The sequence below is a fragment of the Mastacembelus armatus genome, chromosome 13 (genome assembly GCF_900324485.2).
Source record: "Mastacembelus armatus chromosome 13, fMasArm1.2, whole genome shotgun sequence".
Classification (NCBI taxonomy): domain Eukaryota; kingdom Metazoa; phylum Chordata; class Actinopteri; order Synbranchiformes; family Mastacembelidae; genus Mastacembelus; species Mastacembelus armatus.
In genome coordinates this window covers 5,026,692-5,134,592 of record NC_046645.1, presented here as the reverse complement: position 1 = coordinate 5,134,592, position 107,901 = coordinate 5,026,692, and the positions used below count along the sequence as shown (strand labels likewise).

Here is a 107,901-nt window from a genome sequence, read left to right as displayed (position 1 = left end):
TAGCTTTAGAGGAGGGTTTAGCCTAAAATGTCAAACTAGTCTTGAAATTTCGGGGGCTGTACATTAAAGAAAACATTAAAAACATTAAATAGTTATTATTCGGAAACAAAATAAATACCATTTTCTTTTATAATATGAATCATCATTATAAATCCCCTATTTTAAATGCCAGGCAGCATTACAGTGGCTTACATTAAAGGAACATTTTCCACCTTTATATTAATTCTGACACTCCTTACGTTACATAATTAACCCTGTGACACACAATCTCATGCATGGGATGTTAGTAGTTCAAAAGTTTACATGCAATACTGAAGAGCTTTTGATAAAGTGTTTATGTTGCAGTGATCTTTCGTGAGTCAAACCCAGAGCAGAAAGTTATTGATTACCTCCAGGGACATTTAAGCCTGTGTTCTGTGCCTGAAAGATAAAATAGCTCTTTAACTTCATAGAATAGCCCTTAACATCTATATTCAAGCTTTAATCTTCAGTTTGCCCTATCATATTTTAGACCATGGTATCATGCAAAAGTGTTTACATATTGCTAATCTCAGAGAGTATGGAGAGGGCAGAAGTAGCTGGCCAAACAAGTACCCTGATTTTTTTTTCTGCTTTGTGGACTATTAAATGGATGAATAAATTCTCAAGCATGCATGAGTAAACAGAGCCAGAGTCTTTAAGAGGTTGAGAGAACTGACACTGAGTTTGTGGCCAGAAGCTTTAGGTTATCTATGGCAGGCAGAGAGGCATAGTACAAATCGTGCATCAGTGGTTGGCAGAATGGGGCAGATGATCTTGTGAAAACCACATATTTTTTTGTATTTAAAAAATGTAAAGTTACAGCATCACTTTATACATTTCCAAAGCTTCAAGATCACACAGTATTGAAACACATCAAAGATTTAAATAATTTCATATGACTTCATATGTGTGTAGGTCACTATATTGTTTTGAATATTTGGAGTATGTATGTTTTGATGTTTTATTTTACTATGATATATACTAAAATAAAACACACACACACACACACACACACACACACACACACACACACACACACACATCTATCTATCTATTTATCTATCTATCTATCTATATATATCTATATATATATAGATATATATAGATAGAGAGATAGATTGGTCTTGTGGCACTTGATTGAACCACTCCTGTGGATTGAACAAGACATAAGTAAAGCCTGACATGGCAAAGGGCTTCTGCTGAGCTCGCACTGTTTTATTTATCACCCAAAGTGAGTGGGCTTGTGTGTGTGTGTGTGTGTGTGTGTGTGTGTGTGTGTGAGGGTGCGTGTGTGTGCGTGTGTGTGTTCACATATTTTGGCCTCTTAAAAGACCAACTGCGTTTGACTACATTGTGTGGATGAGAGACTTGGGGAAAAACGTTGATGTAAATAGGAGTTTGTCCACACATGGACATGTGTTTGAGACTCTGGACTCAGCCCAAGTTCGTTGTTTTCTCCTTCTCTTTTATACATGATATTTATACCACAAGGACAGTGATGAAGTCAGGGACAGAATTTTGATAAAGTGTGTGCGTATGTGTGTTTATTTGCTGTGTGTGTGTGTGTGTGTGTCTATGTATTTATAACACCAGGACAGTGATGCAGAAAGGAGCTGCATACTGATTAAGTGAAGTTGAAGAGAGGGCCTCTGTGTTGGCAGACAGAGCCACACAGCAACAACAAGTCATTCACCTAATTTAGGACACACACACACACACAAACACAAACAGACATGTTTCACTCAAAAATATTTATATCACACTGCATGCAGAAGCTCTGCCAAAAGATGTTTTGAAAGAACATTCTTATCTTCAGCTGCAATGCTGTACTGTATGCCATTTAACTTGCTGGAGACTAATACATTTTTCTAATTATCACTAGAGTCATATAGAAATGGAGATATGCCATAACTCTCCATGGCCTCTGAATCAAAGAAGCAGAGAGGTCATTAGACATGGAGAGAGAAAGGAGAAAGGAAAAGAAATGAAAATGAAGGCAGGATAATGGATAGAGGGAACAGAGTGAAACACGAGAAAGAGCGTGAGAGAGAGGACAGGAAAGATCAATACAGTCTGTACTTGGAGAACTGAGAATTTGCATATCATAGAACAGGAGAGAGGAGAGTGGGTGTAGAAAAACACACGGTACACACGGTAAGTTTTTCATGTTTTGTTTCCTTGTATTTAGGGGGGGAAAGGGGAGAGCGGTTGAGAACAGAAGGGGTGATGACAAAGATGAGGAGCTGCTTTAAGTCTTGTGATGGGGAGAACTACATCTATGCAACAGGGGCATTTCTGGATGCAACATAATGAAAGATGCAAAGACAGAAGCTGCAAAGGATAGAGAGTTACGCTGCTGGAGAACTGAGAGTGACAGACCGAAGGAGGATTTGCAGTCTTCCTCAGAGATAAGCACACAGTTTTCTTTCTATCCTGCTAACCCGCACACTCAGTGGCACCATGTGCAAGTGTGCTCACACACATAACCAGTACTATTCTATTGCGGCAAGCTCTTGGCACCTGACAAAAGTTCAACCGTTCATAGTTGCCATGGCAACAAGGAGATTCGTTGCTACCCGTACAGCCCGACTCCCAGCCTGATGAGGGGGAGAGAAAGGAGACAAAATAAATAAAAAATGTAAAAAAAAAAAAAATAAATAAAAAAAAGAGATAAAACAGCTAATTGAACTTTAAATGAGGATGTTAATTTGATTAGAACACTGAGCAAATTGGAATCTCATGGTACAAAAATTCCATATTTATTTGTACTTTTTAATTAATGTTTGGCCAACATGTTTTTATTACAACATCAAGTAGAAACTGATTTTTTTTTGTCAGAAACATTTATTATTTAATGGACTCTGCTGTGCTACAGTGTGCTCAGAGATCACACCATTGCAATCCATTCTGTCTAATCAAAATAAGTCATAAATAATTTGGATTCTTATCAGTAAAATCTTTAAGTATATCTTAAAACCTAAACTTAAAGCAGATATTGCCTACACATCCATGTTCCCTCAATCCCATTCTGACCAAAACATTTTAAAAAAAGATTACAAAAACTAGAGTCTTGTGTCTCTAGCCCAGATAGAATTTTGGTTAAATATTGTTTCGTTATTTTTGTTATTGTTTTGGTCTGTTTCACTACAGTACAGAAATATGACTTTATTTGCCATTATTTCCCATCTGTAGACTGCAGTCAAATCTTTAACACATGCAACTCACAGAGCCAGAAAGATTGTGTCTCAGCTACTTGTCTAAAAGGTTCAGCTAGCTTCTTGATGTTCAGCTTTTCTTTCATCTTCTCGACTTTGAGTTTGCTTGACAGGTATGGCATGATGAGTGAGTAGAGCTTCTGTGTTTTATAGGTCTGCAACTGAAAAAGACTGTCAACTGGGAAGTAAATAAATAAATAAGTAACACTATCCTATGGTATTACATGCATAATTCTCCACACACAGGAAAACTGCATGTAAGTAGACCTACAGTATGTGTTGCATAAAAGGGAGAATACTCCTGCACTGCTTTCGCAGCAGGCCGACGGACAGGATCAGCTAAACAGCAGCATCTCATGTGGTGAGTAGAGGTCTCTCTAAATAACATGCCAACCTGCCACACTGCTGAATGAATCACACTGCGTAAAACACACCTAATCAATCCATTAATGCATGATCAAGTATATCTAATGTTATCTTTGGTACTTTCCACAGCTTCTCAAACAAGTGTTGTGCACTTTTTTCAGAATGGCTATAATGTAGGTCATATTTTCAGAAGAAAAAACAAGTAAATGTACTAATAATGTGATAATCATCTATGGATATCTGAGTTCTCTTTGTGCAATGTTAAAGATTTAATAGCAAGTATTTTTTACTATCAACAGTACATTCATTTTAAATAAGCTGTCAAATTAAATGATATGAAATCCTGTATGCATTCTGAGAGAAAAACAGGGCTAAAGAAATGGGCAGTCCAAGAGCTGAAGAATCTTTTAAGTGCACACACAGAAACAGAGAAAGACAGACACAGCATGCTTTCCTCTTCTGCTCAGCACACAGATATGAAATAATGAAATATTGATACTCCACTGACCGTGAGCAGCTCGGCAGCAGTAGTAAATTTGAGATCTCAACACATGAAAGAAGAACAAGTTTCCCTGCCCTCCCCCCACTATTCTGCTTCCTGCGTAATTTTGTACAGCTCCTCTGAACTGCGTACGTTCTGAGTTCACAAGGTCACTGTCAAGTTTCACAATGTAACTTACTGTACATAAGACAGAAAGAGGGACATACATTAAAAACAGTCATACGCTGACCTTCTTTTGACAGATAGTAGCAACTGGTGAGCTTTGAGTATGAATAACAGCACACACACAGACGCACACATGGTATATGCACACAAAAACAAATTGCAGTTAATCATACTGGATATAACACAGTGCACTTAAAGCAGCGATCAAGGCTGAATACTGACAGTTGCTAGCATACTCATTATTTTAGCAGAAAGTGTTCATGCACACACCCATGTGAGTGTGTGGGAGTGTGAGTCTATTCCTGTCAAAACATGCAGAGAGTAACAGCAGGGATGGAAAACACTTCCCTTAGGAATGACGCAGCAGAAGCTTGGCGTGCATATGTGTGTGTGTGTGTGTGTGTGTGTGGTTAAAGTTGTGCATATGCATTTTCCTCTTCATTCGTTATGCTGTTTCTGCCCCCATAGGGGTGTAACATCTGTGCCACGCTTATGGGGAAAACTGCATAATGGGAACACTTAGATCGGCCACCTGCATATTATGGCTTGTGCAGCCATTGGTGATATAACAGCTACAGACACACACACCCAACACACTCACACTCAGAGAACAACTGCAACACCACAGTATAACTGCTTGATGACTTTGTCTCCTAGGAGGTTGAATTACTATATCAACATGGATAGTTCATTGTTATGTTGCCATTTCCCGAGCATGATTTCTATGAGGCAGAAGGCAAAGATAATCATTTTTCCACCACTAAACTTTATCATGTGGCAACAGTTTGACTGTGCCAGCAAGGGGTTACCCCCTTGCCACCCAAAACCATAATACAGTGGGTGAATGGTGATGTGGTGGAAGACCCAACACACTTTCTTGTGAATCAAATGACTGAAAAAGTACATCATTTATTAATTTAAGAATTCTACTATACAGATAAAGCCCCATTCAGATTTTGAATTTCACTAGTATTTTGAAAATGAGCAGTACACTATATTTCACTGGTTCTCTTGGACCAAACTAGCTGAGTGCCCTTGACCATAATTACATTAATTATTGTTGTGCACAACCTGTTGGTTGGTATCACAACCATGCAACTGTGGAATTGCTCTATCATGGAATGGAAGCAATTGAACTATACTCCAGTAACAACATCATCAGTGGTAAAAGACAAGTCTTCTCCCTAAACAGCAGTGGAGATAAAGGTACTGTATGACTCAAACAAATTCTTAACTAAATAAAGAACTTAGCTTCTGGAAGAGAAATGGAGAGATAAGTTTAACATTACTTGTGTACTGATACTGAGTAATAAGGTAGTGGGCAGTGCAATATATATATATATATATATATATATATATATATATATATATATATATATATAAATAAAAACAATTGCTAAAATTGTGTTTCGAAAGGTTTCTGCCTGACTTCACCCACACTCTCTTCTACAGCCTCACATGCCACTAACAGGCTTTAATTTTCCAATGCACAAGCCTGGGACACCAGGTTAATTAGTTGTGGTGCTGCCTGACTGTAAAGTAGCATGTTTGCATAGACTGTAATTACAAATTACTGGCAACAATTACAAAATTTGAGTTTTAAGTACGTTTGCAAATGTTCTATACAACAAGAGTACTTCATGAAAACAGAAGGATGCGGTTATTGTTCCATTGATGTTTTAGTTTGCTGAGCAAATGCATTTATGGTAAGTAAAAACTTATTCCAATGAAAATTAGAAAATATTACTAATGCATCTTGTAATTTGAACCATCAGAAGACTCAAACATAGTCAATAGGGCATCTAATCCATCCAAGAGCAAGTAGCAGGATTCTTCCATGGACAAAATGACATCAAGGTTGGCCTCACGGGCAGCATTAATATAAATTAAATAAATAAAATAAATAAACTATTACTACAGAGACTCTGGTTAAAACATTAATAAAAACACAACTCAAACTTCCATCTAATGCCATGCACACTCGCTTGGTACACTAGACATCAGACCCAGACCCATCATTGCTGAATTTGAACATTTTCAAAAAAAAAAAAAACTCCTCAAAAGTAAGATGAAAGGAACAAAAGTATAACCCACTGACCAGTTCCCAAGAAGAATAACTGAAACATTGAAATTATTATACACCCTTCTAAAAGACAGTAGAAAATATGCGCTTATTTAGTGGTGGGCAAAACTATAGACTTCACTGAATGATAGCTGTTCTGAAATATGATCAATCTATGGCTATTTCCATGTTCCATCTTTCCATATTTTTTCAAGTCTGTCCTTTCTTCCTCATCAGACTCACTTCTCATAAACCCACACAAAGACACGTCTCCCTTCTTTATTTTGGTTTTCTGGTTGATAAAAAAAAAAAAAAAATCACATAATGAACCTTTACCAATATCACATGAAATGAGGATCTGCTACTGAACTTAAACCTTCAAACAGTACATAATGACTTTGGCCAGAGCAACTGTGGGAAAATGAAAACAACATCATTAAGGAACTACTCATACTTCCTCTTTTTTCATTTTTACCCTATCATAATCAATAAGCATGCACCTGTATCTCTAACTCTAACACTTTGATTCTCTCCAGAGATATCACTATCACCTTTACGGGAAACAGATAAAGTAGTAATCTCAGGAAAAGTAACAGCATATACTTATCAAATAAGAAAATAAAAACAGCAGGAACAACAGGAGAGCCAACAACTGCCAGGTGTCTGCACTAATACATTAATAGGCCAAATTCAAATTCATATTGTCAAAGTCCAATTAGAATCTATTATAGACAAACAAACTCAATTTCCTACCCAACCACTCAAACATTGCAATTAAAAAAAGCATAAATCAGGCAACTACTTGGCAAACCAATTACAACATAAAAAGGGAAAACAATAATTACACTCATTAAGATTTCAGCAGGAGTAACAGTCCATAACCCAACAGAAATAAATAACATATTCCACACATTGTAGAGAAAATTATACTCCTCAACCATGAACTGGATACAAAATAAAAGTTGTTTTTAATAACCTGAAGCTAACAATTACTATAGATTCAAAGGTTCATCAAAATGAACTGTACAAAACTCCAATGATTTCCACACTCGAGGCATCAATTCTCCAGCAAAGACCCAACACTACAACCTAAATGATGCTTATGAACACAGACCTGAAAAGTTACTGCTACTCTATTATCATGACCAGACAGGCTTTATTAAGACGACATTACCAGGCTATTTAACCAAATAAACTTCATTTAACAGACTCAAAATAAAACAACAAAAACACAGAAAAAAAAGCATTTGGCTGAGAAAATTGTAAAATTCCTCATTGGAGAGTCATTCATCCACTGGATTAGGGTACTGTATACTTCGTCTAAAGCAACTGTCACCGCAAATGAAATCACTTTACAAAGTTTCACACTTGACTGAGGAACCCAATGATATTTTGCCATTTCTACAAGACCCACCTAGCTCACATAAATAAACTTTCAACAGAATCAATAGATTTTCCCAGATCTCTGATTACACAGTAATTTGGTATAAATGAACCATCCTTCCACTGTCCAACAAACACTCAGACACAGAAGACTCAGTACCCCAATAATCTTTGCTACTGGAAGTCATACTTTGTTGTTCTTGTTTGTAATAGTTGTCCTGCTTTCACTGCCATTTGTGATGCTTGCAGCTATTATTTCCCCTTCTCTTTATTTGGTTTGCAGTGCATCTGTGTCATATGTCATTTTATCACATATTTTGGTTTAAACAAGTTTCTCATTTGAAACAAAAAGTAAGGTATGTTAGCAATGGGTATAAAACACATTTCACAATGTCATAAATTGCTTATATAAGGGCACACCACCTATAATAGACAGTCTGATGGCTAAAATGATGCATACTCCCATGAAGGTTAGTAGAAGCGATCATGCTAAATGAAGCTATAAACATTATCTGCATTATTGGATAAAAATTACCTGTGGTTGTGTGTCCAAAAACAACTGACATGGGTTATTCTTAAAAGCAAAGATCCATTCCTGACAAAACCTTCAGCACATGATTTTTATTAGTAGTTATTATATTATTAGTGGTATTAATGATCAGCTGTACAGGATTATAAAAAGGGACTTTGTATGCCTGTTTATTTTTGTTTATTATATTCATAACATGACATATCGCCATCCAATGGTCTGCTCCCCTACCAGCTTTCACTGATTCTCAAACTGAAACTCTAAATGCCTGTCAAACACAAAGCTGTAGAAATATTCATTAAACTGCCTTAAGCACACAGTACCTGTGTGCATTGGCTGACCTGCTGTTTCAGTGTAAAACCATCCACAGCCAGAAAATCCAGAGCTGTGGCCAGATTGCTCAAGGTAAGAGGTATTTCTGCAATCTAGGTAAACTGGCAGGTATCCGTCTTGAGATAATTAACATTTTCCATTCAGTAATTTGTGCAGTTTTAGGCACAGTTTCAGTTTTAAAACTGTTTCTATTGATGTCATAAACTCTCACTAATTTTTCATTATTTTCTGCATGAATGCCTGTGCACACATCACACTGATGTTTGGAAAACCATCTATATATGAAAACGTAAATGGTAAAACCCCTAAGAAAATTGGTGTGTTTTGATAATATTTCTCCATGCATTGGATGAACTTCACAACACGTCATGAGGTAGCACTGAGTAACATGGTACAGACCCCAGCAGATAACAGCCTTAAAATAATGTGGTCTCAAAATAATAAATATGTACATTTTAACAATATAGGAAAGTTAAAGGCAGCATGATGCTGTGATTAACAGTCAAAGCTTGAACTAGCTTAATGCTCTATATCTTATTCTAAATGAAACGCTCATGTGGGTAACCTGTGTGCACCTAACGTTACAGTTAACCAGCACAGCACAATTTAGGCGTAGTAAATTAAAAAACCTATGAAAAAGAGAGTGTTGAGGGAAAAAAGACAAGCTCAATGAATGTAGTATGACGACTGTTGGTTTTGGGAATGGAAATCAGCATTTTAAGGCCACCCTTACATTAAAACATACTGTACTTTATGGTAGCCAACCGCAAAGCCTCTGGTGTTGAACTCTCTTAATCGCTCTGACAAACCAAGCTTTAAAGGATAAGGTCAGTGAATGTCTATGATTTTATTATTTTGAACAAATCCAGTTACAGAGTCATAGAAAGCGTCCTCATCCTGTAGCTTTAATTAACTGCTGAAACTGTGCAGACCCAAAAATTTCAAAATTAGAGACATGAATAGGACATGATGAAACTATTTGAAAAAATATACACAATTTTAAACCATGAAATATGTTTGCTCATCATTATGAAATATTACGTTATTATTTTGAAAATAAACGTGTTTATTGCAAAACCACTTTTTAAAATTCTAGTAGTTTTTATTTCAAAATGCTGTTTTAGCTCTAGCACTGTCATCTTCCAGAGTGAAGATTTCCTCAAACTTCATATGGTCAAATATTAATAGACCTGGCACTGAAGAAGAGAATAATTTGGTTTTAAAACATAATCAGAGAAGAAATGCCAGAGATAAAATTCAGTATTCAAACATTTATTATACTCAGACCTTGACAGTATTTTATTGTGCTTTGAGAGAACAGTTACTAAATCAGAATGTCAACGATAAAACACTAAAAAGGTAATAAAATGTAAACAAACAAAATTCAAAACAAAAAAAATTCACAGCAATACACATGTTTCAATACTAGATGTCTAATGACGAAGGTGTTAAAGGGTTATCTCCTCAATATGAAGTAAAATCTAGTGTAAAATGTTTTGGTAAACTTTGGTCAGACCTGATATTAGAGAGACAATCCAGATACTGTTCTCTGATGAGAAGCACGAACACATGAACACGCATGTATAAACTTAATTGGCTGGCAGCTCTCAATGTTAAGTGTCTAGTTTTAAAGTGACTGGATCGATAGAGGGGAGTGAATTGCCAATTTCAGTTTGTTCTATTGAAATCAGCTGGTGCTGCATTCTAGAGGGAGAGCATCTGAAATTGGCAGTGGCAGAGTGGAATTGGATTTGTAAGAGGAGAAAGACAGAGGAATGAGCAGAATGATCAGAAAAAAGGACTTGGACACCTACATCTCCGTACACGTAGACACGTGCTATGTTGCTCAAATGGCATCTTAGCCAATTTGTAATCATTGTTATGCAAGTGCTCCTATTCCCAATCCTTCACTGTCTCGCCTACATGGGCCCACTTAAACACACACAAAATTACCCAGAGCTTATCTCAGGTTTTTCCATCACAAAGTCCATGCCAATCAACATCTGTGTTGAAAGAGCGAATGATTGCATCTCCAGATATTGAGCAGCTCATTCAGCTCAGCCTCTCAATTCTATTTATTGGGATGACATGGCCTGAAGCCATCATCAGTCTACAGAGTGTACTGACATAGATGGAAACTGTACACAATTTAAAATATGCGGTTCTAAGAACCTAAATGGACAGACTGAAGTTCATTCAGCTCAGTCTTTGCAGGATGCACATCCAGTGGCACTGGGTTACAGAGGATCTGACCTCTTTTTGGGTGTTTTGAATACCAACTTCATGTTCAGACCCCTGTGGAACAAAGGGAGGCTGCATCCTGTCATATTTAATCTCTTTTTCAGAAAGCAAACAGTCAAGCTATTTGTTTCAAGGCATAAGGCCAACTGCCTGCTCTGGTTTTCTTTGGCTTCCAATGAATCTCACATGTCTGTTACACGATGATGATTGTGTCATTGTGCTGGTGTCACAGCTGAGGGTGCAGTCATCTATCTTCACCCCACAAAGCCTGGGGAGTAGTGTTACCAGACAAAGGGGTAAGAATGAGCAACAGTTACACAAAGTAACTCCGGTTCTGTGATTCTATGCCTTACATGCATTACCTTACCCATTTAAAGGAATATGTTACTATTTTGAAAAAAAATTTGCTTATAAAAATTGTTGAAAAGATTGTTACTACACTCATGCCTGAGCAGTAAATATGCATTTGGAGCCAGCAACAGTTAGCTTATGTTAGCACAAAGATTGGTAACAGCTAGTTTGGCTCTGTCCAAGGTAAAAAAAAAAACCCAAAACAAACCAAACCTACTAGCACTCTTAACACCCAGTTAATTATTTTAAAATTTGTACAAATGCTAAACTGTAAAAATGACAGTCTGCCTTATGGGTATGTGCCAAACATTTTTGAGCCCTTCTAAGTACTGTAAGCTATTCACCCTGCAAACATGAGAGTTGTATCACTCTGCAGAGCGTATTGACAAGGATAGATGCTTGGATGTGGAACCTACAAAATTTAAACCATGGCTCTGTGGTTCCTTCTAGCTTAGCCTATAAGTGTGTATGGGTGTGTGTGTGTATATATGTGTGTATTTGTATGTGTGCATGTATGTGTCAATGACTGAGGAGTACGGTCACAGTGAGGTCAAGTGTCTTGTGAGTCTGAGTCACAGCTTACGTAAAGCTACAAAAACACACAATCTGTGGGTAAATTACAATCATACAAGCACACTCTCACATAAACACATGCACACACAGTCATAAGCAAGGTGGAAACAACAACAAGCTGATTGTAACAAGCTGATCTAGGGATTTCAGATAACTGTAGCTGGTTATCAGACATTTTATGGCTTCGGTATCTGCATACTGAGGCGGTGAAACATGTGCACACTCACACATTAAGCAACAAGAGTGGCGAGCCTCTATAACCACGTTGCATCCTGAGGCTTATAAAGTGCTCTCTCACTTGAACTCAGAAGCATTTTGCCCTGAACATCAGAGACAGCCACGGTAAGATTGCAGCTGCAGGCCATGTAGCTGTTCAATTCAAAAACTAATCAGCTTTTTCTATATTACAGTTATTATATTTAATGATAAGTAGACCTTCTCTTCAATATACATTATTGCATTAGCTGATGATACTGCATGATTTACAATATAATGCTGGATTAAGAGTGTGATGCTGATGCAGGTTCATTTTAATAAGTACAACATCAATGCATTATAATGATGAGGAAATAAAAATTATATTCAAAAATATGCATCGAACAAAATGTCCACTGCCATATTTTTTTTTTTCTTTTTCAACTTTTTGTAGCTTGCAGATGCTTGATTTGTGCAGCTGTATCCACATTACTGTCGGCAGACTGTGACCAAGTTTGTTAATAATGTTGGTTATGTGTAGCTCTTTGCAGTAGAGTAAATAATCTACTGTATTGTAAAGCAGCCCTGAGGAGTAGCTGTCTGTGGAGGACTCTGAATACTGATGTGATGTTTTTTTTCCTGATGTATACTGCACTTATTCACCCTTTCAGTTCCATTCTTAGAAATAATTAGAGGTAGCAAACTACCTCTTGTGCTGACATTAACTTTTAAAAATATGTCCCAAAGTAATCAGTGAACTAAAGGTATAAGTTAATGTTCCTAAAAATATTATATAATATTTTACACTCCCTGTTCTCATGGGAACTTTAAAAGTGCAGCCACAAAGACCCGGTTTGTTAAGTGTGTGTGCACTGACATGTATTGGGATGTCTGCGTGTTGGGGAAGTAAAATGATATGGTGTTACGGGTGGAAGCTATTTTTAGTCACTTAGGCAAGCTAAACTGGAGAAGGGAGAAGCTAAAAGGTATGAACTGTCTTACTGTCTATGTACCTTTTTCTGCTCTTGTCTCAGTGTTATATTGCAAGTTTGCAGGTGCTTTTTAGTGTTTCTCTGTGACATGCAGCTGATTGCAAACACACAGGGGCATGCACACATCTAGCTCTCTGCCTCTCTCTTTGCCCTCGCCTGATCTTCACAGCACATTACACAGAATGGCTATCAGCCTCTGATTCAGCCAAACAGACACATACCCCCACACACACATACAAGCATCCACCTTGTTTTTGTCTACAAGAATACATTGGAATAAAGCCTAATTGCTTGAATGATATAATGTGTAAAATTGCTAAGACTAGATCAAGCCTGTCAGACAATCCTGTCAATTCCCTCTTTTTTTCAGAGTTTTGTTCTTTCTGTGACAATTGTCTCAGTTTAGTTCCTTTTTAAACTTCAGAAAGCTTCTGCAGTCCAAGGTTAACACGAAAATATATGTCAGATTCTGTGTGTGATTACATTTTTTGGTTGTTTTGTGCATGTGTGTGTTTATGTGTGTCCTGCCACTAGGCCTCATTAAGCAGAAAAGTTTTTGAGACCTTTGAGACCTTGCCTTTAGTAAACTAATGGGTGTTAATGATGTTGGCCGTTGTAATCACTCTGTGTCTATATGTGCAATTGTTTGTGTTAGATGGGGAAAAGGCGGTTCTCGAGTTTGGAGGTGATCCTAATGGTCCTGTTTGCTTTGATGTTTGTGGTAGCCATCACTCTCATCATCCTGTTTGCCACTACAGAAACTGTAGTCAGTAAAGATGGTAAGTGAACACTCTTTCACATGTTGCAAATGTAGATGAATGCATGTTCTTTGGTCATACAAAGCCATTGGTCCTAAATCCTAATTATGTCTCTGCTATACATATATACAATAGTCAGTAGAGTGCACATTCTCACATATCATCAGAACATTAAACCATTTAATAGGTCATCAACTGTAGGTTTTTCCAAGCTCCACAGCACAACTGAATTTTATGATTTATGACTATAACTTGGTCATTGGTCAGTGACGATAACAGTGAGAAATCATTAAACAGAACAAAGATTTTAAATTTTAGAGATGACTTGAATACTTCCATGGGGAGTCCCACAGAAAATAAATATGCTGTCTAGAAGAAAAATGTCTTTCTTGCATGTTATATCTTCTTAACTGGCTCATTAGCCACCCATGTACTTTGTATAGGCAACACTTATATGGCAGTGTCATGAGGTCACCTGAGCTATGCAGTTCTGTGTTGTCTGGCTGCTAGCTAAATGCCACTTTCTATTATTACACGAGTTACGTACAGCAGTGAGATGTGTATGTCTGGTAGATCTGGAGTTGTTAGAAGGCACCTTTTGATGGAATAAATATAATTACTCCTAAGTTACGAGACTTTTAGTAAGTGACCTTTTCCAAGTATGTACTAATGTACTGTTACACAAAGGTTAAAATAAGGTCGCCTAAAGTTGGTTCTCCCTGGAAACAATTCTGAGAAATACGACATTACTTGACTAACACCACATACTGTTATATATCTTATTGAACAGAAAATTAACATATTTTCAACCATAGTTCAAGAAAATATTTTGTATTATCTTGATAAAATGTCTTTTGCGTATAAGATTTAGTAGTATCTCAATCTCGATTTAGTAAATGATTAAATAACTTGATTAAATGATTAAATTCAGTCCTGCTTTAAACATTCCTCTCTTTTTTTGGCAGAAACTACAGAAGTATTTGTTCCCCAGTGTCCCGTCATTGAAATCAGTGAAAGAGTAGACTGTTTCCCTGACAGTGGAGCTTCAAAGGTATGGGTACTATCATTTAATATAATGGAAAGTAATATTTGTGGAGTAGGTTATTCCAAACACCTGGTACACATTGGGTGTTACAAGTAGCTGTAGAGTCCATCTGAGGAGGGTTTGTCTTATGAGCATTGTGAAAAATAACAGATAATGAAAATCATATCATAAATGATCCTTCTTTAACAGCAAAAATGTGAGGAACGTGGATGTTGCTGGAAGCCACTGGATGAGAGAAATGTTCCCTGGTGTTTCTTCTCAACCAACCATGGATACACAATGGAGTCAGTTGAGCAACCAAATCCTTATGGTAAATCCCTATTTCCCCTCTCTGTACTCTGCTTTCCCACTCATGCGCTCCCTGTGAAAATGTTTGCCTTGTTATTAAGCTTAGTTTCTAATTCTAACTGCTTCACCTTCTTTCTGAGTTCCTGTTATCAAATCGCTATTCCTTCTTCTGTCACTTTGCCTAAGGCACAGTTTTATATGAAAGATGACATGGGTGGCATGTCAAAAAAACATGACTGACTTTTCAGCAAACAGGTTTTTCTATTTTCTGCTTGATTTCCCTACCTTATGTGAACTCAGTTATTGTGTAAAAGCAAGAAGAAACATTGGACATTTTACATAAAACCTGCACTACAACTATTTCTGTCACATACAATATTTGGGGGCTTGTTTTGTGTAAAAAAAAAAAAAAAAAAAAAAAAAAAAAAAGGCGGTTTCAAGAGGAACTGTTGTCTCTCTTGCCTGCCCTGAGATAGGCTTGATGTTATTCACAGGAACTTTAACCAATGCATTAGAATAAATGCAACCGTTCTTATATAAGATAAACTGTCTTAAATGTTTTTCATGCATCCTGCCATGATATCACTCCAGGCTAGTATCCAAATTGTTTACATTTACCTCACAGGCAACTGAGGACTCTGTAAGCATACTGCACCCTTAGATCAAACTATTAAATGAATAACCTGGGAATTCATCTATGTTTGAATGGATTCCCAGCTGAATCCACCTGATGAATTTTATGTGGAGTGCTCGAGTACTGTTGCTGCATGGTTTCATTGTTGCATTTCACTCACCACTGTAGGGTAGAGATTTGAAATATTATGATTTAATGTTTTATTTGTAAGGCACTTGTACTGACTGAATAACCACTGCTTTAGTTAGAGCCCAACAATTATCCTCTAGAGCCTGGATGTCAGCGGGGCACATTGTGATCATTAAAAAGACCACTCATGTTTAAAGCCTCTTGAATATTAATACATAAAATTAGACAGAATTGTTTAAGGGTTGGGTAATAAGTGTTAAAGGAATAGTTTAGTATTTTGGGACTCTTGTCATATACCAAATAAATAACTAAAAATAATAGTACTACTGGCACTTTTTGTAATTCCTTCTTTATTTTAGAGGTTGTGAAACCTTTGACCTCCAATTTTTTCTGTTTTTGCAGTAATTAATGCTCAACTGAAAAGAATGGCCTCTCCCTCATTATTTGGAGGTGATATACAAGACCTGTCGTTTCATGCAGAAATGCAGTCAAACAATCGACTCCAATTTAAGGTACACACAGAAAGACACCACTTCTTTCATTTCTCTCTCTCTCTTAAGCATTTGTTGTTTGCAAACAAACCCACATTCAAACACACATGCACATTTTGACAGCAACGGAGGCAATTGCGATATAGATGGTGTCCAGTCACATCAATTTCAACATAGTTTTTATCAAAGCACACTTAACACCAATGCTGTACAGTACAAAGAGGATCAAAAATGTGATATACACAACAAAGTACAAACATGACTGTAAGGTATTAAGCTACACTCATGCTCCCTGTATGGTTGCGCCCTTTCTTTCAGATCTCTGCTGCCCAGGGGAAGAGGTTCGAGGTACCCCATGAGCACATCAGTCACAGCCTCCGCAGTGACCCTTCCAGCCCCATCACCAACACACTAGAGATCACACATAAGCCCTTTGGCCTTACTGTACGCAGGAAGGAGAACAGAAAAATCCTGTGAGTACACACTGTGTGTGTCCCGTATGCATATGGTTAGATTGGGGAGGGAGTTGTTACTGTGCAAACTCAAGAAACTAACCAGTGCATTCAGGTATATACACTATACAGTTGGTTCACTATACATGGTAATATAATAAATAATGGAACAGTAGAGGGGATGCTGGTGTAATTTAAGTCCAATCTCAAAGATCAGTACTGGGGCCAATCAATGTATTTTTACCTGATCTGGTCTCTGCTTTGAGTATGAACCTAAGCCCAATCTTATGTTTTGTGCCAGCTGCCACATGGGTGTTGTAGGTGGAGAGTACAGTTTGCAGCAGGATGCCGCTGAAACGTCTGCAGTGTGGAAATATGTAAATAAAGAGGAAGCATTTTAAAGTATCTAAACCAGCTTAATTTTAATCAAGCCTAATTAGCCACCACATTTTTCCCACTGTGATAGCCCTTGACACAACTTCTCAACTTTCAATTCATCATCATGATAAATTATATGCTAAACCATATGCACTTGTAGACAGATGATTACTGGGAAGTAAGTTATCTATATGTCAGTATGTTAGTGAGCAAGTGTGAGCTGACCGACCATGTGGTTTGCGCATCTGAATAACTTTTAGTTTAAAGTAAGTTAGTGTGTAGTCCATGTGTTAATCAGTACTACAACTCAGGTCAGGTTCTGATTTAATTTAGAAGTAACTGCTAGTACAAGGCTTTGTACGTGAGCAAAATTAAACCACTGCAGGCTTGATTCACTATATTACAACACTTTCTGGAATATGGAGCAACATTGTTGTCCTTCTCAACACTGCACATGTTTTCCAAGATGATCTGAATATTAGCTGTTGAAGATTAGTAAATATTGCGTAATCAAATTGCTCTAACTTTCATTTACTATGCTAACCCTTTTTTTATGAGGTCATTTGTTATGTGAATCGCTCATTATCTCTGTAACGTATTGCTATTAAAACTATACTTTAAATTATTAATTTCAAAAGTAAAAATATCCTTCTTTGTATCATAAACATCATAACTTTTTAAGAAAAGATGGGCAGAGCAGCATATAAGGAATTCACTTCACTTTTGAGGCCAGTCCACTGGTTTCTGCCAAGAACAGAAATACCTGTGTCACACCCACACCATCAAATCTAATGTGAAGATTTCACAGGGTCTTTGTAAAGAGTTCACTATGGAAGGACAATGTCAGCATTTACTTTCGTAATAGTGGTAGTTATTAGCAGTAAGGAATTGAAGGAGGGTTGGCAGTCGAATGGCGTAAATTTCAAGTGACTTAGGTAATAATTAAACAATTTCATAAAAACAAAGTTAAACTTAAACCAAACTAACTTAATACTAAAGTTTAAGTTTAATTTAGTTCATTACTGTATATGCTAAAAAGTGAATTGGCGGATTCTAAACAACAATCTGCAAGTCTTACCAGTCAAGCTTCTCATCCCACTTTGATTTAATATTTTAGTTTTGTGCTGTGCAGTTTCCATTATCAGGAGCAGCAGTACCTTCATTGTTAAGTTTTTTTTTTTATAAGTGATAATATTTTATTAATCACATGAGCTCATAAAGCCAAGTTGTAACAAGGTTTATATATTAACTTTTCATACCATAAAAAAGTCATGAAGTGTTTATAATGGTATCAATTCAGCTTTGAAAAGTTCCAGTGATAGTTTGATAAAGATAATAAATACAACTCTGTAATCACTGTTCTTTAACCTCTGAGTTGTGTAAGCATTTTTTCTAATGATAAAAGCTGCTAAACTACAATCACTCTCACACATTTTGGTAGTGTTAAATTAAGTTATGTTATATGATTAAATACTAATCTAGATTATATTTATTACAATTTGTTTGTGCATATATGCATTGTTGTCATGTCTGTTTAATATCTGTACATTTTTTATTGCATTCACAATCTTGCATATTTTGTGTCTACATCTTCGTTTTGGCAGCTGTATGCAGCTAATGCAGGCTTACTTTTTCAACTACCTTGCCTATGTCTTGTTTTGAAGGCTGGAGAAACACTACTCAGAGGGCTTATTAGAGCTTGATGGGATAGTCTCTCTTTTCCCTGTTTTTTTTTTTTTTTTGTACAGCTGAACTCCTCCACACATCCTTGTCTCATTCCCACTCCCACTATCTCCTCGCTGCAAGTCTCATTTTCCTTTTTACTTCTTTGTCTTATATTTTTCCCTCCCCTCCTCTCATTCTCTCGTTTCCACATTCTTTTGCTTCAGTCACATCAGTCTGACTTCTCACTTCACGTTGGTGATCGTTTCATTTCTTTTTGTCTATTTATTTTTTTGCATTCAGGTTTGACACTACAATGGCTCCACTGGTGTTTGCAGACCAATACCTGCAGCTGTCTGCTAGGCTTCCATCCCATAATATTTATGGCCTGGGAGAGCACGTGCACACACAGTATCGCCATAACACAAACTGGAAAACCTGGCCCATCTTCACCAGAGATGCTTTCCCTAATGGGGTGAGGAGCAAAAGACACACACACGTTTTGGTTACTGTTGTACCAGACATACTGTGTGCTCAAGCTGAATGTCTTGTAAGCTGAATAGGCAGTGAAGTCAGCTTCAATAAGACTTCTACATCCTGCACATGCTCTGCACACCTCTTCCCTATAGCCCTTCAACCCCTCATCTCTCTTCCTTCTCTGCAGGGAATGCATAACCTCTATGGACACTATCCCTTCTTCCTCTGCCTGGAAGAAGAGAGTGGAAAGTCCTTTGGGGTCTTCCTCATGAACAGCAATGCTATGGGTAAAGATAAAAACACACACTGGTACTTAGACAAGTACAGATACATGCAAGCACACAAAGACAGTGTCCTCAGGGCACTGCACAGAGAAACAAATGCAGTTTTTTGAAAAAACTCCAGTGCGTTTAAATAAAAACAAAAAAAAGTTGAATAGATGCATACTGTGCATGTAAAAATAGCCACAAGGATGGAAAAAAACATGGATGTACAGTGTAATACAGTGTAACACACAGCACACATAAATGAGAAAAAAAAAATCCAAAATGGTTCAAGGGCAGATGAACCATCAGTTAAGCACCTCCTCCTAACAAAAATCTACTGTTGCTTCAATCAAAAATTGTGCTGCCAAATCAAAGAGAATATTGCATGGCTGTTGTATTCTATGCAGGAGACTGAAAGCAATGGGAATGCCCACTGACATGTGTCTCTTCTTTTGGTCGTGCCTATATTCTCCTTAAACAAAAGTTGTTGTTTTTTTTCCTCTCATGCATTGTTGTGATTGATACATAGATGATATGTGTGTGTATGTACTCTCAAAAATAAATGATAACAAAAATTCACAAAGGAAAAGCAGAGTTGCTGTTTCAGGTAATGATTTAAACAGATTTATATCCATCCATTAGTGATACGATTGATGCAGATCCAAGCTGAAACTGGGTGAGAGGCAGGGTGCAGTTTAAAATAATATGAAGATTAAGTTCGTAGCATGACAGCCTTTTATGTTTTTTGTTCAGAGGTGATTCTGCAGCCTGCTCCAGCTGTGACCTACAGGACAATTGGAGGAGTCCTTGACTTCTACATTTTCTTTGGAGACACTCCAGAGCAAGTGGTTCAGGAGTTCCTTGAGGTGAGGCATGTCTCTCAGTTTTCTAGGCAAAAATATGCAGGAACAGGTTTTCCTGCCAAGTCTGTCATGTGAAAGTGGCTTGTGAGTTGCCTTGGCATGACAAATGCATTAACAATATATTCAATCATTCTGTCCAGCTCACTGGCAGGCCTGTCATTCCTCCCTACTGGTCACTGGGTTTCCAGCTTTCTCGATGGGACTACGGGAGCCTGAGTGAGGTCAAGAAAACAGTGGAGAGGAACCGTGCTGTGGGCATCCCATATGTAAGCTCTTGTCTGCATGCTTGGCTTTCTTTAACTGTCTATATTTTAAGTTGTCTATAAGCAGGATGTCCGACAATCTGTCTTCAGTCTCAAATTGCAATCATGGCTATTGCTGTCTCTCATATTCTTGTGATAACATATTTATCTTTTATTTTATATCTATTATATTACAGTGTAATCCATGATACTGCATTGCATGACTTTCAAGGTGCTAAACATCCTCACATGTCACTTAGTATCTCACTGTATATTGTAAACTGAGATACTGAGTGACATGTGAGGAGTGCAGTATATGTTGAGTTTTATTTCATGTCAACTTTTGTATTATCATCACAGTAAAAATAAGCAATAAAGTTATATCAGACTAGGTGTAAGGTAACAGTTTAGAAGAGTCACTGAGAGACAAAGTGTCAGAAGCAAGCGATCACGATCAATCAATTATATTCTGGGAAATGAAAACGTAACATAGTATTGTTGCTATTGGTTTGTATTTTATCTGGTTTGTATTTTAGTTAGTAATTTCATTTGCAAAAACAGAGACGGGGCTTTGAATTTGACCTCAGATGTCAAACAGATATTTTAAGGCAGCAGGATTTTTCTTCTCTTAAGACAAAAGATGGTAGACCAGCAGTGTGAAACCATGCAGTGACATGTGTAGTGGGGAATTTCTGTAGCAACTACCATGGCTGTATAGTTTTTTGTGAGGAAAGTGAAGGAAATCTATACACCTCCTTGGGCACCTTATGTTAAACTTCAAACTACACAAGGACTACTGTGTTGTTCCAGAGGCAAGAGCCTTAACCACTAGACTATCTGTGGAGACGTGATATGAACGTTGAAGCAGGAGTTCGACAGACAGTCAGAATGATACGGGTGGCCTTTAGGTTGGATGGGGTAATCCAGCTTTCTGTCAAATAGCGGAGAGTGTGCTGGGCTCTATAGGTTCAATCCTAGGACTACTATTTTTCCAGGCGTCACTGAATGTTAGTACTGATCAAAGATCAATGGGCTGAGTCCCTTTCATTATCTCATTCATCCTGATCTGAATGTTAAAACTACTCCAACACCTCTTCTCTTCTGAGACACTTGATAAGTACCAGTTCCTCGTTGACATTTTCTTGGAAATGAGCCTTGCTGCTTATCTTTGTCTTGGTGTGCTGACAGTAACTGTAAGAAGTCCCTTCCACACAGAGCCCTGATGTTTGATGTATGTTTTACTCCATAATTACTTAGATAAAGCCCTAATCCAAATCTTTATTTGTCCACATAAAACACTTCAACTGTGTCACATCTCAGCAATAACGCCACCAATCAAGGACTTCCTTTGAACTCTTATCTAAATACCAAATACAAACAAATCTCCAACCCATCTGGATATTTCACTCTGATAATCTCCAATCTCTCGTTCATACGCAAAGAAATTAGGATGCAGCTGCTCCCTCTCCTGCTAAACACAGGGACATATTTGATAACCATTACATATACCACAGAGGGCATTATCACATTCTCCCTAATATGTCTGGAGCTGATTACCATTAGAGGAAGAATCTGGCAGAGCCCTCCAAACCATCTGCTCTATCAATATGAAGTAGATTTTGGCAGACAACAGACAAAGAGCACGAACAAAGTCACACCATTGCAATAAATAAATAAATAAAATGAAGAAGAATGTGTTAACTTTTAAACTGTCATCCTAAGGTTTAGCAGCAAGCCAAGACATTTGCACTCACATCAGGTATATTAAAGTCTAGTAAAGTCAGGTCAGTAGACAAACTTGTTGTTAGCATTGTCTTAGCATTGTTTTTTAACAAGGCTCAGATTGCAAAAACATAACAGCAGGCTTATTAGCCATGCCTACATGGGAATACACAGTGTTAGTAGGATGTGTTCAAGTAATGTGGATGTTGAATTTTGAGTGGATATGTCCAAGTTATACAGGGAGGCCAAAGTATGAGTGGATACATTTAAAAATGTATTAAGGGTCATTTTGAATCTATTACAAAATTAAAAGATGAAAATGTGATGTCAATACATGTACTTCAGCATTTCCAATTAAGCCTTTGAATGTCTAATGGGATATTACCTATTTTAAGTAAACTTTTCAAATTATTCATACAGTATAATATTCTGTGTTACAAAAGAAAAAAATTAGAACTGTCCAACTTTGGAATCCTTTTTTTTAATTTACCTAAGCATCATAACGTTAATTAGATATCACAGATAGGTTACATGTGTTACAGAGCATTTGTCCTCTCCACATACAGGACGTTCAGTACACTGACATAGACTACATGGAGGATAAGAAAGATTTCACCTATGACAAAGTCAAGTTTAGCGAGCTGCCGCAGTTTGCTGACTACCTCCATGAGAAGGGACAGAAATACATCCTCATCCTGGTAAGAAACCCCTCATTATCAAGCTATTTATATCTACTTCATGCACTAAAAAAAACTTCAACCTTAAACACATGTAACTTGCTTGTTACTTCCAAGCTTGGTAGAACTCTTGTATTATAGGCCAAATGTTTTGGCTGTAACATTGATATTTTTTTAAGGTTAAATCACTGATTCACTCAGGCGGCCGCACCCAAGTGCGAGTGCCCAATAGCGTATGATCTCAGAAGCCAAGCAGGGCCATGCCTGGTTAGTACTTGGTTGGGAGAGCAACTTGGAAGACCAGGGGCCACTAGCCTCAGCTACTGAGGTTGTATCAGGAAGGGCATCAGGCGTAAAAACTTGTGCCAAATCGATCATGCGGACAAACTGATCCCCTGAATGGGAGAAGCCGAAAGAGAAAAGAAAAAAACACTGATTCATGTCTCATTAATGGTCAGCTTAATCAGTGAGATAAGTGATTCTAGGTAGCCTATCTGACATGACAAAACCCATTATGACTTAATGTTTTAAGTAAAACAGAAACTGTTTTTCTATTGCAATGCTACGTGTATGCTATGTTGATTGCAGCCAATGCACCAAATTAATGTTTTTTATCAACAGCTAATTAGCATAATAACATTTCATTCACACTCTAATGGGCGTATTACTTTGTCCCCAGGATCCTGCTATAGCTACCAGTAAGAGAGTAGGGAATACTGCATATGACTCCTATGACCGTGGGACTGAAAAGAATGCCTGGGTCACTGAATCAGATGGGAAAACTCCTCTGATAGGAGAGGTGAGTTGCACTTAGGTCCTAGAGACAACTGAAGCATGCATAAAGACGAAACGATACACGTTATAGATGCATTATTAGGTTCTTCTCTCCATTCAGGCAAATATTTCCCTCCTTTAGACAGTAATGCCTCTGTTATAGCAGTCTTACACTCTACATATGTCCTATGGTTAAATCTTGTAAATGGCTTGTCATAGTCTGCCTTACTGTTACAAAGTCCATGAAAGTGCAAGGTCTGTGAAAAAGGTTTTAATAGAATGGAAACTGTTCTTGTGTTTGGCTCCGAACACCAATTGCGCATTGCATTGTACAGAGCTGTTGCTGAGGTCCAAGGTCAAAACTGATAAATCTATAATGAGTCACCAGATTATACTATTTGTCTTTGGGTGAAAGGCAGGGGTGCACAGGTCACCAGTCCATCACAGGGCCACATAGAGACAAACAACCTCACACACTCACACTCACTCCTATGGGCAATTTAGAGTCACCAATCAACCTGACATACATGTTTTTGGACTGTGGGAGGAAACCAGAGTACCTGGAGAAAACCCACACAAACACATGCAAACTCCACACAGAAAGGTCCCTGCTGGGTTGCGAACCCAGGCCCTTCTTTCTGTGAGTGTGCTAACCACTCAGCCACCATGCTGCCCTTTGATAATTCTATGATAAAGAAATTAAACAGTGGTTAGGTTTTGCTATGTGCTTTTCCTTTGAGTATTTGAGGCTTACCAATATGGAGTACGTCATGAAACATCAACATATGCATTCGTTATAGACATGGCTATGTGTGATGGGTTTCTTAGACTCTTCATTAACCATAATATCCCATAATGGAAGTTCAAGTCTATGGTATGCACTTTCTGATAATTTCCCCCAAAAGCAATCCCCTGCAGAGAGGGGTGGACATGGGAGGTAAAAGTCTGCTCCCATGTCTTTATAGTATTGCTTTTCATTATGCACACGATTAGGCACTGTATCTCTGATAATCACTTTTTCATGCTGTTTATAACAGGTCAAACATATGCATTGATTCAGCATTAGTGTTTAATCTTAAAATGTTCTGCTTCATCACAGTGTGTGTGTGTGTGTGGGTGGGAGTCATCCTGTGTGTGCATCTATGTGTATCCATTTCTCTAAATGAGAAGCTATTTTTGGCTGTGTGTATGTGCACACGTGTGTGATTTCAATTTATTCCATTTTTATTTCAGTATGAATGTATGTGTTGTGATTATGAAAACAGCAAGATCCTTGCAAAACAACCTTTGTAGTTGCTGTGTGAGTGATAAAGGTGATACAGCAGCAAGCTGATAATCATTTTTCTTTTTAAGACATCTAATTGCTCGCAAAGATAAGGATAAAAGCTTTTCCTGGTTGCCCATATGTTTCAGTGTGCAAGTAAAATCATAGCAAGGCCTCACTCAAACAGATGAACTCTTCAGAAAAAAATGGATGAGTAAACACAGCAGCAGAGAGAAAACAGAGTATGTGGGTTTAAAGGTAGGGATGACAGACAGAAACATGGCCCGAGAAAAAGACAGGTGCAGGCAGACAGACAGACACAAATAATAGATTAGAGAGAAATGAACAGGGAGACAGACTGGCTGTCTATCTGAGTGGTAGAGTGATGGGGTAGTACACAGGAAGTCAGCCGTACTGAGAGACAAGACAGAAAAAGAAAAGACAGATTATCAGGCAAACAAAAAAAGGGACAGACAAGATGGTAGGTAGCAGAGGGACAGGTAGAGACAGGTAGAGGAAAAAAAAACAGGTAATGATGCAGATAGGCAGACTGACAGAAGAGCATAAAAACAGACAAATGGTCATAAAGATAGAGTGCGATATGCAGCTAGAAATGCCAGCAGATTTGTTGGAAGTGTTTACACAGGTGTCAGTATTAGTAAGCAGCTGGAGATGTCAGAGAGACAAAATCTAGAGGAAAAAAAAGAAAGATGGAAACTCTTAGGTACTATCAATAAGCTCTGACCTTGGAGTTCTGACCACCTGCCAAAAAAGAATCTGCCTATAAATCTGCGAGTGTGTATGTGTGGGTGTACATACCACAAACATCATACATAGGTATGATTGATGTCTTTGCCTGGGTTGTAAAGTCATTGGCAGTGCAACTAAAGGTAAAAGACAGCCAGAGTGGAGCAACCTTGAGATTGTGCTCTAGTGAAGGGTTCACACAGAACTGAGTACACACACGCCTTTCTCTGTTGGATTAATCATTTTTCTCAATACATATCATTAAGGACAACTTCTAATACACAGTCACGTCTAGAGATTTCTATTGCATTATCGATTTCTCCTCTCCGCTGTTCTCTCCCTCAGCTCATCTCTCCCTGTACCTCCGTTCTCTTTTGCCATCTCTGTCTCTCTCTTCATCAATCCCAACCTTCTCCCTCACTTCATCTTTCTCCTCCCCTCATTCTCATTTCCACATCTCTAAGTATTTTGTGACATTTCCACAGGTCTAGTTTTTGTTTAGAAAAGGCCTGCTTGTGTACACCCACGCCATCTTAGCTGATCATGTCCCACCATGGTGTTTACATGTGCAATACTGTGTAGGCTTGATTTGAATGTCAAAGACATGTTGTGGATGGTTTTGAACCTGAAATAAAACAATAAAAATACCAGAATTTTAATGAAGTCATGTCAAAAAATATAACATTGTGCTTTGCCAAAACAAAACCTGAAGAAATGACTGTCAAGCAGGGATGCTCATGCAGCAATGCCAAGCTAATGTTCTCAGAGGTTTATTCCAAAACAATTAAAAAGTTCTTGTAAATGCACAGTAGCTCAACATGCTCTCACCCTCAGGTGTGGCCAGGAGAAACAGTATTTCCAGACTACACCAGCCAAAACTGCATCGATTGGTGGGTTGAAGAGTATGAGCTATTCTACAAGGAGGTCAAACATGATGCTCTCTGGATTGTAAGTCTATTTTAAAAACATAAAGTCAAGGTGTGTATTCACTAAATGGAAAATTATTTTTAAAAAATGCTGCAAATTACACATTCACAAAGAGTTTAAATTTTTTGCAGTTTTCAGTGGCAATTCTTTCACTGTGGGTGGAACATTGAGACCAATAAAGAGCACAACCAAACACGGAAACAGGCTGAAATTCTTCATATTACACTTTTAATGATTCCTCAGCTGAAAATTTGGATTTGGCATACTCATTACTCCAGCTGTTTGTTGCAATATGCAGAATTTCCCATCATTTCATTTAAACATGAAAGCCAACACAGGTCACTACTAATGTTAATCAGGAGAAAAAAAGAAATGTTGAATGCGAATAATTCTCCTTTCAGCATATTTTGTAGACAAATCTTGGATTCACAACACTAATATGGCATGTCAAAAATAAATTATTAGTTAAAATGATTAGACTGTCAACTTATACTGGTGTTTCATCAATGTCTTCTGATGCATTTGCAGGATATGAATGAGGTGGCTAATTTCAAGAAAGGATCAAATAAGGGCTGTGCTGATAACAACCTCAACTACCCTCCCTACACTCCAAGTAAGACATATTATTTTCTACGTTCTGAGCCATAATCATGATCAATCACATACTTTTAATGTCCACAGTATGGGGGGTAATAGAGGGACAAAGTTATGTCTCATAACCAGCATTGTTAGTTTGCTCTTCCTTATAAAAATTATAAATCTACACTTATGACAGCCTGAGTGTGAGTGCCCGATAGCGTAGGTACAGGTTACCATAATAAGAAAAAAGAGGACTTCAAATGATTGCAGCTTGTCTCCCAAATGCTGTGTACCAGTTGACAAATTAGCCACAATTGCTCATAAGGATAAGTTTAGGTCCAGAGGAAAACTCATCTAAAATAGTGAGTCCCTGGAGAAGAATTTTGAAAATGACTCTTTGGCTCTGCCATGTCTTTTTATTCGTACTGTGTCCCAGACAAGATGATCATAACTAGAAAAGGCATGCTCCCCTGATGCCACCTTTTTATTGCTCTCCTCCTTAGTCAGACTCATCCTCCATTGCGCTCTCTCATTTCCACATTGTTTCTGCTTCCTATTGCAGTATGTATCAGTGTCTTTCTTGTTCTCTCATCTAGTTTTTACTTTTTGCTCATCGCTTTCCTCTGTCGCTGCACCATATAATTTTGCATCAACTCCATACCTCCTCTCACCTTAGCTCAACTCTTTGCCTCGCTAATCTTTTCTCTCTCCCAGGAATTCTGGATGAGGTGATGTACAGTAAAACGTTGTGTATGGACGCCAAGCAGGCCTGGGGAAACCACTATGATGTCCACAGTCTGTATGGATACTCTATGGTGCTGGCTACTGAAAAGTGAGTACAATCACAGTGAAAGAATGCGTTTGGCCAGCTTTTGCCACAGTATAGAAGTGCCATCCTTTCAGAGCAATGGGGCACTGGCAAACCTAAAATGCACTGGGTGATGTCAAAACACAAAAAAATTCTTAAACGTAAAGTGTTGTAGAATCCGGGGTTATTGAGAAAGCGCCCTGGAATAAAATCACATCTCTGACATGCCAAATCTGTCAGTTCTCTGCAGTGCACTGACTTACGTCGCTCCACTGAATCACAGCCTGTGCAAGTTCGATCCCATGTGAGAAATGTGCAAATATGTATGATATGTACAAAAACTCAGTCTCCAAGCTCTCAGCTAGTCATTTCACACAAGGTTAAAATTGGCATCAGTTGCCATAATGCTAATATGCACTAATGCTGATAGTATGGGTAAATGCATCAATTAGAAAGTATTGTGCACCTGCACTCATGGGTTCTTGGCTGATAGACATCAGAATCCCATAAAGCTCAACAAATGCCAAGTACATTATTTGTTGCAGCAGCCTATCTACTCTAGCCAAAACTGATTAAAAACTGATTTGATTAAAAGTTGCAAGATGATGCCTAAGCATATGTAACTGTCAAAATATTTCTAACATTCACTTGAATAGATCTTCCATCGGTATTACATCTGTTATTATGACAGTGTTCTCAGTGACTTCTGTTTTTTTTAAACAAAGCCACATCATAAAGGTTGCCATGATATTTATTTAAAAATGTTAAGGACTAATTTTCAGACTTTTCATTCTTCGGATTTTCCCTTGCTCCTCTTTTGGCAAAACATTGACTCAAAATTCACCACAGGTACTGATATAAAATGTCTGTTGATTGAATAAGGCATATACGGACTGCTTGTTTCAGGGCACTTTTACAGAGGTACAGAGGTATGCTATTAGCTGTCACAACCACAGACTATACACAAACACAATAATTACATAAACATGCACACACACACACACACACACACACACACACACACACACACACACGCACACGCACACAGAGAAGACCATATATCAGCCTATATGCCCACTGAGGATGACTTGCTGACTCAAACCTTTACTATTATAGCTGGGTCATCATTACTCCATCCTCCCTTCTCATTCCACTAATTAAAATGTATTATTGACAGGAGTCACATTATATAAACATCATTGAGGTTTTATATTGTCATGGAAATCAATTGGGTTTTGATTTCCCTCATCATCAAAACACAACAAAAAAAAATTACAATGGGGGAGAAAAAGTATAACTAGTTCCAATTTTATCTCCATGATACCTTTGTGCATCTTACAGATGTTTGATATCTGTTTCTGACTTGTGCTGTTCAAGTCTTCTTTTTTCAAATTCTGTCCCTATGTTGTTTTTAATGATCTCTCACTCTTGTGCTCTCTCTCTCTTTCTCTCTCTCTCTCTGCTCTTGCTCTGCTTGTCTTCTTTCTGCCTCTACTCCATCCCACAGAGCTCTGCAGCGTGTGTTTGGAGAAAACCGAACCATGATGCTCACCCGCTCCTCCTTTCCAGGTGTGGGGAAATATTCAGGTCACTGGCTGGGGGACAATGCTGCCAACTGGAACGACATAAAATGGGCCATCCCTGGCATGCTAGAGTTTGGACTCTTTGGGATTCCCTATGTGAGTAGCAAACTCTCATAAAAGGGCAAATACTGTTTGCGTTATGCTTAAAGTAAGTGATTTTGACAGGAAAATAAAAACACATTTTCTACCTTACTGCCATGATGGGTCTTAACAGAACCGCAAGGAGCAATCTATTCAACTTTTCACTTCAGCCACAAATTCAAACATCACATCGTATTATTCAGCGTTAACAGTTTAATTTGGATGTCCTTTCACGCCTTTGTACTTGTATAGAAAAGTGTTATTTGTAGTGTTATAATCCTGTCAGCTTTATAACACAATCGCAGAACGAAAAGTTACTTGATTTCAATTACCTCAAAATTTGGGAAAAGAAAAACTCCAGACACCAAGAGCTCCATGTGGTCTGGTTTATATATCCACTGACACTGGTACATTTCAACTCAGGCTTAGATTTCCCACAGATAGCATTAATGAAAGAGACAGATAAGCTATTAGGTATAAAGAAAGCTTGTATCACACAAAAAGATCTTGCTACAAAATTTAAAGTTTGCTAGAGCTAGTCATGGGCTGCAGTAGCTCTAATGAGTTTCACTTTAATTAACATGTAGCTCTTGCATTTGGAGGTTTCCCTCTTTTGCCTTTTAAAACAGATTTAGCTGCTAATTGTGATCTATGTTCAGGTGTAAGCACAAAGACAGAGGGGCAGGCAAGGGAAAGTATGCCTGGAATGAGATCCATTAAATTGTCAGGAAGAAGTTTTGGTTCACTTTTCAGTCATACTCCCACCTTCCAAAAACATTTACTCAAGAAAACATCCTTCAAATAAGCACCCAGCTGCACTCTACAGTGTACCTGCATGTGTGTGTCTGTAGTTCACAGTGCAAACAGTGGTAGAAAAAACAACAGGCAGTCAAACACACACGCACTCTTCCAGCTGTGCACGTCAGGTGGTCTTATAGATGCCAGCTACTGTACATACCGGTGCGACCGTGTCGAGCAGATTTTAGGTTCTTCAATACACAGACACACACAGAGAGAGAGTGAGCGAGCGCAGGAGCAATGGGATTTGGATCGATTCCCTCCCATTGAGTCTGTTGTAAATGTGGCTAGTAGTAAACAATAGACAGAAAGTAGTCTCTGTGGACTGGCCTCTGACTGAAGTCTCTTTCTTGAGCTCCGTTGTGCAATTAATGTAAATAAAGATCACAGGCCACATCTACTGCCTGCCAATAAATATTGACTCTGAACTGAACAGACATGAAGACAGACATTTTAAAAGACTAATATGTGGCCGGTTGTCACATATGTGTTGCTTTTTCACTACTATAACACCTTAGATCTCAGAATCAGTTGTTGGTTATCTTTCTGAGGATTCCTGGACTGACATTTGTAATATACACTACATACAGCTAATTCAGTTTATCACGTTCAGCATACAATCTCCAACTGGAATCCGCAACTTCGCCTTTTTTTTTAGAGCTGTATGTGGCATGTGAGCTGGCATGTCTATGATTCCAATACACTAAGCTTAACATTTCAACACTGATAGAAATATATTGCATGTTCCAGCTAAATGTCAAGCTGTCATCCCCTGATGTGTTTCAGATTGGAGCCGACATCTGTGGATTCTTTGACGACTCCAGTGAAGAGTTATGTCGTCGCTGGATGCAGGTGGGAGCTTTCTACCCCTTCAGCCGGAACCACAATGCACAAGGCTACAAGGTACAGTAAAGGCATTTTGTTCCACAAATTTTATATTAGACTGTCAGTTTTCGATTTATATACCAGACAATCATTGTTTGGTCAAAAGTGCTGCAGGGCATGCCCTTCATTTCATAACACAAATAAATACAAGTGGTTAAAAATAGAAACATCTTCCATCATCCATGGAAACTGTCATCACATCATATAGCTGTGTTATGAAATGGGAGAAGTGGGACACCTGATTTTGGGTTTAACACTGGGAATGTTAGTTGTTGAAATTTGTTATAGCTGCTGTGGGTATTGGACAGCTCAGCCTGAAGTAAAACACTGCTCAGAAGCTCAGCACCAGACTGATACTCAATAAATATGCTGAGATTTTATAATGTTAATGCTAAATGATGTTAAATTACTATATGATGGGCCACATGGTTGAGAAACAAGCAGAATATGGTAAAATATCAGCAATTTCAGGTGGCCACCAGAGACATCAGCCACTTAAATAACCGGTGAGTGGATTTTCTATCTCAGCTTTTACACAGCACTATCCTCTCTATTCTATCTGTGGATATGAAGGTATGTGTGAAATTTTCTGTCTGGATTTGACTGAGTTTAGGGCCGAAGTTAGATTAGTGCTTTAGTTTAGTCTCAATTAAATGCTAACTTTTTCTAAGCCAAAGAAGACAATAACAGTGGCAACAACAGGTCTAATAATAAGTTGGATTATAAAGAAACACACTCTATATTTAAATGTCAGAAGTCAGATCCAAAGTTTAATGTCACAGAGAGAGACAGGAAAAGAATCCACTGAGCCTAGAACAGTGTTTACATTGACGTTTCATACAGAGATATTATTGTAGATGAACATAAATAACGGGAGAAAAGTCGGTCTTCAGCACTGAGTAGCGTGAAAATTGATGCTCTCACAACATTCTTCATGTGACATTTCCATGCTTATCACTGCTGCAAAAATAGCACAGTGTTGAGGTAAGGGGGGGTGCAGGGTTTGGGTGGTTAGTACAAAAGTGTGTGTGTGTGTGTGTGTGTGTGTGTTGGAAAAAGGGTTGGGGGTGTATTTTCTGGAGGACATCGACATGATGATGATGAATTTGAAGTACGATTTCCACTAAACGAGACAGCTAATGTGTGACCTTTGCTTTGCCCTAATCATGGCTCTCATCACACAGCCATGCAGGCCAGTCCAAACACACACACAGAGTTCTCATCACAGTCTCAGAGGTGCCGAGGGCATAAATGATTAGCCAGATGAGAGCAGCACGGCCTGTTAGCAGCTAATCACCCTCTCACTCTCCACTATCATAGAAATTAAATCATACTTCTGTTTCTTTCTCACACTTTTCCTCCTTAATTTCTTTCTCCTAAGTTCTCTTTTGCTCATTCACTTTGCAAACTCTACTTTTAGATTAGTCCTATGTAAAGTTAACTTCTACTTTAATGATTTTAAATAGGTTAATATGCACTCATTTATCACAAATACATTAATGATGTAAAAACATATCTTTATTACTCTTCATTCTCCTTTTTGTCCCAGCTTCACATCCCTCCTCCCTGTCCTCTTCCAGTCTGTCTCTCTATTTCCCTTATTATTCCTTTGATTTCCTCCTTCCCTCTTTCGAACAAGTTTTCTTTCATCCTCCCAGCTCTCTCTCTTTTCCCCCCTGTGAATAAAAGACAAACCTTTATTTTCTCTCCCACTTCTTCTCTCTTGTTTATCAACCCAGTCCTTTAATCCATCTTTCTGTCTCCAGCCCCAAGATCCAGCTGCATATGGCCCAGATTCAACACTGCTGAAGAGCTCTAAACATTACCTGATGATACGCTACACACTTCTGCCTTACCTCTACACGCTCTTCTACAAAGCCCACACTACAGGGGAGACTGTTGTACGTCCACTTTTGCATGAGTAAGTCATTCAAAATACTGTATGTCTGTTGTCAAGTCATCATAATAGCAGTTCAGTCTGAGACACCTGCCTCAAGAAATGAACTTTTAAAGCAAGTGGTTGTATAGCTACATTTGGCAGAGAAGGCTCTGTAATTTTGAGGGAGGGCTCAGTAAATGGGCGACAAGTATTCTACTGAGAAAGCTTCCAAAAGAAAATTAGCAGGAAGTGCATTAGATCCCAAAAACAACAGTACCACTGCTATGCTGTGCCACTGAAACGTGTTGCAATTTCCCCTGAGTAATAGCAAAGCCTTTCTCATCTCAGAGCTCAGACAACATCCTGGCTAGGCTTAGATAAACATACATCAGAATATTAACAGTACACCTATTCAAGGGAAATATTTAACACCATAGTGTACCTAAACTGTGTATAGAAGCAGTGTGTTGTACTTTCATTTACCAGGAGCTTTTCACACTTAAAAGAACTTTGGAAGCCCTGACTGTAATGCACACAGAAAATGACTTACACTATTACAATTTCTCATAAATACAAACAAAATTTGTTATGCCCTCCTATGCTTTACTGACCTCAGCTCCTTTTTCAAACTAATCTTAAAATCCTAATAGAATTTCACTAAGAAAACAGCTGTAGAGGACAAAATTGCACCAGTTGAGTCCTCTTTGAAGTTGCCACTGAAGGATCAGGATGTTTATAAAACTGTTTAGATTAATTTGTGCAGGCAGGCATTTGTGTTTGTGTAGGCAAATGGAAAAAAAAATAAGCATAGGTCTCATCTCCAATAATCTCTAATTCTCAGCTTAATAGTTATTCCAAAACATAAATAAACTGTGATAACTTGAGAATTAAAAAAGTACTGATGTTTGTTCTGCTTGCACAAATACGGACAATGTACAAACAAATGAAAACACTGTGGAGTCAAGGGGCATTAGCACTGCAACGTAAATTTTCTTACCCCATTTACAGTTAGCGAGGCACATGAACTTGAGATAGCTTTCTATTTAATGCAAAAATTAATACACTGCAAGTTGTGTCCATGGCAGCACTGAAGCAAGGAGAAAAATGTGTTTTGTGTATATTGTCCTAATGTAGAAATTATGTGACAATAGTTGCAATAATAGTGTATGTAATAGTTTTATAAACTGGGTTCAGATCCCTACGCCTGAATTTTAGACTTCAAACTTTAGTGGAAATGTTTTCTTTCAAATTTGTAAATGAATAAAGAGTGACAAGTAAAACATGATAAACATACAGAACATAGCCCAAAAGGTAGTCCAAGTTAAATATGCTACATGGACATGCAATTACATACTGGACAAAGTAGGACGTGGCAGTATTACACATTCAATGTAATCTATGTTTTTGTTAGCCAAAACATAACGAAAAAGACTTTTAATTGATTCTACACTCTTCTTTGTCACACTGAAGGTTCTACTCTGACAGCGCCACCTGGGCAGTGGACCGCCAATTCCTCTGGGGAAAACACCTGCTCATCACACCTGTACTGGACCCGGTCAGCCAACACACAACCGAAAACACAAAACATCCAACAATACACACGACACACCAGCTAAATGGACAAGCTTTGCTCCTTTAAATAGGCTACACATACGCATTCAAAATGTACTGGCATGTACTATATATCTAGAGTCAGAAACTATCATATACAGGACTTACAAAAACACATATACTAGATAGAAAGTGTGTATAACAAAAGATGTGTTTTGGAGATAATGTGGATGAGATGATGTGTTACTCACTCACACACCCTGACCTCCACTGGGAAAACATGACATGGGATTTTCTTTGTTGCCCTCCCCTCCTCTCATCCCTCTTTCTTCTCTCTTTCATATCCTCCTCCTTTTCTCTCAGCTCTAATGAGAGCACTGACCTCATTACTAGCAGATTAGAAGTGTAGATAGAAGTGTATATGCGTGTGCTTATGCATGTTTGTGTGTATATGTGTGTGCCAGTGTGCATGTGTAAATGTGCGTGCCTCTATCTGCATGTGTATGTGTCCATATGCAGCGATCGCAGTCATGTCAAAGTGCCCTGATTAATAAGCAATTTAGCATGGCCTCTTGTGAAATACAGAATAGTGGAAAGCGAAATGGATTCATAGTGGGGCCGGGGATGAAGTAACTTTAATCAGTGTAAATGTGAAAAAGTTTCTAGTGCAAGAAGTAGAGGGTTTATGCTTGCATTGCCTCAGGAGCTGTCCTGAGGGTAAGGAAAGGGAAGGGTCATAAGTTAATCGTTTAGGCAGTTATTTTTGAATTAAATAGACAAACACAAATAGCAGTCAAAAGTGTACCTACTTGTGCTCCTTTTTAGGCCAGAGTTAGAGCACATTTAGAAGCAGGATAGGATAAAAATAAATCCATTATCAGTGGGTGTGTTAGGGACTGGCATCAATTATGACCAACTGCTCATTTTCTTTCTTTTTAAATGCAATGTGCCTTGCATCAAAGTGTCCTGATAATTGAGCAGAGTGAAATGTCTCCAAAAGAAATAAATCTCCAAGATGGAAAATTATGCCCTTGCTTGTGATGGCGCAGAAATGTCATGAATGAATTTACAGTACATTAGTCAAACTTATTCGGGAATTAGATCAAATGTTTGCTTACCATGTTGCTCTGGTTTGGAAACTCTATGGGTGACATGGATGCATTCATCCCTACAATACTCACTCAATGCATCATGGCACATTCTGACAGCTCTAGGTTTTGAAACTCACACTACAATAATATGTGTACAGTTGAAAAATACAAAATTATATTTCTCTCTGCTTGAGAGAGTTCAAATTTAAAATCGATTTGGACAACTTATCATCCACAAACAGAGTTTGTAAGCTTTTCAGTAACATTTGTTCAGGCTCCCTGACTTTGGGTTAAACCCAAACCCCAGCAAAACACCAAAGATGCCCCATGCTGCTTCATCAATAACTGACAAGACCACATACTGAATGTCAGCTCCCACTGCATACAGAAATTGATGGCAGACAGAAAATTTGAAATAGGTAGAGAAGTTAATAACCTAAACAAAAATCATCATCTGATAAAAACACTGCATGAATATTATGATATACAGTACATAATACATAATTAGCACAGTGTTACCCATTGAGAGTTAGTGTCAAGGTAGTTTTGAGTTATCTCACACAAGGGTTAGATACTTGAAATCTATCTGTAGGGGTTCAAAAAGAAAACCTTTTTAAGTTGTGTTTCCACATCTAACTTTAAATTATATATTTTTCTCTCCTTTTACATCTTATGTTAAAGCTTTTATCTTGAAATGCATGCATATATCTAAACATGGCTTGGTTTGACATGAAAAACCTAATCTACTGTTGAAAGGTATCTGCAGTGCAATGTAACATGCTGACACAAGCTTTGAATGCATTTTGGACCTCTGTTACACCACTTGAAATGGATTGTTTCCAAATGACAGAGCTGATGGCTGAATATTCATCTTTTGTGGTGTCAGGGTGCTACTGAGCTGCAGTGCCATGGTTTAAGCCAGAGTGAGGGCAGGCAATGAGAACAGAACTACAGTCTATTATAGATGTATCAGGCTGTGGAGGACCACATGAAAGGATAGTGCCATCCACCTTAGTAGGGTCACAGGCTGATCTTAAACAACCCTTCAAATCCTACCATTGCTTTCTTTTGTCATTATTCTCATTCTCATCTCTCTCTGTCTCCGTCTATTTATCGTTCTGCTCTCCTGCTTCTCCCTTTTTCTAATGATGCTCTTGCTCCATCATTCAGATCAGTCGACGCTTTAACCTTGATCTTTGTGATAAACTGGGGAGATCTCTCGTATACTCTCTCTGTCACCCCCTCTTGTCTGCACTTCCAATCTCCCACTTCTTGCATATTTTTTCTAGCTCATCCCTTCATCAAACATTGGGTCCCTTATCTCATCTGCATTCTCTTAATCAGCTGCTGTCAACTCACCCTTGTGATCCTATTTCATGTCATCTCTTTTTCACTGCTCAAATCTCTGTGCATTGCTCTGGCCCCCCTGTCATCTACCTCCCCTACTGTACCATCTAAGCATTCTGCCAGTATGAACCTTTGGCACACCTGATTAAATTTTACTACATGGGTAAATGCTTTAAAGTACTCTAAATGAGGATATAGGCCTCATGCCTTTTCCCTCTCAGTCACAATTAGCAGCCATGCTAAGTCCTGCAGTCCCTTCCCATTAGTCAGTGGGGATGAATGATAGGCACCACGAGCAAATCAGACACCAGAAAACGAGGTATAGGGGAGTATCCATTTCCCTAGGCTGTCATCTTGCAGGCCGTGCTGCAGATGTGACAGGTGATCTGCCGCAAACTGCAAATGTGGCCTCTAAAGAGGACATTAAGTAATTTTATTTGGTTAGTGGGCCATTATAGCAATATATGTTTATCAAATTATACTCTTTAAGGTGTTTCTCGTGCCATTTCTGGTGATTTCCTTTTGCTCTTATTTGCCTTTAATTATCTTTTCATTCCTATTCTCTTCCTTGTTTATTTTTCCTTAACTTCCAGCCACATCTCTTTCTTGTTCCTACTGACAGGCCTCAAAATGCCAAAAATAGGAAATGCTGCTGAAGAGAGAAAGATAGGGAGCAAGATGTTGGTGCCATGGGTGACGGACAGCCTTGCCTGAACAACTGACATAGTATATTTGCTCTTTTTTTAGAAGGACCTGTAGTTCGCACTTTCTATTTGCTGTACTCCCTGTGTTTATCTCTCCCTCTCCCTGTGTTCTTCCCTGTCAGAAGGAGCAGGGTAGTGACAACACTATCAAAAGCTTGGTGCTCTTCTATTGATTGGTCCTGTCTGTCTACCACCTTAAGCCATCAAAGGCTGTCATCTATGAGTTGTCGCTTGATCCTGTCTTTTCCATCATCTGTTGCATCATAGCACTGTAGACTGAAATATAACAAGGACTTTGTGGAAACTTTATATCAGATGATAGGCAGTTTTAAAATAACTTTCCTTGATGGGGGCATTTTATCTTCTTTTCATTTATTATTAAGTTGCAGTGATGTATAATATAGCAGTAGGAAATATCCATTCTTCCTTTGTGGTGTATTGTAGCTTCACTCCTCAAGTTTAGCGTTGTAAGATTAAAGTGTCAGGATTGGTGCAGTGAGCTGAAGCAAGCATTACTGACTGTTAACACAAATCAAACAGCAGCATGTTTTCACACAAAACAAAAAGTTGACATCTTGTGATGCCTATTTCACAAAGATATACACAGCTGTATTTAAAGATAAAAGCAATATATGAAATAAATCTTGGTTTTTTTTGCAGGGTGTCGACACAGTGCGGGCGTATGTGCCAGATGCCTTGTGGTATGACTATGAGACGGTAAGACTATTCTCTGCCTCTACCCATTAAGTAGTTCCATCTAAAGCACATCTATTCTTATTCACAAGGGAAATAACTGTGACTATTGTACTATAGTTATGATAACTGCATCTGATAAAATGACTGCATTAAATCATTTCCTTAGAGCTTAATCGACGTCTCAAATAGTCATAAAAATCTGAGCACCATAAGTTTGATAATTATGAAAAATGGCATCATGAATAGACTAAACAGGATTCAATGCAGAGGTATGGTGTGAGATTGTACAGGTATGCCCAGTTAACTGTTAATGTAAATGCATAGTGCTCGGTAAAAAGATGGTTGCAAAAGGGCTTATCAGTGTTCTATTACTTTAGTAGAATTAACACATACACGAAGAACATTTATTACATGAAAGTCTTTGCCTTAAGTTCTTTGTCTGAAACTGAGAGACAAGTGCGATAAGACTGAGCGCGAGTGAGAATAGAGTGAAAGAGGGGAAAGGGAAGAGAGAAGAGAGACTATCTCCCTGACAGAGAGATAAAAGAGGTGTTGAGTTCCTTTGGGACCTTATTTGGGTGTCACAGTGCCGATGTAAAGTGCCCGCTGATCAGATGAACGATTAGATTGGCTGTCTTGCCACCGGCCCCTTGTCCTGGTTGGTCCCCTGTGATTATCTGGGTAGGTGGATGGATGAGAATGGATGGAGAGTACTGATGTTTTGTAAATGACCATGAAAAACAAGTAGCAAAGGAAAGAAGTAAAAGGAAAAACAGAGGGATGGAGATCTGAAAACAGATGGGAGCTAAACAGAGTGAAAGTAGGGAAAAGGACAGGATATAAGATGGAAGAGAGAGAGAGAGGAAAAGCAGGAACTAGAGAGATGAAGGAAAAGAGGATGAAAATTACAGTATGCAGAGGAGGGGGAAGATGAGATGTTTGGCCAGCAGGAAAAAGGAGAAGAGAAGACAAGACTAGAGAAGACCTCCTTAGGGCAGACAATGAGGGGGTGATAACATCTGAAATTGCTTATAGATGCTCCACTAACTTCAGCCCACACACACACCCATACTCTACTGTACTGCATAAAATGGTACACACACATACAATGGGAATGGAGGAAAATGGGATTAGAAAAAAAGAATTAGAGCACCACAAGAGAGAATAACAGGACATGGGTAAGGAAGTAGGTAGGAGAATGAGAGGAGATGGAGAGAACAGACTTCTAAATTGTTTTAGGTTGGTTGGAGGATTCAGTCCTCAAGGAATCAGGAATTAACTGTGCTCTATCTGGGCCCACAGAGAAGTGGAAGGGCACACAGAAGGATAAAGAAAGGTGTGGAGAAATGTATCTGCTTTTCTCAAAGAGATGGAGGCGGAACAGCACAGTCATACATTATATTATTATCATGTCACAAAACACATTTAATATCCTCCTCCAGATCCTGACTTGAGGAGGATATATCATGACTCAAGTTCATGCTTTCATTTTCAAAGCTTTTTTCATATTATTTTAGAATTTCCACTATTATAAATCCTGTTGTCTGGAAAGAGGCCAAGGTTTGTTAGCTGTGTTGGATTTTCCAATTTATCTTAAAAAAATCTCCATGGTGAACTTTATTTACTGTACTTGTACTCACAGGTTTGCATTTTCTTTAACTATAAATCAGTTTCAATAAAAGAAATATTCACAATGAGATTTATAAATCAGCTAAAATAAATAACTTCAAACCTGGCAACATGAAACCAAGGCAGGCTATTGGCATGGCAGGATAGCACTGTGATTAAGTACTGTATGTTTACTTGTAAACCAAACCTTCAAGCAGTGTCTGAATACTTTTATAACTTTTGCAATTTAACTTCATGCAAAGACTTATGCAATCAGAATCTGCTATTTATAAGCATCAGATTTATTGTTGAAAGAGCTAAAATTATTATTAATATCTGTAAATTTACAATGCTGTTGGTATAGTATACACTATATACACACTGTGTTTAACTGCTGAGGAGCTTTGGACCCTCTAAACAGCGTAACAGGTTTACAGAGCCAGACCAATAACTGACTCATTTATATCACTGTTCCTCAGTTTTCAAGGAACCTAGAGCCAAGCTGTGTTGTAAAATTTTATGCATTTTAATGCTGTTCATATCCTGTATTTTCCAGTGTAAATGCACTAATCTAACCTTGAAAGGGACATCATAGATATTGGCTTGCAGGTTGCATAGTGCATTACATGGGGGAATTTAAGTAATTTAATAAATTATGTTGTTCTACCAATCAGATGGAACGAATGGCAGACCGCAAAACACATATTAATATGTATCTACCAGCTGACAAACTTGGCTTACACATCAGAGGTGGTGCGATTCTCCCCACTCAGACACCTGATGTCACCACCACATACAGGTACACAAATACACACACATACACAGTATTTATATGTGATGTCATTTACTATCAAGCAGAAAGTCACAGACACATAAGAGATCAACAAACACATCTTTGCTCTTGTCCACAGAATCATAAACACATCAGACTGTCTCCTGTTATATTTTCTGTAATTAATGCACACTTTTTGCCCAGATGTGTTTAGACATCATTTGATTTAATTGAATTGTAATTACATGTGCATATGGTGTTTGTTCTTTTGTGTGTGTTTATGGGCATGTCTCTAGTCGACGTCACCCCATGGGTTTGATTGTTGCTCTTGATGACAACAACCAGGCAGCTGGGGAGCTATTCTGGGATGATGGGGATTCCCGAGGTATTGTTGCTTTACTCATTTTCTTTTCCTATTTGTGTTTGTGCAAATGTGGTGGTGAGTGTGAGAAAAGATCTGTATCTAGCTATTACCACTCATTACAGGCAGACTGTATGAGAATCAAGTGAAAGCGTGTATCTTATTAAGCACAAAGAAACCACATGAATCAGTTTGACTGTCAATCACACTTCAACAAGTAAAGGGCAGTTATTGTACTATGTGATTGCTGTGTCAAACTGCTGTGGTAAAACATTAACATCTGCTCTTTCTTCTTTTGCAGATACCGTTAAAACAGGCAACTACATCCACTACACATTCTCTGTTGTCTATGTGAGTTTCCTTCATATGTATCTACACCATCTATGAAAACATATATTCCTTCTGATCTGAACTCAGGTCCACAGTTCAAACTCACTTGAGACTTTCAACTTTCCCAGTCCAGAACACCATAAATGATGGATTCATGTTTGCTGAAGCTTTGTTGGGTCAAGTAGTCCATGTTTTTGCTTTATGTAGCTTATGCCAGTGGGGAGTTTCACACGTAGGAAATGTGGAAAATTAGCAATAGTAGCTTAAAGCCAAGCATGAAATAACATTAATGGATTAAAGTTAGGTAATTAAACATGTGCCCTCTGCCTTTTAGGGAGTACTGACAATGCAGGTGACGCACGCTGGCTACAAGGAACCCAACAACCTTAAATTTGAGAACATTACCATCCTCGGTGTGCCTCATCCTCCCAAATCTGTCTCTGTGACGCATGTTAGCAAAGGCTCTGGCACTGGAAACTCTACTACCACAGTGCCGAACAACAACATTGAGTACAACCAAGCCAAGGAGGTAAACAAACACAAATCCTCAAATGCTAAATAAATACAGAAGCCATTTAATTTTTCATGACAGAAAATTTGGAGAAATTTTTTATCAAGTCTATGGGCAGTTCATATTTCTATGTTTCCAGCAGCAACATGGAGCTGTTGCAAGTAAAAACCTCTGACAACTCACTAGTTAATGTAGCTGAGCATTTAGCATGTAGGGACTTCGATATTCCCTATTGGAATTAGCAGAGACCAGATCAGAGCAGGTAGTAGATACTGGACTTACATTCATCAGCTGTCCAGAAACATTTGAAATAAAATCTGATGCTGCTCTGTGTTTGCTAGATGTGTAAATAGGCAACAGTTTGACATCAAATGTTAATATAGGGTAATCCTGTTTTCAGCTAGTTCTGTTGGCTCCAAGTAATCTGTTCCATTTGGCTTTTATCTGTATTTCTTGCATAAAATTCACGAATAATGGGATAATGAGCATTACATAGTCAAAAAATGTGAAAAACATACAGTGTAAAGTATTCAGACCCCTTTAAATTTTTCACTCTTTGTGTCATTGCAGCCATTTGCCAAAATCAAAAAAGTTCATTTTATTTCTCATTAATGTACACCCAGCACCCCATCTTGACAGAAAAAAACAGAAATGTAGAAATTTTTGCAAATTTATTAAAAAAGAAAAACTGAACTATCACATGGTCATAAGTATTCAGACCCTGTGCTCAGTATTGAGTAGAAGCACCCTTTTGAGCTAGTACAGCCATGAGTCTTCTTGGGAATGATGCAACAAGTTTTTCACACCTGGATTTGGGGATCTTCTGCCATTCTTCCTTGCAGATCCTCTCCAGTTCTGTCAGGTTGGATGGTGAACGTTGGTGGACAGCCATTTTCAGGTCTCTCCAGAGATGCTCAATTGGGTTTAGGTCAGGGTTCTGGCTGGGCCAGTCAAGAACGGTCACAGAGTTGTTCCGAAGCCACTCCTTTGTTATTTTAGCTGTGTGCTTAGCGTCATTGTCCTGTTGAAAGGTGAACCTTCGGTCCAGTCTGAGGTCCTGAGCACTCTGGAAGAGGTTTTCTTCCAGGATATCTCTGTACTTGGCCGCATTCATCTTTCCTTCAATTGCAACCAGTCGTCCTGTCCCTGCAGCTGAAAAACACCCCCACAACATGATGCTCCCACCACCATGTTTCACTGTAGGGATTGTATTGGGCAGGTGATGAGCAGTGCCTGGTTTTCTCCACACATACCGCTTAGAATTAACACCAAAAAGTTCAATCTTGGTCTCATCAGACCAGAGAATCTTATTTCTCATAGTCTGGGAGTCCTTCATGTGTTTTTTGGCAAACTCTATGCGGGCTTTCATGTGTCTTGCACTGAGGAGAGGCTTCCGTCGGGCCACTCTGCCATAAAGCCCCGACTGGTGGAGGGCTGCAGTGATAGTTGACTTTGTGGAACTTTCTCCCATCTCCCTACTGCATCTCTGGAGCTCAGCCACAGTGATCTTTGGGTTCTTCTTTACCTCTCTCACCAAGGCTCTTCTCCCACGATTGCTCAGTTTGGCTGGACGGCCAGGTCTAGGAAGAGTTCTGGTCGTCCCAAACTTTTTCCATTTGAGGATTATGGAGGCCACTGGGCTCTTAGGAACCTTGAGTGCTGCAGAAATTCTTTTGTAACCTTGGCCAGATCTGTGCCTTGCCACAATTCTGTCTCTGAGCTCCTTGGGCAGTTCCTTCGACCTTATGATTCTCATTTGCCTTTTCTAATCAAGTCCAATCAGTTTAATGCTGGACTCCAATGAAGGAGCAGAACCATCTCAAGGAGGATCAGAAGAAATGGACAGCATGTGAGTTAAATATGAGTGTCACTGCAAAGGGTCTGAATACTTATGACCATGTGATATTTCAGTTTTTCTTTTTTAATAAATTTGCAAAAATTTCTACATTTCTGTTTTTTTCTGTCAAGATGGAGTGCTGAGTGTACATTAATGAGAAATAAAATGAACTTTTTTGATTTTGGCAAATGGCTGCAATGACACAAAGAGTGAAAAATTTAAAGGGGTCTGAATACTTTCCGTACCCACTGTACCTGCAAATATTAGCTATTTCCACTTTGTCGGGAAAACCTTGATGTACTGATGCAACATGGATCCAGGATGAGTTCTACAGTGACTACCCTTGTAGGGATCTGCCATTAGTTTCAATAAGAGTAGGAATGAAACCCTTAGTGTACATTTCAAGGTTAGCCTCTAAGTGTAAGAAATGATAACATGTTACATTAGCTGCAGATTGTAAAAGCTTTGTGTGTGAGGAGAAATAAAAAAATGAGAAAGAATGACTAAGAGCAGTGATCCCAGAGTTAGTGCCCAGGGTTATGAGCAAAAGGCAAGAGTCTATAAAGTGACAAGTGGTTTAGTTAAGTAATATTATACAGATTTGATTTGTGCGCTTCTGTGTGTGATGGTGGCCCTGCTTCTGTAGATCCTCAAGGTCTCTCTGGTCACACACACAAGCATGCATTTATCAAGCGACTCTCAGCGGTAATCATTTCCTGGGGGTGAAGGGTAAATGTGCTGTTAAGCCTAAACTCTGGCTTGTCATGTCCATCGGTCTTTGTATACAGAGTCAGACTGGGCCTTGAATATAGCTTACAGCCACCAAACATCATTAGCTCTATCTACACCCAAGTACAACAGTGCTTTACAATAAATGAACCTCACTGACGCCATATATTTTATGAAACTTCCCTGCATGTTCACTTTATCTATCTGGCCATTTGTCCCTTTGCAGTTTCTTTGCATGTTTCTTGTTTCTGAGATCTTGTGCTTGTGTATGTGTCATTTACCCAAAAGAATTGTTAAAGCATGATTCAAAAACATAAAGACCCCACAGAATAAGACTGATGAAAATCCCAGACATTTAGTCAGCAGCTGAGAATGCCTCAGATGGTGACTGTAGTGACTAGAGTGAAAGGGGCTCCCCAAGATTTGTTATGTGAATGACTTTAAATTCCCGGCAGAGGCTGTTGAATCAGCAAGGGAAATTAACAGTTGTGTCTCAATTGCTAGCGCATGTAACATCAAGCATGCACTCTGTATAAAGCAAGCTCGTCTGTGCTGACTAGATAAGGAGATTGTTCATGCTGAGACATCTTGGAAAGAATCTTTCCATGTTGGCATCCTTGGATTAATAATTACTACATTCTTGCACCTTTTTCCTCCCCTATATTTCATTACATGGACAGGTTCTGTTCCTGAATGGCCTTTCCCTGAACCTGGGGGAGACCTACCTTGTGGAGTGGGAACTGATGGTGGAAGACTACCAGCGATTCGACTGCTATCCAGAGGAGCACGCAGATGAGGCTAAGTGCAAGGCCAGAGGCTGCATCTGGAAGGTGAGGAATGACGCAATTGATCTCCCCATGTACTTATACACCCTAACTATATATCTGAATGCCACTGCACTTTTCCTTTTATTGCCCACTCAGCCAAGCAGCATTGAGCGTGTTCCATGGTGCTTCTATCCTCAAGACTATGGCTACACTGTTAAGACAGCTGAAGAAACCGACTCAGGTATGACAGTTGATATCACTCGGAACAAAAAGTACAGGAGCAGCGGTCGCCCCGGGTCACCAGACATTGACACACTCCGTGTTGAAATCCGTTACCACAGCAGTGACATGCTCCAGTTCAAGGTGTGTATTTATTTGTCTGTACTTGTAGTGGTGCATCAGGTTTTCTCTACACCCCTTCTCTGACTATTTGTTTTTTTTTTTTTACATGTACTTACATGTCTCCACATGAACACACACACACACACACACACACACACACACACACACACACACACACACACACACACACACTTACACTGAAACATCTCATCACTGTCCAGATCTGGGACCCAGCCACAGATCGTTATGAGGTTCCAGTACCACTGTCGGTCCCTGCTGCTCCTGAGACTGACGAGAACAAGAGACTTTACAAAGTCCTTATTACAAACAACCCATTTGGCATCCAGGTCATAAGGAAAAACACAGGAACTAAAATGTGAGTGGTTCACTTGGCTGAGGTTGTTTTGTGGTGTATTACAAGTTTCAAGAAGTTTTATTTTTTATTTCTTTGGCTTCAGCACAATAGAGTGAGACATTGGATTAAAAAAATCCAAACAAGATTTTTCCCTTCCAGATTTAAGCAAAACTACTGAGTTAATTCCCACTGTTAATCAGAAATGCTGGAAAAGTCGATCTGCATATTAGCACCTGAAGTAATTTCCTCTTGTTTTGCAGTCATGATGATGTCACATAAAGCAGTCGAGCATCAGAGAGCTTTTTCAAAGAATATCTCTAAGCAAGGGTGACATTATTCTGTAGTTAAGCCATCCGTGTTTTTTTGAAGTGTCAGTTGATATTTTACTAATTAAAATTTATGGAGGATGTTGAAAGGATGTCTGCAGTTCCTACGAGTTCTTATGCTTATTTATGTCAAACATATTGTGAATAACGCCCTTTGACAATAATTCCCTCTCCCTCCTCTCTCATTGATTTAATCCTCTGTTGCTTTTCTCAGCTGGGACTCCTCTATGCCAGGTTTTACCTTCTCAGACATGTTCATCCAAGTGTCTACTCAACTGTCATCAGAGTTTGTCTACGGCTTTGGGGAGACAGAGCATCCTACCTATAAACACGACCTCAACTATCACACCTGGGGTATGTTCTCTAAGGACCAGCCTCCTGGTGTAAGTATCACACTAAAGCACAAACTAGCTTCACACACATGTAGAGTATATCTGAAAAATGTGTATACAGCACTCCTATCAGATTTATTTGTTGTTGTACATTGTTTTAGATTGCGTTGTTTACTAGCATATCATAACTGAAGGAATCCTTGACAGGTAATTTCAATGAACACAATCTGACACTGAATTAAATAATAGTGTACAGGAACAGAAATTTTCCCCGTTTTTTTTTTTTTTAAAGATTGTTCCATCAAAACTAATTTTGTGCATCAATTGAACACCCTGCACTGGATGTCTTTAACATCACACCCTTGAGACTGCAGAGGTGACTTGTAAACAACCTTCCTGCACTGTATGTAAACTTGTCTTTCCCTCATTCGTGTCACTTTGATGTGGTGGTGTTGATATGAGCAGCAGTTATGGAGTGTCATCATGTTTTCCCTACCAGTGTCAAGGCCAGACAGGATGAGGTCTCTACCTGCATCAGCATTATAATTGCTGAGCTGTCAAGACAGCTCCACAGGGTTCAGACAAATGTTATGGGGCCCCTTGGAAAGCAAGGGAATTAGAGTTAGGGGGGAAATGGAAAACAGGTGAAGTGTGCTGTAAACTTCACTAGCCATAGATCCTATAGTTTTCAGTACAATTAAAGTTGTAAAATCCATTAATTATCCTTTAAAACTATTAGGCCAAGCTACTGTACCAGTTTATAGTGGTCATCAATTTTAATGTTTGGGACAAATTTAGACACTCCCTGCCAGTCATTTATTTGCATTATTCTGCCTCTCTCCATTGCCTCTGCTGCATCTGCTGACTTAGCACTAACACTAAGATAATAGTTTGAACCACTCTGAACAAGTCCTCACTGTCAGTGAAGGTGGAGCAACTTAAGTAATTGTCACTGTTTTCAATGGCCACTAGATCTGAGCTCTTTGTTAAAAACCATTTAAAAAACACATCTAAAATATATCAGTGCTGAAAGTCCAGAGGAAGAATAAAAGCACATAGGAACAATTTTTAAGGAGTTTTCAAGCTAAAGCAGGGGTTAACTTGCTCTTTAAAGGCTTTGTGGCTATAAACTGCTGCATTCAAGAGATATCTGACTATGAAATATAAAGAAAATACCTATCAGTGGCCAATTTCAGCCTTGTACTGAAACCCTTTTAACCTTTATTTAAAACATTAATTGGCTGAGGTTAAGATTCTCTTTTACAAGAACGTTACTAATCTAATACTTACATTGCTAGGTCAGGAGAATATGATAGATATTGGGTTGTGTGACTTGGAACATGAGGAAAACATAAAAATAACATCATATATAGCGCTGAATAAACTGCTTAATCCAAATAGGAATGTTTTTTTTTTCATTAAAGTATCTGTAGTCAGACTATTTAAAGTTCATGTAAACACACACACACACAACGGGTGAAAAAAAGTCAAGAAAGACCTTCAGGAATCAAAAGAATACTGTGATCAGCTGTTACTAGTTGTGGTAGATGAATTAATGACCTTTCTCCCTTTTCTGTCAGGCCATCACAAAAGCAGGGCAGCAAAGACACACAGACACACAGCAAGATAAGCACACATCCAAACAAAACATCACCATGACAGAGCCACTTTATCACATTTTAACAACTTCTTATGAACCAGAAGTGTGACATGCCAATTAGCTTTTGTTGCAAGACAGTGGCATCTGAAAGTGTCAGTACTCCTTTCCACTGCAACCTTTATATCTGTTCTTCGCTGCCCAGACCGTCAAGTTGCATCTAAGCTCTGAAGACAAGAGACCCTCTCAATAGTTACTGGAGAAACAATCACAGACTCCATACCCTGAAACTCAACTGACTCCCTCTAGAACAACATTTTTACATGTGCATAATTACGAATGTCAACTATTGTTTGTGCATGCAAATTCAAGTAAATGTAAACATATACAGCTGCAACAGACAGATATGTATTAATATATGACAAAACTGTCACACAAAATGAGCAGAGAAAAAAACTAAATGAGTCCCTTCCGGATTGGATGGGTGAGCTTTCTAAACCATAACATTTTCATAACACTCCAGAAGATCTGCTCTGTTAATCAGTTGCCAAGTTGAGTATGATATCCACCAAACTCACAGTTTTGTCATTAACTTTAATGTTCTGCATGCTACATTTAGGACTTTCTGATTTTATTATAACACCCTGCAGCAACTCAAATCCCCAAATAACCTCCGAGCTCTTTGTTGATGTCTTCAAATTTAGGATAGTTTAAAGCTTAATGTAAAGTTTTTGGGGGATTTGGAGGCACCATTGGGTGCTATAACTAACACATGAAGTCTATCTTTAAAGAAATATTTTTGCCAGTGCACATTAATTTGCATAACGATTAGTTGTTGGAATATTTCTCCCTGCTTTTGGAAAAACCATTGAATGTTCATAGTACTGGGAGCAAATCTACTGTAGCATTGTTGTTGTTATACCCGTAAATACAAAGAGAAAGGCCCTGTCAGGTGGACAGGACAAGTAAACATTAATGCAAACAACAGAACAGACTAATTCTATAACCAGTGTTCCTAATGGATAGGGAGTTGGACTTGTAACCCAAAAGTTGTGGGTTCGAGTCTCAGGACTGGCAGGAATTGTCGGTGGGCCAGCGCTCTGTCCACCTTCAATACCATGACTGAGGTGAGACTCTTGAGCAAGGCACCGGACCCTTAGTTGCTCCCTGGGCGCTGCAGCGATGGCTGCCCACTACTCCGGGTGTGTGTGTTCACTGCTGTGTGTGTGCACTTTGGGATGGGTTAAATGCAGAACACAAATTCCGAGTATGGGTCACTATACTTGGCTACACTATACTATACTATACTTGACTTTCACTTCACTTTCACTTCAGAAATCACACTTTGATTCTTCCTCTCTGTCTCTCTGAAACAGTACAAGATGAATTGCTATGGAGTGCATCCCTTCTATATGGGCCTTGAGAACACAGCTGATGCTCACGGTGTGCTGCTTCTAAACAGCAATGCCATGGGTAAGAGAAACACACATACACAAATGCATTTGTAGTAAGAGCACAAAAACCATGTGCAAATTAAACCATCCAAACACACACAGACACAGAATCACACTCAATTACATATGCAGTAAGCATTTATGTATTAATGAGTGGGGCCGTTTTCCATGTTTTGAGCACTTGTTCTATGACAGTACAACGAGCACCTTCAACTCATCTCCCTTTTTCTATATTTGTATATTGAACTATAGTATGTACCCTCAAACACGGATAAATGAGCATACTTCAAATATACACACACACATATGCTGTAATTCCCAAACATTTCTCTCTTGTCTTTCTATGTAGTGGTCTAGTATAATTTGACTGTTTTCTTGAACAAGTGATTCATTCTTCTTTTTAACTGATTACAGTTTGAAATGTGAATGTTAGACTCAATTTTAGGCTCACACTGTAGAATAAATTGTTTTAGTTTTTATTTATTCTTCCTTGCCTTCCTCCCTTCCTGTACTGCTTGCTTACACTTTAAGGACTAAAAATAACATGTAACACACATAGTAGGTTAATACATACACTTACTCTATATATATACCACTTGAAGTACAATTGTAAGTGACCTGAATGTCTTTCGTTATTTGCTTTGTGCTCAGATGTGACTTTCCAGCCTACTCCAGCTGTAACCTATCGAACTTTGGGTGGCATTCTGGATTTCTACATGGTTCTGGGACCTACACCTGAGATGGTGGTGCAGGAGTACACAACGGTAAGTCTTCTTGGACTTTTGGTTTATTTGTGTGTGTCTCTGTGCCTATGTTTGTGTGTGTGTTTTGTGTCTGGCCCTGGGCCTCTGTTGATGGACTGCAGCAGCTGGGAGTTCCTCGCTTCATTGCGCTCTCTCATTTAGCCAATCTAAACACACACACACACACACACACACACACACGCACGCGCGCACACACACACACACACACACACACACACACAAACAATCAAACACTTTATGGACAGTGTCCTGTTTTCCTGCAAAACAACTTTTTTCTGGTGCTGAACCGTTTTCACTTCCTTGTTTGTTTTTCTTCTGAACAGTTGATTGGCCGACCTGTTCTACCTGCCTATTGGTCCCTTGGGTTCCAGCTCTGCCGTTATGGTTATGCCAATGACAAGGAGATAGAAGATCTATACAGAGACATGAGGGCAGCGGGTATACCTTATGTAAGTTCCTGGACAAAGATTGCCAAGTTAAAAATAAAATCAGCAAAACATTCTTAATTACAATTATGTAGTAAAAAAGAATATCAAAAGTGCTACAAGAAAAAACACAACTGCTATGATCCCTTCCAAAGTTAGAGTATAAATACACTATAAATATACTATAAACAGGCTGCAAAATGGTAATTAAAAATGCTGTGAAAGTAATGGATCATAATTTTATTTTTTTTATTCTTGATTAGTCTGATCCATAATGAGTTATTTGTATTGAAGAAAAAAAAAAACATACCTCATGCATGACAACTTCAGAAATGTCATCTACAGTAACAGAATATTATACGACACAATGCTGATATTGCTCACACACATATTATCCAACTTAAGTCCAGTACTGTATGTTTACCTGATTTTGTCAAAAGACCAAGACTGAAAGATTGATTTCACTCAATCAGTGTCCAAGCACAAGGGAATTGCCATGTTCTGGACAAATGCAACCTGATAGACTCTTCTTGATCACTGTAGGCTGAACATTACATGCACTCAGCGGAATAGACATAGCTAAATCCAACATAGTATCCAACCATATTTTACAATATGATGCACTTTATGCAGACAACCATATAAAATTCAATTACATAAAAATGTTATTAGAATGAAGCAAAATGGAGACATTGACTTCATGGGTTACATTTGGTACATCCCATTTAGTCTAATCAAATGTGACCTCTAATTTCATTTGAAATCCATTCAGTTGTACATTTCACAGTCTAAAGACATGTCCAGTTTGTACTGTACCAGAACCAGTAACTCTGTCTGACAGTAAGAGTTTAGATTTAAACAACATTTTTGCCATATAAGGATACAGATTTGTGAGAAACAATGGATATTTATGGGTGAGAGCATTTTGTATAACCATCTCAAGAAATCCCATGTGGAAACAGACAAGAATCCCATCCTCTTCATCATGCAGAACAAAACATAAGCATTTCCACTGATAATCAAGTGATCCCCAGAATATGCTTTCACAAAGCCCTAACCTGGAAGGAGGTGACACTAGCCAAAAAGAATCCCTGTATCATTACTTACAATGAACAAAACAGAAACTGCCGCTATTTACAAAAGCTACACATCAACTAGCTTTACAGACTAACCAACCGTAAAGTGCCACAAATATGCCAGGCAGCCAAAGCATAACAGGTTTTGCTCTAAACAGAAAGAAATACTGTAAGAGCCAGAATTAAATGAAAGTCTCACTTTGCTCATAGCCCATGTATAGCATGCCATATGTTAAGACAAGCTTACCAGATGTCCAGATTTATTAGTAGAAATGTGACATTATGGTAGTAAAATGTGCAGTTGTTTTTCCTGACCCGAGGACAAGAAAATTGTGTTATGAACATCTAAGGCATAATTATTTTTTTTGTTTTTCCACAGCAGTTATTCATGCATTCAAACTTTAATTAAAAATAGTATAGCAACTCTGTAAAGTTCTAGGAGCTTATTATCCAGCAAACAATTGTTTGAGTACTAAAGTGAAATGTGTGTCCTAGTGATGTTTACTCATTCTGAAGCTACAAAGCACAAGACTTTTTAAAAAATACAGCAGTATACTGAGGTTTAAATTACTGCTGTGTTTTCTGATATATGTGATAAAATAACTTACAGTGTAACTTCAGTTAATTTGAGCTTTAATTGGCATCTGCTGCAGGATGTGCAGTATGCAGACATTGACTACATGGAGCGTCAGCTGGATTTTGTCCTGAACCCAGAGTTTAAGAATCTGCCTCATCTGGTTGACCGCATGAGAGAGGAAGGAATGAGGTTCATCTTCATTCTGGTAAGGACATTATATCATAAACTACTGATGTAGTGACAAAACTGGGCACTCAAGGATCATCAACCACAGAGCAGGAGTAAGAAATATCTAGAGATACTGCAGATGTCTAAAGCTTACACTATGTTTGTGAAGGCTGAATGTTAAATTACTGAAGGACTAGTGACTCTACTGCAAAAGACAAAAGCACTGTGTGTATTTAATTCCAGGATCCAGCTATCTCAGGCAATGAGACACATTATCCTGCCTTTGTAAGAGGTAAAGAAGCAGATGTCTTCATCAAATGGCCCAAACACCTAAGTGATGAAATTGTGTGGGGGAAGGTAAGAGTGAATGGAAACAAACCAGACATGATGTTGGCTTGTGACAGTCTGGGGAGATATGCTCTGTATTTATTTATTTGTTTATTTATTTTCAGGTCTGGCCAGATTATCCCAATGTCACAGTTGATGAATCTCTGGACTGGGATACCCAAGTAGAGGTAGAATATTTAAATAAATAATACACCCTAGATTCTGACAAACTGCACAGTATGTCTAAACATTCCAGCTCCCAGTAGATCAGATTTAAGCTCTAAACTTTTCAGATTTACTTTGTTAATCAGTTGATTGTCCCATTTACAGCTCTACAGGGCTTACACCGCATTTCCCGACTTCTTCCGTGCTACAACAGCAACATGGTGGCATCAAGAAATTCAGGATTTCTATGAAAATACCATGAAGTTTGATGGTCTCTGGATTGTGAGTGAATGTAAAATTACCTCATGCAAATTCCACTCTCATTCTACTTGATACTCTTTGCATTATTTTACACCTTTTCTTCTAGGACATGAATGAACCTGCCAGTTTTGTCCATGGCACAGTTGGAGGAAAGTGTCTTGGTGATCAACTTCTAGAGAACCCTCCATACATGCCTCGTAAGACAAAAAAAACAATTCTACTTTTTATCAAAGTACTAGGTGATCGAACTATGAACTCAACATTAGAAGTGTGCTTTTAACATGTCTGTTTGTGTGTGTGTGTGTGTGTGTGTGTGTGTGCCCTTCCAAAAGCCCTGGAATCTAAACATATGGGCTTAAACCATAAGACTTTGTGCATGAACAGCGAGCAGATACTGAGCGATGGAAAGAAAGTCAGGCACTATGATGTCCATAACATCTATGGCTGGTCCCACACCAAGCCCACCTATGAGTAAGTGCATGCAAATTCTTTTGGGGTTATCTTATTTTATACTATACACATGTGCATGATCCCTTTAGTGTCAACTACTGAATCAAACCACATATGCAAGTAGACATGTATGTACAAATTGTAGGTGAATATAAAAGAGTACAATAAGAGCAGAAACTATCACTGCAAACACATTTAAGAAGAAAATGCAGCAATAGGAAATGCAAAACAGATCATGCAACTATCTACAGAAATACGATCTCATCAAATCTTTATGATAATAATCACCAATGTGAAACTGCATTGGTCCTTGTGGTGAAATTATCTTCACACTGCAGGGAGGCCAGATTGCAGAGTTAGCTACAGAAGAGCCTGGGGATGCTCAGCACCACTGGGTTTCGAGTCCATCTGCATTACCTTAGGAACTGTTTGTTGTACAGTGCTGAAATTGACAATCACAATTAATTAGGCTATTTTATTCTAAAATGAACATACTGCACTTTAAGAGGAAGGCATGTTTACATTCTGCTTGCTGCTGATTCATGCACTGTATATACACGTTTCTATGTGTCAGACATATCTCTCTACTTTGTGTAGTGCCCTGCTCAATGTCACTGGTAAAAGAGGCATAGTGGTGACCAGGTCCACTTACCCCTCCAGTGGAAAATGGGCAGGCCATTGGCTGGGAGATAACTTTGCAAGCTGGGACCAGCTATACAAATCTATTATAGGTATATATAAACACACACTAAATATGTTCTTTGGGATAACACTTGGTAGCCATTTTGTGTCTGAATTTCAACCAATAACAATATTCTTGAATGCCTGTGAGTGCTTTCAAACCATGCAACATATAGAAGAAAGACAAATCTTTAAACTGGCATAACACTCCATTTTCCATTGTCCTACAGGCATGATGGAGTTCAGTCTGTTTGGCATCACTTATGTAAGTATCACCATCTGATCTGGGTTTTGACAAGACATAATCTTATTGATGTGACCTTGTACTGTCTAAGTAGATTACAGCAGTCTGAGTGATGTTATTGTGTTTGTTAGATGCTTTGATCAAAGGACATCTTGAGATACAGTGTGAAGCATATTACATACCCCACTCTAACCAAGAGGCCTTGTACTACTCTGTCATGCAAATTTCTTATTAACTGAGCAGTCAATAAAACAGTAAAACTTACATTTCACACTATTGTACTGGCTTTCTCTGTCTTTGTTTTCCCCTTTGTGTCTTTGTCTTTTTTCCTGACTCATTCTGTCCTGTTATCTCTCATCTCCTCAGCATGTCTAATAATAAGTTTAATCTGACACCTTATCGATCCCTATATGTAAAATGATTTGCATGCCACCAGTCGTGCCACAGAATTAGACGCACAACAACATCCCTCACTCTGGCAGTAACTTGCTCACTCTGGCAGTAACTTGCTCAAGGACACTTTAGAAACACAGTACCTGAAACAGAAATAGTGTGATCCCAGTTCCTCTGGTTGGAAGGTGCTCTTCATAGTGACACCTGCACCCTGGTGCCCACATTATTTTTTTCTTTCTGTCCATGAACCTCACCTTGCACACACACACAGATACACTCAGACTCTGTTTGTCCATCTTTTACAGACTGGTGCAGACATATGTGGGTTCTTTAATACAGCTGAGTATGAAATGTGTCTTCGGTGGATGCAGCTGGGTGCCTTCTATCCATACTCACGCAACCACAATGGCAAGGGTAACCCGGTGAGTGAAATAAAAACAAAGAAAAACTCACACATATACATGTGCTAAGCTCTAAACCAATTTAAATTTGCTTGTGTACCTAAAATCATTCATTTTGAACAATTGTTCTAATTGAGCATGATTGGTTTTGCAACTCTGCTGAAGACATAAGTTGCTTTCATGGGTTAAAAACGCTAATTTCATTGGCCTTACATGATACCAAGCCCTGGTGCTCACTTCTCTAAAGAGATGGCATGAATCTGCTTTAGCTCATATTGTACAAATATAGTATTGTATATATAGATTAAGTTTTTTTCTCTGACCGTGTCTTTTTCTGCATTTGACACACACATATTCATTGTTAGGACATCCAGTGACATAATGCATACCCCACCCCCTTACCCTAACCTCACCATCAGCAATAAATGCCAACTTTAACCATTAAACTAAGTCTGAAACTGCAAACAGCCTGCTGAAGTTGTGAGGACCAGCTGTAATGTTTTCACAATGCCAAAATGTCCTCACAATGATAGTATCAAACAAAAAACCCTGCCCAGACAGCCATAGAAAGACACGTACACACACACATAACTACACAAAAAGATAGACCTGTTTGGTGGTGTAGTGTCGGTGGCATTCATTCTAGCGGTGACCTTTAAGAGCGTTGGAACACATCTGAGAAATCCAATAACGCCCGTCCGAGAGATCGATCCCACTGGGCGAAATTTCTCTGCACTGGAGTCTGCTTTACTAGACAGGACACAGCTGTGTGTGAGTGTGTGAGTGTGTGAGTGTGTGTGTGTGTGTGTGTGAGTGTGTGTTGTGATGGTGTCTGTGCTTTTCAGCGGCATGGAGTGGGGATATAATTGAATTCTCAAGGTGATCTGGGTACCACTGCACACCAGCTAACGTCCACTTCACACATACATACACCCCATGATTCCAATCATTTAATAATGGCTTGCAAATGGGTGTTTAAACATGGAGAAAATTGACAGAAAAAAAACACACACTCTGCAGGAGAGGGCGGTGTAGAATGACAGTTTGAGAGGAAGTGATAAAGTCATGGAGACAGAGAGAATCAGTGGAAGGAAACATGTATTATAACAAAATTATGCAATGTACAGTACGTGTAATATTACTTAAGAGTTGTAATATAATAATAAATAGATAATTAATAAATCCAAATTAATTTGACAAGAAAATTGATTTGGTTTTACTAGATATGTGGGTGAAATTGTAATAGATATTTAAATACATGGCTTACACTGAATAAGGATTATATAATTATCTGGTTGAAACTGACAAATTGACTGATAGCTTTAAATTGATTAATTTATATTACTATATTATATGAGACTTTCCTATTTCTAATCTAATCTGTCTCCTTGTTGGCTGGGGTCACATTAGTGTCAACACTACATTACAGATAATGCCTTTCGATAACCTTGTTAATAGAGTGACTTAGCAATAGAAACTCTTCTTCCAGCAGCTTTAATCATTAAAGGGCAAAAATAAATGACAAACATGCTGAGCATTACTACATCAAAAGGTGAGTTAAAAATAGACTGAGAAAATGGAAGGTGGAAAACCATTAGGAGGGGTTTGGTTTAATACAGCAAATAACAGAAATGTACAATCAGTTTTATTAGATTAAATGTATCTTATATTCAAAGAGAAAGATAAAAAAAGTGAAGTATTATTTATTATTAAAATCAAGCAAAATGCAAAATTTTCAACAATCAATTTGACAGCAGTATTTCAATAACTCATTTTATTCTGCAAGGTTCAATTATCTTAAACCAGTTTAAGATTAAACAAAAGCCTTGGACACTTCAGATCCAGGAAAAGACTCCAAATGTGTACTTTTAGGGAACAGCAGAATCCAATAAAAGTGTCGCGCTAATGAGCAGTTGTGTAGAGGTGCTGATTCGACTACATAAGTCCACACAATAATGCACTATAGTGAAATGTGTTTCTGATACTTTCATGCCTGTAAATGAAAGTCCATCCTATAAATGGTAAATGAGGAAAGATCATTTGAGACAAGTTTGAACATAATGTAGTGTGGTTTAAGACCAATGCAAACTACAGCCTCAATAATGAACATAGTTAAATTAATACCTCTCTCTCTGACAATGTCAACAAAAACTGAACATTGATAGAATTTATGGCAAAATCTTTGTTATATTAGATTTTAACATGGTATGTAATTTGAATGAATTGCCATTTTATTTCACTGCAGTGAAATACTTTAGTCGGCATGCCTTATGGAACTCTAAACTAATAAGAAAAATTGGTTTAATTAAAAAAGCCACCAAGGCACACATCAGAATAAGTAAAATTACTTTCTGCCAAATTTCACAGCACACACAGCATACTTCATCCAACTTTAAACAAATATTCCAGCTAGTAAATTAAAGACTAATACATAAACAGTTATTAGTTGCCACTCCATGAACAAACTAGGTAACATTATGGATTAAGGCACACCTATGGGCGTCTGCTTACATCGTGCACTCATTTGGGATCTAGCCAACAAGTGTCGTAGAGTCAGACGAACTGAAGTTTGGACTTCAGTGACATTAGCACTTGTAGTGGTATCATTATTATCACCAAAGGGGCAGGGAGCTGTAAGAGCATTCAGCTTAGACTTTGCAATGTCAAGGACTTTAATCAATCAGCACATTCCTCTGGACAAACAAACTTCAAATATTTAATTTAGAAATGTTCAAACTACTTATAGCCATTTTTATTGAGTAAATATGACTTTAATTCCTTTACAGCGTTAATTCACCCTAAACTCAGGAGGGAAAGAACAGAAGGATGAAGAGTACAAGTACTGGCAAGCAAATAGATAGGAAGGAAAAGGGAGGGAAGATCATAGACTATGGCAGAGAAAAAGAAAACATGATGATTGGCAACGCTGGCAGAAAATACAGAAAGATGGCAATTTAGGGAGTTAAATGGTGGTGACACACGATAGTGACGACTAGTAAACAGTTGAATAAATAATTAAATAAACCAATTTTTAAACGCCTGGAGGGAGAGAGCTTGGTGAAAGGAGGGGGAAATACACAAGCCAGGACTGAGAGATGGAAGAGGGCGGTATCAAGGTCAACTATTTATGTAGTCTACTGTAAAAACTGTTCTTTTTTTTTCCCAGTCAGCCATATAAAATCCCCAATCATCAGACAGTTAGTGACTGTAACCTCCAGTCTGCTTAACAAGGCGTTTGACAACAAAGTATTAACACCACAAACCAGAGCAGAGGGTACACAAGGTCAGAGACGGTAGAGGGAGAAAGAGAGAGGAGAGTTTTTGCAGAGTCATTCCCAGAGCTCCGTCACGCCTAGTGTCTCTTTCGCCCTCAGACAACTTTCAGTGTTGACCTTGAGATAATTTCACTGCACCATCAATATACTGCAGTGTCCACAGTCATATCAGAGCGATGCAAAATTGATTAATCAAGTTATATATATATATATATATATACTGTATATATATATATATATATATATATATATATATACACACAGTATGTATATTTGTTCCACCATGTCTTGTTTCAGTGGTGTAGTCATATTCCAGTCATGTATATTGTTATTCACCCAAAGGGACATATTATTGTTCATCTAAATATATTTTCTGTTTCTGACGTGGGATCTGCAATGCAAAACAGAAACTCAAAGGTTTATGAGATTGGGCGAGGGACTAGATTCCAGACAGATAAATGAAGAGAAAGACCAAGTAGAGGACAGAAAAGATGAGAAGGGCTGACACATCCAGATAACCTCATTTTTCCTAGAGGCTGTGCGTGTAAGTATGTGCGCGTACACACATACATATCTGTCCACAATCAGTCTATGCTACAAATTCTTTTGCCATTATAAATGTGGCCATAAATTAGGTGAATTCATAAGATGGATTCTATGTCTGCTTCTCGGTCTTCAGCACTCCCAGCTCTCATCTTTTCATCAGTTCCTCCTCTGGTTTTCTACAGATGAAAAGGCTACCTTGAGGGCCCAACAGACAGTGGTATAACTGTCAGGTCATACAAGATTTGTGTGATTAAATGTTAAAAAGTAGAAACCAGATTTTTGGGATATTACCCTTGTTTATGATCTGAGCTCTTATGTATCTGTGTAGCTAGACCTCTTTGACTTACATATTTCACCGGCGGATTAGCTCCCAACAAAGTTTCTGGAAGTTGGGTGCCATTCTTTTTAATTCAGCTGAATCTAAAGCATGCCCGAGCACAGTTTTATATGCAGATATGGTCCTTGCAGCTCAAGGTGCCAGAGCAGCAATAAAATTTGATCCTTGAAGTTACCATACAACTTCAGAATAGCTGCATTAAATCCCAGCTCAGACATGAATGTGATTATATTCTACTGTATTACTGCAGTTTGGTGTGACATAGTGTAAAGTATCTGCCATGTAAATAACAATTGTAATCTCGAATATTTACATATCCTGCCTGATTATGAGTATACTATCCTTATGTTTTCTGGTGATAAAGAGTCCAACATGACCATAACAAGCCCCAACATTAAAACCTGCATGATAAATATAAGACTTTAAGAGAAAAGGCAGATTTTACTGTATGCTGCAACCCACAGTATGTGTGTCCTAACTATGAAATCAAAGCAAGCGAATACTCTATATGTTCCTCTCACACACATGCAGAGACACAGCTTAGTGTGATAAGTTTGGTTTGATAAGTTACTGATAAAGAGGCAGGTAGTAAAATTCCTGAGTTTCCAGATAATTACAATCTTGTAAACTTGCTCAGAAAATTAAATGCTAATATGGTAAACTCCTTAGGTCATAAAATAATGGAAATGTTACAGGTAATAATTATTATCAAATATGACCCAACTAAACTGCAGCTGGGGAGAAAATGACTGTCATTTTATTGCTCTCTGTGGCTATTTTTATAATTACATCTTATGCTGTTTTTTTTTTTTTTTTTAAACACACTGAATCAAAAGTAAGAGCATAATACTCTGAGCGAAGTATCCCAAACACATGCATAGACACAGTCAGATGCAAATGCAGTACGCACCAAGACACATACACATATGGTGTCATAGCAAGGAGCATATGGTTATGACACGCTTCAGATGAGAATCTTCATGATTCTCAGTAAGTGTTTGTGTGAGCTTGACCAGACTAATTACTGTCCTCACTAGAGTTCCAGAAAATGAGCTAATACATTTAGATTGGCCCATATCTAGAAAATGACAGTACACTGTGTCCTCTTTTTCTGTCCTTGTCTCTTAAGGAGATGGTACACTTGCTGCCAATTAAAATGAGGTAAATGTCAGTGTAGTGTGTGGCACAATAGTTTGGGTGTCATTTATCATTGTAAATTCACATAGGCCATTTGATGTTACAAACTAGTTAGTTTTGCTGTCCTTCATTTCTGAGCACGCTGCAAGCTCTAAATAGGAAAAAGTCAAAACTGCAAGCACAGTGACAAGATGAGAAAAAATGCAGCTGTTTGTAAATGCACATTTATTTCACAGACAAATCTTAAAGTAATACATTCATACTATGCGCTCTTTTTTTGCAGAGCCCTGCATGCCGGTGTGTATCTGTACTTGTAACAGATAAATGAACCATAGCCGTAGCTTTAGAAATGTATATCTGTTGAAACAGTGAATCTGTTTACTCAGACGCTGTGCACCTGTCTCTAGCTACATGTAAACAATCTGTTCACAATTTTGACTTTTTACATTTAGCATTCCCTAAACCAGGGTGTCCACCTGCAAATAACTTCATGTACTAAATGATCTATATACAAAAAACCTATTTTTACATGTGTGTGTATAATATATATATATATATATATATATATTTTAATGTGCTATTTGCAGCACAGAGTTTTATAACTATTCATTTTAGTTCATTTATCCTAAAAAGTAACTTTTTTTTTTTCTCTCAGAGACAAGATCCTGTTTCTTGGAACTCCACATTCACAGAGGTATCCCGGGACGTCCTAAACATCCGTTACACCCTCCTTCCCTACCTGTACACACTGATGTTTGAGTCTCATACCAAAGGAAACACAGTAATCAGACCACTTTTGCATGAGTAAGTGCAGGTGCACATGGATATTGTCTTTTCTGCTAACATTATGACTCTAACATTGCATGTACAGTAGGCCTAATCACTTATTCATGTGTTATTATATCTTTGGATATGTTATGTTATCATTATTGCTTGTGAGATAACCTATTTTTATACTACAATGCTTCCCATTAGTATGCATAATATCACCTGTGGTGGTTGCTGGACTAAAAACCAATTTAGTTAGAGCTTTCATTTTAGTGTTTCAACATGTTTGCAACACCGCTCTTTTAATGCCCAACTAATTTTCGACTGGTTGGAATTTACATATCCATAAATTTTGCAGTGAAGTTATACAAGCTATTTTGTGGTATTTGCTCATTAGCATAACTAGACAGGGAAAGAAAATGGAAGATGTTTCTTCCCTGTCACAGCACCTGCCACTAAGAAGCCCTTGAGCAAGGCACTTCAATTCCAGTGAGACTGTGTAGAGGCCAATTCTAGATGACTGGGGCTACACTTGGCAGCTCCCAGATGAAACGCTGTGGAGCTGTCTGAAAAAACACATATTTATTCATTTTAATAGACTCTTATAAAGTCACAGATGGTATTTAAGGAGCTGGCAGGGTGAGTCTGGCAGGGTTATTTGGCTTGCATCTTCAAACCACTGAATTCTGAATCAGTACCTGAACAGTCATCTGGGCTGAAGACACAGGAGAGAGTGTTAGGAATACTTTCTCAGTCATGTTTTAATGGTTCCTGTGTTGGTGTGTCTCAGGTTTGTGAATGATAAAGCTACATGGGATATCTACAAGCAATTCCTCTGGGGTCCCGCTTTACTTATCAGCCCTGCCCTCGACAAGGTATGCACACACATACACACTCCTCTTTGGTTTGAATTTACGTTTATTATCAGTACCGGTTAATGAAGATATCACAGATGCAACTTTTTACCATTTCAGGAATAGCTCTCACTCTGTTTCTCCATTTTTAACTGACTTTGTGATTGACAGGGAGCCAGGCATGTCGATGGCTACATTCCTAATGCACGCTGGTATGACTTCCACACGGTAAGTCCATGTTTGAAACAACTTTTCTGAATACAAAGCATCCACCACTCTGAGCAAAGCATTTCAGAAATATTGGATAAAAAATATTGGATATAAAAATACACCTATGCATTCAAACACACCCTTCCTTCAGCAATACAGTAGAAAGCACTGAAAAAAAAAACTATTACTCAAGGATTTAACCACATCTGACTGGCTATTCAGTGTATGCATAAGGAGGATGTACTTTGATATTATTCCTAACATACCAGATTATCTGTGTATTGTGTCTTGCTCTATATGAGGTGTTTTAAGTCTAAATGGGATTTTCTTACAAAACCACAGCTACAACAAAAACCTAAATGATACTATTAACAAGAGACATCTCTGACAACATCATTAAAGAGGTGCAGCTCAACAATGAAAAAAGGCAACTTGATGACAAAAACAACCATCCAATCACACTGTTTCTCTCTAGCTAGGGGACTCCCCATCTGTTTGAAAGCATTATAAAGCCAAACAAAACACGACAAGCAGCAGTTTAAATGGGGACATTGGATGGTAGAGAGCAGTGGTTAAGTCCATTTAACATGTCCCCTCAGCATAACAGTAAGCTGTTAGAGAAAAAGACCAAGGAGAAAGCGGTTAACACTAGGAGAAAAGACACTGCAAAGAATTCCATCAGCATGTAACACATGACTGAAATGTTTCACATACAGCCTTTATAGAAGCTTATTCTTTAGTGCATGGCAATTTGCTCAAATGGCAATTTCCTATAAAGGACTGCTGAATAAAATGAAGTTGAATTACACATGGTATTCTATTACTGAATATAATCTGTAATTATTGCTGCTTTCATCAGGCCAAAGATATTGGAGTGCGTGGCCAAATGGTTAATATGCCAACACCCATGGATCATATTAACCTTCATATCAGAGGAGGCTACATCTTACCCTGGCAGAAACCAGAGAACACTACACATTACAGGTAATTCAACACACATCATGAGCTCCAGGTCAACATCCTGTGTGTTTGGTGTGAAGTGTGTGGCAACTTTCTGTCTGTTTGTACCTCGGTGTCTCAGTAGAGAGATAGGGTGCTAAGTGGGTAGTGGTTACATACTGTGTGTGTATCTACTGCAGTCACATTTAAGTGAGCATCTTTCTCTGTAGGTTACCATGTATGACCAACACTAATCAAATTGTGTGTTATCTGTGATTGTTAAGAGTGTGTGTTGAAGAAAGAGGCAGTGAGAATGAGAAAGACAGAGGGTGATGAGTGTTTTAGCAGCAGTGAGATCAGGTGCATCCCCTCAGCATAAATGTTAATGTATTTGTCCTCAGCAGCAGGTAAAAATAGACATAGTCCTTAAGCAATGTGGTATAACCCTCTTTACTCCTTTTCAGTCGGAGGAATCCTCTAGGACTGATTGTTGCCCTGAGCGACAGTGGAACTGCTCAGGGATCGTTCTTCTGGGATGATGGAGAAGGAATCGGTAAGTGAAAGGTCACAGTTGAATCTCTACACACACAGGCCATAACATGTCATTTCATGTTCTTGCATGTATATTTATGGAGTAATTGTTCATGACAGTGACTATTGTAGTTAGTGCAGGTAATTTCTTTGGCTTTCATTGCCAAAGGCTGTAGGTGCATTGCTGCTTTCTAACACTCAGGTAGTGACACTGAATGACACTTGGAGAATAGGGCGAACCTCTGAGGGCCTCTGAGCCAGTATGTGACGGTTGCAATTTTAAGCCCTTCCTACATAGCCAATGCACTCAAACTTTAGAATAATGCCAAATGTCAACAGGGAAGTATTTTTTGCAATTACTTAATCCAGAATTACATTAATTTCTCATAGGCAGTGCAAAAATTCAATCTGAAAGAATTCACCTGGTGTACAGATGATGCAGAAGTGGACGTATTTATTTTGTGATTTACAGATGAAAACGTGAGATGGGTGTTTAAATGGGTCAGAATTTGAATGCATTTGCTTAAATAGTATAACTAGAAAAAACAAACAAACAAAAAAAACAGATTATTTCCATATGCAGTTTTGTAGGTCACATGAATGCCTTTACTCAAATATGTTGCACAATGCCAACGTCCATGAACTTATTTTTCTTTAATGAAAATGAATTTCTTGATTAATTTGATCTGATAGCTACAGTCAAATAGAAACTCTCACCACTTTCTCACTTGTTCATGCGCACGCAAAACTACACACACATCCTAATATACGAGCTGAAGCAGCCTTCTAAGTGCTTTTGAGAGAAGATGCACTCCTCTATGAAAGGCCCGCTTGTGTTGGGACAAAGAAGAGCAGCAGTGATAGAGAGAGAGAAACGAGGGATGACAGAGAAGGGGGGTGACAGAAACTATTACAGTAATTCCCCGTGTCGCAGCCCAGAGATATGGTCTCCCTCTCCCCTGTTTTATCTACTCTCTCACTCCTCTCTGTCTGCAGTGTAGCCTCCCTGTGTCTTTCCTATTTGCTTTGCATCTTACCATAGCATGTGCTTATCAATACTGTCTGATGAGTCATTGCCTGAATGAATTTATTTCCGAGTCAGCACAATGTTGCCTCATATAGTCAGTCACACAGATACTCAGTCTTTTCTTTATTCATGAATCTAGTCTGAGTTTTGTTCACTCATTAATGCAAACCTTCCTAACATGCCTTATTCACTGATGCATCTCATCAGGCAATCATTTATTTGTCCCGCCAGTCATTCTGATGAATATGAGCTCAGTCCTGTGGTCAGTATGAATAGTCTTATCCATAAAATCACCCATTTATTCACTTGCGCAGTGTGCCTCTGTCATCCAGTCAGTTAGTCACACACCTATTTTTTCTTTGTGTCCATTTCTTGTTCTGTATGTAATTCACCCTTATTTTCTCTCCTCAGACACAGTTGAGAGAGGACAATATCTGCTGACCTCCTTTGCTGCAGAATCGGTGAGTTCAAGGGCCAACTACATGTCACATTTTTCTTTTTTTCCTTATCACCATTATTGCTATTAATGCAGCACGACTAGAGAATAAGCCCATGCTTTACCATGCAACAGAAATGTGGTAGGCAGATGTCAAAGGCTAACGGTTGGAAACCATTAGCATTGAATTTCTGTCTGACTCTAGGGTGGTGATTTGAATTTAGCTTTTTCCACATTTGGCTGAGACAAAGTCCTGATATTGCAACTTCTGACTCTAGAATCACTTAATATCAGTTTTCATCATAATCTGAAAGTGTTTTAATTTTCAATACACTTCAACCACGATATATGAAATCAATTCCGGTCTTTAATATAGCTAAAAAGGAGAGAGGGTGGTATGGACTCACACAGATGGCAGAAGATTTTTTTTTTTTTTTTTAAGTTGGTATTCTCTTGCTCTTTTCATTGCTGCCGATGTAGAGTTTAGCAGCCCTATCTTGGAGTCATATCTTGGAGACATTACAGTTTTATGATTTTATGCAGGCACATTAAGACAATACATAGTGCAGAGTAGATGTTGCTGAGTCAACTTGTAGAGAAATTTAATACTCCAAAAGTAACAGTAAGAGTTTAAGGTCTTTGTGGCACCACCCAGTCAGCAGCCCTAATAAAGTCCATCCATCCATCCATCCATACCATTTATTACTAACTAGGGTGAAAGGGGGTGGGGCTGGAGCCAATCCCAGCTGACATAGGTGAGAAGCGGGGTACATCTCGCATAGATCACCAGCCTGTCAGTGGGCTATCACATAGAGAATCACATCCACACCTACTGTCAATTTAGAGTCACTTAAAATCACATGCATGTCTTTGGATTATTGAATTTCAACACAGAACCTTCTTGCTGTGAGGTGACAGCACTAAACACTGCTCTACCATGCCGCCCTCAAGCCACAATGACATTTTCATCAGGTGCAAGGCCTTTGTTGTGAATGCACCTGTTTAGTATTTTTGTGGCTCTAATGTGCTCACTCAGAGGTGGTTGGAACAGAGCAGCTGTGGTTCTGTTTATGCAGATCACAGTGCATTTCTGGTACTTGCTTTGGCACAAAATTGCACTTAAATTTGTGCCTGCTCAGACAACCTCTTATCACAAACACAAGCACAAAGAGCAATTTTCTGGCTTGATTTGGCAAAAGCTCATACGCTGAAAAACCCTTTCATGTATGTTGCACTTGCCTCACCTAGTAGACTTTTGTGCATCACAAAACAGCTTTCATTCTTATTAAAGCAGAACAGCAATTCTTCACCATAATGTAACACACAAATGTTTCGCTTGAGCCCCTCCCATAGAGTAAATTAGGCATAATAGTCATGATCCAGCATTAACAATGATGTATATGCTCCATCTAAAATCTCATCAAGAGTTGTATTCTGTGTAAAGAGAGAAACACCTTACTTTGATTAATCAACATTTAAGAAGTTAAATATTAGCATATAGCAAGTTCAACCCTTAGATAAGTGCTTATATTATGTTTTGTGTGCACTTGTCTGTAGAAACAGAGAGTTTAAGCCAAAACGAGGATAAAATATAAAGTGAAGAATTTCACTGTGCAACATAGTCACTGTAACCTCAACTGTGTCAGCCCATTGACCTTGGCATGTTTACTTTTTATCTGGATGAAGAGAAGAAGGAAAACAGATGTTAAACTGTGCGTGCAAACACAGTACAATTTCTGCTGCCATTGTGCATGTAGGAAAATGAAGCCTGAATGTTTGTTTTTTGCTTTGTATGTGCACAAATCTTCGATAAGAAGTTCGGTAAGAAGAGAATGTTTACCAAGCCACAGTTTGCTCACATTTTGAGTCAGAAATGACAGAAACTCTCTAATCACTGGGATTAATAGGACTTACACAGCCCCACTTACTTCTTAGCAAGGCAAAGGCAAAAAATCACACCCAGACACACATTAATAAGCACACGTTTAATCACAAACATACATACAGTACATGCACACATCTACAGTATACACACATGCAGCTGCCATGGCCAGACATCTGTGGCTGTCCTCTGCCTACCATCAGGCTCATTCCAAAGCAATTTCACACTGCAATAAAACAGGCACACTGTCTGACAGCCAAAGGGGGAGAGAGAGCGAAAGCGAGCGTAAGTGGGTGTGTTTCTATGTTTGAATGTGCTTGTGTGTGAGCGCATGTGGGTGTATGTGTGAACAGGCAGATGTGAAAAGATGAGGATAAGTTGGGCAATGAGGCCAGTGCTGCCTGGCAGATTAGAAGAGCGCATGTCATTTTGGATGGCTATCTGAATGTAGATGTGTACGCACGTTTGTGTGTTTTCCTGTAGCTCCATATGAGCTTTGGACCTTCAGAGTGAGGCCATTTTTTACAAAGTGAGAACATATAGTTTTCCTTGGTTCTTAAGGGCCTGTCAGTGCTTTGGTTGATAACGTGTCTGTGTGTGTGTGTGTGTGTGTGTGTGCCCAACTAGGTGTGTTTCTTACAGTGTCAGCATGATAAAGGCTGCAGATTTAAAGCTATTCAGACAATCAAAATCTCACCACAGAAGATTATCTACTAAAGGCAAGACATAGAGCAAAAAGGATAATACACTGGGTATAAAACTAATGATATGGAGAAAGATACTCAAACATTAAATCTCACTCAGTAAAGACATGAAGCATAGAATAAAACTGAATGTAAGGGGGAGGACCTCTATGGCTTAGCTCATTAAAGAACATTTTTAGATTGTAAAGACAACACTTTAAGTTCAAGATCGATAACCTGCATGTGACACAGAGAGGTTCTCTCTACACCACTGTAAAATAAGTCAATATCGACTCAATATTATTTGAATACGTTGCTTGCATATTTTTTTTTAGCCCATTTCTCTTTTTCTCTCTTTGGTTCATGCTTCTGTCTGCAACACTTTCTCTTCCAGAACAACTTGACCAATCGGATTGTCTACAATGCCCTGGCCCCTGCGGACCGGGTGATCCTGGGTGTAGTGAAGATTTGGGGTGCTGGCAGTGTTATGATCACACGGGCGACCCTTACAGATGCATCTGGAGTAGAGTATCCATTGAGCGTGGAGCACAACCGTGACACTCAGGTCAGAGAAGTTTTGGGGTGGTTACCATTTAGTTATTATAGTAAATTTATTTATGATATAATCTATGCAGTTATTTAAATATGCACCTGAATCATTAGTGTGGCACATATATAAATCATAACTGAAAATAAATGCTGTCCTCCTTGCAAGTTTTTAAATTCAGCAGGCCACTGCACAACATCATCAAGTACAGGAAATGTTCTATAACCACACAAGCTCTTAACAAAATGAACTGCCAGTTTTCTGGCAAATGAGAGCTATTTTTGTATATGCTGTTATGGATGGAAACCAACTCATAATTTGTGATATTTGTTTGTTTATGTATTTTATTCAATTTACCATTAAACAAGATTCATCATTCATCAAAAACATTTTTAAGAAAATTGTAAAATATTGTTAGTGTAAAATACCATTTTTTAAGAATCAACTGCAGGCACTGTAATACAATAGTTTTCTAAAATCTTAGTCACTGATCTTTATGGACATACATGTAAATATTAAACTGCTATAAAAGACTTTAATGATAACACAATATTAATATGTATACAAGTGTATATATTCTCTTGCATCTCACATATGAAATAAACTAGATTTCTGCTCTAATAACCTCAAAGTAAACATATTAATCACTGTCTGGCATGCATATAATCAGTGTCACTACGTTTAATAGTTCATTTGTGCATTAATATCATAGCTCAGTGAACCTCTTTCATCATTACATGCACACATTTCAAGAACACACCCCAGCTTTCAAGTCGATTGAGCATTTCCCTGCCAGTCAAAAACTGTCAGCACAAAGAAAAAAAAAAAAAAAATCAGGTTCACAACCCAACTCCTGCTGTGTCACACTTTGTCATGTAAGAGCTTTAATCAACTGCATTCCTCTTGAAACTGCTGTTTTTACTTGACTCGGGACAGTGATTTTAAAACTGCTTGTGTAAAATGATTGTTGTTTCCTCCTGCTGTCTCCATCAACAGCTCCAGTGGTTGAGCGGAAAGAAATGTGATAGAAAATCATGTGGAATTGTGTATACAAAGTCATGCCATCTGCACTGGTGATTCATATGCCCAAAGTCCATTGCAGTACCACAGTTACTTTCATTTTTAGTGGCCATTGTAAAAATTGAACACTGGCATATTGTCCAATTTTTATATCAACTGCAAGGTTCAGCAGGAAATGAGGACACTTAAGAGTTGGGTGAATGTTTACTAAAACAGGGCATGAGAGTTGAGGTTATCCAGTTGAAGGACAGCCTTTTAAATGACTTTGGGAGGTTCCAGTCATAGTAGGTATAAGGATCCTGAGAAGCACAAACTGGAGTTAGGGAGAAGAGATGAGATTATATAAAGGGAAAAAGTACGCAGCTATTTTAAAGTCAAACTTATGTATTGGAGGTGAAGGGCAGGTGATATTGAGGACTACAATAGGAAGAGTGTGTAGAAAAAGCAAAGACAACGCAGAGTTTAAGTGGATAGGATACATGCCTTCACCTCATTAGCCCTGCGATAAAATATTCCCGTCAAGGTTGTGCACTGTACACAGTGTACTTATCAGGGGTTTGAAAATGGTAACTACAGCTCCATAAATAATTGTAGTTTGAAAAAAAATGTGTGAAGGGCCTTAGATTTATAGTGTTCTTCTTGGAGAAGACAGACAGAAGTGAGAAGAGAGGGCAAGAATTGCAGATGAAGAAAGTCAGAATGACAGAGGTATTTTGAGAGATGTGTGCTGGGTGGAGATGCAAGGATGAGTTGAGAATAATGAAAAGCCAGAAAAACAGTCCATCTTTTGGAAGGAGGGAAGAACAGACAGAGCGCAGTGGAAAAAGGGAGAATGCGTCACAGAAAACAGATGGAGAGAGGTGAAAGAGATAAACAGGGAACATGAAAGATGGTGGAAGTGAGGAAGAAGGGCAGAGAGGAAGGAGAGAGAGAAGGAATGAGGGTGACACAGTATGCGTATGGTAATAGGTGGTTTTTCAGCCTGAGACAATCCATTCATCTCCTTAAGTATTGTCTGATAGGGTAACAACTTGAAAGAAGCAGTAAGCAGCTGGCACAGTGTCATTTAAATACAGTGAGGGTGGGGAGCTCCAGTATTTCTGTGTAGCACAGGATATGTTTTATTCTAAAAATATAAGATATAAGACTAAGTCTGTTCCGACCATCTAAATATTGTATGTCACTGTCTATATACTTCATTGGTTTTACTTAAATCAAAATAAATTAATATAAAAACATTATAAAGTAAAATTGCAATTCTCATTATGTTTTTTTACACATAGAGCACAGCACTAAAGTGTGTTGGACCCCACACAAATGAAGAAACAAAGTCACTGTTAACAAAAAAGTTAAGTAATTATCTAACCCCTCTTTCTTTTTCTCCTTGTCTATAGGAGCTGATTATAGATGCTACTCTGAAGTCTGTTCATATGGATCAGCCTTTTACCTTAACATGGACAACCAGTGCCTGAGCAGTACAATGGAGTATTTTCCTGTCTTTTTACTGCAAACAAATTGCTATATCTGTACATAATGGTGTTTTGCCAAAAATGATGATGTAAATTCAATATTTTTATTATTCTATATATGCTAATAATAATGAAATTATCTTTGTTTTTCTTACATTGCTTTAAATAACATCACATCAGATTGGCTGCTAACTGAAATTATTATTATTATTATTATTAGTAGTATTATTATTATTATGTTGTTGTTTTTAATTCTGCTTTGTTTTTAATAAATGGCTTGATATTACAAAAAACATGTTTTTTACAAATCATACTAAAGTTTCTTTCAACCTATACAAATGAAAAGAACACAAATACCAGTGGGGCAGGCTATTTCTTGCACCCATGCAGATATGCTTGTTACTTACAGAGAGTAAGTAAATAAGTTTTAGTGCTATGTTAGTGCTAATGTTAGTTTTAGCTGCTAAAGATAAATTATAAACTGACTTACTATTTGCAATTTACATCTAGTTCTGGGCAATGCTTATTTTTCAGTGCTTGTTTTAGCTAACAATTTTTACTTTAGCTCCTTCTTTAATTTTACAATGAACAGATAGAAATCACATTTCCAATTTGAGTTACTGATAATCCATTTCATAGTGAAGGAAAGAAATCTTAATCTAATTTGTGTCAACAACACATTACCTGCAGAGTGAGTCATTTTATGAAATTGTTCTGGCCCTTATTTCATCTCATACAAGTATCAGAATGCAAGCAGCAGCTGTGCAAAATGAGCGAACAGGTGTTTATAATAAAACAACAAACAGCCACAACTAATGACCAGTGGAAAGAAACACATGCAACATCTCAAGAAGTCGTTTGATAGATGGAAATGCTTTTGATTCAACACATGCATGCTGCTGTGACTAAGCACACACACACACACACGCACACACACACACACACCAACATGGTGACAATGGCTAAAGTGGAGTTGTTAAGTGTGTTGTAAGGTTTCAGCTACATTTTGTTTTTGGCACAAATGTGCGTTCACAGCTGCACATATGCATGCACCTGTATGGGTGTGTGTGTGCGGGTGTGCCAGGAACTAGACACTAATAATAGCTCTCACCTGCGGCGAGCTGTCTACCTGTGCTTTGTCTCGTCCTATTACTTCCCTATATAATGATACAGCCATCCATTATTCTGCCTGCAGTGAACGTAATGATATCAATTTAGCCATGGGCACCTCAAATTGATTTCCATTCTAATCACCGGTTCATGGGAAGGGGTGGTGGTGTGTGTTTGTGTGTGTGTGTGTGTGTGAGGGGGGGGTTATGTGTGTCTTCATGTGTTTCTGCACTTGTGCCAAAAAAAATTTAAAAGTTTAAATTTGTGATGCCAGCCACCCATGAATACCAGTAGGGCTAATGGAGCTGGTGATGTGACTAGACATTCTTTCCTAGATTCTTTCCTGCTGGTGGTGAAAGACAGAAAAACAAAAATTGAAGAGAAGAGATTGGAAAGTCCCTGCTACAGAAAGGGCTTTTGTCTGTCCTTCCACATTCCCATTGTGTTTTTTTCATTTTATGTTGTATGTCTTTAAGGAATATCATTCATCTCCATATTTGGCAAATTTTCCAGCTAAACTGAAGGAAGTTACATGTTTTTCTTTGTGGTTTGACAGAATAAATACACAATCTACTGCATTAACAGCATTGCCATAAAGCTGAAAATAAGATTTTTTTCTTAGTTTGTGAAAATGTGACATGTTGGAGATTCATAGTTTCCACAGAAAAACAACAATATGGAGTTTTTGGCTGACAGTATGAACATTATATAGAACTACGGGGACTATTAGGTGTTACATTTCTTTGGTATCCACTGTACCTGTCGTGGACCTACAACTGTACTAGTTTGAGTATTTCAGGCAGTATATGTTGCACATCTTTCAGGCCACAAAAGTGCAGGGAACATTATACCTGACATGCCAGCATTCAGTGAAAGTAAAACAATATGCTTTATTATCCTCCCAAAATAGGAATCTATCAGCTACATAAAGCTAAAATCTCATAATGTTAAGAATGGTTTTACTTAACTTGCTGTGCTAATACTATGCATATATTTTTAAAGTAAAAAAATAACAACTCATATATGTAGCAGAAATTAAAAAATGACAAGATAAAAGTATTTGATTCAAAATAATAAATGGTTATTAAGACTAACAGGCACTGCAATAGTGGATCTGTCCAAAGTCTGCAAGCAACAGGAGTAATATCAACAGGCTAACAAGCACTGTTTCTATTGTGACTTTGGTACTGGAACAAGTCTGGCAAGCCCCAAGGCCCCCAAGCGGTCTCTTCACCATTCGTTAGCAGACAGGCAGCAGCTCAGCATGTATGAGAAGTGTTGAGAGCAGTGAGTCTGTGCGAGAGCTGCAGCAACAGTCGATTCAAGTACATCAGTTTATAAAGCTTTGTATGGTCTCAGTAGAAAATGCATAGAGCTGTGGTAAGCCTCAAGGGTAAAACATGATTCAGTCTCCTACCACTTAAACAAGCTGAACTTTGTCACACAATGCGATGCAACAGATTTTGCGGTTCTCTGTGTTTTCATTTGTATAGTTAGTTTGATTATATATGGAAACTGAGTAAGGGTTTATCATATTGGACTTTGGAGTTCCTGGAGGCAGTCCCTATCAGTATAAAGTACATCAAACTTGCAAAAGTATCAGAAAAGATTAGTCCATTCATTCTGGGTTAACATAAGCATTCAGTGACATTCACAGTGTCTACCTAATCTAATCTTCTACCTACCTTACAAAAAAAATTTGATTTTTAAATGATTTCAGAGTCCTGATTTTTCCACATATAGTGAAATGATGTGTACTTTTCACAGAAAGTGTCATATATCATTGTCCACAGATCAATGTATTTTTTCTCTGACTTTGTGAAAGAAAAGTCATCTTACCAGACAGCCTGCTTTTAAATGAGTTGCAGTAACAATGTGTCTTTGTCACTGAGTGAGTGACAGATACAAGTGTGTCACAGATGAAGGGGAAAACAAAAAGATAAAACAACATGAGACAGAGGGAAAACACTTTGACAACATCAAAGATTGTCTATGGTTCTGTATGTGTCTGTATGTGTGTGTGTGTGTGTGTGTATACTTATGTGTTCTTAATATGGTGTTGATATATTTTTGTTTATGAGTTTCTTTGCCCTTAATGAGAACTTTGCCACACTATATTTGTGTTTATAGGAGGTTATATTGATAAAAGCATATATTTGGAGATAATTGGTCCCATGCACGTAGTAAAAACACTGAGCAAGCTGCCATCTGAATAAATTCAACAATCCATTATTTTGAAAAGACAGGGCGCATCCTGAGAGTTATGATTAGGCATCAAAAAGAAATAAGAAATCTCTCTTCCCTCATGTATCCCTAACAGCTAGTTCCAATTTTTAGTTTTACAGATAATAAATGAATTCCACAAATATAATGCACAGTACAAAAGCATCCTAATCTCACTTTTCTCCATTTCTGTGTGCGCTAACATTTACACAGGTGCAGGCACATACACACACTGTTTTTTGTGTCATCCTGTCATTTCATGAGCACAGTAGCCCAGTAGCAGCCTATTTGACCAGATTCTCACAGCCAGTTTCACCATTTGACACACACCCACGCTCTCACTAGCACATGCAGACAGACACTGTGTAAAATTCTCACCTGTTTGTCATGAGCCATTTTATGTGTTTGACACATGAGCTTCAGCTATGTAATTTTCCTTTCACCTTTGCTAATCTGCTGCTCATTTGGGGAAGTCATGCACACTGGCAGGTTCACACATATCTGCCCACTGAGATCCTAGTATGCTAATAGGTTCTGAAGGTACATAAGCAGTTCCTGTATCAAAAACTGGAAAAAATAAATTACAACTCTCCTAACACAACTATGGGGTGCAACAAGAGCCATTGGAGAAAATTAATAAAGAACATTTCTTTCCAGAAACATCTTTACAATTGTTGTATTATATATTGGCTGACTTACATATGACTTTTTTTTTTTTACTGATTCTATCCTGTTCTGTCCTTTTACTCTTATTTGTCAGTGTGCCCTTGAAGTAAACAGGCTCTGCTTATTATAGTATTATTCAAAATGTCATCTGGCCAAAATGCAACTTTTTTCCTTTGTTGAAAATTTGTAAAGTTGAAAAGTTGCAGATAGAATTATAAAAGTTGACAGAATGATTATGCCATCATTAGTTTTTTTACTAGCAGGTTGTGTTAGTATTTTATATGAATTATTAACATTAACAACCCAGCACAACACTGATAACATGACTGAACTATTAACTGAGGGCAGAAAAGAAGACCAAACAGGAAATGTGCATCAGACAGGATGATTTATTAAAAATATAAAAGTGAACCACAGGTGTGGGACTTTAAAGAAACAAAGCAGTTATAAAGGTGTGACAGTGGTAGAGATCACTGGTTTTCATTCAGATATTCTTCGAAAGGCAAAAGCGAAAAAAAGAACATAAATCTGCAGAGAGCAGTAGGCAGGCATTTTATTTTAGTGAATGACTATAATTAATAAATGCCATTATGACACATCTGGCGACACTCACACTACCCCTTCAGGTGTCATGGCGATCATAATTGTGACAATCATCATCATAATCATCATCAGCGTTGTCATCACTCTTAAAAAGTCTCACTGGGGAACAGAAATACTTCCCTCAAATGACTCACAAGAAACAAGCAAAGGAAAAATGATTTTCTCAACAAAAGCTGTAAAGAATTTCAGTTGCACTATGATCAAAATGAAACTGAAGCATTAATATTGTCCTATGTAGAACCAGATGTGCTGCCACTTGACCTTATGAAAACACTAGCTTTTAACTAACTGACTTGCTAAAAGTTCATTATTTGAAAGAATAAAACCAGGGGCAGATAATTAATACAGATATTGTTCAGCATGTAACTCTAGCTGGTGGGTGAACAATAGACCAGCTGTTTCTGTTTTCTTTGAAATGACTTACCAACCAATTACACACAAAGCTTACTGTAACCCTTAGGTGGTATGAAATGAACAAAACGAAGAATTCAGTGGTTTACATGTTAGTCCTTGATGCAAAAGAAGGCTGAAACTGCTTAGATGGATATGAGTGAGTGCAAACTGATCTATCTATCTATTGGTCTTCCCCCTTTTCTCTCTTTCTCTCTCTCTCTCCCTCTCTTCTCTCTCTCTCTATATATATATATGTATAGTGAATTAGGCACCAAAGGATGGCCAGACATCATCAAAAATCACATCAAGTGGCATAACTGCACACACACACACACACACACACACACACACACACACACACACACACACACACACACACACACACACTCCTTCCAAATTAAATCAAAAACAGGGCCTGCACAGAGGAAGCACAATTTGGCAATTGGCCAGAGCATCCATGCAGAAAATGATTTAAATATCACTGGAAATGGTGTGATTGCATCACGTCCGGTTCAGCAGAGCTAGTCAAACGCCTCTGGTGGCCGTGTAATTTAATACTCTAGATATTATGTAGAATGTCACAAATCACCATTCATGTGTGATCAGCAGCAGATAGGACACATTCTGCCATTTCATGTTTAGACTGTGCAAAAATATCAGCTTAATTATACAGGTAGTAAAAAAAGGGGTCAACCTAACTGCCCTAAAATACTGAATTACAAATTTTTGACTGAGCTTGCCTGTACTAGAAAGTACATGTGACTGCTGTTCCGTGTAGCTGTCAGCTGATAAAATGGGGGCAAGAAAAAAGAAGACCAATAAACGAATGAATAATCTCTGCTCATTATACTCACAGAGGGCGGTGAAATCTCTCTGTGTTCGCCTCTTTTTACTTACAGCACCCACAGTAAAAGCAAGGAGACTGAAGCACCCATCTCTAGCTTCACTGTAAATTACAATCACCCTCAGCAAATGACACATACTGTACATGATTCACTTGCACACTTCACACTCTTGTGTGGGCTCAGGCTAATAAATGTTTGTGGGAAAGGCATGTTACATTTTGAGGACAAGCTGAAGAATGTAGCAAAGGCTGGCAGTTATGATTCATGGTAGTAATTGCAAAGCTAAAACGGGACCGTGTTTTATTTAGTTTATGGATAATTGTTGCCATGACAACACACACTGCCTGGCTGACATTTATAAAGGACACACTGGGATTGCTCTCCTTATTTTTCCGAACACCCATGCAATGTACATACACATATACAGTGGTAAATACTGTTTATAGTGCAACTACAGGCTAAATGTTTACTGTAAATGTTTACATTACTCAGCCTTTCTTTAACTGATACAACTCACTGACCTAAACACACAGAGCAACTCTATGATAACAAGAATCTGAATCTTATATTGAGAAAGTGAGAGAAAGGCTGTAAATACACAAAATCAGCAACTGTACTATTTGCAAATTTAACAAATTTAAAAATTTAGAAAAATTTCCTGAGAATAAACAAAATATGTACTGTAGATACATTTGACATTGCACCTACATTACAATACTGTATTAAAGGTGTGACTGAAAAACACTAAACAACACTTAAGTGGTCAATAAACTGAAATAAAAATAAAAAATAAGTAGTGTTGACTGTTGAAAATGGCCATAAACAAGTGAATTTCAGGCCATAAAGTACTTTTTTCTCAGAATTAAGCAATAGTAGCAATAACAATCTGAAACTATTGTGAATGAAACAACCTATAATCACCTATTCCAAACCAATGAAACAAAAATTACTAATCACTTCCCCCAAATACTAACTCGTTGCCTGTTCTACATCACTGCATGTTACTGTTACTAATACATTATACTGTAATTGCTAAAAGCACTGACTGGCTGGTTATAGGTGGACAGAAAAGAGCCAGAGAAGAGGCTCTGGTAGAAGCCGGCATTACGACCCTTTATCAGCATACAACCTTGGACTGTAGCAGAAATCAAGCTCCTGGGATGGAGGCATTTTAATTTCACCAAATGACGTACACACAGACAACAGAACATGTGTCACTTACAGTTAAAAGCATTAAAAGCTACCTTTAGGTTATCTTAACGTCACAGAGCATCATATATTTCTCTGAACTGCTGTCAGAGCTGCTTCGATTGGTTGTACCCACAGTAGCATAATATTAGCATAAGGATATGGGTGAAAAACAAACCAATGCATTTATTTTAAACAGAGAATCAAGAACTTTATACACTAAACATTTTCTAAAAAATAGACTTTTTTGTTAATACAGGGGCTCTTGGACAAAGCTAGTGATAGCAAACTTGAGAGTTCCTCAGAAGGACAGATTACCATCACAGAACAATACAGGCGATGATGACAAATTGAGAGTGATCACTGAGAGCGGATAGGGGAAGATGAGAAATGAGAGCAGAAAGTAGGAGAGGGAAGATGAGAGATGGGGAGCACTGACATGGTGAGGGAGCGGGTCAGAGAATAAAAGATGGTGGATGAGAGTCAGGAATATACTGAGTAGGAAGCATGGATGGAGGAAAACAGAGAGGAAGAGAGCATCCTCTTGGTAGAATAGTTCTGATTGAGGTCAGTTTTCCCACCAGATGAGACTTCACTTTAATCACCCTCTGTCGGTCTCATCACCATGGAGGGGCTGGCCTCATCAGGGAGTGAGGAGAGAGACTGCTTGAAGAGAGGGGAAGAGAGAGAGAGAGACATAGCTACAAGAAAAAGAAAAATTACATATGGAGAGACACATACAAAATGTGAGCAGGATGTGCTGAATAAGAAAGTAGGTGAGGCAGCTACACAGTGTGAAAAATAGAAAATGAAGGACAAAGAGAGGGATTTAAGTCACTGACGACACATCATCAGTGTCATAAATACTATTAAGGAATCTAACATTCATCTTTCAGATCTCACTTTGCAGATTATGATCTCAAATTCAAAATGTATAGAAAATATAGATTCATCCCACAGTAGTTAAACTTGACCTCAAACAGCAAAGTTAAAATACATTAATCACAATATTAGACATTAAATCACTAATGGAGCTATTGCAAGGGGACATGAGGCATGCTTGGTTACTGATAGCAGAACACGAGGCACTTTCGGACTGGAGGAACTTTTTCATATTTCTTAGCACCTTTAGAAGTTCCCACTTTTTGAGGGAACTTTTTTTTAGCTCCTATTTTAAAGTAGGTACAATAGAAACCATGAGTGAGAGACATTTACATTGATTGACAATACAGCACCGGCAACTGGCATTTTTAGAAAATTATTTTTAGTAGTATAAACAACAGCTTTGTCAGGGAAAAAAACAGCTCATACAAATGGTCTAATGCCAAAGTCCAGGCTGCCTACCCAACAGAGAAATTTGGAGGGATCGCAACTCAAAGCCCACTTCCCAAAGCCAAGGAAATATGATGAGGCACATATCGCCCTCAGCTTCACCAGTACAATGGTGGGTCAGGAGCAGAGAGATTTTGAAAATAAACAGGCTAATACACCGTGTGTTTTCTTTGTTTTGTTCAATATGAAGTTGTAGTTTTGTATGAATTACAATGTTTCAAATCAATTCCAGTCAGGTTTGGAAGTAAAAGATGCATATATGTGTGTGTGTGTGTGTGTGTGTGTGGGTCAGAGTGGAAATTTCTGGAACCAAAATGTGCAAACACGTTTGTTTGATAACAATATTAACATAAAGTAATAGATAAACTCCCCTTAAATGGTCAAAATGGACTTACTGTACAGTGGGTTACAGCTAATTTACTTAGGTAAGAGGAATCTCAAAACATATTCCACCCCTACAGTATAATAGAGATAATGTTTTACCAGTTGGAGCCACACAAGCATATTAGGTTATTCTGAGGTTATTCTCTAATAATCAGTAGTGAGGCATTGTGTCTCCTTTTTTCTTGCTAACAATGAAATACTAAAAGTAAGAACATTTAATACATATAACCTTCACTGAAGTGTGACTGCAACTAATCTCATTCTGCTTCACCCAAGTGAACAGTTTAGTCAATTGCTTTCTCATTCAAAAAAAAAAAAAAAAAAAAAAAAAAAAAAATCACACCATTAGATTTTGAGGTGTTTCAGTTTTTGGGAAACCACTATAGGTTCATGCAAAATTGCCAATGTAAAAGCACCCTGAATAAGAAGCCATCTTGTACTGATGCAAGGATAAAAACGAGTGCGAGGCAAACACAGAGATTAGAAAGAGGGAGAGAAAAATAGGAGAGAAAATAGGATTCTGCTTTCAGCATGAAATCTCCCATCTGTCTGTAGCCAGAATGACACCTGCTTAGCTTTGATTCAGAATTGCACACTAAGCTTTAACAGGAGGCACACAAAGTGAACAAAAGAAATGCTGGCACTGTGCACATATGTTCAATCTCACATATGTTATCACAAAAAGCAGGAAACAGACCGGTTCATACTTACTCATGCACCAACACACAATTGTGTGTGTATGAAAATACAGTATGGCAGAGAACTGAGAAGGCACAAGCACATTTAAATACCATTCAGTCTACAAAGTTTGAAAACCTGTAGGGAAAGATCTGCGAGGGCAGAGCAGTTTTCAAGAACATGTGAGGACATAATGTTCTAGAAAGTTGTGGAACACAAACGTCAGTGGCTCCAACAACTCAGGCTCCTTTCTCTCATTCATGTCTACACTTGAAAATAAAACATTCCTCTGTGTTAAATGTAACTTCAAACTGATTCTTAATCTCCTTGCTTAATTTAAAATATATGTAGTTCACCTTAGCTGTCTAAAATGGAAAAAGTGCAAAATTAGTAAATGTTGAGTGTCCAAAATCACAGTCCTTATATCTCCAGTCTTAATAGAAGAAAAAAGCCAATTTGGTTAATACTGTTGGAAACATTCTCCTGTGCACAGCTGGTTTGGAATTAGAGTTCCTTTGGTATGAAGGGGATAACTTTCCCTATGTTCTTGAAAAGACACCAAAAGAGGAGAACAAGGCTGGCTGTGCGTAACGGACCTACACAGTGGAGGATGGAACATGAGGAAAACATGAACCTGAACCTTCTATGCATTATGCCCCCACAGTGAAGCTCACTGCTGGCTAGAAGAGAATGGTGTCATGCCATATGTCATGGAGGTCGTATATGGTTTTCTACTGCTCTTACAAGAGTAAAGTCAGCACTGACAAGAGGACTCTCCCATCACATAAATCATCAACACTAGCAAGCCAATAATGACTCTTACTTTATCGCCTATGCATGTATGTTTCATCAGACAGCTCTGCCCTCACTGCTATTCTTGGAATTGAACCGTTGGAGGGTTCTGCTATTCTACCCCTCCATCCTCTCCAACAAGAGCTGTAATAACATCCCCATCACATAAACCCTCTCTGTCGCACATATTGATGAAAGTAATAGTTGTAGTAACTTAGATGGGGATGTTGACCAAATCTTCCCTGAATGTGACTGTGGGACAAGCACTAGTCACATTCTAAACCTTGTCACATTTGAAAAATAAAATATATACATGTTTTGTAGAGAAGTGTTGAGGAGTTTAATAAGGATGGCTATAAATCACAATCCTGGAAAGACTGATAAATTCATAATGACTTCTTTTAAAACAAAAATTTAAATTTAAAAAAAACTTTGTTGGAAGGCAGGAAAGGAAAAGGATGTAAACTAATTGAATTATCCTACTTTACAATACAAAACCACTTGTCGTTTAAATTAAAGGTGCAATGTGTAAAATGTGAAAAATGTAGCGGCACCTAGTGGTGATATTGCAGGAACTGGTTTGTCCTTTCTGCGCTACTGTACAAACATGATGGCACAGCATGGCTCTCTATGTAGTTTTAAAAGGCTCATCCTAATTTAAGAAAATGCAACAGTTAGTAGTTTCTGGTGATTACACACCAATGACAAGATATTTATGAAAACTATAATTAATTTCTACTAATGGATCACTCTAAATATTACACACTGAACCTTTAAGGTTCTGCTTTATCCTTATTGAGTTATATGGGTTTCACTTATGGATGGTTGGCTGGTTATACCTCAAACATAATTTCATGCATGATTTGCAATGGAAGTGGCACATGTCTATGTTTCTATATATGGTGGTGTGCATAAGTGTACGATTAAACACTAAATCTATGTTTTAGCTCTATGAATGACACAAATCTTCAGTTCAGACTTGTTAACTGCAAATAAGTGTCACAAAACACTGTGGATTTATCTTTATATGTGTGTGGTTTGAGAGTGTTCACGCATTTAAATGTAAGCATTCGTGCAGCCTGTGTGTGACCCTGTGTGTTTAACCTTGGGGCTCGTGTCATCTCAGAGATCGGTTTAGGAGGGATCTCAGACTCCACAGACACATTAAGGGAGTGCAGCTTCAATGAAGGATTACTCTGCACTGCAGGGGCCTGCCTCTAAATGTGTTAGCATAATGCTGGAGACAGCCAGGGAGAGAGAAAAGAGGTGAAAGAAGAGAAAATTAAACAGAGAGAAAGGGACAAAGAGTGTGAGAGACACTTTCTGTGAAAAGGAATGGAAAATGAGAAGCAGAAGAAGAATAAATTATGAGGAATAAAGACTGCTAGATTAAAAAAAGATCACTGGATGTACTGATATAAGATATACCATCATGTACATATAGGCAAAAAAGTATACATCACATAATATTACACAATAAAGCAAAGTGATTTGAATGATAATTGTGTGAGCCGTTTTCAGGGCTCTTGTCTAAACAATAAAGCTTTAGTCTATAATTCTCTCACAATTACCTTAAGAAGAAAATTACATGGTACGTTTTGTTCTTGCTGCCTTTTAACTCCTCCTGATGGCCTTTTAGAATAATATTCACTTTTTCTCCAAGGGTTCCTAAGTCAATCTGCTCAAAATAAGAGGTCTTCATATCTAATCTACAAAATCAACAGATAAACTGATAACTAGTCGCACTTGATGAATGGAACTTGAAATAAGATAAAAGACGATCAAAATTATTTTAAAAATGGCAATTGGGCAAACACTATTAAGTTGGAACCTTTCTTCTTCTTTTACCTTCCCGTGATCCTGTGGTGTTATAATGGAAGTACAATGAGTATTTTGTCTTTGGCTCACAATTTAGCATATCTGTCATATTTACATCAATGTCTAGTTTCCTTTGTTTACTTGTCTGGTGTTAATAATATTACTCATCATGCTTTTACCATCTGCCCAACACTCTTGATGTTTGCTATTGCAAATGAAGCGTAGGAATTCAGCAGACTCAGTTTTTATATGTTTAGACTGATGATGGTGTGTCACTATATGAAGCATTAATTAGCTGCAGGGTAAAAAGGGGTAGTGAAAGGTAATATATTGCTATTGATGTGACAAAAGCTGAGCATATGTTACTGCACTTATAATCTAAATGAGACAGGCTAATGTGTGTGTGCTTATGCATGTATATGCTATTTAGACTGAACCAAATGGCGTACTGGTAGGGAACACACAGTGGTACAAAATGGCAAACTGATGATGTGTATGAAATCATAAATGTCTAGCTATAGATGAGTGTGAGTGGATTAATGTCTACACACGTACTGTGGCTACACAGAAACCATATAGAGACTGTGACGGGCTTGCTTTGACTACTAGAGAATATTAATAGTAATAACAACATCGAAATTGTAATCTGTAATGTTTCAGGTCTGGCTGCTAAGAGGTAAGATGTGGTCACTGTGGTAACAGTAAGTGTGGTTTAACATTACAGAAAACAGCATTTGAACAGTTAGTCAAAAACAACTCAAGAGTAATAGATGTATTTGTTTACGATGCTGCCAAACAATAATAATTAAGATGCTGGTTGAAAATGATTGTAACCACAGTTCGATTTCATACTGTGCACAGCATGAGTAGTTTTTCATACCAAAGCACAGCACAGTAAAGTTTCTTACATTACCGAGAAGTTAGTGATGTGCAGCCTGGGTCCTGCAGCTCTTCATCTAAGAGCTCACTCCAGCTCCTTCTTGCTCGGTTACTTTGCAAAAAATGAAAAATTATGCGTTAAGGGAAAAACTGCCAAAAATGACTGGGTTCTGTTCTGTGTGCGAGGAGTGAACAGTAAACAGTGTGACTGTTATCAGTGAGATGAAATTGCACCAGATTACACGCATGCTTTGTTTCTGGTGAATTTCCCTGTGCTTAAATCTGAATCCAGCCTGGGAAAGGCTGACACCTACCAATATAAAACACTATAATGAAAGATATTTATGGAATGTAAATAAATTGGCTATTCCAGAAAAATGCAGACCCATATATAGCATAAAAAATCGTTATGATTTTATGAAAATCTTAAGGACTATAATTTGAAGCAAGTTGTTGAAAGACTCAGTGATCTTTTTCTTTTCAGTATCACACATCCAACAAAACCATCTCAACAGCAAACCTGCTCACCATAATCATTGCTCTTTATCACAGTGTTCTATATGAAGGAATTGCACAATAGTAGTTCATCTTCATTTCCCAAGTCACATTACTATAGAGTACTGAAACACGGTAAAATATAACATATGGCTGTAGCTCCGGTTCCATAGGTATGTGCATGGCCTACTGTCACTCAGGATTGGAAAAAAGGCAATATGTATTGATCATGTATAATCTCTAATAATGATATCAAGATATGAAAACTGTGATCAGTAAATCAAGTAAGTATCTACAATCGATGAATCAAATATCGGGTATAAGGCAGAGCAATAAATTTATTCTTCTTCAGTAATTCAACTGAATTTATCTATGTACAGTATACAAACAGCAGCTTATATAGAAAAAAAGAGTGCTCTGCTTGTATGTTATTGCTCACATCTAATATGTGAATGACCAAAATGTCATTTCACATCAGGCATCTGCCTTATAGATCAAGGCACAATTCACTGGCAGTACAGCATGTATTGTAGGATAAAGCACTTCTTTGTGAGACATGCCTGTCACAGCAGCTTATGGCAAAATAGCCTGGGCTCACACACATTTCACACACACACACACACACACACACACACCACGTGCACTTGCCCTGTAAGCTACTGAGTGAGTGCTGTCCAAGGTGTTGAGAGTTAAGCTCTTCTCTTGGCATTGGCTGTATTGCTGAGGCTGCCACTGGCCATGATGCTGAAGTGGCCTGGTGTTCTGGTGTGTGTGTGTGTGTCTGTGCACGTGCATGTATGTATGCATTGGAGCTTTTGTAACAGGTATGTGCCATTCCATTGAGGTGGTGATTTCAGGCCACAACTGCCCCCTTTCGGTTCTGCCAAATCCTGTTTGTTTGAAACAGTTTCTCCCTCAAAGAGACTTAGACTAGAAAGAGCATAATCTGTCTGAGATGAGGGCATTTCCAACCTTTTCCATTTCCAAGGCCACTTGATGTAGGGGGAAAACTCATATGCCCAATTTAAAACTCATTCCTTATTCTTTCGTGTACATGCACATACATACACTTCTTCAAATTTCATCAGCGTCACTTCACTTCACCTGCTTAAAAGGTGCATAAGCCAAAAGACAAGCCTCTGGTAAACACAGACAAAGGCCGGATGTCCCCTGGCTCCTTGACCTGATGCATCTCATTCCTTTCATTTACCCTCACCAAACCCATCAGTGCCACTCTATCATCTGCAATGGCCACCACTCAGATGTTTGACAGCAAATCAGGATAAATGGCAGACCTGGACTGTCGGTTCACATTCCTATGGCCTCCTATAGAAATCTCAAGCTGGTGGAGGGAGGAAAAGAAAAAAAATGCACAGTTGAATAATGCAGCAGGCTTGAGTGAGTTGGGAAGCAACAGTGGGGAGGAACGCTTGAGAGATGATTGACAGAGGAGAAGACAGAAACACCTGAAGTAAGAGAGAAACAGTTAGAAAGTGGGAGAGGCAAACAAGAGGAACAACAGAGAGGCTAGCAGAAAAAAAAGATGAAAATGACATTAGTGGGGAAATGAAGAGGAGTGTTAGAAGATATGGCATGTAAAGGACAGGCAGAATCACAATGTTTAAAGTGGTGTGTAAAGAAAAGATAACTGGAGGGAATAAGGGCATGATGGAAGAAGCAAAAGAGCAAAAGAGTAAAAGAGTGAAACAGAAGCACCAAATCTGGGAGGCAACAACTCTGCTCCACTTTTGGATACAAGACTGCAGACTGCTATTCTTCTTTCTGCCATGTTTTCTTCTCATCTTAGCTTGTTGCCATCATTGATGTATCATGCTTTTTTGTGGTTTTTCAATTGTTTGTCTCTTTTCAATTACACCTATTTTAATACCTGTTCTCCTTCTGCATTCCTTATCTAGAGAGGTGTCTTCAGGCCTTGCTGACTCAATGTCTCTTCTCTGTCTCCATACTGCAGTGCCTTACTCCTGATATCCACTATTTTGTTTGCTGTCAATTAATGTGATTGAGAGTTTCTTAACATCTGTGAGTGTACATACTTGAGCTCTTGCACTCAACAGTTTGTTTTCATTCATGTGTCACGTTTCTGAAGCCAGAGAGAATATAGAGACAAACAAAAATGGTCAATGGAAAAAAAAACAAAAAAAAACCCAGCAAACTAGTGTAGAGATTTAGCCATAGAGGTTGGAAAACCAGAATTATTAGATTTCCCAGCACTACGAAGGTCACAGGGCTGACTATACTACTGAGGTCAAACACTCACTGCAACCAGGGCTACAACAAGCTTTCCATGAAAAGACGTAAATGAAATGAAAAGCTGGACTCAGATGTGGAAGTATGTACACCTGACATATAAAATGTATATTTTTAAATGATGGTTCTTTAATATTTAATAAATCTAGTTTAAGTGCATACAGAGTCTGACTATAAGAGTCTGACAACGTCTTTTTCCCCCCCCATTCTGTTCATATTGCCACATCTGACTAGTTAAAAATCTTTGATGTGTTGATTTTTATGCTAAAATGTGAGAAAAGAGATGTAGAAGGACCAGGGAGGATGTAGATTGAGGGGACATCATGGTGAATAATGCAATAACAAGCACTGCGGGTTACTTGTTGTCATTATTTATTTATCTATTTTCCTGAAATAACAGTGCATCCATTCCTCCTCTAAGGCAATTACTTTTAATTGGATAACCTTTTTCATTTGCTGAAGAGCACTGTTTTTAGCGTAAAAAACGCAAGGTGTTGAAGTGCCATGCTTTCCCTCGGGAATATCTCACTACACAGATAGGTAGACTGGAGAGGAGAGTGTGTTAATATGGTAAGGAGATGCAAGAAGTGGGAGGGAGACAGGGAGAAGCACATACTTCAAACAGATGGAAATTCCTTGTTTTGGGTGATTTCATATGGAAAAAAGAGTAGAATAAAGTTTTGAAGGAATGAGATAACAAAAAACATTCTCACTTAATACATATGGAACAACTCAACCTCTATGAATAAAAGTTGAAATTCAGAACTCAACAAAGTTTTACAATTGCTGATAAGTATTGATGTTATCAGCCAGAGGAGCCTGAGGTACTCCCTCTTTGGCAGGACACAGAGTGATAACAGATTCAGTTCTTCTTTTCAGGTCTCATGGATATTTTGGGATACATTTAACGTTACCTGCTTCTAAATTGTGTATATATATATATATATGAAAAACATGACAAGTGCAGGTCAGTCCCCAAATTTTATGTCAAATTCTTGAAAACAACATTACTTGGAAATGTGCTTAACTTATTTAGTATCTCACATCAAATCGGAGTCACATTTACTCAGTGTGGTCTGATTGTAAGGGAATCAAGTAACATTTTAATTACAACTACCATGAATAGAGGAAAATACGTTTTGAAGTTTCTCTCTTCTGTGTAGCAATTTAAAAATTGTACATTAAAGGTGATATACTTATATATAAATATCCAAAAGACAAAATGTTGGCTTTTAATGCAATGAATGACCAAGCTGTAGTTGTGTACATGTGTCTCTCAGAAAAACCAAGAGAGACAGATAGAGGGAGCCTCTGCCAAGTAAATGTTCACTGTTCTGTAAAATACACTGGAGGACGTAATTTGCAATTCACCGTGCATCAGAAGAATTTGACTGTTTAGTCAATTTGTATGCTCTCTGTGTCAGTTCACATTGTTTGGTGCAACCTGCATCTGCTGCCGTGGGCTTTCAAATCAGCTAACAAATCAAATCTCAACAACAAAGTTGGTTCAGATGATGGTGCCTAAACTTCATGTCTGTCTAAGATTATTTTGCTTACTGCTCTTATGACTGCTACTACTTTTGTAGATTTCAAACAAAAAAAGATATCCAACAGTTAGAAAAGTACATTAACTCTAAAGTCACTCAAAAACAAGCCCCAGAAGATCACCAAGACCAAGAGGTTGCTCTTTAGAAGAAAAGGAACTTTAGATGTTGAGAATTATTTTTGAGAGAGACTGTGTCACCTTCTTCTGCCTTTAGAGGAGAAGAGTAAGGATGTAAATGGATGGACAGGAGAATAAATGTGATGGAAAATTGCAGTACAAATTACAACATGCATTTCACTAAGATGTGAGATACACTGCAGGTGAAACAACTCTGCTTTGTGGATTTATGTAAACTAGCAATGTACCACTAAGTAGGAAATAGGCCAAGTGTAAACAAAATACAGATTCAGTTTGGGGCAATGCCACAAGTAGTTGACAAGGCATGAAATCACAGAGAAAGGGCTACAAATAAAACTAAGCTGTTGTGATCTTGTTCTGTGAACTGCCTTCAGTGTGTTTTCAGGATTATACTGTCTTTTCTGCAGCGCTCCCCAAACTCCTCTCTTATTTCTTTTTTCCTCTCCTTTTTCTCAAAGCAAGTGATGCTTACATGCGTAATAGTACCCAGATTATATTTTTGCATGCTTTACGTCAATGCTCAAATGAGACAATAAAAATATACTGTAGCAAAATATGAAGAGAGTGGGTTTGTCTAATGAACCATCATGGAAGGCAACACTACAAACCATCTGGGCAAGTATAGCCAACAGAGAGAGACCTAAAAGAGCAACTATCATCCAGGCTGATGTACAAGTGTATACAAGTGTATATCATCTGTGTAACCAAGGGAAGGTTATGATGATGCAAATTAAGGAAATATTTTTAAACATAAAGTATCTTTAGTATTGCCATGCTGTATGTACTTATATGTATATGAGATTTTTCACATTTGTTTGAGTGTCACTATGTAGAGACAAATCCGTGCATGATGACTGTTATCTTACAAGTTGGGTCTAAAATCCGTTCAATACCAATTTAAAATAATATGTTTTGCTCAAGGAATAGTTAACAGTGACTGGGACTGTATTGCCAACATTGTAAATGAAACTTTAGCATACTTTGTAAAATGAATCCACCCATAGCCACAATGCACTGAGAAGACAAACTACTCTTATAATTACTTTGTTGTGGCAGGAGGTAGTCAGGGTTGCTCTAATGTCATTCCAAAGACCAGGGCTCGCATCCACAGTCCTGCCTTTGTTTAGGTTTAGGCAACAAAAATACTTTGATTAAAGTTAGGGGAAGATTGGGGTTTTGATTAAATATATTTAAACAACTTAATACTTTTTTATTTATTTACCAGATAACGATCTTTCCCAAACCTTAACCAATGATTAACCATAGGTTTACCAGAAACTGCTTCAGCAGCATGTGTGTAAACATTTGTGCATGTATTTGAGTCCATCTGGGTGTTTTTCCAGTTGTTCAGAATACGGTATTTGTTTACCTGCAGCATTTCTATATAGGTGGACCGGTTATATGCTGAGTTAAGTGCATTCCAGATGTGAAGAAGGCATGTTGGTGCCAAAACATTAGCCTAAGATTTTAAGAATTAAGTTTGTTTTGCAGCTGTCAGTAGTGTTCCTGCATTTTGCATGTCAAAGGTTTCTGTTCCCATGTGTCTCTGTGTGACCTATACGCAGATGTTTGGTTGTGTATAGTGTACATTAACTCAGTCCTGTCCATACACAGTGCTTAAGAAGCCATTCTTTTAGTGAAGCATTTGCTTTGAATGTAACTGCTGCTTCATCTAAGTGTGATCCCGAATACAGTCAGAGTGCTGATGTTTTGTTTTTTGTTTTCACTCGAGCACTGCTCATTGATGTGCCTTAGGCAGACTGCGGTAGCTACATTTTGTTGTTTGTGAGCTTGTTTGATTTGATTATTGGTGTAAATGCAGTAAATGTACTGTACTTTGGAGTTATAAGAATTGCAATACATAAATAGCAGTAATGGTACATTGCATTTTGAACAACATTCTTGTAATTCTACCAAACAGTTGACACACAATGAAAAAGAACATGTGAAGTATTGTACATATCATAACATTTGGGTTTCTAGGACTCTCTTGATCTATTTCACACAGGTTAGTCTCACTAAAATTACCTTTTGGCCTGATCTCTATATGTATACTCATATACATACACAATAAAAACGTGTATGTATATGAGTTAATCAGAGCTTATTAAATCCTCTGGGAGCTAAGATAAACCCATTCCTCATCCACTTTCCTTCAGTAACAGCAGATGACAATATTACCTAAAATGGGTTTGTTCAGTGAGTATGTAGCTGTTCTTTTACATGCCTCAGTGCTTGAAAATCTGACTTCTTACAACTGGTCAGACTGAGCTGGCCCACTGCACAGCAATCTCCTCAAATTACAGTGTGCATGGCACTGCATCGGATCCACCACTTACTAGGATGGAATGTGATGGTCACATTAAAATACCGATGCCATTCTGTCCCCAGAGCTGCAGTTGAGCCAGTACAAAGAATTTGCTAACAACTTTGCAACTTCACCAAATAAGCATATTCCTCTCCGCTTGTGTCTTGCAACCAAATACAAAAATGATAGTTAGCTGTCTTTCCTGCCACAGCCACTAGGTGCTACTAAATTTAAAGGTCTTAGAGTTCTGCTTTTCAGAAATTTAATTATAAATGACTCCTGACTGTGTTGCAAAGACTTTCAGTCAGTATCTGGTAGCAATGTAGTGATGAAATTAGCACACACATTTTGCAGTGCACCTTTTGGTCTTTTCTCATCCACAGTCACATATAGTTAATGTAGTTAATCTTTAACCTTCTTACTTCTGACTTGACAATGTAGTAGTTTCTTTTTTAAAGTTGGCAATCGTATACACAGAATTATGGCTTACATGTATATTGGTTCCAAGTTGCATCATAGCTCTGAATAAATTGTTTTTAAATAAAAAAAAAAAAAAACAAGCTCTACACACTTATTTTCAAAATATATGTCTGAGGTTATGGGAATGTGTGGTGTATGAAGAAGATCATGTGATTCTGTTCTCACCTCCTGTACAAATGTGCACTTTTATTACACCTAATCTACAAACTGAGTTTAGCTCTATATTTAATGGCACAGGACTATTAATGGTGACAGCCAGGTCAGGTTCATAAGAGATGAGTCTGCTAATATGACTTTAATAACTAATCAACTACTAACATTAAAGCAAGATAAATGTTTTTTTTCTTTACTTTTATTACCAAAGAAACATTCGTCTTCAAATATTTTATATTTTTTCACTTTCTCTGATCTTACATCTCTTTTGTGTTTTATTTAATGTTCACGTGTGTGTGTGTGTGTGTGTTTGTGTGTGTGTGTGTGTGGGGGGCGGGCGGGCATACCTTGTTATGTATGCATGAAAGTGTTGTCATGGCAATTGCATGGCAGTCTGATGTGTGAATGTGTGGATGTGGCTAATTACATTATTCATGGATGGTGAGGAAACTATATGAGCTGGAATATGCAGCCAAATGTTTAAAAAATGCATTATGTCCAGCTAAAGCTGTGAGACAGGTCACAGTGACATTCCTTGCAGAGTTTTCTTCATAACATTCAATTTCACTATGAAAGGTCAGGGCAAACACTTACACAAAGCATCGCTAATTGATGGTAACTGAAAAGGGAGTGCATTAGAGACACTAAGCTGAAAAGAGATAATGTGCGAGTAAAACCATTTGTGTGTGTGTTTGTTAGTAAAAGGGAGGGTTATTTCTGGGTGATTGCATGGGTATGCAGCTCTGTGTGCGTCAATGTGTCCGTGTCAGTGTGTGTAATTGGCCTGACGTGGCTTGTGTATTTCAGCCCACAGGAGGTAAGTTATTGGACTGACCTCTGTAGTGTGACAACAGTGGAGTCTGAGGCAATCTAAAGGACCAAACATCAGCAGCCACCAGCAACCAAAGCACATTAAAGATTAAAGCAGTCACTCAGAACAAAGCCACTGGTGTGTGGTTTGTTAAAAGCGGGCTTTGGCTGTATCGTCAGTTCCATTGGGGCTGGTGGGGGCGCTGTACTTATTTGAGTATGTGTGTGCTTGCATGTGTGTATACAGTACTAAGGAGTATCAGTCAGTTTTGTGTGGATTGTTACTGTGGCCTGTCTGCATATTACACTTCCAAAATTTACTCTGAAATTACAGCAAACATGTTTGTTTTGTTCTTGGTCACTGAAAATACTTTGAAACTTTAAAGGTTTATGTGTTAAAGCATGCTTTTCTTGTATGTTATGTGTGTTTGTTGTCAGCCATGATATTTAAGTGCATATTTAAATTTCTGAATTATGGTTGCATGGAATAATAAAAGACAATTCATGTAAGAAAAAGGACAAAGTCAAACCGGAGGAGGAAGTATTGCAAGGAAGGACAAAATGTGCAGGGACAGGAGAAAAAACACTGGAAAATATAATAAAATAAGACAATAGACACAGTCAGAGTGTCAAAGACATTGCAAAGGAAAAAGATGAGAGACAATAAAAGAAAATTTGACACATGATCCTTGGCTGAAGGCATGGAAGAATATGAAATTAAACTAAAGATATTTTGATTATGCTTGCAGAAACACTTCCCCTCCCTTCAAAGACTTATAACAATAATGGACAGCAGACAACTTGTAACTGCAGTTGAACACATACACACATATATTCTAATATTCATCCTTCAATTTTCTATACTACTTTTTCTTTTTGAAGGTCAAGGAGCCAATCTATATATATATATCTATATATATATATATACACACACATATACATATGTGTTTTTTTTTCTTGTATATATATATTTTTTTTCCGTGAAGAAATACTAGCTTTTAAAACCATCTCTAACAGGCAATAAAACTATTTCATGTAATTCTGTTTTTGAAGTGTTTAAAGCTTGACCTATGGTGCATCTACTAACTTCTAATACCGGCCAGGCACCTGTGTCACTTAACAAAAAAATCTCAATGGAAAATGAGAGGCGACAGCAAGACGCTAATGATGCCTAGAATAATGATTCATCATTGTATACCATGATTCATTAATAAAATCCTAGTAGCCAAATGGTTACAATGCATGTCACATACCTGCAATGTCCATAGTTAGTTTTCAGCTGTGGACTGTTGCTGCATTTCGTACTGCCTTTTTCTCATGATCCACATATTTTCTGTCTCCTTGATGTCAACTGTCAAAAGCAAAAAAAAAAAAAAAAAACCCAATAAATACATAAATAACAATAAAATCTTAAAACTAGAGTTTTCAGCAGTAAATAAACCTTGATATAAACTCTGTCATAATATACGCTACTGCTTTCCTGTTGAATAAATTGTTATAAAAGAGCATAAAATTGGTTTGAATTTCGTGTACTACAACTTGGATGTAAAACATGACATGCTGAAACAAAGTATTAAACAGACGTTTAATACAAAGAAGAGGAAAATTAGAAGATTCACAAGGAAAGCACAAGACAACATTCGCTGCTGTTAAGACAATCTTCTCTGTTGTCCAAACCCTTTCAACCAGTATTTTGACTCAGTGTAAGAATGTTTCCTGTGTGTTTTTGTGCGTGTCTATTCATGCCTAAGGGCTGCTGAAGGGACTTCTGTTCATGCATGACAATATTTTGCAATTTTAATAAGTAAAAGAAGTTTAAGGTACTTATATAGAACCTTTTTAGATTAGACATCACAAAGCAATTCCCAGTAAAAGATAAAATACAAGGTGAACAGAGACATAAGATAAAGACTGTAAAATAAAAAAGAAAATATTTTAAAAGAATACTGCTCAACTGAAAAGCAGCTGAGGTTTTGCACAGTGAATTAAAATAATAAAGGTACATTTGCTGTACCTGCTTACAAAATTGTAGTACTTAAAGTAGTTCAGTTAAATTTTTTTTTTATTATACTATTTTAGAGGAAATATATTTTTTACTCTACTATAATTATTTAATGGTGTTTTATTAACAGATACTATAAACCATTATATTTTGAGTATTTTATATATAACACATTAAAGTGACATGCAAATGTAGTCAACAGCATATATATATGTATATACATATATATCACTGACTTCCATGTCCATGTTGTAAAATTCTAGCACAGCTCACAAAGCAAAAAAACAAAGACAGTTTTAGGGGGAACAAAAACAGATACACACACAAACGAACAAAGAGCAAGTCACATATTACATACTTATTGATCTTGTAGTTTTGTCAGAGTTGTGAAGGATGTGAATGCAGTAGATCTATAACACACATCACACAAACACTCGGCTTCCATTCTTCTAACACTATCACATACACACATCATAATTCAGTCACATATTGCACACTCACAGTCAACACTCCGCATGCTCTCATAAAGAGACACAATCACAGAGCGAGACATTTCCACAAACTTTTTCATTAACTATTGGAAACAGCTACGGACCATACATTCAACACAAATCTCACTGTCAGTAATTTGGTTATTCTGCTCTCTGTCCACTACCAACCAGCTTTTATTTTGAAAAGAGGGCAAATTATTCTGAAACTCGGCCAGTACAGTACTACAAGACAAATCTCTGCAGATAGAAATACAGTATAGCCCCACAACTTTGCCAACACCTCTCACTCACACTTCTTCTCCCTCAGCTGTATTAAGTGTAAATGATGCCAGCATCACACTAATGTGGCTTTGGATGGAAGAAGGTAGAAAGAAAAAGAGACAGGCTGTAGATGGATATGGGGTTAGGTTGGGGGCACAGGAGGCAGTAGATAAGAATGAATGCAGGGAGGTGACAAGAGGAATAAAGGAAGGTGAAAGTGGGACTATGCAGGAATGAATCAGAGAGGTAGTCATTGTCTTTAGCAACCTGAGGCACACTGATCAATACAAACAATATTTCTGTAAGTCCATTCATCTCTCTGCTATATTTATCTTCGTTTATTTCCATGACCAATCCCTCCAGCTGCTGTCTGGCTTGTAACCTCTTTCTTTATTTACTAAGTGCATCTTCTCTCGTGTGTGTGACGGAGAAAGAGAGAATGTGTGAGAATGTTTATAAAGAAAAATTAAAATTGAATTCCAAAAACGTAAGAATAGCAGGCTATTGGAGAATAAAGGTCAACTGGTATCAGTATTTAAGAGCTTAACTGAAACTTTATTTCTCCCAGATGGAAATTTAATAGAAGGCTGCATTCATTCCTCAGGTTTAAATTTGCTTCTTCGTTGTCCTCACTGTAACAACCACCCAGGAAAAACTGCATACTGTTAAACAAATCATGTATTGACAGCACAAATGCTATTATTGATGACATATGCGAGCAGAAGTGTAAAAATAAAACAAATCCATTTATTAGCTCATATGGGCAGGCAGGTTTTGTTTAAAAAAAACCTTCTACCATATTGACTGTTTATGCTTGGCTGCAGTTTGGCTTCATGGCTTCCTGTACCATCCCTATTGGGACTTTAGACAGGTGTGTATGTGCATGTGTTTGCCAGTGCTAGTGAGTGTGAGAGAGCATCAGAGGGAGGGAGAGGAAGAAACGGCGAGAAACCAACTCAGAGGATTGATTTCTGTATGAATGCCTGGGATTGATTTGTGTGTCCGTGTTTAAAATGCCTCTGTGGTAAGAGTGTCTGAAAATCCATATCAAATCCATAACAGGGGCCCAGATAGTTCATGCTTACATACAGGTGTAGGTGTGTAGGTGTGTGTGTGTGTGTGTGTGTGTGTGTGTGTGTGTGTGTGTGTGTGTGTGTGTGTGTCTTGGTCTCATTAGCCACCTGTCATGAGCACGCTCATTCTCTGCCATTTTTCCCACTTGTTTTTTCTATCTCCTGCCGCTTTTCTCTCTCTCCATCCCTGATTGCATGAATCATGCACACACAGACACATACACACATATATAGTCAGAAACAACAGCTGATCACACACACAAAGTTTTTAGAGTGCTATGCTAACAGACTTGTAACCGTCAGCAACTGCTTGTGTTTACGCTGGATATAAATGAGACAGACCGTTGCTCAACTTGCCTAAATAATTCCCCAAACACCAAGACAGGTGGTGTGTATGTGGTTGTGTGGGTGCATGCGTGTGTATGTGTTAGGAAAATAGGTGCATATATGTGTACATGTGTGGAGTGTATGGATGTATGTATGTATGTTTCTAAAAAACTAGTGGCAGGTGGCATCATTTCATTTGTCTGCTTTTGACATCCCTCTTGACTTCCAGCTCCTCCCTTTTGCTCAGTTCCTCTCATCTACTCTCTCCTACCTTGATCTGCCCTCCTCCCCCTTTAATTCTCTCTGGATACATGTAATTCTTAATTGGAGAACAAAACTGAGGTAATACTATACCTAACAATTTCCAGAAACCTCTGTGTTTTACAGAGGAAATGTATTAAACATTGACTCTGAGTAAAAATGTATAAGGCTGGGCCCAGCCAAGTCAATTTAATTGCAATTGCTTGGTTAAAATTGCATAGATACTGATATAAGGAAGCCACTACTGGTCATTTAGTCTGGTGATAAAGGCTGAACAAGTTGTATTTCTGCATGTATATGTACTATTAACTATGGACGCAAACAAATGTGATTTGAGGAAACATACTATAACAGAAAACCAACACTAGTGGAAAACAAGAGGTCCTGTTGTGGAGCATCTTAAAAAGTTGTTATATGAAGGCTGACTGAGACTTATAAGGGAAAAACTTCAGAAGAAGTAGAAGTATCAAAGTATAACTTCCTGAGTCACAACTAATATATCTGCAAGTCATTGATGTCCTTCACAAGAAATGTAGCCTAAAATTGACAAAAATCATATTAGTGACAATAATGCAGCCTTCCCTAAAAAACAGTCGTCCAAGAGACATTTTACAGCCTATAGTTGTAGTCATAGTGGCCATAGTGAGGAGTACACGGGAAAAAAAGGAGTATAAAGAGCAACAGAGTCCATAAAGGGAGGAGGTTCGAGTGGATGGGTGTGTCAATAAAATATAGACCTTTTATTAAGTGACCACTGTTTACTTTAAACTGATAGTCATTCATTTAATTTAAATCGTAACCTTAACTACATGTTATCACTATAACAAGAAAGATCTGCCAACCTCAGAGTACTTTAAAAAACCTAAACCATGATCTTTCCCTAAACCTAACCAAGTCTTTTTTGTGCCTAAAAATCTAACCCTAACTAGACTTTACTTATTATGTATTCATTTTGTTTGTTATTTTATTGGTTATTAATATTATTATTATCATTAATAATGTAATCTTTATTTTGTAACAATGATGGTCCAGATGGTCCACTGCTGGAGAGCTCTGAGTGTTTTAGTTTGCCACTTCAGGAGATGTTCTTATGGGTTGTGTCAGAGATTACGAACAAACTAGCTGTATGTTGGTCACCTTAGAGGACTTGATGATCCTGTGTCAGAGCTATTTATTCAATTCAATTGGAGGCTCTTTGTTGTGGACTGCTTCAAACATGTTTGCTTGTTCATAGAGTATATCTTAATGAAGTAGACAAATATTGGACACACTTTTAGGTATAAGAATGTCCAACACAATGAGCTTAAAAGTGACCACAAAGGTAAATGAATGCCTCTCTGACAGTTAGTCATTAAATACAAATAGACACTAGTTACTAACTACAAATAGTCACATAAAGTAGATTAATAAAAAAGCTGTGGCACTTGATTACATACACATAGACCAATTAACTGGTAACTCAGTGTAAACATTTAACTTTTAGATTAAATTCTGTATCTGAAGTGGAGTTAGTGCATAGACACCAAGACAAGATAAATATTGTCCCTTCATTTGGATCCTTGCAGCAAGACTACCAACCCCTGGTTAGACATGCCTACGTGCTGCATGAGTATTGGTATTGACGTAGTAAAACGAGGGCTCATCATGAATTTCTTTAATGTTCAACAGAAGCTTAAAGCTGAGACAGTTCTTGATGAGATGATAGAAATGTTTGGTCAGATCTGAGCCACGATTACTGCACTGGGACAACTGCCTATATAATATATGGAGTTATTTAACAGTAAATAGAAGCAAGATGCGTTAATGCATTGATGCCTTCATAGACACATACATCGTGCACACATTCATACATCCACAGATGATTCTGTGTAGTCTTAACGCACTTTCCAAAATGTCTGCTTACAGCAAACATGAGCCCAAGTAAATGAATAAAAGAAACTGTAATTCAAAACACTCCATTGATTGGCATTTGAAACACACTAGGAAAAAATCAATGGACATCTACCCTTTGTTTGTAATTGTTTGACTCAAAACCCTGGGGACCAAAGTTACTTGTTGATGTACTTTGACATCTTTTATGCATTACAAAGTCTTGAGCTTCTGACTGGGGATTTCATATGAAATCAGTGGTAAATGTGCATTTTATAAGTGTGTGGGCCATAATGTGTTGTTTAGATGTTCCATATTGAGAGATTCACAAAACAGAAATTGATCATACCCAAACAAAAGGATGATAATAAAGGTAAATAAAAAGACATGGGCACTGAAATAAGAATTTTAGACTTTTTATGCATAATCCATAGCTGTGAAACCACCCTTTTCGCAGCAACACCCCCATGACATATTATCAACATAAAACAATACTGTCTCAAAAACTAACCAAATTAATAGGCTGCATTCAGATCGCTTCATTTAGAAGAAGTACTTTATTAATCCCCAAGGGGAAATTCAATTGTTACAGTAGTTATTCTAATTAAAAGTTATTAAATTTAATATTATTTGAATTATATTAATTAATAGTAATTAATAAATAAATACATATATGTGTGTGTATGTGTGTGACCATGTAAGGAGCAAGTAAGCAGGTCATATTCTTGGCTGTCAGTCCCTGTTGCTCTGTATCTTTCCTATGTATGAAATATTCACACCAATTATTTTAATTATTTACAGCAAACCTGCACAGACCTCAGCATACTGTGATGTTAAATGTATAAGTGTGGGGATACCGGATCATCTTTTTTTACATTACTGATAATACAATAACTTACATTTTGTATTAAACAATGCTGGAATGATACAGAATAAAGTGCTAATAATGATTTCCACACTGAATATGTCAAGAAAGTGCCTTTTAGGTAGTAGACAGTATTTTTGCCTTGATTCTGTGACAATCAGACTCCCTGCAGTGTAAGTGTATTTGAAAGCATTGTGCCTTGCACCTATTTTGTTGATTATTTTCTTCAAGCAACTGTGACTGCAAGCTTCTTTTCTACCTGAGAGTCCATGGGCAAAACTCTGCTAGCAATCTGGCATCAGTCTGTATCAAACACAAAACTGAAAACTTATTTCCACTGAGGTGTTTCTGTGTGTGTGTTAGCTCTGTGATTGAGTGGCACATTGCCTCTCATCCCATGTATCCTAAGATAGGTTCCCAGCTTTCTATAACTCTGATTAGGGTAAATTATTACAGATTAGTATGTTGAATTCTAACAAAAAAGAGGTAAAAGAGAGATAAAATGTGCCTCTATTGCAAAAACCGACAAGAAAAACAGACAAGGCAATGACTTGATTCTCTTCTGCTGTCTGTGTGTGGATACTGATGAAAAAAATAAAAAATACTCAACCCATTTTCATCTTTTCCAATACTTTCAGAGTTCTCTGCTCTATTCCAAAAAGTCAACGAGTTTTATATGCTCCCTATGGCAAAATGATACAAATTATTCGACAACTATAGCGATGGTTTCTTCTTAAGCCGCAATGAAAACTAGGCTGTAGGCAGAAAAAGACAGATGGATAAGGTCTGAAATGAAGAGGGAAATCACATGGAGCGTCAGACAGAGAGGTATACGAATGGGAAGCAGGAAAAGCAAGTGCTCAACCAAGGCAGGGAAAGTGACAAAGTTGTTAGCAGGAAGGAGAGAAAGAGAGAGCGAGTGGGAAAGACATGTGACAGAAAAGACTGGCAGCAGAGAGAAAGTGTGAGTGACAACAGGGCTTTAGAGCAGTTTCAGGAGCTTGGGTGTAGGGCACGCTGACAATGTTATTAGTCACTCCTTGTTTCTATTTACTAATAGAACTCACTGTGGATGGCTTCCCAATTCAGTCATTCAGCCATTGCAGTAAATACTGCAAAAGCATGTACACACAGACACAGACACAGACACAGACACAGACACACACAGGACTATTGTAACACACTATACTGTGTAAATGCACATAAAATGCAGTTGATTTGCAACTACACATACCCACGGTCACACACCGGTGCACATACAATAGCTGACATACATCCTCATTCATATCCTCAAATGCTGTCCCGATCTCTGACATACAGCTGCACCCCAGCCAGGCAATGAGCTGTTGTATGTGTCCATCTGCAATGAACATTTATGACAGATGGGAGACACTTTGAAGAGCTGTTGGTCATTACACTTCCCCAAGGATCAACTACCTGGAATGACAAATCACTCCTCTGTTCATTCCGCTTCTTCCCCTTTTTCCTTCCTTCTATACAGGCCCCTGGTACAGCAGGGGAGAGATTTAACACGACACATTGCTGTAATGACAAAACCATCAGGCACATGAGAAAAAAAAACTGAGGAAGGGCAGGTGGGAAGACATTGCTGCAAAGGGAAATTAGATATATTGGCAGATGAGAGAACAACGGAGGCAAAAATATACAAGAGTAAGACACCCAGCCCAACTGCAGTGGTATGCATTATTCATGATGACGGTGACAAGACTGGGCATAAGTTTTGAGAAAGTGGCATTAATTAACACAAGAAGAGAGAAGACAAGAAGAACCAATTAAGAAGAAACATAAAGAAATGATAATGGAAAAGAAGGGAGGGGTAAAAAGTCTGCAACTGGACCTAAACAGACATTTTGTCTCTGATCATCTTTTTGTTTTCACACTGTGTACCATGGATTTTGCAACAGTGAAATTGTTTGAGTTAGAATAAGGCCTTTCTTATGAAGAATCCATTGGTCTCCAAAAGGCTTCCCTTTCTAAACAGAGAAAAAATTCCAGAAGTCTCATTTTCATATGAACTCACACCCATCAAAGGGAGTGTTAGTGGTAATATAACACCGCAGCTCAAGTTTACTGTCAGGGATTACTGTCTCTCTGCTGTCTGTCTGTGTACTATTTTGGATTTTCAAAATAAATTACATGTGAACAAATCCTTCTCAGAACCTTAGAAATATATGACAGGATTGACTGTGACTTAGATAAAAATTACTTAGGCAGAAAACAATATGATAATAAAATCAGGTGAGTACAATGAGCTAAACTGCATATTTATGGAAGGGAAGATCACTTAAACTCAAGGTTTTTTATTAATCTGATGATGTAGCTAAGAATTTCTTACTTTAGCTAAAGACTAAAACCTGTACTTGTACATTCACAACAGTTCGGCAGGCTTTCTTAGCTGGATACTGGAACACCCAATGGATTTTAAGCTATAGTTATTATGTTGTTATTATATGCTCAAAATACTATTTAAGAAAAGACAATTAATTACAATTAAGTTGTGTTAACAATACTCAAATCAGTGCAACGCCTTCACAAGCCAGGTGTCTCTTAAAGACTTTGTGTACGTGAGTATAACGATGTGAGAACATGTGACAGAGAGAAAGCAATAGTTGAGAGGTGAAGATGACCAAAGTGACAGAGACAGATAGAGATTTCAAAAGGCTACCGTTTCTTATCAACAAAGGTCACCCAAGCCATTACGTGACACATTGATTTATATCCCATGAAGCAAACACTCCTACAAAAGAAAGCACAACACACCATTATACACACACTAACACGCACACACACAGACCCAGTATCAATCAGCTATCCATTTGTAATTATTATTGTTTTTTTTGTGGAAATCTTGTGGTTGGCTAAGCTCATTAAGGTCATGGCCACTGGGATGGGCCTGTTTTAGTCTTTCCACTAACTCTGCCACATTCTGACAAACTAGTCCATTCATTACATGAATCCGTCAGTCATTCTTTGTGGCTGGAAGCTCTCCTGTGGCCCTTTATTTACTGAATATGTAGGTTCTACCAAAAGGGTTAAAAAAACACAATGTCTCTTGCTCAGTCAATCAGAAAATGTACAGTACATGCAAGTGAGAATGCTAATATCAGATGTTTAAGGTTCATAAATACGACACAGGGCCATACAGATAAATAGTTGAACCTGGCTCAACTTCTGGCTGACTGCAGTGTGTCATTTAGCAATGCACTGTGCTTGCTGATCAAGTGATGTATTCTTATGATAACCATGAAAGTAAAAAGGTAAAACATGTAAAATGCCATGACCTCTTTCAAACATTCAGACTGATGGAGCTGCTCCCCTAACTGGATTTCCGGGGTTGTATTTCATGTTGAACTGGTACCATACCATATATATTGGCATTTTTAATTATCTTTAGCAGGTTTGAATGTTGTATTTGCTATAGCTGAGACTAAAGGGAGGTTCTTTGTTCTCTGGTCCTCATGGAGATAAAATCTAATTTTGAATAGTTTAATGAAAAGTCACCAAATGCATTAGGATTTTAAATATTCTCTGGGGAACAATGACAGTCTGTACAAAAATTCTGCCAGTCTTACAGTGGACATCTGGATACTAATCCGTCCAAACGTTCTTGACAAAAACTGGACAGAAAGTGATGGGCCAATTGACCAACTAAACAACCCCGCCATCCCTACATCAGTGAAGTGGCTAAAAATGTCATGGTCAAACAAGGATTGTTAGGGAAAAAAAGTAAGTAAACACCAAAAGAAGTATAATTTAATTATAGCTACAGTATGGCTCACACTATTGAAGTTTGTTCAAATCAGCTAGATGCAATTTCATATACAATAAAAAAACAAAAAACAAAAGTAGACTAACAGTCTTTTTTGTTAAGTCAGTGCTTGAATTTATAAAGCATCTCAGAAACCCCACCTGCATTACCCAGGAGAACAGAGTCAATCGGAAAATACTACAAAAGTATAGGCTTTCAAAGTTGCATTTCAAAATTTCATATAGTCAAGAAGAATGGGACAAGTTTGAAATAGGCTCCAAGGTTGCTGTTCCAAAAATCCTGGTCCAAACCTTGTCATCCTGTACCATTAGCTCCATATGGCACCACAGTGCAAAACTCCAAGTACTTTCTCACTGATTCAATCAAGCCATTTTCAGCCACATTTTTCTGTCACCCTCCCATGGGCAAACTGTGTGCACACACCAGGAGGCAAAGTAATTTTACTCTGCCACTAAGCCAAAACTGGCCTCCTAGATGAATGTGCACATATACACACTATGAAACACACACTAAAAACATGTGAACTACCACATGCACCGTTATAACCACAATTTTTGCTAATCTTACATCCTGTTCCACTTGAAGGGCAGAAAAAAATTTCAGTGCAAACAGTATATTTATTCATGTGCACATATGCACATGTGTCTCTGACTCATTTGCCCATTAGCCCCAGATTCCACTTGAGAACCATCCAGTTTTTTGATTGGGTTGAGTTGGATAACTGTATTGTGAAACACTGTGTAATACAAATTTGTATTATTCATGAGTCCAGTGTTCCTCTTATTTGATGTGAGATTTATTTGGACACCAAGAGAGTGTGACATAGAAGTTTGATAGCTGACAACTGATTTAATCATAAAAAATTCAGACACAGCAACAACTGCCACTGTTACAATGTCTCAAAAGTTATGTAAGGTTTAAATATTTAGGCATAATGAAATGATTGCTATAACTCAAACAGACATTGATTAATATTTAGACCAGTTGCTGCCAGCTAGTCAACCTGGGGCGATCATCTTGGTTCAGCATAGGAGGACTTTGACACGATGTTTAGATTATCAGTCTGTCCCTGCAATAAACTACAACAATCACTGCCCCCTATAGTGAATAGATACAGCTTTGTAACAGAGCTCCATGCACAGTGCTTATGCATAGTAGGCATTAACATGGAGCTGCATTCATTACATCATCAGGGTGGATTACATTCCTACCACGTAGAGTGGAGACCCGATGGGGGCCTGCCACAGATCGGCCAAGGCCCCGTCACGGACTGGCCAGCAATCCAGGATGGCTGTATTTGTATGTCTGTGCACTTGCATGCACGCACATGCCAGCCAAATGGTTTATTAAGCATTGCTGTCTCCTGCATTGAGCCCTGGTTTCCCAGGGCGTCTGTTCTTCTTGGCACTCAACGCACAACTAGCACACAGGAGACTGTAGAAACACACACATCGAGCCATCTTGAATGGGACCGTATACAAAAGCAAAAACAAACACACAGCTTGAATGAACTGGATGACATAAATATACATATTCCATATCCACACAACAGCACACCTGTAAACCCCATGTCCCTACATCACCTACAACCAGGTTCTGACCACACACATGCACGCACGCACACACAGATGACAATGTATTTTATGTCACATAATTACCTGAGCTACTGTTAAACAATTACTGAGCCTTTAAATTAATTTAATTGACTTGTGGAGAGGGCACTTCACTTTTAACTGACTCATTAGTCAAAAACAATGGACAACTAATTGAATTAAGAGTCTGGCTCCAAATGCAAATAGGTGAAAAAGCAATAAGTGTCCATAAGAAGCCACTACTGCATGCACACACTCACAAAAGCACAAAATGCACTGACTGCATTCACAATAAAATGGAGGCTGTTTATAATGAACTATAGCACATTAAAATATGTTAAATATAGAAAGAAAAAAATAATAGCAAATTTTCACCTCATCACAACTGGCCCTCACAATCTGCATGTGGTGGATACAGAGGATAGGGTTAAATGGAGGCAGATGATTTGCTGTGGTGACCCCTTAAGGGAGCAGTTGAAAGTAAAAGAAGAAAAAGAAGTTGAAACAAATGATAGTATATTAAAAAACTGCATAGAGGTCAGTACACCTGGTGAGAGAACTGCGAGTCAGAGAGCGATGACCAAAATGGCCCTGCAAGAGGTTGGAAATAGTACAGCTGATGACTCACTGTAATACTGACCTAATGCAGCTGAATCCACAGTATAAATGTCTTCACAAAGAGGGACCAGTGGAAGACTACTGTATAGTGCTGACGCCACTTGAGGCCAAGTTCAAATTCTGACAAACCACAAACCTTCATTTCCTTTTTTATCCTCAGTTTTTCTTTCTAAAAATAAGAGACAGAGTCTGTGTACCTTAACTTCTTCTAATTCAGGGCAACCTCTATCATTTTTGACATGCTGATATTTGGCTTTGTCATTATGCAGGTGGATACCACATAGAGATTGTGTCTGCCCCTCGAACATATAAATCAAATAAATCAGATGTTAACAGAAGAGGAGTTATTCATAAAAACCTAATAAAAATTAAGACCACTCCTCTTATTGAACAGAAAAAAAGAACAGTCAGATGTGGATTATTAAATATCGGGTCTCTTTCATCTAAATCTCTGTTAGTAAATGATTTGATAACTGATCACCAAATTGACTTACTCTGTCTTACTGAAACCTGGCAGCAGCAGGATGAATATGTCAGTCTGAATGAATCAACCCCCCTCAGTCATAAAAATTGTCATGTTCCTCGAAGCACAGGTTGAGGTGGAGGAGTAGCTACAATCTTCCACTCAAACTTATTATTAAACTTTCATCCTCAGAACAGTTGTAACTCATTTGAGAGCCTCAGTCTTAGTCTCTCACATCCAAACTGGAAAACAAAATAACAGTTCTACTTGTCACTGTGTACCATCCACCTGTCCCTTACTCAGAGTTTTTAACTGACTTCCTGTCTGATTTAGTGCTTAGTTCAGATAAAGTCATTATAGTGGGAGATTTTAACATTCATGTAGATGTTGAAAAGAATAGTCTCAGCACTGCATTTAATTCAATATTAGATTCAATTGGTTTCACTCAAAATTTAAATAAACCCACTGTTTCAATCACACCCTTGATCTTGTTCTGACCTATGGCATCGAAATTGAACATTTAAATAGTTTTTCCCCAAAATTTTATTTTGTCAGACCATTCTTTAATAACTTTTGAATTCAAGATAATGGATCATGCAGCATTTGGAAGAAAATTCCACTACAGCAGATGTTTATCTGACAACGCTGTTAATAAATTTAAGAAAATGATTCCATCTTCATTTACATCTATGCAATGTGCCAACACAGTGGAGGGCAGCTGCCTCAATCCCACTCCTTATCAAATTGATCATGTTGTTGACAGTGCTGTAGCATCACTGCGTGAAACGCTTGATACTGTGGCCCCTCTGAAAAAGAAGTTAGTGAATCAGAGGAGAAGCCCCATGGTATAATTTACATATTCGTACCTTAAAGCAGGCATCAGAAGGCTGGAAAAGAAGTGGCGTTCCTCAAATTTAGAGGAATTTTTTCTAAATGTCTATGTCTATTAACATATAAAAGCTCTCTGTGAAGCCAGAACTGCATACATTCATCACTAATAGAGGAAAACTAGAACAATCCCAGGTTTCTTTTCAGCACTGTAGCCAGGCTGACAAAAAGTCACAGCTCTGTTGAGCCCAGTGTTCCCTTAGCTCTCAGCAGTGATGACTTTATGAGTTTCTTTACAAATAAAATCACAACTATTAGAGATAAAATTCAGCAGAGGCTTCCTATACCTGCAATAAATGAATCTTCTACTACAGTAGCTCTTAAATCATCTGTAAGACCTCAGTTATGTTTAGAGAGCTTCTCTCCCATAGATCTCTCTGAATTCACATCAGTAGTTGCTTCATCTAAATCATCAAAGTGTCTCTTAGACCCCATCCTGACTAGATTGCTTAAAGACACCCTGCCATTAATTAACTCATCTTTATTAGACTCAGTAAATGTATCTCTAGTAACAGGCTACGTACCACAGGCCTTTAAGACTGCAGTAATCAAACCCTTACTCAAAAAGCCTAGTCTTGATCCAGGAGTCCTGGCTGATTATAGACCAATATCCAACCTACCATTTATTTCTGAAATATTCTGTTAATAAGCA

General features: G+C 38.0%; 1 protein-coding gene across 1 annotated transcript; it reads left to right on the top strand.

The window, feature by feature from the left end:
- Positions 1–12,889: 12,889 nt before the first annotated feature.
- On the top strand, positions 12,890–71,823 carry si (sucrase-isomaltase). The gene is made up of 48 exons (XM_026297067.1): positions 12,890–12,922; positions 13,584–13,707; positions 14,652–14,737; positions 14,921–15,041; positions 16,185–16,294; positions 16,592–16,746; positions 19,069–19,240; positions 19,430–19,529; positions 20,262–20,374; positions 20,512–20,637; positions 22,902–23,033; positions 23,692–23,811; positions 26,632–26,745; positions 27,253–27,337; positions 28,018–28,135; positions 29,619–29,790; positions 31,360–31,476; positions 33,225–33,379; positions 34,808–34,892; positions 38,691–38,747; positions 41,009–41,133; positions 41,403–41,491; positions 41,769–41,818; positions 42,132–42,326; positions 45,555–45,704; positions 45,798–46,004; positions 46,205–46,359; positions 46,879–47,047; positions 49,970–50,066; positions 50,699–50,811; positions 51,135–51,260; positions 52,966–53,094; positions 53,301–53,414; positions 53,510–53,572; positions 53,715–53,831; positions 53,917–54,007; positions 54,143–54,281; positions 54,858–54,991; positions 55,172–55,206; positions 55,884–56,000; positions 61,930–62,078; positions 62,833–62,917; positions 63,068–63,124; positions 63,966–64,090; positions 64,510–64,598; positions 66,015–66,064; positions 68,999–69,169; positions 71,566–71,823. Exons 2-48 carry the CDS (start codon positions 13,584–13,586, stop codon positions 71,641–71,643), a joined length of 5,481 nt encoding a protein of 1,826 aa, XP_026152852.1. The 5' UTR covers positions 12,890–12,922; the 3' UTR covers positions 71,644–71,823.
- Positions 71,824–107,901: the final 36,078 nt, after the last annotated feature.

Excerpts from the sequence above, each read along its gene's own strand:
- si (XM_026297067.1), top strand. The coding sequence starts at position 13,584 with ATGGGGAAAAGGCGGTTCTCGAGTTTGGAGGTGATCCTAATGGTCCTG. Across the intron at positions 45,705-45,797 it reads CCAGAGGCTGCATCTGGAAG|CCAAGCAGCATTGAGCGTGT; the intron begins GTGAGGAATGAC and ends TTGCCCACTCAG. Across the intron at positions 66,065-68,998 it reads CCTCCTTTGCTGCAGAATCG|AACAACTTGACCAATCGGAT; the intron begins GTGAGTTCAAGG and ends TTTCTCTTCCAG.